Source organism: Chiloscyllium plagiosum, unplaced genomic scaffold (genome assembly GCF_037043375.1).
Source record: "Chiloscyllium plagiosum isolate Xiang-an unplaced genomic scaffold, Cpla_swu_hap1 HiC_scaffold_35, whole genome shotgun sequence".
Lineage (NCBI taxonomy): Eukaryota > Metazoa > Chordata > Chondrichthyes > Orectolobiformes > Hemiscylliidae > Chiloscyllium > Chiloscyllium plagiosum.
This window is the reverse complement of record NW_028270173.1, coordinates 63,099,950-63,244,128: the sequence shown is the minus strand read 5'-3', so window position 1 is coordinate 63,244,128 and position 144,179 is coordinate 63,099,950. Positions and strand designations below refer to the sequence as shown.

Sequence of the window (144,179 nt, the reverse complement as noted above, 5' to 3'; positions counted from 1 at the left end):
CAGATAGTGGGTTATTAATTTGCAAAGTCCACACTTACCCCTTGAGAGGATGACAATCGCCACTGAGTTAACTGCATTAGGAGCAAATCATTAAAACGATTATATAGAAATCAGGCTGTAAAAGCAGCCCTTTGAAATACTTCAGAATAATTTCGAAATTTTGAATTAAATCAGGATTTAGTTGTTTCCAGTTCAGATTTCTGTTCCTGTCTAAATGCACAGACTTGGTCTGATATATCATGGTTAATTAACTTTTTTTTTAGAAAAGAAATCAATAATTTGTTAATTATTATTGTGTTTAAATAATTATGTTTGAAACAATAACTTACTTAGGTCGATGCAATTGCAATCTTGCTTTGACCAGAAGCTTCTTTATCATATACTTGTAGCAAAAATATGATGAAAAACTGAATGACTTATTATAACTCGATGATATGACGAACAATGTAAAATTTCAGATTTTATCTAATATTCTGGGATTGGAATGCGAGAGAGGCCTTTGAGTATTTGTTTTATCACTGGACTAGTTATTCGGGAGCTCAGGTCGTTTTCAGAGAATTCATATTCAAATTGCACTATGATAGATGAGGAATTTGAATTCAATGAAATGTGAAACCGTTGCCCACCATCATAAAATAAAGCATCACGCTTCATAAACGGCCAATGATTTTTGCGTGGTCTCGCCACCATATAATTCCAAATCCACAGCGAAATGTTTGCTGGTTGAACAGTCTGCTGAAGTGGCCATTTAATCCATCCAACTGTATTAAAAGTTAAAAGACTTAAAATTGAATCAAACTGTACTTTTATATGAGATTAACATCAGTAACAGAAACAGCAACAGCAAAATCATCCAGCAACATGTAACATCTAGTATGAATATTGGCAAATATAAGCTAAAAGCAACATCACAGAATCATACCTTATAAACCGTGCCCCATTTAACCTTCCCTGAGTGTGTCTTGTCCCATACAGTATTCCCATGGAGTCAATGTTTAATCTTCACATTCAGGGTACTCTCCAATGTGTTTAGTTGCATGTATTTTAGAATACCATCATTAAGTCAGGATTACCTGTCGTATTCAGGTAGGATAAGGCATTATCGTGGTGCTAAAATGGATATGCATTGAGTAGATCTGGCAACTCTGGACATCCCTGTGGATTGTTGCAGCAGGATAATTGTACTTCTACTGTGACGAACCTGTTCCTTTGAAAAGGTTAGATCTTCCTTGATTTATTTATCAGAGAGGCTCTAAACAGCCTAGACTGCGACGCGTCTGAAAGTTTGGATAGATTTTAGAGCATATTTGCTTGCAGGTAACAGATACTGCCTCAGGCATAAGGCTTTCAAGTTAAAAAAACTTGTATAATGTTTTATGGGCGGCACGGTGGCACAGTGGTTAGCACTGCTGCCTCATAGCGCCAGAGACCCGGGTTCAGTTCCCGCCTCAGGCGACTGACTGTGTGGAGTTTGCATGTTCTCCCCTGCCTACGTGGGTTTCCTCCGGGTGCTCCGGTTTCCTCCCACAGTCCAAAGATGTGCAGGTTAGGTGAATGGGCCATGCTAAATTGCCCGTAGTGTTAGGTAAGGGATAAATGGAGGGGTAAGGGTGGGTTGCGCTTCGGCGGGTAGGTGTGGACTTGTTGGGCTGAAGGGCCTGTTTCCACACTGTAAAGTAATCTAGTAATCTAATCTATGAATGGGAAGTGGCCAGGCCTAGCAGCTGAGTTTTTGATTCAGTTCAACGACAGTTTGTGTATATGGAGAAAGGCTGCTGGGGCAAGGTCAGGCTGGACTCTCTCGCCTTCTAACTTCAAGCCTGTAAGCCCTTGTTTGTTTTTACTTTTGCGCCAAAGAGTGTTTAGTTGCAAGTATTTTAGAATAGCATCATTAAATCAGGATTACCTGTCGTATTCAGGTAGGATAAGTCATTCGGTATTCTGTTTTCTGTTCTTTGTGCTTCAGTCAGTAATCTTGTAATCTTAGTTTTTGTTTAAAACTAAGTTATCTGACCAGCTAATTCTCTCCTGGAATATCCACTGTACACTTGCTAAAATCAAATAGCAAAGTTAGAGTCTGGGCTACCGTCTTAAAACGTTTTGAGGTATCTGACCTGGCCTATAACACTACATAACCTTTAATGTCATAAACTGACAAATCCCTGATAGTAGAGTTATCATCCAGATGTGGATCCACCCGATACAACTAATGGTGCAGGAGTGCAGAATCGGCACACAGGAAATGTAATTGTGAAACAAGAAACTACGAAAAAGAGGATTACCTGTGTAGCAAAAACAGATTAGATCTAAGCTTCAATTCTGCCAGATCCGTCATTATTGATGATGAACAACTAAAACAACACACAAGAATATGAGACTACGCTAGTATCCCAATCTTACACTGAGGTAGCGATAATCAACTCATTGAAGCTCAGTTTGTATTCTGCGACAACTAGTCAGCTCCTGACCTCACGACTGCCTTAGTTGAAAATGGACCAAACAGTTCAACCCAATGCTGACGTGAGAATAACTGGACTTGATCTGACGGCCATATTTGATTGAGTGTGACACGAAAGAGCCAAAGGAAAACTGAGAACGATGGAATCAAGTGAACCTGAATTAGTTGGAGTCGCATCCAACACAAAGGAAAATGGTTGTTGGTGGCTGTCATCTCAGCATTTGCAGCAACAGGTTACTGATTACAGATATTTCTGACTAGACATTTATTAAATGGGGAAACATTGTTTCATTAATTAATACTGGAAATAATGCCTGACCTCATATCAGCAACAATGATGAGAGAACATTACATAAAAAGATGGCAGTACTGTTGGAGTGCACAGAATTTAAAAATAAAAGTTTTGCTAAGACTTACAACAAACTCCAATAGCTGCGAGAACCGGATAGTACACCTTCTCTATCCTCCACAGTAACTGCAGGATCTGAATATCCAGTGGAACTGAGGGTTGTTGTTGCGCTGGTTGATTCAAGTGCATTTTCCCTGCGTGCTTAATCATTAGGTTCTGTGTTTCATACTGTTCATGATAATGAGAACAGTCACTTACTTATCGTGAAGAGAAAACCCCTGGTGACAGGTGTTGTTCCCAGGGAGATTGTTGTTAATCACAGCCATTAAACAGAATACACAAAGTCTAAAATATACTCCAATGTGCTCTATGCTCTCGCCCAAAGCATCAACAGGAAACGTAATATCAATAGCCATGTGTAAAAGGGAATTCAAAATACTTGTCACGATGTTGCCTGCTTTTACCCACAGCCTTCACTAATTCGTTATTGGAGCCAGGAGGGTACTACAGTGATAAAAGAGAGCTGTCTCAAAATTGAAGGCACAACTGGTTGTTAAATGTCAGTCAAAACAGACTTTTTTCTTTTCTTGAAATTAAAGATGTACATTGATTATGGAGAATATGCCAAAGCCGGAGGAGGGGAACCTCAGATCATCACAGAATTATAGAAACTTCACAACACAAAATGAGAATATTCAGTCCATTGTTCCCATGCCAGTAAATGACAACCTATAGTTCATAACCGTGCAGCTCACGCTATGTAACGGGCATCCAGGAAATTTTAATATGGTTATATCTTGTCATGCAATCACCCTTTCAGTCAATATGTTCAATGTGCCTATTATGAGTAGGAGCAAGTTCCGGATTGTCCTTCATTATTCATTATACTAATTGCTTTACGTCTGTACCAGTTGACTCGTGATCATGCAACTAAGCATTGGCCTCCCATTGAACTAAAATTTTAAATTAAATCACTTTTCTGCTCCCAGTGTTCTACATCAGCGTACCCAATATTTCCTCAAAGCTAACACTTTCCAGTCCAGAGTCACATCTTCATAAATCTGCAGTTTAGCCTCTCTGAAACCACATCTTTTCCGCCTTGGGGAGCTAAATTAAATACTCAAGTTGTCAACGAATTTGTGCTGTATAGAATTCTATGATTTAGTATCTGCTCTTGCATTCCATGCTTCGTCTAATTAAGGAATTGATGTGATATGAATACGTAACTACCTTGTCGACTTTGTCTATCTTTAAGGGTCTGACGCCATAGACTCCAATGTCTTATTGTCCCTCGATGCTCCTGAGTATTCATACATTTACTATGCATTTTCCTGTGTTCCCGAGCCTCCTAAAATCCACTAACTCGCTCTTCTGTGTTAAATTGTATTTTATACTACGCTGTGCAGCTAAACAGAACAATTGTTTCCACCACCATTGAAAGTATTCCTGTCCACTATCAATAAGTGTAACGTTTCTGTTATGTGAAAATGTCTTCGTTATACCACAATGTTCCAAAATGTGAAGATTAAAGGAGCCGAATACTAAACCCTGTTGCACTGATTTGTCCTCTGTGCCTTCCATTTCAATACCAGCTACTAACCTTTATGTTCTTGCCACTCAGGCGATTTTTAATCATTTTCTCACTGTTCCCTGGATCAAAAGAAAACCTTAATGTTTTTGATGAGTTTGCCATGGCTGTTTAAAAGCTTTGCCCAAACCCACATCCACCCCGTTGACCACATCCAACTCCCCAAATAATTAGTCATGTTTATGAGAATGGATCTTCTCTTAATGTCTGCATTACTTTCAAGATTTCTTTACACCTTTCACAAGGCATGTTCATATTGTACTCCAGAATATATTTCAATAATTACTCACAAACTAAATTAACTCAATATGTTATTAGTACTCATTCTATCACATCCACGTTTTTCCCTGTACAATATTCACCATCACCTCACCCTTGCTCCAACCCTGCCAGAATGGATTGAAACATAACTTCAGAGCCTCTTTAATGTCCCTTTCCATTAAACTCGAGATAACCTTCATTCGGGACTTCAAATTATGTAATGCTCTGACATTATATATAGTGTATTACAAGCAATCGTTCACATTCTTACTATATTATAGCATACTTATCACAACAAAGTTTTGCGAGCACAGCCGCAAAGGTTTGATAAAGAACTCTCATTTGTCTTCAAGTACGGTTGCATTTTTTAGACCCTCTACCGCTGCACTGGTGATTTTTTGTATTGTTGAAATGTCCTTGATTTTACTGACCAATAGTTTTTTTTTATGGGAACTGTTGGTTTTCCCACTGTCCAGTTTATTTCCTCTCCTATGATCTGTGTGCATTTCTTGGCTGTCTGCATGATGATGGTCTCGTCTGCCTGGTCTGAACCTCTATTCACCTTTCATTCCAAGAGATAACAGTCTCTAGTGTCCCACCATTGTCTTTATGGGACTAGACTTGCCTTGAATATTTTGAAGTGTCTTGGAGCATTTACAATGTGGCAGAGTATTTGAAGAGTACGCAATCGGGATTTTTTTAGCGAGTTTTCAGAAGGTTTTTAGCTCAGATTGAGGTTCTGGATATAGGTTTGCTGCTGAGCTGGGAGGATTATTTTCAGACATTTCGTCACCATACTGTTAACATCATCAGTGAGCCTCCAGATGAAGCATCGGTGGTATACACTTTTTTATTTACGAATTTAGGTTTCCTTGGGTTGGTGATTTTATTTCCTGTGGTTACATCATTTCTTGTGGTGATATAATTTCCTGTTCTTTACTCCAGGGAGTGGTAAATTGGATCTAAGTCAATGTGTTTGTTGATAGAGTTCGGGTTGGAATTCCATGCTTCTAGGAATTCTCGCACGTGCCTCTGTTTGGCTTGTCCTAGGATGAATGCGTTGCCCCAGTCGAAGTAATGTCCTTCCTCACCTGTATGTAAAAATACTAGTGAGAGTGGGTCATGTCTTTTTGTGGCTAGTTGATGTTCATGTACCCTCGTGGCTAGTTTTCTGCCTGGTGTCCAATGTAATGTTTGTTATAGCTATTGCAAGGATTTTGTAAATGACATTAGTCTTGCTTGCTGTCTATATAGGGTCTTTCGAGTTCAAAAGCTGCCATTTTAGTGTGTTGGTGGGTTTGTGGGCTACCATGATGCCGAAAGGTCTGAGTGGTCTGCAGTCATTTCCGAGATGTCTTTGATGTAGGGGAGAGTGGACGTGTTTTGTCTGCTTGTTTGGGTTTGTTGCTGAGGAATCGGCTGACTGTGTTCTTGGGTACCAGTCCTTTTGGAATACACTGTGCAGGTGAATTTCCTCTGCTCGACGTAGTTCCTCTGTTCTGCAGTGTGTGGCTCGTGGAAATATTGTTCTGATGCAGCTTCGTTTGTGGATGATGAAATGATTGCTTTTGTAGTTCAGTATTTGGACTGTATGTGTTGTTTTCCGGTAGACACTGGTTTGAAGCGGCCCACTGATTAGATTAGATTAGATTACTTACAGTGTGGAAACAGGTCCTTCGGCCCAACAAGTCCACACCGACCCTCCGAAGGGCAACCCACCCAGACCTATTCCCCTACATTTACCCCTTCACCTAATACTACGGGCAATTTAGCACGGCCCATTCACCTAACCTGCACATTTTTGGAATGTGGGAGGAAACCGGAGCACCCAGAGGAAACCCACGCAGACACGGGGAGAATGTGCAAACTCCACACAGATAGTTGCCTTAGGCGGGAATTGAACCCGGGTCTCTGGCGCTGTGAAACAACAGTGCTAATCACTGTGCCACCGTGCTACCCATAATTGACTGTTTGCTCTGTTGCAACAAAGTGGAGCTGTAGGAATAAATAAAGAAGAAAGTGAGAGAAAGGGAGAGAGAGAGACTGTGAAAGAGTTTTCGATTAAATGATGCTGTGTTCAGAAATAGCCAACTGTGAATAGTGTGTGGAAGAAAGTATAAAACGATAATAGTGTGAAAAGACGAGAAAAAAATGTTCTGGTTGTCACTGCAGATTTAACGTAAGTTGCTAGGAAAGCTGCTACAATGAAAAGGCAAGAAATGAATAGCCGAAATATCCGGCACTGCTCAGCAGTTCAGGGAAGATCTGTCAGGAGAGATTCTCTTTATCTGCTTTGTGCACTTTGAACAAGGTATCAGTGAGATCACCGTTTCCAGTTTGATTCAAGGACACAAATCAGTCATGTGCTAATTTGAATGGAGGCAAGCCCTCAAGATAGAAAAAAATCAATGCAACTTCTTCATGACTTAAGCTCAGGTTCCCTGTAGTAGTATTGCAGTAATGCAACAATTCAATCAGTTCTGTGCATGAATTGTGCTGGGACTGACTTTAAATGTTTTCCGTTAATGCAAAGTTTTTTTTAAATTTCTGGAACAGAGACCAAAAACATCTAGCTTCAAAACAACAAATTGCGACACAAGGGGAAGGTGGCTGGATGGTTGGAAACACTCAGTGAAGATTTCAGAAACTACACAGGCGTGGTCGAAGTCCACCAGTTTTCAGACAATACTAAGGAACCACATTTCTGAAGACGTTTGAAATCTGAAACAAAAAGTGAGAGAAATACACAATACCACGGAATTAGTTATTCAGGTTCTAATGAAATGTCAGCTGAATTATTAATTCTGATTTTACAGCGACTGCTGGCCAGCGGGTCTGCAGCATTTTGGGTTTAGATTTCGCCATTTGGTATTTCCTCCAAAGCATTTTCCCTGGGTTGCCCTGAGTGGTGATATTGGAACCATGTTGCAAAACCTATTTTCAGTACATGTTGGTCGTCTGACAACATTTTGATAACACAACTGAGATACAACCGAATTGCTCAATTGGTGGAACATGCAACTTTCACTGTTGGTTTTGTGTTCTGAGCACCACTTGCAACGGTTTGCCCTTCGAGGTTCCCCAATTGCAACGTTTAGAAGTTCACCTCTGCTCTGCGACTATCATTCCCCCTGCACCATACCATGAGCATAGAACCTCTCTGATTCAGACTCCGACCTCTCTGCAAAATCTCGCCTGTAAATCCGAGTACTGTCAGCTGTCACTCAACATCAGTGCATTTTAGGGACAATTCGATCTGTTTCTCACTTCACACATATCAGTGTTGAGAAAGCAACAGGAATTGTATGGGGTTGTTGCTTTGGCAATGTTTCTTACCCCATTATTGTTCGCTGTATTATCTTTTTAAATTTTAACCAAGTTAAGATATACAGCAATCTACAGATAAGAATACACACACACTTATTCTTTGCAGACATAATGGTCCTGTTTCAGGTCAACAAAATCAGTGACAACTATTCTTTGGTTCGTTGCTCAGGGTGAAACCTCGACCAGTCAACGTGAAACAAACTAATCTGTTGCACAAAGTAATGAGGTTATTAAAGTCATAGAGTCCTAAAGCATGGAGACTGGTTTTTCATCCCAAACTCGTCAATCCATGCTCACCCGATTTTCTTGCACTTGGCACTTTCCTTTTAAACTTTTCTCAATCCATGTATTTGTCCAAATGCCTTTTAAATATTGTTAATGCACATGTACCAACCACTTCCAGAAGCAGTTCATTCCATATGCACAGCACCATTTGTGTATAAAGGTTGTCCCTAAGGTTTCCTTTTACAATTTGCCCTCTAACTTTAACTGATGCCCTCTAGTCCTCAATCCGCCAACCCTGGGAAAAAGTCTGAGTGCATTCACCCTAATCATGACTCTCATAATCGTGTACGCTTCTATAAGATAGCCCCTCAGCCTCCTACACTCTAAAGAAAAACATTCCATCTTTTCCAACCTCTTCCTGTAACTTAGACACATGGGTCCTGGCAACATTATCATAAATTTCTTCTGCACTCTTTCTAGTTTAATGACATCCTTCCTATAGTAAGGTCACCAAAACTGAATACAGTACTCCAAGTGTGGCTTCGCCAATATCCTGTACAACTGCAACATAACTTCCCAACTTATATACTCAATGCCCTGACTGATGAAGGCCTGTGTGATAAAAGCCTCCTCACTCACCTGTTTATCTGTCACTCCACTTTCAGAGAACCATGCACCTGAACACTAAGATCCAACAGTTCCACGACACTCCTTAAGGCCCTGCCATTAACCATGGTACTCTTACCTTGATTTGACTTTCCAAGAGACAAAACCTTACACTTTTCTGTATTTAACTCTCTTTGCCATTCTCGGCCCACTTCACCAGTTGATCTAGGTCCTGATGCAATTTTTGATAACCTTCCTCAGTTCCACGATATCCCCTATTTTAATGTCATCTGCAAACTTGCTCGTCATTCCTTCTACATTCTCATCCGAATTACTGATATACATAACAAATGGCAATGGGCACACCACCGACCCCTGAGATACACCACTAGTCACAAGTCTCCAATCCGAGAAGCATCTTTCCACTTTCCTCCGCTGATTCCTTCAAGGCAATTGTGTGTCCACTTTGCCAACTCCCCTCGGTTTCTTTGGTGATCTAACCATCCAGAGCAGCCTACCATGTCGAATCATATCAAAGGCCTTACTGAAATCCATTTAAAATACCTCCACAACCCTGCCCTCATCAACCTTCCTGGTCACTACATCAAAAAACTCTAACAAATCTGTGAGGCATGATCTCCCACGCACAAAACCATGCTGACTATTCCGAATCAAACTTTGCCATTTAAAACACTGAGGTTCTTATCTCTCACAACCTTATCATGTAATTGATCTCCCACCAGTTTCAATTTTCCAGTGCACTCTGAGACTGCTCGACAGTCACGTGACGGGTGCCTGCATTCTCTCTCTCTCTCTCTCAAAGGTACTCGTCCACGCCTTCAACTTCAGTATACCTCCCCCATTAAGAAAAAAAAAATCCATCATAACAAAAGAAGGTTTCTTATTTTGTCTAGTTTTTAATCAGTTCCATCCTATCTGCACTTTACCCTATAAATTCGAGAAAATGCATCTGCTATCACATTCATAAGACCCCCAGCATGTACGATTTATAAATTAAAAATCTGTAATAAATGGCTCCAAAGAAATAGTCTCATATTATTGTCATTAAATCGTTCCAAGAATGCAAGAAGAATGTAATCCGTGTACATAACCATCTCTGACACATTGTTCGTCACATAAACATTCAAATGTTGTAAGGCAATACCAAACTCAATAACTCCGTTTTGAAGAGAGAGTATTTTCTCTTGTGGGTGTGGACCTTCTTTGAAAAATAACCAACTGGTCATTCAATTTCATCACCACTTTCCTGTAGCAGTACAGCTCCAACTCCTATGTGGCCAGGTTCGTTTGCAACTTCGAAGGGTTACAAAACCTTTGGTGCAGCTAAAACTGATGTGGTGGTTAACACTACTTTTAAATTGTCAAGTGCATCCTGGCATTGTTCTTTGTGTTCTTCTTCAGCGCATCTGTTAGCGGTGCCACTACGCTGCTGAAGTTTGGAACACACTTCTGGTAGAATCCGCTAAATCTCGAAAAATCAGTGCCCCACTTTCTTTGAGGTTGGTAGTGGAAATTCCTCGATAGCCTTCATTTTGCGCTTCTTGGTGCCAACTTTCCATGACCAATGTTATGGCCTAAGAATATCACCTCTGCCTTTGCGAATTCTGTTTTCTCTAAGTTTATTACCAGTCTTGCTTCTTTTAATCGTTCAAAGAGCTCTGCCAACTGTACCAAGTGACCTTTGCCTGACTCACTAAATATGACTACATCATCCAAATAGACTGCCCAGTTTGTTAACCCAGCCACAACTCTGTTCATGAGTCTTTGGAATGTGGTCGATGAGTTCTTCTTTCCAAAGGGAATCACTTTAAATTGATATAGTCCTCATGGGGTTGCAAACGCAGAAATTTCTTTCCCTCCCTCTTTTGCAGGTACCTGCCAATAACCACGCAGTAAGTCTATCTTTGTGATGTAACTTGCTTGTCCAACTTTCTCTATACAGTCCTCAAATCTTGGCATTGAGCATGACTCTAGTTTTGTTACACTGTTGACCTTCTAATAGCCCACATATAGCAGGGGTGAAGGCACAGTGGTATACAATCGGGCGGGAGTTGCCCTTGGAGTCCTTGACATCGACTTCGGACCCCATGAAGTCTCATGGCTTCAGGTTAAACATGGGCAAGGAAACCTCTTAGTGGTCACCACGTACTTCCCTCCTTCGCCTGATGAATCAGGACGACTTCATGTTGAAAGACACTTGGAGGAAGCACTGAGGGTGGCAAGGGCTCAAGTGTATTCTGGGCAGGGGACTTCAATGTCCACCACAAAGAGTGGTTCGGCAGCAGCATTACTGATCTAGCTGGTAGGGTCCTAAAGATATAACTGTGAGACTGGGTCTGCGGCTGGTGGTGAAGGAACCAACCAGAGGAAAATACATACTTTACACCATCCTGACTGTTAGTCGACTGCAGAAGTATCTGCTCATGACAGTACAAGTAAAAGTGACTACTGCACTGTCCTTGTGGAGACGGATTCCTGCCTTGACACTGAAACTAATTCCATCATCTTGTGTGGTACTGCCACCGTGCAACACGGGACAGTCTTTGAATCAATCTAGCAGCTCAAGTTTGGGCATCAATGAGGCGCTGTGGGCCGTCAACAGCAGCAGAAATGTACTTCAGCACACTCTGCAACATCATGGCCTGGCATATCCCCCAGTCAACCGTTACCAACAAGCCAGTGGACCAACCTTGTTTCAATGGAGATTGCAAGAGGGCATGCCAGGAGCACCATCAGGTATATGCAAAAATGAGGTGTTAACCTCGTGAAGCTACCAAGCAAGACTACTTGCGTGCCAAACGACAGAACTAGCAACAGTTGAAGCTAAGCAATCCCCCAATCAATGGATCAGATCTAAGCTCAGCAGTCCTTCCACATCCAGTCATGAATGGTGGTGGGCAATTGAACAAATCACCGGAGGAGGATGCTTCAAAAGTATTCCCATCTTCAATGATGGAAAAGCCCAGTACATCAGTGCAAAAGATAAGGCTGATGCATTCACAACGATCTTCAGGCAGAGTTACAGAGTGGATGATTCATCTCGGGCTCCTCCAGTGGTCCCTGGCATCACAGATACCAATCTCCAGCCAATTCGATTCACCCCAAATAATATCAAGAAAGGGCTGGAGGTACCGGATACTGCAAAAGCCATGGGCCCTGATAACATTCCGGCAATAGGACTGAAGACGTGTGCGCCAGAACTTGCCACTCCCCTAGCCAAGCTCTTCTAGTACAGTTACAACACTGGCATCTACCGACAATGGGGAAGATTGCCCAGGTATTTCCTGTAAATAAAACGCGGGACATTTCCAACCTAGCCAATTCCCGCCCAATCAGTCTACTCTCCATCATCAGGAAAGTGATGGAAGGGGTCATCAACAGTGCTATCTAGCAGCAACTACTCAGCAACAACTTGCTCAGTGATGCCCAGTTTGGGATTCGCCAGGGTCACTCAGCTCCTCACTTCATTACTGCATTTTTTCAAACATGGACAAAAGAGCTGAATTCCAGAGCTGAGGTGAGAGTGATGGCCTTTGATTTCAAGGCCGCATTTGTTCGAGTATGGTATCAAGGAGCCATGGCAAAACTGGAATCAATAGGTATCAGGGCGCAAACACTCCACTGGTTAGAGGCATACATGGTACAAAGGAAGATGGTTGTGGTTGTGGAGGGTCAGTCACCTCAGCATGAGGACGTCTTTGCAGGAGAACCTCAGGGCAGTGTCCTGGCCCAATAATCTACAGCTGCTTCTGTCATAAGGTTAGAAGGTGGATGTTCACTAAAGATTGCAACCTTTTCAGCAGCATTCGCAACTCCTCAAATACTGAAGCAATCCACTCTCAAATACAACAAGGTCTGGACAATACCCAGGCTTGGGCCAACAAGTGGTAAGTAACATTCGCGCCACAGAAATGCCAGACAATGACCATCACTGATAAGAGACACTCTAACACCCCTTGACATTCAACAGTATCAACATCACTGAATCCCCCTCTGTCAACATCCTTGGGGTTCCCATTGACCTGAAACTCAACTAGACTCACCACATAAAGACAGTGGCTACAACAGCAGGTCAGGGACTAGGGATACTGCATTGAATAACGTCCCTCCTGACACTCCAAATTATATTCACTATCAACAAGGCGGAAGTCAGGAGTGTGATGGAATACTCCCAACTTGCCTGGATGGGTTCAGCTCCAACAACATTGAAGAAGCTTGACACCATCCAGGACAAAGCAACCCGCTTGATTGGTACCAAATCAACAAACAATCAATCTCTTCATCACCGGTGCTCAGTGGCAGCAATTTGTACGATCCACAAGATGCACTGCAGAAATTCATCAAAGATCCTTCAACAGCACCTTCCAAGCCCACGACCACTTCTACCTAGAAGGAAAATGGCAGCAGGTATTTGGGACCACCATCATCAGCAAGTTCCCCTTCAAGCCTATCACCACCCCATTCCTTCCAAGTCGTTGGGTCAAAATCCTGGCATTCCCTCTCCACCGGGATTATGGGTAAACCCACATCAAGTGGACTGCAGCGATTCAACAAGGCTGCTCCCCACCATCTTCTCAAGGGCAAATAATGATGGGCTATGAAGCCAGCAGTGATGTTGTTTTATTGGAGCAGTATTACCTTCTTCATGCACAATAGCATTTGTCCTACCCATACTATCCCTGCATATTGTTGCAACAAACCCTTGAACTGTGTTCTTTGCTCATGAGACAGATAGTTTACTAATCTATCCCACACCTCAAGGAATTCCTCATTGTTTAACGTATTTTGATGCACATCAATCTCCACAATATCTGGATTTGATTCCTCACTCTTCGGAGCAGTAAAGAATATTTGTTTCTCCAGTTCCTTCTCTCTATTATAATAAGGTTTCAACATATTCACTTGACATACACAATAAAGTTTTTTTTTTCTCATTCAGCATCTTTACCAGATAGTTCACCTGACTCAACTTTTTCACACTTTGATACAGACCACTCTACTTGGCTTTGAACGGATTTCTTACCACTGGTAAAAACACTAATATGTCATCCCCACAGGAAAACTTCCGAATTTCAGAGTATTTATCTGCCACATGCTAAATTCTATGCTGTGCCTTCTTCAGGTGCTGTTTAACTAGCTCACCAATTCCACTGAATCTTTCCCTTACATCCGGTATATAATCCGACTTTAGTCCTGTCAATTTCTCTTTAATTCATGTCAAAGGGCCTTTCAATTCATGTCCGAATATTAACTCAAAGGAAGTAAAGTGACTATATCCGTTTGGGGTATCTCTAATGGCTAACAATACGAATGGGATATCTTTATCCCATTCATTAGTTAATCCGGACAGTACACTCTGTACGCCTTTCCCTTCATTTTTTTCCCGGCAGCAGTTGGAATGGAAAGAGCGACAGCGAGGAGCAGAGGCGTGATGAGAAGTTAAATTTTAAAAGATATGAATCTTACTTCAGGAGTTCAGCGTTCTTTATTTTTCTTAGATGGCATTTGGAGTGGGAGGAGCGACAGCGAAGAGCAGAGGCCCGACGGGAAATTAAATTGTAAAAGATATAAAGGTTTACATAGTGTATAGGCGGAGTGCACACTGAGCAGGAGCAGACAAGTCCCCCTGCAACCTGTAACATTCTTCCAAACTGTCCACTACTCCATCGATTCTAGTGTCATCTGCAAATTTACTAATCAATCCACCTATGCCTGTGTCTAAGTCATTTATAAAAATGACAAACAGCAGTGGTCCCAAAACACATCCTTGTGGCACACCACTAATAACCGGACTCCAGGCTGAATATTTTTCTGTCAACCACCACTCGCTGCCTTCTCTCAGAAAGCCAGTCTCTAATCCAAACTGCTAAATCATACTCAAACCCATCCCTCTGCATTTTCTTGAACAGCCTACCATGTAGAAAATTATCAAAGGCTTTAATGAAGTCCATTTATACTACGTCAACTGCCCTACCCTCATCTACATGCATGGTCGCCTTCTGAAAAAACTCGATGAGGTTTGTGAGACACGATCTGCCCTTGACGAAACCATGTTGACTATCTCCAACCAAATTATTGCTTGCTAGATAATTATAAATCTTATCTCTTATAATCCATTCCAAAACCTGTCCTACAGAATTAAGGCTCACTGGTCTATAATTACCTGGGTCATCTCTACTGCACTTCTTGAACAAGGGCACAACATTTGCAATCCTCCAGTCCTCTGGTACTAAACCTGTAGACATTGACGACTCAAATATCAAAGCCAAAGGCTCTGCTATCTCCTCCCTAGCTCCCCATAGAATCCTCGGATAAATCCGATCCAGCCCAGGGGACTTGTCTACTTTCACTCCTTCTAGAATTGATAACACCCTGTTCATAACTAACATCGATCTTTTCTAGTCTAACATTTAGTATCTCATTTTGCTCCTCTACAATGTTCTCCTTTTTCTGAGTGAAAACTGATTAGCAATGTTCGTTTAGCACCTCTGTGATCGCCACAGGGTCCACACTCAACTTCCCACTTCTGTCTTTGACTGGCCCTATTCCTAACCTAGTCATCCCTTTATTCCTCACATACCTATACAGAAAGCTTTAGGGTTCTCCTTTATTCTATTTGCTAAACTCTACTATTGTTCTTTCCTTGCTCTTCTTAACTCTCTCTTTAAATCCTTCCTAGCTGATCTGCAACTCTCCATCGCCTCATCTGAGCCATCTTGTCTCATCAGCCCATAAACCTCCTTCCGCTTAACAAGAGATGCAATTTCTGTAGTAAACCACGGTTCCCTTACTTTATCACTTCCTTCCGGCCTCACAGCAACATATCTATCAAGGACATGAAACAACTGTTCCTTAAACCAGCTCCACATTTCCATTGTCTGCATCCCCTGCATTTTGGTACCCCACTCTATGCATCCTAATTCTTGCCTAATCGCATTACAAATGCCCTTGCGCCATCGATAACTCTTGACCTGTGTCATGTACCCATCCTTTTCCATCGCTAAACTAAACGTAACTGAATTATGGTCACTCTCTCCAAAGTGCTCACCGACAACTAAATCAAAACTCGCCTGGTTCATTACCAAGCACCAGATCCAGTGTGGCCTTCCCTCTCGTCGGCCCTTCGACATACTGTGTCACCAAATCCACCTGAACACATTGGAAAAAAAGCTGATCGATCTGACGTACAGGAATTATAGCATTTCCAGTCAATGTTGGGGAAGTTAAAGTCCCTCATAATGACCACCCTGATCCTTTCACTCCCACCCAGAATAATTTTGCCAATCCTCTCTTCCATCTCCCTGGAACTTTTCGGAGGCCTATAAAAAACATTCCAAACAGTGTGACTTCGCTCCAGTTTCTAATCTCAGCCCACACTGCCTCAGTAGACGAGTCCTCCTCAAAAGTTCTTTCAGCCACGGTTAAATTATCCTTGAGTAACAAGGCCACACCTCTCCCTCTTTTACCGCCTTGCCTGTTCTTAATGAAAGATCTAAACCCTGGAATCTGCAACATCCATTCCTCACCCTGCTCGATCCATGTCTCCGAATTGGCCACAACACCCGAAGTCCCGGGTACCTACCGTGCTGCAAGCTCACCTATCTTATTTCGGATACTTCTGGCGTTGAAGTCGACACACTTCAAACCAGCTTGCTGCCTGCCAGCACATTCCTGTGACCTTGCTGAGCTGGTTTAAACCCACCGGAAAGCACCAGCATATTTCCCACCCAGGATATTAGTACCCCACTGGTTCAAGTGAAGACCATCCTGTTTGTACAGGTCCCACCTTCCTCAGAAGGAGCCCCAATTATCCAAGTACCTGAAACCCTCCCTTGCAGCCACGCGTTCAACTGATATCTCTCCCTCTTCCTTGTCTCGCTATCACGCAGCACCGGTAACAAACCAGAGATTATAACTCTGTTCTAGCTCTCAGCTTTGACACAAGATGCTTATTTCTTTGGATGTTTATTTCTTCAAATTGGCAGTTGCTCTGACCAGTTTTCAAATGCCCGTGGTTGACACCCCCCCCCCCCAACATCGTTCCTTCTCATTGGTCCGATGTTGTCAATCGAGTAAATTCAAATTCAACTGGATTTTCGGATCCCGAACTTAATTTAAATTAACTGTTTTAATTTGAACTGTTGTCAACACAACAATCACAATTCAGGTATCTACTTAACATCCAATTGCCACATGTATCCATTTTTGAAAAGCTCGTATTTTAGTCCGTCAGAATCCTGGCAGCTGTGGCTGTTCTATCATAAATTGACAATACACCCTTTCGACTTCGTAACAGTACCTTTTCACTTCATTGTAACCTCTGTCATGTGCAAACAATTCTGATTCTAATTTCATTATGGTTCCTTGCAGGCTACTTTTTTTTGTTTTATCTAACACCAAACTTATTTATTTTCTATTGCGCTCTGCCAACGAGCCATTGACATACTTCAATAGTCTCCCCAGGAGCAGTATTCAGAATCTAAGGATAGAATCCTAAGGAGAAAATGGAGAGTATGGCAGGTTATTGCAGATGGGGAATAGGTGGAAGTGCACCAGATTGTGATGCGTAGAATGCAAATAGGAAGTGCTACAGGTAGCACATGAATTACCAGGAGAAGGTCATTTAGGCTTGAGGACGATTCAGTCTAAGGTGCAAAAAGGTCTGGACTTCACAAGGATGTGGTTGAATTTTGCCATACATGTGCCAAATGTTAGGTAATCTATAGACACTAATAAAACCAGTATCTTTGTTGTCAATTCCAGCATTTCAAGAGCCTTTCACGTGGGTTATGATAGATGGTGTAGCTCCCCTCCCCGAAACTAAAATTGGAAACCAGTATTTGCTGACCATAATGGATATGTCTACCAGATTTCTGGAGGTGATTCCATTACTGAGTTTTAAGGCAAAAGTATGGTGTGGGACTGGGCAGGTTTCTTTACATGGTTTGAGTTGCCCACAGAGATTCAGTCAGACCAAGGGTCTAATTTTACTGCTAAACTATTTGTGGAAGTCATGTCTCGTTAGGCATACAACACTTTAAGTCAAATGCATGCCAGCTTGGATCACTTGGAAATGTGACATCAGGCCCTGAATACCATGTTTAGAGCATACTGTCAGGATGACCGAATAATTGAGATAAAGGGAACCCATTCATATTGGTTCCTATTAGTGATGCCACAAACGAATGTATTCCATTTTCTCCCATTGAGTTAGAGTTTGGGACTGAATTGAGGGGGCCTTTGCAATTAATTAAGGAAAAATTGACAGGACCAAAGTCAATATCTCACAATTGGATTAAGGATCTGAGGTGAGTGACAGATTAAACTGGTCATGTGACAGATTTAACAGCACCTGAAGAGGGCACAGCACAGAATGAAGCAGATGGCAGATTTAAAAGAAAACTCGAAAATTCGAACGTTTTCCCGTGGGGATGATGTATTAGTGCTGTTACCAGTAGTAGGTGATCCCTTCAAAGCTAGGTTTAATGATCCCTATCAAATTGAGAATTTTCCAGCACCACTGTAATCTTGACATCATCAAACCAAGTCAGATTGTGTGGAGTTCACCAATCATGTTAGCTCCCAAACCTGATGGAACTCAACTATTTTGTGTGGACTCTGAGAAGGTCAACGCCCTAACTAAATTGGACTCCTATCCAATACCAAGATTGGAGGACTGTGTACTGGAAGTTGGACAAGCCACTTACATCATGAAGTTCGGCCTACTGCGTGGATATTGGCAGATACCTCTAACAGAGAAATCGAAAGAAGTTTCTACATTTGTAACCCTAAATGAAATATATCGTGCCCTTTGGAACGAAGAACACAGCAGCCACATTCCAAAGATTCATGAACACAGTTGTGGCCAGACTAAGATCTTTAGCCATCTATAGTAAGATCACCTAGTACAGCTGGTAGAGCTCTTTGAGCGGTTACAAGAAGCAAAACTATATTTCAGCTTGAAGAATTCATAAAGACAAAGGTGACATTCTTGGGACATAGCATCGGACATCGAAGGCTGATCCCAAGCAACGCGAAGATGAAGGCCATCAAAGAATTTTCATAATCGTCCTCGAAAAAATGTGCTTCAATATTTGGAACTGAGCAGGTACTACAGAAGTGTGAGCCAAACTTCAGCAGCGTGCTGGTGTTGCTGACAGAATTACTAAAAAACATAAAATTTCGGTAGACAGAACAATGCCAGCGGGCATTTGAGAACGTTAAAACCATATTAACCACTGCACGAGTTTTAACTACAACACTTTTTATTAAACACTGGTTGCGCTTCGGCGGGGCGGTGTGGACTTGTTGAACCGAAGGGCCTGTTTCCACACTGTAAGTAATCTAATAATCTAAAAAAAAGGATTTGCAGCTGTGTAGGTGCAGAAAGATGATAACGGCCAGTTGGTTACCTTTCGATGAAACTCAATATGCTAAAGAAAATACTGTACCATCGATAAAGAGTTATTGAGTTTGGTACTGTCCTTACATTTAACGTTTATGTTACGAACAATGTTTCAGAGACAGTTCTGCACATGGACCACAACTTCTTACATTTGTTGAAAGATTTCAAGGGGAAAAAAATGAGACTTTTTCATTGGAGTATTATGTTACAGACTGCTCGTTTACAAATTGTGCATGTTGTTGGTCATAAAAATGTGATTGCAGATGAGTTATCATGAATTTAAAAGAAAACATGCACATAAGAGAGAACCAACACTGTCCAAGATTATAAATGTGAGCAGAACTAATATGAGAGATGTGATTTCCATTAATGGTACATGCATTTTATAATAATGTAATCAAGATTTAGAGAAAGAGTTACAAGATGAAGCCATCTTTTTATTGTGATACTTCATTATTACAAAGTCGAAAGAGTGTATGATCACTTTAAGACAGAGAGTATTAAATTGACACCTGCGTTGGTTGCTGTTTTGACAACAGTTCAAATTTAACCAATTAATTTAAATTAAGATCAGAACGCTAAAACTGAATTAAGTTTGAATTTATTGACCACATCGGACCAAAGCAAGGGAATGATGTTGGGGATGTAAAACAAAGGCATTTTGAAAATTGATCGTCTTAAATTTAATTAAGCTGAATCAGTAACTTAAAGAATTGCTTCCTGACAGAAAGACTAGGTGCCTCCTTGCAAGTGTCTGTCATGATGGGCTTGAGGTGATTCGGCACCCTGGGCACATTACGGACCTTGGCGGGTGAGGCAGATACACTGCGCTTATTATACAGCAGTTTCTGTATTACTGCTCGAGGATACCCATTGAAAGGATCATTCATAGCGTCCTATTTCCAATGGTTAAAAACCCCTTTGAGAATTACAGTATGCTTTTCAGCGAGATGTCACAGACATAATATTCAACATACCGCAGCTTCAATAATTTTGACATAACAATGTCAATTTCTGTCATTGGCCTGTTTGGACTTTATCAAAATTTTTGTCTCAGTAAACTGTGAAGAATTATGTAAAATCCTCCTTAAACTATGTGAGCATAAATTATCAATTGCAACTCCACAAACTTGATCTGATTAATTGGTGGGATCCAACCAGGCTGTGGCATTGCACAAAAAGTCGTTATTGTAACAATGTTTTTTTTACCTGAAGCAAATTAATCATGGGTATGATGCACTTCTCTAGACCATACAGGGAATTATTCACATTGTGTAATCATCAATCCAAATCAAAGTCTGTAAAGATGCCAAACAGTGGGCGGCACGGTGTCACAGTGGTTAGCACTGCTGCCTCACAGCGCCAGAGACCCGGGTTCAATTCCCGCCTCAGGCGACTGACTGTGTGCGTGGGTTTCCTCCCACAGTCCAAAAATGTGCAGGTTAGGTGAATTGACTATGCTAAATTGCCCGTAGTGTTAGGGGAATGGGTCTGGGTGGGTTGGTGTGGACTTGTTGGGCCGAAGGGCCTGTTTCCACACTAATCTAATACCTGCTTTTCGGTTGGCAGAAACTACAGGTCATTCATTGGAAGAATCAGTAATGTCAGAACCCTGTGATGATACGTCATGAATGATTTATTTCATCGCATCATACTTGAAGGTGTTTGATTTCAGAAAGGTGGAGTGTGGATGGTGGTTACTTGTGTGGCTGGTTTCTCCTAAATGAAAAAACAGTGACCTAAGCGAGGATGTTTTAGAGAGCAGATATTTGCAAACCTCTGTGATGTTTTGGGAAGGATACCTACACTATGTTTAGAAAATGTAGAAAACATTATTAATGCGATTAGTTTTGTTTTCAGTACAGAAGACTCTAGAATAAATACGTTCAAAGTAAAAACCAGTTCAGAAACAGATTTTTCAGTTCAGTTCAAAAAACACCACTGTTGAGTTTAGAAGCAAGTCTAGTTTCTCTCCTGAATTATGCAGGGTTGTTCAGGGAATAAATTGCCTTAGCGGATGGGTTAGTTTGTAAAACGTCCAGACTAGGAATGTTTGTTTAGAAATCCACAGGTTATTAATATTGAGAAGGTATAGGTTCTATTGTTTGTGGAAATGTCATGTCAATAGACATGCCAAAGACTCAATGAATTATCATCATATTCCACAACGAAGCAACTATCAGGAGTCAGTAATGTAGAATCCTACCGAGTTAAGGATGTAATTCCTTTGGATTTCAGGTTTTGTGAAGGATAATGTTGAGAAACAAGATGAAATTTTGCTTGACTATGTGTTGCAAGATCATTCTAATTTTATTACATATTTAGCACACTTTCTTTTTTTAAAATTTCATCCTTTGCGTAATAAACTTTGTAATATTAAACAAAAGCCGCAGCTTCCTGCGTATACAGGAATTAGGAAGGGCCCTGCCCGAAACACGGACTGTCTTGCTCCTCTGATGCTGCTTGACCTGCTGTGCTTTTTTCTAGCTCCGCATTTTATCGACTCTGTACTAGTACAACCTCCGGTTTAAGACCCGGACACATAACATACTGACAAACAAACAAAAAAAATGGTTTTATGGGTGGAATAAAATGCGCTGAGAACCATAGTTCAATATCATCAGTGCACAGAGTTCGCTGAATAATCCTTTGCCTTTATTCATCTCTTTTCTCCAGTTTACTTCATTTCTTGACAGGAGGCTCAGTGTGATTGAATACGCTTTCTACATAGTCTTTTAGTTAATAGTTCATAGCAACAGCTTAGAACACCTAGTGGGAAAAATTAACTGGCTTTCTTCAAGCTTCAGATATTTTTACCACCCGAAGGCAGTCACACAAATACGCTTCCAGACCCCAACCACTGTGATAGCATGCTCGCAAGTGTTTTACCTACCAGAATCCAATCAGAAATTACCATCAAGCGAATGAACTTTGACATCCATGAATAGTTAATATTGCACAAACTAATTTTTGGACTGGAGGATTGTGACCAGTGGTGTCCCTCAAGGATTGGTATTGGGTTCACTGCTTTTCCTTATTCATATAAATGTTTTAGATGTGAATATAGGTTATCAAGTTTGCAAATGACTCCAAACTAAGTGGTGAAGTAGACAGTGAAGAAGATTATCGTGAGTACAAAGAGACCTTTATCTGATAGGCCAATGAGCCAAGGATTGGCAAGTAGAGTTCAATTTAGATAAATGCGAGCTGTTGCATTTTAGGAAGAAAAAGCAAGACAGGACCTATACGGTTAAGTATATGGCCTAGCAGAGTGTTCTCAAACACTCAAACCTATGCAGGCGCATAGGTCCCTGAAAACGGAGTCACAGAGAGACTGTGTAGTGAAGAAGGCATTTGACATGCTTGCCTTCATTGGTCATTGCATTGGGATGTCATGTTATGGCTTTACAGGACATTGCTGTGTCAACTTTTCGAGCATTGTGTACAATTCTAGCCACCCTTCGATAGGAAGGATTTTGATACACTTGATAGGGTGCAAAAATGATTTAAAAGGATATTGCCAGGACTGGAAGCTTTGAGTTATAGGGAGAGACTGAATAAATAGGGATAGGCAACATTGGAGGCTATGGGGTGATCTTGTAGAGATTTTGTAAAGTCTGAGTAGCGTGAATAGGGTGTATTATCAACGTCTTTTTTCCTCGCGAGCATACGTTTCAGGTTAAAAGACAAGATTTAAAAAAATACATGAGGGTATCTTTTGCATGCAGAGGGTGTTGCGTGTATGGAATGAGCTGTGAGAAGGAGTGGTGAAGACGGGTAAATTTTCAACATTTAACAATGAAAAATCCATACTCTCTTATGTAGCTCTATGGGTTGCATATTTTTTCTTTAACGTTACTCAAGCTCCATTTGCACTGATTGTGTGGTTGTGCCGCTCAATGTGTTAGCTATCACACACATTCAAAGACTAACAGAGTGAGGAAGGGACTCTGAAAGGGTAAGCTTATTGATAATTACAGTGATCCAGAGCTGAAACACCAATGGAAACGAATCATATTGTTGCTTGCAATCCCATGTTGTTGCATAGTGGTATGACTGGTTCATTTTGTACATTATTTACATGCACAGATTTTAAGATTTTTTTTGTTTGTTTACAAATTACAAAATGCCATTTTCCATAATGGAACAGTTTGGTTGCAGGCTTCAGTTTTTGAGTTAATGTACAAACACATGTATCAATTCAGTCGTTCAGGCTAAATTCAGTGCTGAATTGAATTCAGTCATTAAATATTCATTGATTTTAACTGAGATAGTGACAAAACAGTTAAAACGGTTTCATTCTATTCCTGTGAGAACAATTAGAACAATATTTCTAAACAGGTGCATCTTTAAACCATCAATAAAGGAAATAAATGAGACCACATTCACAAAATGAAATGCATGGAACAACTGTTGGCAGTAGCATACAGGGACTAGCAAATAGTGCAATGAGAGAAGAGTGAGTTGCTTCTATGTGTGAAATGACAGTTCTTTCCAATTTCTTAGAAATGAGTTAATCTCAAGCTTTTGTTCACAAAAGGACCAGTTTGTCAAAATCTCAAATGAGACAATTAAGTCATGAAATTGTTGATATTAGTCACAACTGGTAGACCAAATTGCATTTCACAGGGACCATTTCATCAAGCACACCTTGATTCACTCCTTCTCCCATCCCAAAACCTGGCCACATCCAATGGCACCTTCTTACACAATTGGAGAAGTTGTAAAATCTGTCAATTTACTTCCTCTCTCCTCAACACTCAACGCCCCACAGACACTTTCCAGGTAAAGCAGTGACCTACCTGCACTTCATTCAAACTAATCTATCACATCCGCTGCTCACAATATGGTCTACGTAGCACTGGGAAGATGAAACACAGACTGGGTGACCACTTTGTGGACCTTCTACTTTCTAAATGCAAAATTGGCCCTGAACATAGATTTGCCTGCCAATTCAACACAACGGCACATTCTTTGGCAGTCACGCTTGCTTAGGCTTGCTGCAGAACTCCAACAGGCTCAGCTGGAAGAACAGCATCTCATTTTTTTGCCCGGGACTTCTTCAGCCTCCAAACCTCAATCTGAAGTTCAACCATTTAGAACCAGATAACCTTCTTCCATGTCATTTATCCATTCCCACACTTCAGTCCTTGTGGTGGCATACACAGCTTTCAGTGTAGCCAGCCCATTTCACCTACTTACTGTCTCAATTGTCAGCTTTTCTTTCTCCCTGAATACCATTATCTACCCCTTTGTCTGTCCAACTGCCTTTCTGTCTCTCTGCGCTCCTTCTCTGCATATTTGCTTACTCGTCCCACAACAGCCCTCCTCTCCCCCCCCCCCCCCACCCCAAAACACCATGCATTCCGACAGTCTGCTGCATGTATATGACCGTGTCCTAGCCATCAACTGCTCTGAGGAAGGTTAGTTGAGTCTGACACATTGACTCTGCTTTCTCTCCACAGCTGCTACCAAACCTGCTGAGTTTGTCCAGCAACATCTTCTAAAACAACATTACTGATCGCACAACAATATGCACAATTTTGAAGTTGAAGTCTTGCCACTTCAAAACAAGACTTCGTGTGACTTTATGGGCAGCGACCCTGCTACGGAGTCCCGTTTTGAGAGACATGACTTGAGTGAACATAAAGTGGGGGAGGGGGAAGGACCTGCAGGTGCTTCCAACATTATTGCAGGCGTTCAGTGAAGATATTTCGACTCATGCACTGGCAAAGAAAAAGTCGGCCTGGAGCATCATTACCAATGGCTCCAAAGCAAGCATGCTAAAGTTGGTTTCCTCAGATTAACGTTGAGACCTCCTTGCATGAAGTACAATAGATCAAAAGCACAACTTAGGAAAATTAGATTTTATATGCATTCAGCATATTTGAAATGTATTCGTCATTCTCTTTAATGTTTCTTACAAATTGAGATTGCAATTTACAAGGCGGAGCTGAATAGATGTTTTTCAAATAGCAACATCAGAGAATTAGAATAAAGTTGATTAACTGAAATTAAAGTAATAATCATCCATGGCGGAAGGCTTAGTGGAAACAGAATGGCCACCTCATTTGTCCCTGTGATCGTCTGAAATGTAAATACTTCAATGGCGGTCACAATTCACTACTCCTAGCTTTGGGGAAGATGGACGTGGTCTGTCCGGTGTTTCTTTGCAGGAATCAGAAATGCAAAGCTCTTCAATACTGCACCTTGGGCAAACAGACCCTTCCTTAGATATCGAGATCAATACTGCACATAGTTCTCTAGGAATGTCATCGGCAATCTCTGAAAGAATTATGAGATGTCACACTCTTACACATTACATTCTACTGAATAAAGGATAACAAACAATATTTCTTCTGAACTGCTTCCTTTATTTGATTATTCAATCACAGAATCATACAAATGCTGAAGAAATCCTTCATCCAAGCAAGTATAGGCTACCAACGCTGGCCCAATGATTAGCATTGTTGACTTATAGCAACAGGGATCCGGGCTCAATTCCAGCCTTGGGCAAGTATCTGTGTGGACTTTGCACATGCTCCCCGTGTCTTCTCCGGGAGTTGCAGTTTCTTCCCACAGTCCAAAGATGGACAGGTCAGGTGAATTGGCCATGTTAAGTTGTCCATAGTGTTCAGGGGTGTGTAGGTTTGGTGCATTAGAGAGGGGAAATATAGATTAATAGGGTTGTGGAATGGGTCGAGGTGGGATACTCTTTGGAGGGTCGGTGTGGACTTACTGGGACAAAGGGCCTCTTTCCACGTTTTCGGGATTTTGTACACTATTCCCATGTTCCAGGAATAAGCCCATAGTCTTGAATGTTATGTTACTTCAAGAGCATAGGTCGTGAAGTTTCCCATTTCAACTACCCTCCTAGGTAATACATTCCAAACCCCAATAACCTCTGGATGAAAATAGTTTATTTGAATCTCCTCTAGACCTCTTGCTTTTTACTTTAAATAAATCCACCCTTGTTGTTGACTCTTCAGCTAAGGGGAAGAACTTTTCTCTATTCACCCTGCCCATGCCCCTCATGAACATTTACATCTCTACCAGGTACCCGCCCAGCCTTGTATGTGCCAGAGTGGGAACATATTTCTGCAAGAATAAATTGAATGATTCCATTCTCCCGTGCATTGCCTGTAATCTGTACCATCCAGGTGTGTTTCTAATTTCTTTTCTAAAAGAGTTGCAATTTATTCTAGCTCCACTATCCTCTTTGACATTTCCTCTGTATTCTAAATCAGTGAATCAGAAAAAAAAATATCCTTTTTTTGCCCTTTATGCGATATTTAGTAGCATTGTATTTGTTTGTGTCCATAGGGATCTGTCTAGATAACTCATGATATCAAACACCTTCATCAAATTTCATCTCAATCTTTTTTTGTCGCTGATGAGCAAAACAAATTGGCTGATGAAAATTCAATGCCATGGTGCCAAGGACAGTGAACACAACCAGGAGGAAGTTTGTGTACAGGATAAATACAGACATGTGGGGTAGAGTTGGCTGGTTTGTGCTGTAATTTGAATGCATCTCTAAGAAACTCTTCTCCATGATTCAAAAAGGCATTCAATAAAACATCTCAAGGTCCAGGGGTGAATAAATGCTGGCCCAGTCAGCAATGCCTACGAGTGACTGAGTAAACCATTATGAAGAAAGGAGCTGGCCCTGGGAGTCAGTGAGGAGTAATATCAGGAAGCATCCCTCCACAACAAAGGTCTGTGGAAAATTCAGGTTTTCCTGCAAATTGTGAATGCCTGAAATCACTCAAAGAGCTCTCAAAGATAGTGGAATCAAGGTTTATGGAGATAAGGCAGGAAGAGGATACTGATTAGGAATGATCAGCCATGATCATATTGAATGGCAGTGCAGGCTCGAAGGGCTGAATGGCCTACTCCTGCACCTATTGTCTATTGTCTTATCATGGAGGTTTCAGGATTGTGAGGAAGGCATGTTATTTTGTCAATGGATTTGAAGGAAGAGGGAGGATGGAGATGACCTATGCATCAGACAGAATCTCATGGATGGAAAAAAAGGCACATGAGGAAGAACGGGAGGAAGAGGAGAAGAATCAGAGAATGAGAAACTTCCGATCTCAAGAGCTTATGTTTCAATTCCTGATGTTCCGGCACTCCACTGGAAAATTCAATGTGGAAATATCTGGAAATGATATAAGGCAAAAGTAGTAAACTTAGCAGATACTAGGATTCTCATCTCAATGTTGATATTGGAGCGGAAGACATGGGATCCAAGCCCATGGTTTAGCACTTGAAGGACTGTAAAGTAGAACTTTTAACTTTATTTCCTTATTTTCAACCTTTACATTCTGTGTCTTGACTTATTTTCTGTGTTATAAGGTAAAGAATGATGACACCATAAAACACTTCTCACGTATATACCACAATTACAATTACCAAGTACACATGACAATAAATAAATACATAAAACCATGATTTGAAGATGCTGATGTTGGGCTGGGTTGTACAAAGTTAAAACTCACACAACACCAGGTTATCTTGCAACAAGTTTATTTGGAAGCACTAGCTTTCGGAGCGTTGCTCCTTCATCAGATGGTTGTGGATTATAAGATCATAAGACACAGAATTTATACCAAAAGTTTACAGTGTGATATAACTGAAATTATATATTGAAAAAGACTTGGATTGTTTGTTAAATGTCTCATTTTTTTAGAATGAACATATTGGTTTCAGTTCTTTCATATGTAAATCACAGAACTTCTTTAAAGTTACATTCTCAAGTGAACTTTAACAACTGGTGTCATGTCGGCCCAGATAATGCATTGAAGGTGTGAAGTGCCCTTTGTGGGATTGTCTCTGCCACCATGTTCAGACTAATTCCAATCTAAAAATCGGATTTCCAGAATTTTACATGGATTCATGGAGTGTTTGAGCAAAACAAAACATAATTAGGGAAGTACAAATTCACTCCACATACTTAAATATATGTGTGTGCATGTGGAGAGGGGGTTCATGAGTGTCTGTGAGCGAGTATGTGTATGTGTGTGAGTGTGAGTGTAAAAGGGTACAAGTCTGTGAGACAGTGCGTGTGAGTATGGGAATGTATGTGTGAGTGTATGAGAGAGAACTTGTGTATGAGAGAGGGTCTGCATGAGCTATGGGTATGTCGGAGTGTGTGTGTGTGTGTCTGTCGGCCTGTGTGTGTGGAACAGTGTGTGTGTGTAGGAGTGTCTGTGTGGCTGTATCTGTGTGTGTATCTGTCTGTCTGTCTATGAGTATACATCTGTGTGTGTGTGTCGTGCAATGAGTCACCTATAGTGTAACACAAACCCAATGTCCTGGTTGAGGTCATCCCCATGGGTATCGAACTTGGCTATCAGCCTCTGCTCGGCCACATGAATCCATATAAGATCTGTAAATTAGAATCAGTCTGAACATTGCGGCACAGACCGTCTCACACAGGGCACCTCACACCTTTGATGTATTACCTGGGCTGAAATGACACCAATTGTTAAAGTTCTCTTGAGAATGTAACCTTAAATGTGTTCTGTGCTTTGCATATAAAAGAACTGAAACCAACATATTCATTCTAAAAAATGAGAGATTTAATCCAAGTATTTTTCAATATATAATTTCAGTTACATTATACTGTAAACCTTTGGTATAAATTCTGTGTCTTATCATTTTATATTCCACGACCACCTGATAAAGGAACAGCGCTCTGAAATCTAGTGCTTCCAAATAAACCTGCTGGACTAAAACCTGTTGTTGTGTCAGTTTTAACTAAATCAAACCAATATTTCAATATATCAGATCAGCTGAGTTTCTCCAACAACTTCTGGTTTCCTTACTCTGTGTAAATGATGTCAATGGGCAGGTGTAGGGTGGTGGCCTATAATAAGGGTCATTTCTCAGAGATGCATAAACTTTATCATGTATATGTGCCCAGATGTTGAAGTGGTTTTTCATGTTCTGGGTAACAGATTCGGTATCACAGACTTTTGCTCTGTTGCTAAAGTTGTCGTGCCTGTGGTAAAGTGTTCTGTTATTTATGAAGAATTTGTGTTGCTCCTTCTCCCTCAACATTAGAGTTTCATCTTCATAAACATTCGCTTTCTTTCTACTGCCCCCTTCCCTCCCATCCCCGTGGTATTAAATCTTGATGCACTGTTGCAGTCCTTCAGAGTACCCATGTGTTTCCCTGTGTGCAGTGAGCTATTCCATTTGGGATCGTAGTGCATTTATAATGCCAGAAATGATCATTTGCTGCAGTGTCCTGTGATCCGCTGGAAGTTGTCATTCAACTGCTTTCATGAGGAATGTCACATTGGCTTCCATATTATTACACTGCAGTACTTCTCCACTGTTTATGAAAAACTCCTAAGTAGAGGTTATGATAGAAATGAGTGGGTGCAAAACTGCATGTATTAAGTGGTCAGAAACTGTAGATGGCACATTTGTGTGATTCCAAAGTGGGTTTGGAGTGAGGCTGGGGAGGGGGTGAGTGAAGGTTTAATTGGAGACTGCTTGATGGAAAGATGTCTGGCCTGAAGTTATGAATGAAGGGTTAGTTGAAATAACCTTGCTTCTGTTCTCTTGACTTCAGAAAGTTGCAACAATTTTGCCTAAATTTCACAAGTGACTTTGGATGGCCGAGGAGGAAACTGTTCCCTTGCACCATGTTTTCCCAATAATGGGATATGGACTTCCCTGGCTAAGCCAGCCTTTATATTTCACTACTGGGCCTTTAGCTACTTTCTAGAGCTATTCTAGTCCATGCAACCTCCTGAAGTCAAGAGAACAGAAGCAAGGTTATTTCAACTAACCCTTAATTCATAACTTCAGGTCAGACATCTTTCCACCAAGCAGTCTCCAATTAAAGACAGGGAAAAGAATCTCAGTGCAGTATTTTGGGAAACCATTATTTTCTCCAGCCTCTACTCTAACGACTGATGTGTGAATATCACTTGAGAACTCAAAGCATTTTTTTTCCTCACCAGGTATTCACTTCCATTTGCTGCTTATTGGTCTCATCCTTTTTGGTCACATATTTCATGTACAAAGGGTCCTGACCATTTTCATATTCAGTACTGTTAGTCGATTGATGCATTTGGAAAGGGAAGGACTGATTAGGGAATAGTTAGGGATAGTCAACGTGGATTTCAACATGCATTCAAAATCATGTCTCACAAACTTGGTTCTATTTTTTGCACAAGTAACAAAGAAGATTGATTAAGGTAACACATTGGACATCGTCTATACGGACTTAGGCAAGGTGTTGACAAGGTTCTGTATGGGATGCAGGGAGGGTAGGCATTTGGATACATATTTGGCTTGAAGGTGGAGACATAGGGTGGTGGTGGAAGATTGTTTTGCAGACTGGAGGCTGTGACCACTGCTGTGTGCAAGGATCAGTGCTGGGTCCACTGTTTTTTGTCATTTATAGAAATGATTTGGATGGGAATATAGAAGGTATGGTTAGTAAGTTTGCAGATGACACCAAAATTGACACAGGGGATAATTAACAAAATTATCTCAGAATGCAATGGAACCTTGATCAGATGGGCCAATGGGACGAGGTGTGGCAGATGGAGTTTAATTTAGATAAGTGTGAGGTATTGCATTTTGATAAGGAAAATCAGAGCAGGACCTGTGCACTTAATGGTAGGATCCTGGGGAATGTTGCTGAACAAAGAAACCTTGGAGTCCAGGTTCATACTTTCTTGAAAGTGGAGTAGGAAGGAGGCAGAGTACTGACTAAGATGTGGGGTGGCAGTTAGCACTGCTGCCTCACAGAAACAACAACCCAGGTTCGAGTCCAGCCTGTGCAGAGTTTGCACATTCTCCCCTTTTATGCGTAGGTTTCCTCCGGGTGCTCCAGTTTCTTCCAACAATCCAAAGACGTGCAGTTTAGAATTGGTCTTGCTAAAATGCCATAGTTTTCAGGGATGTGTAGGTTAGGTGCATTAGTCAGGAGTAAATATAGGATAATACAGTAGGGGTGGGTTACTCTTCGAAGGTCGGTGTGGACTTGTTGGGCTGAAGGACTATTTCCACACTGTAGGAATTCTAAGATTCTATTTTGGTATGCTTATCTTCAATGGTCAGTGCATTGAGATAGACGTTGGGATAGCATGTTACAGATATGCAGGACATTAGTTCGTACTCCTTTGGAATACTGCGTTTAGTTCTGGTCTCCATGCTATAGGAAAGATGTTATTAAACTTGAAAGGGTTCAAGAAAGATTTACAAGGATGAAGCTGGAATTGGAATGTTTCGAGCTTTCAGGAGAGATTGAATAGGCTGGGCTATTTTTTCTGGAGTGTTGGACATTGAGGGGCGACCTTACAAAGATTTATGAAATCATGAGGAGGATGGATAGAGTGAATAGCCAAGGTCTTTTTTTCTCAGGATAGGGGAATCCAAAACTAACTGGTAGAGGTTTAAGGTGAGAGCGGAAAGATTTAAAAGAGACCAAAGTGGCAACTTTTTCACGCACAGAGAGTGCATGCATGGAACGAACTGCCAGAGGAACTGGTGGAAGCTGGCACAATTATGACGTTTAAAAGGCATCTGGACAGGTATATGAATAGGAACAGTCTGTAGGGATATGGGCCAAAAGCTGATTAATTTAGAATATCTGGTCAGAATGGACGAGTTGGACTGAAAGGTCTGTTTGCTGTACAACTTTGTGACTCTAATTGTCACTTTCCCTTTTGGTTGTTTTGGTACAATATGCTGCCAAAGGTTGAGGGTCAGATATTTCAGGAAAAACAGCACCTGTGGTGACTGGAGATTTCTGTCTCTGTTCTACTTGAAAAACCCTCCCTTCTGCTTTGTATTTGACCTAATCATTATTATTGACAAAATAGCCTGGGGCTGTGATGTGAAAGTCGAGGATTGTACTCTCATTGCACGGGTAGAATTTAGCTAGGTTGACCACTATTTACCCTTCTGATTCAAAAATTCCTGATCTTGTTGCTCAACAGTCTGACTATGAGACAAATTCTAACAGGTGGCGGAATCCGCACAAAGCTGAGATGAAGGAAGAATATGGATCACAATGTTCCAGAGATGGAGAAACAGAGAAAATCCATCACTTTACTCTTCACTTTACATACTTCCTATTATTATGGCTGGCATATGTAATCATTTCATATTATATTGAGCTCTAAACTTATTATTCATCAGGTTTCAATGACCCCCATACATCACACAGACACTATCAGCTTTATGCTCCTGCATTTGATTGCTTGGATCAACATGTGTATTTACAGCAACCCAGACCAAATTCAGAGAGGAGCTGAAGAATGGGATGTAATATCCACTCAGATTAATATATAAGTTATTGGAAATCTTTCTGGGAAATTCATCTTTCATTCAGGAGTTCAGTCTGCTCCTAATAAATGCGTGGATTACAGGCGATTGCCTTTCCACTTTGCAGACACCATCTGAACAGAGTCTCGATCCTGGCTTCCAAACATCTCCATTCCTGCTCAGGACTAGCAGATACTTCCGCAACATTCCTTGTTGACCTGGAAGCTGTTGACTGCAGTGTCAGTGTCACTGCAGTTTTGGAAAGCAGTGTTCTAATGCTTCTCCTTTAAAGGGGCCAGATATCACATCCTTTAATTCCCTAGACTTTTAACCCAGTGTAGCAATCTACAGTGTGATGGTCTTGTGGTTATATTTCTGGCTTTACAGTCCAGAGAACGGGACTTCAAAATTGAGACAGGTGAGATAAAATTTGAGTTCATTTCATTAAATAAAGTTTCTTCCAGTGATGGTGACCTTTAATCTATCATGTAAAATACAACTGGTTCACACATATCCTTTAGGGCAGGAGTAATTTCACATTCTTACCCAATCTGATCTGTAAATGACTCAGAATCCAATCTGAATAACCCAATGCTGGAACACAGGATGGAAACACAGCCTTCGGTCCAACAGAAATTTTTGATGTTGCTGCTGCTCCTCGTCGGAGGTTCAAGGTGGAGCTGCAGAAGTTTCTCTGCGCTATTCAGAAGGTTGAAAGCGGGAAGGGGTTGAGTCACTACCTGGCAATGACTTTGATGAAGCTGGAAATCACCTGCCAAACTGTTAAGTCGCACTTTCTGAAGAAGCGCCATGAGCAACAGCCTCTCACAAGGGCATCACTTCAGCATTTCAAGATTTAGAGCGATACAGAACACAGCATGGAAACACATCCTTCGGTCCAACTCGTCCATGCTGAGCAGATATCCTAAACTGAACTCGCCCCATGTGCCTGCGTTTGGCCCGGATCCCTCTAAACCTTTTCTATTTGGGCAAGTATCCCAGCCCGACACTGTCGCTGAATAGGGAGCCCCTCCCCCTGCTGTTTCACCTTTCTGACCCTGACCATCTCCATCTCCATTCTGAACAAGAAAATCTCAAGGAGAGAGGACTTGATGCTGTAAAGGCTGTTTAATACCCTCCTGAATTAATCTCTGCCCTCCCGCTCAACACCGTTCAGTGAGGTGCCTGGACTAATCGGGACAGAGGCCTCTTAAACTGGAAGACTCATTCCCTGACACCAGCTGGCTCTGAGATGGCTGAGCATATTGGTACCATAGCAACAGCAACTGCTGTTGTCGAGCCCTGGATCAGGGGCATCCACTGCTCCACTGCTAACACCAACACAGTACAGAAGATTGACAGCACCTTATTTGATGATGGTCCATTCAGCGGTCATATCCAGGTACTGGAGCCTCTTTCTCTTTAAACGAGAATTAGTGGACTAGGTGATGTCGCGGGTCAAACAGCCAGGTTCATACTCAGGTGATATGGGCTAAAATCCTATCATAGCAGCTAGTCAAATTAGAATTCAATGAATACATCTGGAATACAAAGCTCGTCACAGTAATAAGTGCACTGAGAACAGTGAAAAGGCATCTCATTCACTGATATCTTTGTGGCATGGAAATTTGCCATCTTAACCTGTTCTGACCAACATGCAGTCGAATGTAACTGACCTCTGAGGTGGTTGAAGATAAATTAACTTCGAAATAAATATTTCCTTTTCAAGAATATCTACAGCCCATGAAGAAAGGAAAAAAAGGAGTCTGTCCTGGACAGGAATTTCGAAAGTGACTTGACTGCCAAAGTACACCATTGGCTGAAAGAAACTTTTGACAGATCCAGTGGTTATGAAAAGCGCTAAATATATGCACTGAGTTAAGCATGAATTTCATTTCGGAGTGTTGTATTTCATTGCCAAAGAGAGCTGTGGGGCAGAGTCCTTGTGCATATTTGAGGCTGAGAGAGGCAGATTCTATGATCAGTAAGGGAATTAAGATTTACAGGGAAAGGCAAGGAATGATCTTATTGAAGCCAATTCAAGTGGCTAAAAGACTAACCTCTGCCTGTATTTCAAATGGTCTCAAGGACTAGCACTTTCTTTTTCTATCCATAGAAAATGTTAGCTCACCACATGACTGTGGAACATCTCATTAATCTCACTGTATATCTTATTTGTAATGTTTGTAAGGGTCCCTTCCAGAACACCTTAAATTGGTCATGATATAAAAGGCAAGGCAAGTCATTTTATTTCAGTGCAGAACATGAGGTGATATTCACATTTCATCTCAAACATTCTCTTCTGCACAAAGCCTGGGAAGTTTCAATACTTTGAAAGGGCTCTTTCCCCACCGCCAAAAACACATATTCTACCACAAACATGGATCAGTCCAGGTGATAAACTGGAAAACATTAGCGTGCATCACTGACTATCCGGTGCTGGGATCAGAATTGTCTGCTGAACCCAGGCTGTAGAATTTATTCTGTCGGCATCAGACTGTAACACAACCAATGGAGATAAGTGGCTGATGCTTCCCCTATACTCCAGCTACTGAACCACAGGCTTACCATTATCAACGTGAACTCCTTGCTGATTTCCCATGTAAGTGCCGAGTATTCGCCTGTCTTCTGGATGCTCAACTGATCTGCCTCAGCAGTATATTCTGGACAGGAGCAACCCCTCGGGTTGTACCTCGATGACAGTGGTTAAACAAAAGATTTGCTCAATTGCTTTCACTGAGTGCAATTGAGGTGACAACATCTCTGCAGAGCTTGCTTTCTTGGACTTGACTATCAAACAAAACAAAGTAAAGTCCTGTTCAAATGCTTTGAAGCAGACAGAAATGGTTTGAGAAGAAAATGCTTTGAAATGGCTTGTGTTCAGACTGCACAATCACTGCCTCTCTCCCAAACCAGCACGAGTTGAAATGCCCACACTCAAAGCCAATACACAAACTCTCTTTCTCTATCTGGATACAAACACAACGGGTTGTCCTCACTGCCTGGGGGTTACTCCAAGTCCTGTTTCACTGACATCACACTGCAGGGTGACTCCATTGTTACATCATAATCCCTCAGCACTGGTGATGTCATCACTAGTTGTTTGATGGGAGTGAAAGCTGCTTCTTGTTCTGTGTCCCAGTCCCACTGAACACCCTGCACAGTGAGATTGTGCACAGGTAAACATACCGATAACGATTTGGGGAAGAACTTAGTTAGGTAGATCCTAGAGTACATTCAAAAATGCCCCAGAGGCTCCAGGAACTGCATGAAATCTTCATTACAGAGCTCACACAAACATGGTTTCTCCCATCCCTGAGCACACTGGTAGACCAGGGATTACACTGACTGTGAGAGTCTTGTCACACACTTTCACTGAAATAGTTTCTCATCAGCATGGATCCATTGTCACTTCAAGAAATTGGAAGAATGAGTGGAAGTATTTTTCCACAAATGTCACAATTCAACAGTTTCTCCCCTGTGCTTTTCCTGTGATACCCCAGAAAGGTCAACAGCACGATCAGACATTCTGTACAAACCTCACAGAGAAAGCGTTACTCCCTCTGTGGATCCCCTTACTGACAGAGAAGATTCAATAACATCCAAAATACTGGATTTCACATCTCCCACATGAAGAGTTACACTCCTGTATGAATCCTCTGATGGACCAGGAGATTCGATGACTGCGAGAATGATTTGTCACAAACCTTACAATTGAATGGTTTCTCCCCCCTGTGGATTCGTTGGTGTTTGCGAAGGTTCGACGATTCCAAGAAGGATTTGTCACAGAGCTCACAGATAAAGGTTTTCAGTCCACTGTGAACCCGTTGGTGCTTGCGGAGATCCGATGATGATGAGAATGCTTTCTTGCACACCTCACATGTGAATGGCTTCTCCCCTGTGTGACTGCGTCGATGTATGCGTAGATCCGAGGAAGACGAAAATGATTTGTCACACACCTGGCACGTGAATGGTTTCTCTCCAGTGTGAATGTATTGATGTATGAGGAAGGGCGATGACCGAGAGAATGACTTGTTGCACACCTTACACATGAACGGTTTCTCGCCGGTGTGAATGTGTTGGTGCACACGGAGATTTGATGACTGTGAGAATGATTTGTCGCACACATTACACATGAATGGTTTCTCCCCTGTGTGAATGCGCCGATGTTTCACCAGGCCTGAGGACTGTGCAAACCCCTGATTACACACCTCACACATGAATGGTTTCTCACCAGTGTGAATCCGTCTGTGATTCACCAGCGTTGATGCATGTGCAAAGGCTCTACTGCACACCTCACACTTGAAGGCTTTCTCTTCCATTATGCTGGTCTTGTGTTCACACTTATAAATTTGTATCCATGAAGACCGAAGAAGCTTTCTCACATACCTCACACTGGAACAATCTCTCACCTGCAGGAATGAGTCAGTGCTTCAAGAGGCTCAATGCATAACTGAAGCTCTCACCACACTTGGAAATACTCAGATTTCTTTCCAGATTCAATCTGACTGATCAGCAGAGCTGAAGCTTCAGAAAGGTTGGTTCTGATGGAACACTTCACAGCACTATCAGTTTCAGATCTGATGAAATGTCCCCTGACCCAGATGATGGTTTCGCTGCACAACTTTCTCTGTGTTGAGCAATACTGTGAAGTATCTGAAAGTCTTTCCATAGTTGTGTAGTTGTTCTTTGGGTGATGGTCAGGATCTATCTGTGGTGTCTATCCTCTCTGTATTCTCCGATGTAGTATGATGTAGTCCTTCTGTGAAACAGGAAAAGGAAAAATTCAGCTTTCACCAGGTGGCATGGTGGCTCAGTGGTTAGCACTGCTGCCTCACAGCGCCAGGGACCTGGGTTTAATTCCTGCCTCGGGCGACTGTCTGTGTGGATTTTGCACATTCTCCCCATGTCTGTGTGGGTTTCCCATGGGTGGTCTGGTTTCCTCCCACAGCCCAAAGATGTGCAGGCCAGGTGAACTGGCCACACTAAATTGCGTTAGGTGCCTTAGTCAGTGGTAAATATAGGGTGGGGGAATGGGTCTGGGTGGGTTACTCTTTGGAGGGTCAGTGTCGATTTGTTGGGCCAAATGTCCTGTTTCCATACTGTAGGTAATCTAAAAAAAAATCTAAAACCTAACTTCCTGTCCTCCTTTGCTGAAGGGACTATGGGAAATCAAATATGAGTCATTTTACTTCATTCAACGGTCAGCCTTCCTTTGTATCCTAAAAGGACACTAGATAGTGACCAGGAGCAGACAATGTGACTACTTTCTTTCCTCCACAGAGATCCCCATCTTCCCAAAGACTGTGGATGCAATGGAAAATGCAGTCGGATATGTGGAAAATGGGCTGTCAACTCACTCTGAGCTTAAGCCATGCCAATGAGGAGTATTCGTACCCTTAGTGCATGCATTTATCATAAAAAGAAATTCAAGAGAAATATGAATTAAGTAGAGATTTAGAAATCTCTTCCTTGATTTCCGAAATTATTTCAGAAAAGCCTGGACTGTGCTACGGGGGAATTGATAGAAGCAGATAGAATAGCAACATTCAAGAAGCAGCTAAACAGACACACAAACAGGCTGAGAATAAAGGGATATGGACCATGTGCAGATGGGGTTTGTAAATAAAATATGAAAAAAAAAGTATGACATCATTTTGGATCCAGACATGGTGGGCTACAGGTCCTGTTCCAGTCTTGTACTGTTCTGTGTTCAGTATTCGATATTCTAAAAACACAATGGGCAAACAGAAACATATTCCTTCAGTGTAGCTGATTTAAGGAATCTGGTTCATTGTCGGAAATTAGATATACTGCACTCACTCAGATTGCACACCCCAAATTCAGCTCTCAGCTACAGCACTGGGCAAAACTACTAAATGCAGCCCCAGGCTTTTGGAAAAGACTAAGGCCTTCAGGTGAAATATTTAAAGAAGGCATAAGACATTTCAATAAATGTATCTTCAGGTGTGGCAGCTGGATAGAAATTCAGGTGCTGGATTAGAAATCCAGAGACTGATAATTCAAATCCAAGCACAGAAATTTACATATAGTAAATTACATTGGGAAACAGGCCATTTGGCCCAATTGATGCCTGCTGTTGTACACACTTCCTCTCATCCCTCTTCACCTGACACTATCAGCAGATCCTTCTGTTCCATTCTTCCTCATGTATTTACCTCGCTTTCCCTTAAAGGCATCTCTCCTCTTCACTTCAACCATGTTGTGGAGGTGAAGTTAATAAATCTTGGCATTTAACAAATTGTGCTAAATTTATGCAAATTATTCAAAATAAAAAGATGAAAACTCCCCGGTGATCGTAAAAACATAGATGTTGTCCTTCAGGGAAAGGAACCTGCTCCAACTGCCTGGTCTGGTCTACATGTGACTCCAGTCCCAAAAAACATGGTTGATTCTGAAATACCCTCTGAGGTGATTAAGCAAACAATGATTAAACAACCTATAAAATCCAATAATAAGAGAAAAATCAGAGAGATATGGACAGCCCGGGTATTTGACAAGAAAGAAATGAAGCTGACTTCAGCCCAGAAAAATCTCTCTTAGCAAGATTGGAGGACAAGTCCTTAAGTGAAGTAGAGTTGCCCACAGACTGGTCAAATAGCAGGGATACATACTGAATTATGTCAATCTGGAAACATCCCAGGCTCCTGAACCACTATCCCTGGGAATGTCTCATTCTATTGGCAGGTGAAAAGTCCTTACTAGTGACTCCATGGAGTATCAGGGCTCCATGAGAAACTATCACTCACATCCCCATTGATGAAGGAGTACTTTACCATCACTAGGGAAGTAGACTTTGGATTGATCCAAAAGCTGGGTGTACATGAGGTGCAGCGAGCCATCAGCAGTAGCAGGAGGTGATGCATTCAAGTCCATGTCTGAATCTAGTGAATGTAACACAGGCCTGTGAGAAACAGTATCGCATAGATTTTAGGCTGCATAGTTTGTACACAGTTCTTCAGGAGTTACCCTGGGAGTCCTCAACATTGGTTCTGGACCCATGAAGTCTTGTGGATTCAGGTTAAACATGGGCAAGGAAACCTATTGCTGATTACCACATACCATCCTCCCTCAGCTTATGAATCAGTACGCCTCCATATTGAACAACTCTGAGAGGAAGCACTGAGAATGACAAGGGCAGAAAATGTACTCTGGATGGCATATTTCAATATTCACACCAAGAGTAGCTCAGTAGCAGTAACACTGATCAAGCTGGTCAGGTCCTAAAGGACATAGTTGCTAAACTGGGTCTGCAATAGGCCAAGTGGGAACCAACATGAGGGGAAAACATACTTGACCTCATCCTCACCAATCTGCCAGCTGCACATGCATCTGTCGTGACAGTATTGGTAATAGCTACCACAGCACAATCCTTGTGGAGACAAAATCCTACCTTTACATTGAGAATAACCTCCATCATTTTTTATAGAATCAATAGAATCCTTACAGTGTGCAAACAGACCCTTCAGCCCAACAAGCCCACACCAACCTTCCTAAGAGTAATTCCCATACCCAATTACCCTACATTTACCCCTGACTAATACACCTAACCTACACACACCTGAACATTATGGGAAACTTAGCATGGCCAATTCACCAAACCTGGACATCTTTGAAGTGTGGGAAGAAACCGGAGTACCCAGAGGAAACCCACGCAGACACAGGGAGAATGTGCAAAATCCACACAGACAGTTGCCCATTCATGTGGCATTATCACCATGTTTAATGGGACAGATTTCCAACAGCACTAGCAGCTCAAGACTGAGCAGCCAAGAGGCGCCGTGGAAAATCAACAGCAATAGAATTGTACTCCAGCATAATCTACAACCTCATGGCCCAGGATATCCCCAACTCAAACATTACCATCAAGCTAGGGGATCAACCCTGGTTCAATGGAGAGTGTGGGAGGTATGCCAGGCGCAGCACCGGGCATACCTGAAGATGAGGAGTCAACCTGGAGAAGCTACCAGACAGCATAAGCAGCAAGTGACAGACACAGCCAAGCGAGCCCACAACCAAAGGGCCAGATCTAAGTTCTACAGTCCTGCCATGTCCAGTTGGGAATGGTGGTGGATGATGTAACAACTTGCAGGAGGAGGAAACTCCACAAGTTTCCCCATCCTTAATGATGGAAGAGCCCAGCACATCAGGGCACAAGATAAGGCGGAAGCTTTTCCAGCAATCTTCAGCCAGACAACGCCAGTAGATGATCATTCTTGGCCTCCTTCAGTGGTCCCCAGCATTACCAGTTTTCAGCCAATTCAATTCACTCCATGTGATATCAAGAAACTGTTGGAGACGCTGGATACTGCAAGGGTTGCACACACTAACATCATACTGAACACTTGTGCTCCAGAACTTGCTGCTCCCCTAGTTCAACTGCTCCAGTGCAACAATTACAACACTGGCACCCGCCCAAAAACGTGGCAAATTGCCCAGGGTATGTCTGCACATAAAAAGCAGGAAAAGTCCAACCCAGCCAACAATCATCCCATCAGTCTACTCTTGATCATCAGTAAAGTGATGGAAGGTGTCGTCAACAGTGCTATCAAGCAGCATCTGCTCAGCAACAAACTGTTCAGTGATGCCCAGTTGGGTTCCACCAGGGCAATTAATCTCCCTACCTCATTACAGCCTTGGTTCAAACGTGGACAGAAGAGCTGAATTCCAGAACATAGAACTTTACAGTGCAGTACCGGCCCTTTAGCCCTTGATGTTACGCCGACCTGTGAAAATAATCTGATGCCCATCTAACCTACACCGTTCCAATATTATCTATATGCTTGTCAAATGCCCATTTAAATGCCCTTAACATTGGCAAGTCTAGTACTGCTGCAGGCAGGCCGTTCCACACCCCTACTTCTCTCTGAGTCAAGAAACTACCCCTAATATCTGTCGAAAATCTATCACACCTCAATTTGTACCTATGTCCCCTCTTGTTAGCCTTCACCATCCAGGAAAAAGGCGCTCACTGTCCACCTATCTATCCCTCTGATTGTCTTTTATGTCTCGACTAAGTCACCTCCCAATCTTCTCTCCAACAAAAACAGCCTCAGTTCCCTCAGCCTTTCCTCATAAGACCTCCCTTCCATACCAGGCAACATCCCAGTAAATCTCCTCTGAACCCTTTCCAAAGCTTCCACATCCCTCCTATAATGCAGTGACCAGAACTGCATGCAGTCCCCCAGGTACTGCTTTATCAGTGTCTTGTACAGCTGAAGCGTGACCTTATGGCTCCAAAACTCAATCTCCCGACCAATAAACGCCAACACACCATATGCCTTCTTAACAACCCTATCAACCTGGATGGCAACTTTCAGGGATTTATGCACCTGGACACTAAGCTCTCTCTGTTCAGCTACACTGTCAAGAATTTTACCATTAGCTCAGTACTTTGCATTGCTGTTATTTCTTCCAAAGTGAACAACCTCATACTTTTCCACATTAAAGTCCATTTACCACTTCTCAGCCGCTCTGCACCTTATCTATGTCCCTCTGGGACCCACAACATCTTTCGGCATTATCCACAACTCTACCTACTTTAGTCTCAGCCGCACATTTAGTGACCCATCCTTCTAAGCCCACATCCAGATCATTTATAAAAATGACAAACAGCAGTGGCCCCTATACAGATCCTTGCAGCACACTGGTAATTGAGCTCCAGATGAACATTTCCCATCAATCACCACCCTCTGTATTCTTTCAGCTAGCCAATTTCTGATCCATTCCGCGAAATCACCTTCATTCCCTAAACTCCATATTTTGTGCAATAGCCTCCCATGTGGAACCTTATCAAACACCTTGCTGAAGTCCATATCCATCACATTAACTGCTTTACCTTCATCCACCTGTTTTGTCACCTTCTAGAAGAACTCAATAAGATTAGTGAGGCATGGCCTACCCTTCACTAAACCGTGTGGACTATCCCTAATCAAATTATTCCTTTCCAGATGAGTAATAATCCTACCTCTTATAACCTTTTCCAACACCTTATCCACAACCGAAGTAAGGCTCACTGGTCTATAATTACCAGGGTTGTCCCTCCTTCAACAAGGGAACAACATTTGCTATCCTACAGTTTTCTGGCACAATGGCGATATAAAGCTCGAAGCCAAAGGCTCTGCAATCTCCTCCCTTCCTTCCTAGAGAATCCAAGGATAAATATCATCTAGCCCAGGGGTCCCATCTATTTTCAGATCTTCCTAAATTGCTAAAACCTCCTCTTTGTCAATCTCAATCCCATCTAATCTTGTAGTCTGTATCTCCGTGTTCTCACTAACATTGCCCTTTTCCAATGTGAATACTGATGAAAAGTTCCCAGATTCCACACACAACTTTGCACAACTATCTTTGATTTGCCCAAACCTTACTCGAGTCATTCTTTTATTCCTGATACATCTATAGAAGACCTTAGGGTCTTCCTTGGTCCTATCTGCCAACAACTTTTCACATTCCTTCCTGGCTCCTCTTAGCCCTCTCTTTACATCTTTTCTGGCTAACTTATAACTTTCATCTGAGCCTTCACACCTCATCCTCTCATTCTTCCTCTTCCTCTTGACAAGAGATTCAACTTCTTTAGTAAACCATGGCTCCTTCTCTTGACAACTACCTCCCTGACTGATAGGTATATACTTATCAAGTACCCACAGTATCTGTTCCTTGAATGAGCTCCACATTTCAAGTGTGTGCATCCCCTGCCCCATCCTATGCATCCTAATTCTTGCCCAATTGCATCAAATTTGCCTTTCCCCCAGTTATACCTCTCTCCCTATGGTACATACGCATCCCTGGCTATTGCTATTGCAAACGTAACCATATTATGGTCAGTATCGCCAGAGGTGAGGTGAGAATGACAATCCTTGACATCAAGGCTGCATTCGACCAAGAGTGGCATCAAGGAACCCTAGCAAAACTGAAATCGATCGGAGCAAACTCCCAACAATTAGAGTCTTATCTGTCACTAAGAAGATGGTTATGGTTGTTGGAGGTCAGACATCTCAGCTCCAGGACATGTCTGCAAGAGTTCCTCTGGGTAGTGTCCTCGGCCCAAATACCTTCAGCTGCTTCATTCAATGACCTGGTGGACGATAACCTAGTGTCATGCGACTTCTGACACCATAAAGTATAACAGTGATGTGGATGTTCAGTCATGTCAAATGTTAAAGGGCTGTACCCTTTCTGTAGTGCAGTGTAACAGTTGCCAACTAGGGTACTGCTTAGTCAATGGCTCTATCTCCACCTATCATTTATTCCTCCTGCTTCCCCCACCCCTTCCTCTGCATAAATATCAACCTTTTCCTCGCTGTCATCAGTACTGAAGAAGGGTCAGTGGACCTGAAACTCAGCTTTCTCTCCATAGATGCTGCCAGACCTACATTGTTCAGTAATTTATGCTTTTGTTTCTGATATTCAGCATCAGCAGTTCTGATGGTTTCTTGCTCTGTAAATGTTGATTTGTATTTGTTTGTATGATTAAAGGTTTTAAAAGTTGAAATCTCTGCAATGTCTTTAAGTTGGTCAGTGGGAATTGAAATCGGTTTTAAAATTTATCAAACTCTCCGCAATCTGTAACAATATTTCAACCAACATCAATAAAAACATACCATCTGGTCACTATCACCTGCTGTTCTTAGGATCTTGTCTTACACACACTGGCTGCCAGATTTCCTCCATTACAACAGCTAGCACACTTCAACAGAACTTCGCTGGCGACAAAGTGCATTAGGACATCAGGTGCTTATGAAGGGTTCAACCAAAATGAAAGTTAGTCCTTTTATTTCTGAAGAGGTTACAGAAAGGTTGGGGGGAGTTGTGGAGGGAGTTAAAGGACTTGGGGTGAAATTTGAAAACACAAGCAACATTCAGAAAACAACCAAGGACAAAACGGAGCATATTCCAAGCTTAGGTATCAGCCACAGCAGTGGACAAAACTACCAAATCTAAGCCCAGGCTTTTGGGAAAGATTGAGGTCTACAGGTTAAGATTATTAAAATAGGCATTAAAAGATATTTCAATAAATGTGTATTCAGGTACAATGGCAGCATTGTTTTGGATATTACAAAGACTGTCAAAGCATGGAGGGTTTCACAAAAAAGGATGAGACTTTTAAAATCAAAATCTTGCTTGACCAGGAGCCAATTGGGTGTGTATGGGGTGGTTGGGAACGGGTCTTGGTGTCAGTTGGAATCTGGGCAGCAGAGTTTGGGGGGAGGTCAGGTTCACAGAGCAAAATGTGATAGCAGCCAGAAAAGCATTGGAATAGTTGAGTGAGGGGTTCAACAGCAGATGAACTGAGACAGGGCATTGCTGGTCTCTCCTATAATTGGATTTTGCACTCATCCTGAACCAGATGTGCCTGATGCTGACCAATATCGGGAAATGACAGTGAGACCCAGGGATAATGATGGACAATCCTTCATAGAATCACACCCTATCATAGACTAGCCTAGCATGAGTGAGGCTGAGCATCGACGTCTTTCATTTCCAGTTCACAAGATAATAACTCACTCCCAACACACACAGAAGTCAACGTTAGGAAATCAGTTAGAATCCTTAGACACTCTTCACCTCCCAGGTAATTACACCTCACCTTCTCATATTCAGGAATTAACTATCAACAAAACTCAGCATGGAAATCAGAAGGGAAATGCTTCCAATAAACACACTCAATATCAACACACAGCTCCAGGCAAACAGTTCAGCATGAAGCACCGTGTAAACGTCTAGGTGTTAAACTTATTGGTCAATTGTACAATATTGGTGTTTGGAGGTTGTGTTGTGGATGCACAGAACATTGGTTAGGGAAGTTTGGAATACTGCATTCAATGCTGGTCTCCCTGCTAATAGGAAGGATGTTGCCCAACTTGAAAGGATTCAGTCATGATTTACAACCATGTTGCCAGGGTTGGAGATTTTGAGCTACAGGGAGAGGCTGAATAAGCTGGGGCTGTTCTCATGGGAGCATCAGAGGCTGAGGGGTGACCTTATACAGGTTTTTAAAATTATGAGACGCATGAATAGAGTGAACAACCAAAGTCATTTCCCCAGGGTAGGGGAGTCTAAAACTAGAGGTTTAAGATGAGAGGGGAAAGATTCAAAAAGGACAAACTTTTTACACAGGGTCTTGTACAAGTATGGAAGGCCAGAGGAAGTGATGGAGGCTGGTTTAATTACAACATTTAAAAGGCATCTGGTTGGGTACCTGAGTAGGAAGGATTTAAGAGGGATATGGGCTAAATGCTGGCAAATGGGACAACATTAATTTAGGATAGCTGGTCAGCATGGACGAGTTGGACAGAAGGGTCTGTTTCCATGTTGTACAGCTCTATATGACTCCAGTCCCACACAACCACTACAAAATCCAATAATACAAGGAAAAGCCTCATGGAAGGAGTGCAGTGAAGGTTTAGTGCAATAAACCATGGATTGCAAGGGTTAATTTAGTAGGAGAGATCAAACAAACTTGGGTTATATTCCTCAGAGTTATTAGAAATTAATGATTGATCTGTTCAAAGCATTGAAGTTATTAAACTGTTTTCACTGTCATGGACTCATAGAGTCTTAGAAATGTACAGCACGGAAACAGACCCTTCGGTCCAACTCATCCATGCCGACCAGATATCCTAAATTAATCTAGTCCCATTTGCCAACACAAGGCGCATATCCGTCTAAACCCTTCCTATTCAAATCCCCATCCAGGTGCCTTTTAAATGTTGTAATTGTATCAACCTCCACCACTTCCTCTGGCAGCTCATTCCATACATGCACCAGCCTCTGCGTGAGAAAGTTGCCCCTTAGGTTTCTTTTAAATCTTTCCCCTCTCACGCTAAACCTATGTCCTCTAGTTCTGGATTCCTCCACCCCAGGGAGTATGGGATAAGGGCTTTGCTAAAAATTAGAGGCAGACATTTCAGGAGTGAAAAGCCAAAACACCCTGTAACTTTAAGAGTTGCAGAAGATTGGACTCAATTCCACAAACTATTATCAATGGGAGATTAATTGTTAATATTCAGTCTGAGACTTTTTTCCCCTAAAGGTTTGAAGCGACAGAGAAAGGACAGAGTATGAAGATCAATCACAGATACACCTCCATGATCCACTAAGTAATGGGATATACTTGAGATTATAGATAGACCCGTGTATCTATGTACTGCTACCAAACAAGGCAACACACCCTCAGCATTGCAGTTCCATTGAGGAAACAGCCCCTTGGTCTGAAAATATCAGTGTCCCAGAATAATAATCAAGTCCCAATACCTACATATAGAACTGACTAATCCCAGTCTCCAGGATGATAACCAGTCCCCAAACCACAGAGATCTCAATAATAAGAAATCAGTAAGAATCCTCAGACACTTTGCACCTCCCAGATAATGACACCTCACCTTCTCATATTCAGGAATGAGCCAACAACAAAGCATAGCCTCCAAATAGACATTAATTTGCTCCTTCACTATTTTCTCCAATACTTTCCCAACCACTGATGGCAAACTCATTGGTCTTTCCTGATTCATTTCTATCTCCTCTCTTAAAACATGGAACGACATTTGCCGCCCTCCAGTCCTCTGGCACTCTCCCCTGGCCAGACAAGAATTGTAAAAATTTATTGGGCGGCACGGTGGCACAGTGGTTAGCACTGCTGCCTCACAGCAACAGAGATCCGGGTTCAATTCCTGCCTCAGGCGACTGACTGTGTGGAGTTTGCACGTTCTTCCCGTGTCTGCGTGGGTTTCCTCCGGGTGCTCCGGTTTCCTCCCACAGTCCAAAGATGTGCAGGTCAGGTGATTTGGCCATGCTAAATTGCCCGTAGTGTTAGGTAAGGGGTAAATGTAGGGGTATGGGTGGGTTGCGGGTCGGTGTGGACTTGTTGGGCCGAAGGGCCTGTTTCCACACTGTAAGTAATCTAATCTAATCTAATTTTTAAAAAAAATCCTGCCTCACCTCCCAAAGCAGCCTGGGATGCAATTCATCCAGGCCAGGTGATTTGTCTGACATTAAGTCCGAAAGAGCCTCCAGTACCTTCCGAATTCCTATGTCCAACTGCGCAGGTTCCTCAGTACCTTTTCCTTAATTCTGTACCTTCTCTTTTTCCAGAGTGAGCACTGAAGACAAGTATTCACTTTATATCCTGTGGCTTCACATCCAGGTTTCTACCTTGATTTCTAGGGCCCTGCACTTTCTCTGGTTAACCCTATCCCTTTAACATGTTCATAAAGTATCTTAGGATGCGCCCTAATCCTATTCACAAGCTTTTCATGCCACATATTTGCTCTTCTGATGCTATGATAAGTTCCTTCTTGCACTTGCTATATTCCTGGAGGGCCACAACTGAATTGCTCCCTTAAGACTTGTTAAAATAGGCACTTGTTTCTTGTCCACCCTTGAATTGTCAAAGAGTTATCTGAACATATTGCTCCTACATTTCCCCTAAAGGGTACATGTTGGACCTGCACTCTCCCCAGCTCCTTTTTGAATATTCCCCATTACTCTGCTGCAGACCTTCTCGTAAGAAGCTGTTCCCAGCCTATTGTGGCCAGATCTTACTTTATTTTAATAAAGATCTACCTTCCCCAAATCCACAGTCTTTTTTTGCAGGCCGTCTTTTTCCTTGTCCAAAGCAAATTTGAACCATATCGTTTTGTGGTTGCTATTACCTCCACATTCCCCCACTGCCACATCGAACACTTGTTCGGCTTCTCTCCCCAGAACGAGATCCAGCACAGAAATGCCCCTATTTGGCCCCTCTGCATTCAAAAAACTTGCCATATATGTTTCATGATTTTCTATGACACTCCCAATTTATGTTGGGAACATTGAACTTCCCTTGCATAATTCACCAATTATTACGCTTAAACACCTCTTTGAATGGCTTACATATGTGCTCTTCTATTTTCTACACTGGGAGTCTATAAAGGGCTCTTTGGGGCCCTTTATACACTCCCAGTAAAGTATCTGCCCCCTGAACATTCCTAGTTCTAACGACAAAGCTTCATTTGAGGATCATTCCAAGATCCTTATTGCAGTAACTAATCCCGAACTAATAGTGCTATACCACCACCCTTTTTACACACTCCTCTGTCTCATCTAATGATCCTATACTCTCAAATGCTAAGTTCCCAGTCCAGCCCTCCCCTCAGTCATGTTTCTTTGATGGCAACAACATCATACTTGCATGTTACAATCCACACCATTAACTCATCAATCAGACGTATTACAGTCTTACGTTAATGACTATCCAGCCTTGCTTGTTTAACACTCAACATTGCTGAACTCACTTGTTTTCTTTGCTGTAGCATGATGTCTCTCTGTTTCATCAATATTCTGGGCCCGTCCCCTGTCTGACTAGTTTATACTCCTTTCCAACAGCACTAGTGAACCAACCTGCAAGGGTGTCAGTCCCAATCTGGTTCAGGCACAGACTATCCCATCTGTACATGTCCCACCTTCCCACAAAATGGTCCAAGTGATTTAGGAATCTAAAACCCTCTACCTTGCACCAGCTCCTGAGCCAGGCATTCATCTGTCCTGGTTTCCAACTTGAAAACTCACTGGCAAATGGCACCAGGAGTAATCCAGAGAATATGACATTGAGGTTAGCCATAACCTCTTTATAAAAAGCCATGTTAACTATCTCTAATTAACCCATGTCTTTCCAAGTGGGTAGTAATTCACTCCATCTGAATTTTCTCTAATAGTTTCCCTACCACGGATGTGGTTCATCTCTAAAATCCTTCTTAAAAAGTGGAATGTTTGAATTCACTTTAAAAGTCTTGGCTTCTGTGGGATCCTATGTCTGGCTCAATGAACGCCACCAGAAAAAAAGACATGATCGGAAATATCACATTGCTGACTGTGGGAGCTTGCTGTCCACACACTGGCTGCCACATTTCCCATAACAATTCCACACACAAAAACATATCATTGGCTGCAAAGAGCTTTCGGAGACCTGTGTTCATGAAAGTGTCTCAATGTATGCAAGACTTTGTTTCTTCCATTTTCTGAATGGTCACAGAGATGGGGTCTTGGACCGATTTGAAAAGACCACACAGATCCCAAAATGCAGACAGAACTGACCATGAACAGTCCGCAGGATAACAACCAGCTCCCAACACATAGAATTCAACAACAGGAAATCAGTGAGAGTTCTCAGATATTCCGCACCTCCCAGATAATTCCACCTTCCCATATTCAGGAATGTACCATCAACAAAACTCAGTCTGGAAATCAGAGGGAAATGCTTCCAATAAACACACTCAATATCCAACACACAGCTCCAGTCACACAGTTCAGCACAAAGCACCGAGTAAACAGCTCTCTCAGCTGGATCTTCTCACACAGCATAAGGGACATTTCCACCCCTGACTGCCCACAGGATAGTCAGACTGCCTGAAGATTGGTGTGGATATTATGGGATACAATTTGTATAAAAGCTGCTCCTTCACTCACCATCTCCTCACTTGGTTTTCAGTCCCTATAGGAAGTGAACCAGCTCTGGAAGAGGAAGAGGAGACAATGTGCAGAGTGGGTGGGCTCTCTGATTGACGTCTCTCACAGTCAATCCAAATATTTCTGGAGCAACATGAGTTTCCAGAAACTTGGGAAACTGACTGGGAAATGGAGGTGACTTTGAGCAGCAGATCAGGTGGGGATTTAAACTTGTCACTGTCCCATCTGAATAAAACCTCACTTATTGCAGCTGCTGTCACAGTTCCCCTGGTAAATGTTTGACAGGAATTTCCAGTGTGGGAATAGCATTCTTCATCATCAGAGCTTTCAAACCGAGAAGGCAGACAGGATAAACACTGCGAAAAGAGAAGGATGAGCTGTGAAAGCGTCATCTGGAATCGGTCGGTTAGGAGAGCTTTGACATATCATCAGATCTGAAACTGGTCAGTGGTTTCGAGCCTTCCACCACAACCAACATGTATGAAGGTTTGGCTATGGGTGATCGGCCAGGGGGAGGTTGGGAAGACGTGTGAGTGGTTGCAAATGTTGTGAGAACTTCAATTATGCATCGAGCCTCATGAACCACTGACTCAGTCCCACAGTTCAAGTCTGAGGTGTTGAGTGGGCCCGAGAGGCTGATAAAATCTCTCAATGGCCAAAAAAAGTTTCTCATGTTCAACCTGTAACCCAAGGACAGCAATATGGAAGACAAGAGTTGAGGTGTATGATCAATTGCCAACAGGGCTCAAAACCATAAGAAATAGGAACAGGTGGAGGCCGCTTCGCCCTTCACGTCTGCTCCATCATTCAATAGGATTATGGTTGATCTGACATTTCCCACTTGCACTTCCCTGTGTTTTCCCCATAACTCTTGATTCCCCAACTGATCAAGATTCTGTCTCTTTCTGCCTTCAGCAGACACAAGGACTCTGCCCATCCCCCCCCCACCCCCCCCCCCCCCCGCCCGACAGGTCTCTGTGGCAAGGAGTTCCAAAGGCTCATAACCCTCCAAGAAAAGAAATTCCCCTTCACTTCAACCTTAAATTGACACCCATTAATTCTGAGGCTAGGCCTTCTGGTTCTTGATTCTCCCATGAGGGAAAATATCCTCTCAACATTCAGCTTGTCAAACCCCTTGAGAATCCTATATGTTTCAATGAGATCACCTCTGATTCTTCTAAACTCCAGTGAGTGGAGTTCCAACATGTTCAGCCTTTCCTCATAAGACAATCCCTCCATAACAGGGATCACCCAAGTGAAACTTTTCTGAACTCCAATGAAATTATATCTTTTTTCAATAATGGGACCAAAACTGCTCATAGTCTTGTTCACACGCAAGATTTATGACAAATCATTCTGGAGGCCATCATACTTGCTCTTCAATAGAGGATCTATGTCGGGAAGTAACTGTTCAAGGGCAAAGTTTTTGGAAAAGTTTTTGCGATGCTTTGGATCCTCCTGGAACACCACAGAATTTACACCACAGAAGAAAGAAATTCTTCCATTCCACCAATCCCCTGGTTCATCAATGTACTGAGACCACATTGGTGTGAGTTCTGTAATAAAGCTCTCACAGAGTTATCCAAGCTCCTGGAATATCAGAGAAACCAAACTTCTGTTGTGACATATAGGCGGACCGGGGATAGTTACTTTTTGTTTGAATTTGACACTTTTGTTATTGCATTCACGTTAATAGCTTACAATGTCAAGGAAGCTATTTTAACATGATGTGACTGAAGCAGCCATTTTGGATTCTGTATTCATGGCATGAATTTGGCAACTTACTGCATTAAATAGTGGACAGACACAAAACAGATGATTGTAAAAGTAATGTATGATCCTTGGTTGAATTTTAATTAAAGACATGATGTAACCAAGAATCAAATGAGAAAGGCTGGGTTTCCTTTAAAGTATTAATGTAATCTTTTTAATCTCAAAAATTATCTGTAAGTACAGCATAACTAAAAACACATGTCCTTACAAAACTACAGAAAATACAGTGGAAATTTTGACATTCCTCATTACAGCTTCAATCTAATTTCAAAAATCAGGCATTCCTTATCATGAAATGAAACCACTCACATTCTTTATAACGGCTACAAATGTGCTAGAAACTTTAATATTTTTTTCAAAATTACTGTTTATTCATAAAAATCATCAATAAGTACAAATAAAGGTTCTTGATCACATGGTTTGCAGAGAAAAAAAATCAATCAAAACATTGGAATTTTGACATATTTTGGACTTTCTTTCCAGTTATGAATAAAACACAAAGGCATTTATAACTTATGCAGAAAACTATGTGTGTTCATTTTGAGGCACTGAGAGGGTCCAATAACTGAACAGACCTGTATTGTACTTCGGAATGGAGTGTGTCAGTGCTGCCTTTTTCATTGGGACTGGAGTGTATCAGTGTTGTCCCTACACTTTGGAACTGCAATGTATCATTACATTCATTTAACGTCCAGTTGTTTTGCTTTTGTGTGAAACCACCAAGTGTCAAAGAGTGTTTCCTGCAAATTGTCCACAAAATCAACTAGAGAAAATGTTCGGATTCCTGGTCAATCAATGGCATGTGAACTCAATGCCACTGCAGCTAAGGCATTATGTCATCTCTACACCTGTGTAATCTGACTCAGGACTGAAGTGCCCTGCCTGGCAAGCTGGCAGGGGCTAGAGGCAAAGGTGCCAACTTGGCTGGTCACGATCTTTCCAGGTACAAGCCCACAGCCTTGGAGAGCTGCTCAAAAACCCACTGCTGACCACCATGGAGTGTAGTTGGCTGGTCACTTTGATCCTTCCTCCAGAGTATTTCACAGAGATCCAGAAGAAGTTTGTTCACCACGTGGGACAAAATGCTGCATTGGTTCGTGGCTGAGGTACTGAGTCGTCAATGTAGGGAGGGCAATCCAGACTGGGTGAGCCCTGTCTCCTCAGCAGCAGCCTCCCCTCTTTGAATCCCACGGTCAGACATTTCCATCGTGCCCACTCCTCGATGCTGGGCCCTGCTGACACCTTTCCTCCTCCAGATGAACAGTCTCGACAGTGACATGCTGCTCCTGTCCATAAAATGACATGTTTTGCAAACACTTTCCAGAAGCTGCCATTCTTTAACTTGGAGTGAATATGAGTTGCGACATGGTCACCTCATGCAACTAGACCCTCCCTCAGCACTCAATTCTGCCCCTGCACGCACATTGTGCTGCCATGCTGCCCCGCCTCCCCATCGACCCTTGTCATGAGGGCTGCTGTTCAGGAATCTGCTGTATGATTTATGTAGCTTTCAGAGATGCCCGGAGGGTAGGGCCAAGGCCTCATGGAGAGCAGATGTGGGGATGTGGAATGAGGGGGCCCTGTCCTCAGGGAGAGCTGACTCAGTGATCAAGGAGGTGAGGACTAGACAGGGTAAGAGGGGGAGATGGCCATATTTTTGGTGGGGGGGTGGTGATGATTGAACTTGATGTGGGGGAATAGGGGTACTTAGGGAAAGGAAGGGGAGGGTCAAATGCGGAGGAGAAAACAGGTGTTTGATTAACATCATGTGGAATGTTAGTATTCTGCTGTACAGGAGGACAACTATCCTGAGTGTGATGAGTGAGTCAGCATGAAGTGTTCCTGTTCGCTGAAACACTCAGGATCTGAGATTAAGAGCCCTGTCACACTATATTGGTCATTGTTACTGTGGAATGGTTTGATAATAATGGGTCAGTAATTTCCATTTCACAGGAAGCAGAACATTCCTCCTTCCCCCCCCCCCCCCCCCAAGAAAAATATGCATTTATTTTCCATAACTCATACATTAATCAGTTCTCTACTGTCTATGAAATGCTTTTGGAAGTATCGTGATGGAGAAAATATGGCAACCAATTTGTGTAGAGCAAGCTCGCACAAACAACACAGTGATAATGATCAGATGGTCACTTTTCATGACACGGATTGTGGAATGCATATTGCCCAGGATACCTGCGCTAACTCCCGATTCTTCTGCAGCGTAGAGTTGTGGGGTATTTTACATTCACCTGCAAAGGGCAGATGGGGCTGTGATTTCACCAATTTGAGAAAAGGGTACCTCTGACAGTGCACACTCCTTCAGTACTGCATGTGGGTGTCCATCTTAATGATGAAGTCTCAGGGATAAATGCACTAACGCAGCAATGACTGAAAATAAAATAATGTTTCAAAGGAGTGTTAAAGGCTAAGGGATGAGCTTACAGAGGTTTATAAAATCATGAGGGGCATGGATAGTGTAAATAGACAATGTCTTTTTACCTCGATGGAGGAGTTCAGAACTGGAGGGCATAGGTTTAAGGTGAGAGGGGAAAAATGTAAAAGGGATCTAAGGGACAACCTTTTCATGCAGAGGTGTGGGTATGGAATGAGCTGCCAGAGGAAGTGGTGAAGGCTGGTACAATTACAACATTTAAAAGGCAGTGGATGGATGTATGAATAGGAAACTTTCGAGAGATATGGGCTAAATGCTGGCAAATGGGATATATTTAGGAAAGCTGGTCAACATGAATGAGTTGGACTGAAGGGCCGATTTCCGTTACTCTATGACTGTAATTGTATAAGAATAAATTTCTAATTTCCCAAGATTGTGTACAGAATGCTATTGCCTCTGTAAATAAGCAGCCTGAAAGTTTGTTTTGGTTTAAAGTGGTAACTAGTCAGAGCTACAGGTTGTCTTTGTTTCTGGATTCCTGAAGCTGTGAAATGTAGATTACATTACAGTGTGGAAACAGGCCCTTCGGCCCAACAAGTCCACACCGACCCGCCGAAGCGCAACCCACCCATACCCCTACATTTACCCCTTTACCTAACACTACGGGCAATTTAGCATGGCCAATTCACCTGACCTGCACATCTTTGGACTGTGGGAGGAAACCGGAGCCCCCGGAGGAAACCCACGCAGACACGGGGAGAACGTGCAAACTCCACACAGTCAGTCGCCTGAGGCGGGAACTGAACCCAGGTCTCTGGCGCTGTGAGGCAGCAGTGCTAACCACTGTGCCACCGTGCCGCAAATTTCCTGGTGTCAGGAGAAGTGAAACAAATGGAGAAAAGTGGGTCGTTTCCCAAAGTGAGGAACAGCCTACAGACTGATAGAGGATCCCCACATTAAGGAAAAACCAAAAACATCCTCAATGCCTCTTTGGCAAGTGCAGCCATACTCCAGAAAAGGCCTCTTCTGTCAGAAAATCCCTCAGTGAAAAGATTACTCCTCAACTGTGCTTAAATCCTTCCATCAATGACTTAAATCTGTGCTCCCTTTTCAGTGATCTCTCTGTGCAGGGAAATAAGATTAAACTAATCCCATCAGCAGTCTCTGCCACTTCTCTCCCTTCCAATAGGTCTCATGAACAAACCTCCATTAAATGTCCTCCTGTCCCTAGCTCTGAACTCGCGTCTTTCTCTCGTTTCTCCCCTCATGCACTCTCCGAGCTTTTCTTGTCCATGTGACCCACCTCTGTTCACTCGACTCTATTCTCACTAAAGTGCTCATGTTCAGTGAGATTGTTCACAGTCACGTTTTCTTCAAATATTGCCCCTCTCTTCTTTAAAAGTTGCTGTTATCATTGTGACAGACCAGGCTAGACCCTGTCAAAATATTATAAGAAGGTAGCCCAGTCCCTAACATTTTCTTATTTGAAAGGTGGATGTGAAATGCGTGTTCCAGGTGTGATGTATACTACTCAGTTTTCAGCAAAACAGAATTTGTTTAAACCCTTTGGTTCAAACACAAACAAAGAAAGAGGAATTTAGAATAATTTAATTATTGGAAAACCTAACTGACCCAAGACAGCAACTTTGCCAATTAACTGTTCCAATATAGCATCATTCCATAAACATGCCCCTTGATAAAAAGGTAAATTGAAACAGATTCTTATAGTAAGGATTCCAATCTAGAGAGATTTCAGAGAAATTCAGTTTTGGAATCCTTCACTAAGGTTTGCACCCCTTCTGGACTCCAACATCTTGTGACTGCTACAGCTGAAAAAACTAGAAGAACCTGAACTGGGAGAACTGATTGCTCCCTTTCCTTAGGTAAACTGTTTTAGCTTGATTAGTTTGATTGGCTATTTGAAATTTCCCAAGGAGTCCAGGGATATGTAGGTTAGCAGGATTAGCCATGCAATATGTAGGGTTCCGGGAATGGGCAGGGTCCAGGCGGCATGCTCTTTGGAGGGTAGATGTAGACTTACTGGACATTCCTGATTAAGGACTTTTGCCTGAAATGTCGATTCTCCTGCTCCTTGGATGCTGCCTGACTGGCTGTGCTTTTCCAGCACCAACCTCTTGACTTGAATCTCGAGCATCTGCAGTCCTCACTTTCTCCTCAATGGACTAAATGGCCTACTTCCACACTGTAGGGATTCTATGACTGTCTCTAGTATTTCTCCCAGTCCCCTATATGCTGATCCCACCATGACACATCATCACTGTCTTGGATGCAGTGGATCTTCCTTTTGATCTGCTGTCAAACACATCTGAGGACACATAACCCACACTGATGTCCTCAGTTTGAAAGCCTCTGATGATGAAGGATGCTATTCCCACATTAGAAATCTCTGTCAAACATTTCCCAGGGGAACTGAGACAGTAGCTGTAACAAGTGAGGTTTTATTCAGATGGGACAATGACAAGTTTAAATCCCCACCTGATCTGCTGCTCAAAGTCACCTCCATTTTATTGGTCAGTTTCCCAAGTTTCTGGAAACTCATGTTGCTCCAGAAATATTTGGATTGACTGTGAGAGACGTCAATCAGAGAGCCCACCCACTCTGCCCATTGCCTCCTCTTCCTCTTCCAGAGCTGGTTCACTTCCTATAGGGACTGAAAACCAAGTGAGGAGATGGTGAGTGAAGGAGCAGCTTTTATACAAATTGTATCCCATAATATCCACACCAATCTTCAGGCAGTCTGACTATCCTGTGGGTAGTCAGGGGTGGAAATGTCCCTTATGCTGTGTGAGAGGATCCAGCTGAGAGAGCTGTTTACTCGGTGCTTTGTGCTGAACTGTGTGACTGGAGCTGTGTGTTGGATATTGAGTGTGTTATTGGAAGCATTTCCCTCTGATTTCCAGGCTGAGTGTTGTTGATGGCTCATTCCTGAATATGAGAAGGTGAGGTGTCATTATCTGGGAACTGCAAAGTGTCTGAGGATTTTTACTGATTTCCTAACGTTGAGTTCTGTGTGTCTGTGGGAACCAAATAAATATGTTGTGGACTGTCAAATGTCAGTTCTTCCTGTACTGAATCTGTGTGGTCTTTACAAATCGCTCCAAGACCTCAACTCTGTGATCATTATGAAAATGGAAGAAACAAAGTCTTGTATACACTTTCATGAAGAGAGATATCTTAAAGCCTTTTTGCAGCCAATGTTATACTTGTGTGTGTGGAACTGTTGTCGAAAATGTGGCAGCCAGTGTGTGCACAGCAAGCTCCCACAGTCAGCGATTTGATATTTCTGATTGTTTTTTACTAGTGGCGTTCGTTGAGCTAGACATAGGATCCCACAGAACCGAGAATTTTACTATGATTTCAGCCTACTCACAGGAGAGACCAGAGATATCAGATTCCACTTTTAAGAAGAGTTGTAGACATGAACCAGGAAATTACAGACTGGTGAGTTTTCCATTAGTGGTCGGGAAACTACTGGAAAAAAATCAGATGTAATGAATTAATACGCACTTGGAAAGGCATGGGTTAATTAGGGATAGTCAACATGGCTTTGTGAGAGAGAGGTTATGCCGCACTTCTGCCTGGAAGTCGGTGCCCGATAGTGCCCTGCAGGTATCTGTTCTTGGGCCTCTGCTCTTTGTAGTTTTTATAAATGACTTGGATGAAGAAGTAGAAGGGTGTTAGTAAGTTTGCTTATGCCACAAAGGTCGGTTGTGTTGTAAATAGCATCGAGGGCTGTTGCAGGCTACAACAAGACATTGACAGGATGCAGAGCTAGGCTGAGAAGTGGCAGATAAAGTTCAATCTGGATAAATGCAAAATATTTCATTTTTAAAGGTCAAATTTGAATGCTGAATACAGGGTTAAAGACATGATTCTTGGCAGTGTGTAGGAACAGCAGGATCTCGGGGTCTACGTACATAGATCGCTCAAAGCTGCGACCCAAGTTGATAGACTTGTTAAGAAGGCATGTGGTATTTTGGCTTTCATTAACTATATGATTGAATTTAAGAGCCACAACGTTTTGTTGCAGTTTTATAAAACCCTGGTTAGACCACACTTGGAATATTGTGTCCAGTTCTGATTGCCTCATTATAGGAAGGATGTAGATGCTTTAGAGAAGGTACAGAGGAGATTTACTAGGATGCTGCCTGAATTGGAGGGATTGTCTTATGCAGAGAGAGGTTGAGTGAGCTTGGGCGTTTCACATTGGAGAGAGGAAGGAAGAGAGGACACTTGATAGAGGTGTACAAGCTAATGAGGTATAGATAGAGACGATAGCCACAGACTTTTCCCGAGGGCAGAAATGGCTGTCCACAAGGGGTCATAATTTTAACGTGTTTAGAGGAAGGTGTGGGGAAGATGTCAGAGGCAGGTTCTTTACACAGAGCATGGTGGCTATGTGGAATGCGCTGCCAGCAGCGGTAGTAGAGTCAGAGACGTTATGGACATTTAAGCGAGTGCTGGACAAGCACATGGATGGCAATAAGTTGAGGGTTGTGTCGGTTAGGTTGGTTGTACGTTAAGATGAATGCTCGGCACAACATCATGGGCTGAAGCGCCTGTACTGTGTTGTACTGTTCTATGTTCTACTTCAATGGTTGTAACCTCTGGATTACTCCTGTCGTCACATGCCAGTGACTTAAGAAGTAGGAAACTAGGAAAGGTGAATGTCTGGCTCAACAACTGGTGCAAGAGGGAAGGTCTTAGATTTCCGGATCACTGAGTCCATTTTCGGGGAAGGATAGACATGTACAAATGGGACAGTTTGCACCTAAACCAGTTTGGGACCAGTATTCTCGCAGGTAGATTTGCTTGTGCAGTAAGGAGGAGTGTAAACTAATCACACTGGGAGGGAACCCAGAATATTGATGAAACAGAGACACATCATGCTGCAGCAAATGAAGCAAGTCACAGTGTTGAGTGTCAAAAGGGTAAGAGTCAGAGTCATAGAGATGTACAGCACGGAAACAGACCCTTTGGTCCAACCCGTCCATGCTGACTAGATATTCCAAACTCAATCTAGTCCCACCTGCCAGCACCCGGCCCAAATCCCTCCAAATCCTTCCTATTCATATACCCATCCAGATGCCTTTTAAATGTTGCAGTTGTACTAGCCACCACCACTTCCTCTGGCTGCTCATTCTGTACACATACCACCCTCTGCGTGAAAACATTGCCCCTGAGGCCTCTTTTATATCTTTCCCTTCTCACCCTAAACCTCTGCCCTCTAGTTCTGGACTCCTCCACCCCAGGGAAAAAGACTTTGTCTGATTTCAAAGCTCCTTGGATGCTGCCTGAACTGCTGTGCTCTTCCAGCACCACTAATCCAGAATCTGGTTTCCAGCATCTGCAGTCATTGTTTTTACCACTTTGTCTATTTATCCTAGCCATGCCCCTCATAATTTTATAAACATCTATAAGGTCACCCTCAGCCTCCGACGCTCCGAGAAAACAGCCCGAGCCTATTCAACCTCTCCCTATAGCGGCAAAACTGAATGGTGTTTAGTTTAATGCGACAGTGTATAATATGTGAGATTGATTAGTTATTGGTGTGGAATGAAACATAGAAGTATGATATTGTTGCCATCAAAGAAACATGGTTGAGGGAAGGACTGAAATGGCAACTCAGCATTCCATGGTATAGGATCTTCAGGCGAGTCATATGAAGGTGTGAAAAGGGTGATGGGTGTGGCACTATTAATTAAGGAGTCAATTACTGCAATAAGGAAAGATGATATCTTGGAAGGATCTTCAAATGAGGCTCTGCAGTTCGAACCTAGGAATGTTAATGGGACAGCTACTTTACTGCGAGTGTATTAAATGTCTCCAAAGAGTCAGTAGGAAATAGAGGAACAAATATGTAGACAATTCACAGAGGTGTGTAAGAGTAGTAATTGATTAATTATCCAAGGGAGTTCAAATTTACAAACATAACTTGGGATAGTCATAGTACCCAGGCTTTAGATGGGGCAAAGTTTTTGAAGTGTAACCAGGGAAGGTTTCTGTATCAATATGTAGAAGGCCCAACAAGGGATGGTGCAGTGCTGGATCTGGTTCTGGGAAAAGGAGCTGGACAAGTGTTCAATGTGGCAGAGGGGGACCATTTAGGTGAGAGCAACCACAACACGTTATGGTTCATATTTGTTCTGAACAAGGGAAAAGATGTCCTGCAAAAGCTGGCTTTGGATTAGGGGAGGGAAGACTATTAAAATAAAGCAGGATCTAGTCACAGTAGACTGGGAAAGCTGCTTGTGGTAAAGTCAACAACAGAGCAAGGGGCGGGGGGGAGCATTCAAAAAGGAGCTGGGGAGAGTACAGGTCCAACATGCAGGGGTACATGTAGGAGCAATAAATTCAGAGAACTCAGTATGTCTAGGACAATTCAAGACTGGATAAGGAAGAAAAATAGGGCTTTTAGTGAATCTAAAGTGAGCAATTTAGCTGTGTCCCGACAGGAATACAGAAACTGCAAAAGGGAACTTAAGAAATCAATTAGTAGTGTAAAAAGAGTGCATGAAAAACTTGGAAACAGGAATCCGAAGATATTTTATAAATACATGAAAGAGGTTAACCAGGGAAAGTGTCAGGCCCATTAGGGACGATGGGAGAAACCTGTGTGCAAAGCCACAGGATATTCATAGGGTGTTGAATAAGTACTTCTCTTCAGCCCTCACCCTAGAAAAGGAGAATGTAGGTATGAAATTCAGGAAAAGGGACTGCGAGGACCTTGCACAGTTGGACATACGAAATCGGAATGCTGTGTCGGGACTTAAAATCAGATAAATCCTTTGGCCTCAATGAATTGCATGCCAAGCTGCAGTGTGAGGTGCAGCAGGAAATTGGAGGGGCCCTGACACAAATTTTTAATTCCTTTCTGACCATGGCTAAGTACCAGAGGACGAGAGGACAGCAAATGTGGTTCCACTTTTTAAGAGAGGTGACAGAGATGAATCTGGAAATAACACACCAATGAGTCTAACGACAGTGATCAGGAAACTAAGAAAATTATGAAGGACCGAACAAATAAATAGGGCAGCACGGTGGCACAGTGGTTAGCACTGCTGCTTCACATCGCCAGAGACCCAGGTTGAATTCCCGCCTCAGGCGACTGACTGTGTGGAGTTTGCACGTTCTCCCCGTGTCTGTGTGGGTTTCCTCCGGGTGCTCCGGTTTCCTCCCACAGTCCAAAGATGTGCAGGTCAGGTGAATTGGCCATGCTAAATTGCCTGTAGTGTTAGGTAAGGGGTAAGTGTAGGGGTATGGGTGGGTTGCGCTTCGGCAGGGCAGTGTGGACTTGTTGGGCTGAAGGGCCTGTTTCCACACTGTAGGTAATCTAATCTAATACCCACTTAGAAAAGTATGGTTTAATTAGAAATAGTCAGCAAGGCCTTGTCAGCAGGAGTTTATGTCTTGACAAATTTGTGAGAAGATTTAAAAAATGTGATCAAGTATGTGGATGAGCAAAATTCAGTTGATGCAGTTTTAATGGATTTTAGCAAAAGGTCCCACGTGGTAGACTGATTAAGAAGGTTAAAGCACATGGGATTGAGGGAAACATGGCGAGATGGATCAGAAGCTGGCTCAGTAATAGGACACAAAGGGTAATGGTAGAAGGGTATTTGAGTGACTGGAGGCTGGTGTCCAGCGGTGCACCACAAGGATCAGTACTGCGATTCTTATTGTTTGTTACATACATAAACGATCTTACTGAAAATGTTGGGGAATGTTAATCAAATTTGCAGGTGACACCAAGATTGGTGGAGTAGTTAATAGCAAAGAAAATAGTTGTCAGTTGCAGCAAGACATCAATGGGTTGGTCAGATGTGCAGATATTTGGCAGATGGTATTTACCCTGCTAGATTACTTACAGTGTGGAAATAGGCCCTTCGGCCCAACAAGTCCACACCAACCTTTTTCAGCCCAGGCAACATCCTCATGATGTTGTTCAGTTCTGGTCTCCTTCCTATTGGAAGGATGTTGTGAAACTTGAAAGCGTTCAGAAAAGATTGACAAAGATGTTGCCAGGATTAAAGGGTTTGAGCTACAGGGTGAGGCTGAATAGGCTGTTTTCATGGAGCATCAGGGCATCACAGGTGGCACGGTGGCACAGTGGGTTAGCACTGCTGCCTCACAGCGCCAGAGACCCGTGTTCAATTCCCGCCTCAGGCAACTGTCTGTGTGGAGTTTCCACATTCTCCCTGCGTGGGTTTCCTCCAGGTGCTCCGGTCTCCTCCCACAGTCCAAAAATGTGCAGGTTAGGTGAATTGGACATGCTAAATTGCCTGTAGTGTTTGGTGAAGGGGTAAATGTAGGGGAATGGGTCTGGGTGGGTTGCTCTTCGGAGGGTTGGTGTGGACTTGTTGGGCCGAAGGGCCTATTTCCACACTGTAAGTAATCTAATCTAATCTCTAATCTATAAGACCAAGGAGTGACTTTATAGAGGTTTATAAAATCATGAAGGGAATGGGCCGGGTAAATAGACAAGGTCTTTTCCCTGGGGTAGAGGAGTCCAGAACTGGAGGGCATAGGTTTAGGGTGAGAGGGGAAAAATTTAGAAGGGACCTAAGGGGCAACGTTTTTACGCAAAGGGTGGTGCACGTATGGAATGAGCTACAAAGAAAGTGGTGGAACCCAGTGCAATTACAACATTTGAAAGACATCTGGATGGTATATGAACAGGAAGGATTTCCAGGGATATGGGCCAAGTGCTGGCAAATGGGACTAGATGAGGTTGGCATGGATGAGTTGGTCCGAAGGGTCTGTTTCCGTGCTGTACATCTCTATGATTCTATGCCTGTATATGAGATAATGCACTTTGGAAGAAGAAACAAGATGAGGGAGTGCTTAATGAATGGCAGGACACTGGGTAGCTTAGAGGAACATACGGATTTTGGGATAATTATTCACAGATTTCCTGAGGTCAGCAAAACACGTGAATAGGCAAAAGCGCATATGGTACGTTTGCTTTCATCAGTCCTGTCATAGATTATATAAGCAAAGAGGTAGTGTTGGAGTTGTACAGAGCTTTGGTCAGGCCTCAGCTGGAGTAGTGTGTGCAGTTCTGGTCACCTCACTACAGGAAGGTTGTGATAGCACTGGAGGGGTACAGAGGAGGTTCATGAGGATGTTGCCTGGGCTGGAAAAGTAGAGCTTTAAGGATAGACTAGGTAAGCTTGGATTATTTTCTTTAGAGCAGAGAGGAAAGAGGGGGTACATGAATGAGGGGTGCGGACAAAGTGAATCGAGAGCAGCTGCACCCCTTCGTCGAGGGGTCAACAGGAGAGGGCATAGCTTTAGGGTAAGGGGCACGAGATTCAGAGAGGAGTTGGGGAAAAAACTTTTTCACTCAATGCGTGATGAGAGTCTGGATTGCACTGCGTGGGAAGGGTAGTGGAGACCGGAAATCTTAGAATCTTACAAAAAATATTTGGATCAACACTTCAAATATAATAACATTCAAGGATTTGGGACAAGTACAGAAAATTGGGATTAGTGCATTTTTAGTAGTCGTTATGTCTGTGCAGACTCAAAGGGATGAAGGGCCTTCACTGTATAAATGTGTGGTTCATGCCTCATCTCATCTGCTGCTGAAGTCTTCATCCATGCTTTTGTCAGCTCAACACCAAACATTCCAGTGATGTCCTGGCTCTCACATAGAATCATAGCATGGTTTCTGAACAGGAGGCATTCAGCCATCATACACTGCTGGCTCTCTGCAAGTGCCATTCACCGCAGTGCCACTCACTTCCCTTTTCCGTGTCTTTCCTTATCTTTTCAGCTCACATTGTTCTTAACTTGCCCTTTTGAGCCTCAAGTAAAATCAACCTCCACCACCCTCTCAGGCCATCCATTGCAGATACTGAACACTCACTGCGTCACAACATTGTTCCTCCAATCGCTGATGCTTCTTTTGTCAATCTGTTTTGATCAGTGGCCCCTGTTTCTTGATCGTCTCACCAACAGGAACAGTTTTTCCCTGTCTACTTTCTCAGGATCCGTCATGATTTTAAACAGCTCTGTCAAATCGCTTCTGAACCTTCGCATTTCCAAGGAGAAAAGCTGCAGCTTCTTCAATCTATCGATATAACTGACATTCCCCATCCCTGAAACCATTCTTGGAATTTTTCATGCACCTTCTCGAATTCATAACGGAATATTTTTTTCAACAGGATCTTGCACTGGAAACCTGAGCTTCTACAACACTCTGCTGCCCAGTTCCTATCTTACACCGAGACCCATTTTAAAGAAGGACTTGATGTAGTTAAAGAGCCACAAAATCATACAGCGAGGAAACAGACCTTTCAGTCCAACTTGACCACGCCAACCATGTACTCAAACTAAATTGGTCCCACTTGTCTGTATTTGATTCATTGCCTTACAAACCTTTCCTTTTCATGAACTTAATCAAATGTCATTTAAATTTTGGAGGTACCTATATCCCCCACTTTCTCTGGCAGTTCTTTCCACATATGAACCACTCTCTGTAGTTTTTAAAAAAAGTCGCCTCTCATATCTTTTTTAAATCATTCTACTCTCACCTTGAAAATATCCCCCTAGTTTCTTACTCCCCCACCCTTGGGAAAAGATTCATTTCATCTATGCCCCTCATGATTTTATAAACTTCTGTAAGGTGACCCCTTAATCTTCTAAGCTCCAGTGAAAAAAGATCCAGCCTATCCAGTCTCTCCTTATATAACTCAAACCCTCCATTTCTGGTAACTCAAGCTGAGGGCATTCAAACATTGAAATTGTAACAAGGTGTCATTTCAGGTCAGTCAATGTTCAAAATATTAATGGCTCATTAAGGACGTCAGTAAATTCTTCCTGAACTCATCAATGGAATTTATTCATTGAATTTATCTCATTCATTTATTCAATTTATCAATCGTCTTTTATGGATGATTTAAAGAAAAGCAAGTCTTGCATTTACATGGCACCTTTCACAGCCATTTGAAGCCTCAAAACACATTTTTGGCCAAATGGTGTATTTTGGATTTTAATCAGTGTTGTAGTTGGGAATTCAGAAGCCAGAAAACTATTTCATGGATAGTAAGTCGTTTGAGGGAAAAGTATTCTGGGTTCTTAGGGCTGAAGCAATCAAAAGGTATGGGAGAAAGTGGGAACAGACTGTTGAGTTGAATGATCACCCATTATCATATTGAATGGTGCAGCAGACTCAAAGGGTTAAATGGCCGACTCCCGATCCTATTTTCTATATTTCTACATAGCACCAATCATTCCTTCGTTTGCTCACATTAAGGCTGCAGCTTGAGTTGAAAGTTCTCATCTGGTTTTTAATGCCATTTTTAAAGATTTTACCTGAAGGCCTTACCTTTTCCCAAAAGCCTGGATATGGATTTGCGAGCTTGGCCCGACGCTCTGAATGAGAGCTGAATTTAGGATGTGCAGAATGTCTAATTTCCCAGGATAAACCAGAATCCTTCAGTCAGCTACACTGAAACAAAATTCTCCTCAGCTTCTGGCAATTTCTGCTCAGTGTGTTTTCTTCAAGTCACTTTGGAAAAGAGCAGGAGATATTTCAAAATCTCTGAGTTAATATTTGCTTTGAATGTCTTTTACACAGTAAATACATGATAAAACTGGTGTGCACCAGCATGGTACAAGCCCATAAATAATTGGAGAGTCTATTTTACACTTTACCCAACTGTCTTTTCCATTGCTCTAATGGTGTCTGTGAAGATGGGGTCTGAGTGGAGGAAAGTAATCAGCCACATTGTCTGTTCCTGGTCACTATACAGTGTCCCTGCTGGAAACACAGAGTGTGGCTGCCAAGTGAGGCAAAAGAAGGAATTATATCTGATTTCTCCCCCAACACAGACAGGGGAAAACAGACTGGCACTCAAAGAACAAAGAAAATTTACAGCCCAGGAACAAGCCCTTCGGCCCTCCAACCCTGAGCCGATCCAAATGTACTCTAAACCTGTCGGTCAATTCCTAAGCATCTGTATCCCTCTGCTCCCCACCTATTCATGCATCTGTCCAGACGCATCTTAAATTAATCTACAATGCCTGCCTCTACCACCTCTGCTGGCAATGCGTTCCAAACGTCCATCACCCTCTGTGTGAAGTACTTGCTGTGCATAACCCTCTTAAATTTTTCACCTCTCACTTTGAAAGCATGAATCCTTCACCTTGGGAAAAAGCTTGTCTCTATCCACCCTGTCTATACCCTTCATGATTTTGTAAACCTCAATCAGGTCCCCCCTCAATCTCCTTTTTTCTAATGAAAATAAACCTAACCTACTCAATCTCTCTTCATAGCTAGCACCTTCCATACCAGGCAACATCCTCGTAAACCTTCTCTGCACCCTCTCCAAAGCATCCACATCCTTTTGGTAATGTGACGACCAGAACTGTACACAGTATTGTAAATGTGGCCGAACCAATGTCTTGTACAATTTTAACATGACTTGCCAGCTGTTATACTCAATACCCCGTCCGATGAAGGCAAGCATACTATATACCTTCTTGACCACTCTATCCACCTGTGCAGCAACCTTCAGCGTAAAAAGGACCTGCACTCCCAGATCTCTCTGCCCATCAACTTTTCCCAAGGCTCTTCCATTCATTGTATAATTCGCTCGAGAATTAGACTTGCCGAAATGCATTACCTCACATTTGTCTGGATGAAAGCCATCTGCACTTTTCCGTCCAACTCTCCAGTCTATGTATATCCTCCTGTATTCTCTGACAGTCCCTTATGCTTTCTGCCACTCCACCTATCTTTTTGTCATCTGTAAACTTGCTGATCATACCAACAGTGCCCTCTTCTAGATCATTTATGTATATTACAAACAACAATGGCCCCAATACTGACCCCTGTGTAACACCACTGGTCACCTTCCTCCATTTCGAGAAACTCCCTTCATCTACTATTCTGTCTCCTGTTGCTCAACCAGTTTCTTTATCCACCTCGCTAGAACACCCTGCACACCATGTGACTTCACTTTCTCCATTAGTCTACCGTGGGGAACCTTATATACATGGATTTTTTTAAGGTGTTTGATGACTCACTGTGGAACAGTCCTTATCTGAGGAATTAGCCCCTTTAGCAAAGGAGGAGAGGGAATTGGAGGAAATTATGAACCCTATTTCTGTTTTACAGAAAGATCACAGCATACTACACCAGAGAATACAGAGAGGATAGACACCACAGATAGAACCCGACCATCATCCAAGGAACAACTGCGTCATTTTGGGAAGACGTTCAGACCCTTTGCAGCATTGCTCAATTCAGAGAAGGTTGGACAGTGAAACCATCGTCTGGAAATCAGTCGGGTCAGGTGAGCTTCAACATACCATCAGATCTGAAATTGGTCAGTGCTGCTGCAGTTGGATCCAACCTTTCTGAAGGTTCGGCTGTGGGTGATCGGTCAGGGTGAGGCTGGGAAGAAGTGTGTGTGGCACCAAGTGTGGTGAGAACTTCAATCATTCATCGCGCCTCATGAACCACTGACTTATTCCTGCAGATGAGAGCGTATTCAAGTGTTTGAGCAGGTCTCCTCAGGTTCATAGTTTCTCCTAATGTACCAAGTATATTTGGTGTGCAGCTGTTAGCACCAGGACAGCCACATGGAAGAGAAGTCTTTCAAGTGTGAGGTGTGCGGCAGAGCCTTCACACGATTCTCAACGCTCATGAATCACCGACGCATTCACACAGGGGAGAAACCATTCCAGTGTGAGGTGTGCGACCGAGCATTCACATGGCCAACAAATCTCAGGCAGCATCGACGCATTCACACAGGGGAGAAGCCCTTCGAGTGTGAGGTGTGCAGCAAAAGCTTCGCCCAATCCTCAGCCCTGGCGGATCATCGGCGCCTTCACACGGGGGAGAAACCGTTCATGTGCGAGGTGTGCACCAAGTCCTTCTCGCAGTTGTCATCCCTTCGGGCACACCAGCGCCTTCACACAGGGGAGAAACCATTCACCTGTGAGATGTGTGACAAATCCTTCTCACACCCGTCACACTTCCGTGTGCACCAGCGCGTTCACGCTGAGGAGAAGCCGTTCAGTTGTGAGGTGTGTGACAGAAGCTTCACAAACTCGTCCGTGCTCCTGATGCACCAACGCGTTCACACAGGGGAGAGGCCCTTCGCATGTGATGTTTGTGACAAGGCGTTTAGCCATGCCTCTGCTCTCCTGACACACCAGCGGGTGCACACCGGTGAGAAACCGTTCAAGTGCGAGGTCTGCGCCCAAGCCTTCGCACACTCGTCGACGCTCACAAACCACCGGCGCACCCACACCGGGGAGAGGCCGTTCGTGTGTGAGGTGTGCAATGAGGGCTTTGCCCAGTTATCACGGCTTGTGAGTCACCGGCGCACCCACACGGGCGAGAAGCCGTTCACATGCAACGTGTGCGACAAGTCGTTTTCTCGTTCGTCCATCCTGCGTGAGCACGCACGCATTCACACTGGGGAGAAGCCATTCAATTGCGGGGTGTGTGACAAATCCTTCTCACACTCATCTCACTTCCGTGTCCACCAACGCACTCATACCGGGGAGAAACCGTTCACCTGCAAAATGTGTGGCAAATCCTTTTCGCGGTCCTCCACTCTCCGTGTGCACCAACGCAGACACACTGGAGAAATTACTCAAGTGTGAGCTGTTTGACAAGGCGTTCACATAGTCAGCATTTCTCTTTGTCCATCAAGGAACTTACACGCTGAAGAAACTTTGAGTTCTAGAATAAAGTCGTCACACATGTCGGTGCTCCTCGAACATCAATAAGCCCGCATAGAAAACAAACCCTTTCAGTGTGACATGATTCACCTCCTCCTCCTCTCTCAGCATACACCAATGTCTCCACATGGTCTTGGAGCTGGGTCACAAACCTCCATTGCACTGAGAGTTGACTGTGTTATTCATTGTAAAGGACAGTAAAGTTATCATTCCAGTCTACTGTCTGTCTCAGCAGTGTCTGTCTCAAACTTCTCCCATCATCAGCCCAATTGGTTCAAAGTCAGCGATTTAACCTTTGTCAAGAACATCAAACATCATTAGATGAAGACATTGATATGTCCAGAATCTCCTGCTCCTGCGTGCGGCCCACAGAATTCAGTCATTCAGAAGAATATATGTCATGAATTTCTCACTCTGGACAAAAGGGAAATACCTCAATAGTTTATGCAGCTTGATTTATCTTCATACAATCAGTGAATACCTACAGTGTATAAACAGGCCATTTGGCCCAACAAGTCCAGGTGGGATGCTCCGAAGAGCATCCCACCTGGACCCATTCCCGACCTGATAACTTTATATTCCCCATGACTAATGCGCCTAACCTACACATCTTTGAACTGTGGGAGGAAACCAGAGCCCCCCCCCCCCGACCATGCAAACCTATACAGAGACAGGGAGAATGTGCAAACATCACACAGAGACTCGCCCAAGGGTGGAATCGAGGCACCGTGCCGCCCTTCACTAAGATAGTTGTAGGTGTCACATTTTTGAAGTTTGGGTAGTTATTTTTATTTCCAAATCCTTAGAATGAGTTCATTGAGTCATGATGGGAGCAAGGTTCCAACAGCTTTGTAGCCGTCAGCTGGAATACCATCAGGACCACAGGCTTTGTTGTTTCTTAGCTGTTTTGTTGGGTGTTGCAGCTCTTTCATCAATGTTTACTCACCCCTGGATTCTACCGCAAGGCACTGGGGGACAACAGCATGAATTAACCCCTAATGGCCACAGGTCTTCTGAGTTGCTGACAGCACAGCCAGTGTTTGTCCTTTCCCTGATTTGAACTGTGTCTCGGGTGAGTTGTCACTGCAGAAATTACGATAATGAGTGTGCCCATGATCTTGTGCACTTTGAATAGTAATCATAAATTCAGAGTGTCTGTGTCATATTTGAATATAGCTTCTGTTAACCCTTCTTGTTGGTTAAAAACAAGATTGCTATCTTTATCCCACGCACAAGTGCTCAGGGCTTATTGCCACTTTCTGAAAACACCGCTTGTTCTCAATACTGTCTCCATTTGTTGCATGAATAAATATACGAGTGGCATTCCCATCAACCCAGCTGCTTCTTTTTCAAAATATCTGATCACTTGTAATCCTCAAGTTGTTTTCACACACACATTGGAATGGGTCTGTCATGCTCCGAAAGGCATCAGTACTGAGTGGGAAACAGGGTCCCTCAGTGACAGAGGAAGATGTGCAAATAAGATTCTCCAAAGATTGACTCTGTTGTTACATTGAAATGACCAATATATTTGAAGACCATTCTAATGGAACAATACATGCATTGTCCTCCTCTTTATCATGATGACTGGCACCTATAAGGAATAAATGGGGTAAACTGCTCACTGAGGCAAAGGGTATGGCAGTCATATGAACTGAGTACTTTGCTTCTGTCTTAGAAAATAGTGACAATTGTCCTGGTGAAAATGTGGGTATTTAACAACTGCGGAATATAGTGATAGATAAAGAAAAGGTGCGAAAAGGGCAGCACTCCCAGCCCAATTGGGATGCATCCAAGATTGCTGAGAGAGATAAGGGAGCAAATGGTGAAGTCATTGACAGAAACTTTCCAGGCCCCTCTGCACACAGGAGTAGTCCCGGGGAATGGAGTATTGCAAACGTGATGCTGTTGTTTCAGAAGAGGACAAAGGAGAACTGAGGAAGCTACAGACAATAGTAGGAAAATTGACAGAGGCCATAAAGAGTCATACAGCACGGAAACAGACCTATCAGTTAACCAGCCCATGCTAAGCATAATCCCAAACTAAACCTGACTTCGCTTAGGCCATATCTCTCCAGACACTTCTTATGCATGTACTTACCTAAAAGTCTTTTTAACATTGTAACTGTTGCCGCATCCACCTCTTCCGATGGAAGTTCATTCCACACACGATCCACTGTCTGTGTAAAAAAGTTGTCCCTCATGTCCTTTTTAAATCTTTCTCCTCTAACCTCAAAAAAATCCCCTCTTGTCTTGAAATCTCCCACACGAGGGAAAAGACACCTGCTATTTTACTTATTTACATCCCTTATGACATTGTGAAACTCTATAAGATCACCTCTCAACCCCCTACTAAAAGAAGTCCCAGCCTATTCAGTCTCTTCCTTATAACTCAAATGCTCCATTCCTGGCTACATCCTGGATGTCTTTTAAACCTTGTCCAGCTTAATACTATTCTTCCTATAACACAAAGACCAGAACTGGATACAGTGCCACAGAAGAAGCCTCACCAACGTTCTGTACAACCTCAACATAATGTTACAACTCTTCTATTCAAAGGTCTGAGCAAAGAAAGCAAGCATACTAAATGCCTTCTTGAACACTCTGTCTATAGGTATGCAAATTTGAAAGAATTATGTTCCTGTGTCTCTAGATCTCTGTTCTACAATACTACCCAAGGCCTTCCTTTTAATTGTATAAGTCGTGCCTTTGTTTGTTTTACCAAAATGCAATATCTTGTATTTATCCAAATTAAACTTCATCTGACATTGTTCAGCCCACTGACCCAATTGATCAAGATCTCTTTGTAATATGGGTAGCCTTTTTCACTGTTCATATATCACAAATATATCCTCTGCATGGGATAAGCTTAATTATTAAATATTAGAGAAAAATAATTTAATACCAGACAGTCAACATATCTTTGTCAAGGGCAAGTCATGTCTGACAAATTTAATTCTGTCCTTCGACGGGATAACTTAGGCAGTGGATGAGGGTAGTGCTGTGGGTATTGTATTTCTGGACTTTGCAAAAGCATTTAATATGGTGCCACATGGCAGTTGATTAGCAAATTAAAAATGTTTAGGATTGATGGATCCTTGTCAGCATTGAATAGAAGTTGGTTAAGAGTATGGAAACAGAGAGTAATAATGGATTGGCTTTCCCAGACCAGACACAAGTTCAAAGTGGTGTTTCGCAGGGATCCTTAACTCTTCTGATTTGGAGGTGGGTGTTGAAGGCAAAATCTCTAAATTTGTTGCTGGTACTAAGCTGCAGACATTGACAAGTTGTCCAAGTGGCAGACACCTGGCAGATGAATTTCAATGCAGAGAAACATGCGATAATTCATTTTGGTAGAAGAAACACCAAGAGACAATAAAGGATCAGTAGTAAAGCTTTGAGGAGAGTACAGAAACGGAGGTACCTCAGGGTTCACGTGCATGATCCTGTGAAGGTGGCAAGGTGATCTGAAACAGTTGCTCAGAAGGCTTATATAATATTTGGGTTTATAAACAGGGCATACAATGCAAAAGCAAGGAAGTGATGCTACACCTCTACATCATTGGTCAGACCAGCTTTACAGTAATATGCTCAGTTCTGGGCATCTTATGTGAAAGGGTGTTGAAGCGCTGGAGACGGTGAAAAGTAGGTTTACTGGAATAACACCAGGGATGAGGGATTTTAGATTCGATTCGATTAGATTCTCTACAGTGTGGAAACAAGCCCTTCGGCCCAACAAGTCCACATCGCCCCTCCGAAGAGAAACCCACCCAAACTCATTCCCCTACCCTATATTTACCCCTGACTAATGCACCTAACACTGTTGGCACTTTAGCATGGCCAATTCACCAGACCTGCACATCTTTGGATTGTGAGAGGAAACCAGAGCACCTGGAGGAAACCCACGCAGACACAGGTAGGATGTGCAAACTCCACACAGACAAGCAGAAATCGAACCCAGGACCCTGGCAAGATTAGACAACTTGAGGTTATTCTTCTTGGAGCAGAGAAGATTAAGAGGTGACGTTATTGAGGTGTTGAAAATAATGAATAATTTTGACAGGATAAAAAAGGATATTCTTTTATCACTAGGAGGTATATCAGTAACTAGCGAGTTACAATTTCAAGATTGTCAGTAAGAGAGCTAGGAATGAGATGTTTACTCAGAGAGTTGTTAGGATTTGGAATGCCTGGGAGAATGGTGGAGATAGATTCCGTACGAGGTGTCAAAAGAGAGCTGTATAAGTATTTGGAAGTGATGAATTTAGAGGGCTATAGAGGTAAACCTGGAGAAAAGAAATTCGTTCAGAAACCAGTACGGACACAATGGGCTAAATGGCCTCCTTTTGTACTGTAAAATTCTATGATCCTATAAGAAGAGATTTGTTCTGCATGTAAAACTAATCAATTAAATCATAGTTATTATTGTATAAGACAGTTGGCCTGAAAGGGATAGCTCAAAAACTTTGGAATAGCTTTACCCACTGATATATAATTGATCATTTCGGTGAGAGCTGGACAGTTTCAGTTTTTTGTCAGCTCACTGCAGTTTCTCTACTTAAGAAGAATTACTATTTATTGCAAATCAATGTGACACCTACTTAAGGAATGCATTTTGTTACACAATAGTAAGATATCAGATTTTAAAGACCATACCTTTTCATTTTCCTGTAATTTTGACTGTGAACTGAAATGGAAGGAATGTTTTCAAAACCAAAGACCATGGAAGGTTCTCACTGCAGGTACACATCTCTGAACTACCAACCTATCACAATATTGGTTAAAACTTTATCTCCCTTGTAAAAGTCTCCCTGCTTGCATACAGACAGCCAAAAGAAAATAAACTGAATGTAATGGATGAATGGAAAACCTGTCACAACAGTGCAACGGCCCCTTTCTATTGAATTCCTGACCTTTGGTATGTCAGAAAGGCTTTTTTTCCTATGGTGGGGGAGTCCAAAACTAGAAGTTATAGGTTTAAGATGAGAGGAGAGAGATTTAAAAAGGACCTGAGGGGGTAACATTTTCACGCAGAAGGTGATGTGTATCTGGAATGAGCTGCAAGAGGAATCATAGAGTTCCTAAAGTTTAGAACAAGGCAATTCACATCAACAAGTCCACAATGACTCTCCAGACAGCGTCCCACCCAGGCTCACCCCCCACCTTATTCCTGCCTATCACATAGCCAATCCACCTAACCTTCACATCCCTGAGCAATTTAGCATAGACAATCCACCTAACCTGAATATCTTTGGAATGTGGAAGGAAACACAGGGAGAATGTGCAAACTCCACACAGATAGTCCCCCGAGGCTGGGATTGAACCCAGGTCCCTGGCGCTGTGAGGCAGCAGTGCTAAGCACTTAGCCAACATTACGACATGTAAAAGGCGTCTTGATAGGTATATGAATTAGAAAAGTTCACTAGGATGCGGGTAGCTGACAAATGGAAGCAGGTCAGATTGGGATGTCTGGTTGATGCGGACAACTTGGAGTGAATGGTCTATATGTCTCTATGAGTTGCTGCTCCTGAATTTCTGTTCCCCAAGGTCTTTCACTTGCGTGAAGGAGATACGAGTGACTGGTTCACAACCTTTCAAGTTACTGATTTACCAGCTAACCCGGTTGATGCGGGTTCTTGACTGACAACCTGGAATGACTGAGTCACAGAGGTGAATTGCAAGTAGTTTGTCCTTAATTTCCTCTCAGACAGCAAGAACCTTTACTCATCTCCTTAATGAGTGATAATATGAAATCCCAAAGCAATTTGTCTCAATTCACATAAAATCTACAAATGCATAGCTTACCAACACCTTCCAACTGCACTGAAGTGTCAGCCTGAGTACTCAGGTCTGTAGATGTGAAACTTAAACCCAGAACCTTCTCACTCTAAGACGAGATCCTATGACACAGCTGATAATAACTTATAATATATTGATTCTATTGGGTTCACTTTCAAGGGCTTAGTGTTAGTCTTACAGCTTGTTTTCGAATCACTCATTGACCTCATTCCTCCCTGTCTATTTGCTCTCATCCAGCCCTTAGTACGTCACCCAAGTGGCAGCCAGAAATTTCAATGTTGAAGTCCTGGATTGAAATTTGAACACACGTCCCTCTGACTCAGAAAGCAAGGTTGTGGGTTCAAATCCAACTCTGGATGGATTATTCCATATACATTAAGGTTTTTGCTGTGGTCACAGAAATAATTCTTGTGGTCTGGGCTTCGCTTCACCTTTTCCTTTTTGACATAAATGTAAAATGGGTGCAGGAACTACCAAGTTTTAATTCATTTTCAGGCTCCACCAAAATTTATTGCTGTCCCTTATCATCCTGGAGGACGTTCTGGTGCGCTGCCTTCTTGAACTACTGTAGTCTCTTGGGAGTAGGTACAGCCACAAGTTTATTCATGAGGGAATTCCAGGACTTTGATCCAGTGACAGTGAAGAATTGTGGTATCACAATGGGTGATGGGTGCAGCTTCAGTAGTATTTTAGAACCTCAATACCATTCAGACCATTGATTGGTATTCCATCTTAGACTTTCAGCATTGACTTCCTTAATCTCTGATACTCAGTAGCAGCAGTGTTTACCACGTGTAAGATGGACTGCAGCAACTCGCCAAGGCTGAGTTGTCAGAATTTTCCAAACCCGTGAATACTGCTGTCTCGCCATTTGGATACAGAACTGGCTCAAAAGTAGAAGACAAAGGGTTGCTTTGCAGACTGGAGGCCTGTGACCAGTGGAGTACCACAAGGATCAGTGCCGGGTCCACCACTTTTCGTCATTTATATAAATGATTTGGGTGTGAACATAGGAGGTATAGTTAGTAAGTTTGCAGATGACACCAAAATGCGAGTTGTAGTGGACAGTGAAGAAGGTTACCCCGGAGTACAATGGGATCTTGACCAGTTGGGCCAGTGGGCTGAGGAGTGGCAGATGGAGTTTAATTTAGATAAAATATGCGGTATTGCATTTTGGAAAAGCAGATTTTGGCTGGACTTACAAACTTAATGGTAAGGTCCTGGGGAGTGGGGAGATATGAGACCTTGGAGTGGAGGTTCTTGGTTCCTTGAAAGTGGAGTTGCAGGTAGATAGGATAATGAAGAAGATGTTTTGTATGCTTTCCTTTATTGGTCAGAGTATTGAGTTTAAGAGTTGGGAGGTCATGTTGTGGCTATGCAGGAGGTTAATTAGACCACTTTTGGAATATTGCGTGCAATTCTGGTCTCCCTCCTATCGGAAGGATGTTGTAAAACTTGAAAAGATTCAGAAAAGATTTACAAGGATGTGCCAAGTTTGGAGGATTTGAGCTATAGGGAAAGGCTGAATAAGCTGGAGTGGTTGGAGGCTGAGGGTTGACCTGATAGAGGTGATAAAATCATGAGAGGCATCGATAGGACAAACAGATGAAGTCTTTTCCCTGGGGTGGGGGAGTTCAGAATTTGAGGGCATAGGTTTAGGGTGAGAGGGGAAGGATATAAAAGGGACCTCGGGGTGACGTTTTCACGCAGTGGTGCATGCAGTGTGTGTATGGAATGAGGAAGTGGTGGAGGCTGGCACAATTGCAGCATTTAAACAGCATCTGGGTGGGTATATGACCAGGAAGGGTTTAGAGGGATGTGGGCCAAGTGCCGGCAAATGGGACGAGATTAAGTTAGAATATCTGATCAGCATGGATTAGTTGGACTGAAGGATCTGCTTCCGTGCTGTACATCTCTCTGACTCTAATGGGACAAGGGCAGCAGATACGTAGGAACACCACCACCTGCAAGTTCCACTCCAAACCACTCACCATCCTGAATTAGGGCTATATCACACATTCTTCGATGTCACTGATTCAAAATCCTGGAATTCTCTCGTAACAGTGCTATTGGGGTTTCTGGCAATCCATTAGCAGCAGCAGTTCAACAAGGCACCTAACCACCAATGTTTCAAGGGCTTCGATGGATGGCTGATCAGTGCTGGCTTGCACGGTGGCATAGTGGTTAGCACTGCTGCCTCGCAGCGCCAGAGACCCGGGTTCAATTCCCGACTCAGGCGACTGACTGTGTGGAGTTTGCACGTTCTCCCCGTGTCTGCGTGGGTTTCCTCCGGGGGCTCCGGTTTCCTCCCACAGTCCAAAGATGTGCAAGTTAGGTGAATTGGCCATGCTAAATTGCCCGTAGTGTTAGGTAAAGGGGTAAATGTAGGGGTATGGGTGGGTTACGCTTCGGCGGGTCGGTGTGGACTTGTTGGGCCGAAGGGCCTGTTTCCACACTGTAAGTAATCTAATCTAATCTAATCTAAAACAACAAAGACCAAGTCAGTGACAGACAAACAGAAAAACCAGGAAAGGTGAATGGACCATGATATCCCAGAAACGGTGAGTGCAATGTGATATTCCATGGGTGCATTTTGGAATGTGATATCATGGGAGCTGTGATTGGATGATATTTCCCAGTGTGTTGAATGGACGTTGATCTCCTGGGAGGTGTGATTGGACTGCTATCCCAACAACTGTGATTGGACATTGATATCCCAAGAGTGGTGAATGCACTGTGAAATCCTGAGAGCTGTGATTAAACTGTAATAATCTGCATTGAAGAAATACGTAAGAGACCATCAGACAGTGCCTTCCAAACCAGTGATCATTTCCATCCAGAAGGACAATAACAACTGATACATGTTAAAGAAAATCACAGAACACCAGGTTACAGTCCAACAGGTTTATGTGGAAGCACTAGCTTCACAACCTCCTTCATCAGGAAGTTGTGAAGCACGACCATTTTACACAGAATTTATCACAAAAGATTACAGTCTCCTGCAACTGAAATTACATGTTCAGCAACCCTTGATGATTATTAAGTCTTTCATCTTTTAGATTGGGTTGCTGGTTTCAGTTTTTTATTATTATATAAATCCCAGAACTTCTTTTAAGTCACATTCTCAAGGTAACTTAAGGTTTTATAAAAGAAAGGTGACATCTCAACTCAGACAATACATTAAAGGTGTGAGGTTACAGTCTATCTGTATCCCAGTCTTCAGTTAGACTGGTTCTAAATCCAAAGTGAATTTTACAAATTATTACATGGATTGGCTGCCTGCATTAACTGCTTGCAGGTTGTGCATTTTTTAAGCAAAATAGAACGTACCTGCAAGTATAATTCTGTAAATACAAATTCACCCCATAGATTTAGATGTGTTTGCATGTGCAGGAGTGTGTGTGTGTGTGTGTCTGTGAAGAGTGTGTGACTTAAAAGATATTCTGAGATTTACGTTTAATGAACCAAAACCAGCAACCTATTCTAAAAGATAAAAGACTTAACAACAATCAAGGGTTGTTTAATTTACCATTTCAGTTGCATGACACTGTAATCTTCTGCTGTAAATTCTGTATCTTATGGTCCTGCTTCACAACTATTTGATGGAGGAGCAGCACTCCGAAAGCTAGTGATTCCAAATAAACCTGTTGGACTATAACCTGGTACTGTGTGATTTTAACAAGCCTCCAACTCGACACTACCCTCTCTGACCTATCACCTTCTCCCTCACCTTCTCAGCTACCATCCCCCAAACCCCACCCCCTCCCATTTATCTCTCAGCCCTGACCCACTAGCCTCATTCCTGATGAAGGGCTTATGCCCAAAACGTCGATTCTCCTACGCCTCAGATGCTGCCTGACCTGCTGTGCTTTTCCAGCACCACACTCTCGACTCTGATCTGCAGTCCTCACTTTCTCCTACTTGATTTTTAACTTTCTCCACCCCAGTCCAACACTGGCTTCTCCACGTAACAGATACAGGAGGACACCATCACCTTCAAGTTTCCCTCCAAGACACTCAACACCCTGACTTGAAATATATTGGTGCTCCTTCACTGTTGCTGGGTAAAATTCCTGGAATTTCCTCCCAAATGGCATTGTGGTTCAACCCACAGCACATGGACTGCAGTGATTCAAGAAGGCAGTTCACCACCACATTCTCAAGAGCCAGTGATGCCCACACCCCACAAATGAAGTTTTTAAAAAGTGCTGGGAATAGTGAATGGATTGAGTTATGATGGACAGTGATATCTCAGGATTAGTGAATGGACTGATATCCGGGAGTGGTGAATGGATTGTGATATTCTGGGAAAGGTGAATACATGGGTTTTTCATGGGAGAAGACCGAAATCAGTTGAATATTGGAAATTGAACATGAAGAAGTGAATGTCGAGTGGAAATGACCCTTAACAGTTATCATCTAATGGGGCAGAAACTGACACAATGAGCCATATCTCACTGGCCAAATCTCAATGCCATTTCTGGCCTCAGCATCTCAGTGTTATTTTCAATGACCCTCCCTCGTGTGCATGAGCTGATCCCACCACTGCTGCTATGGATCGTCCCCTTCTGATCTGCTGTCTAATACATCCAAAGGTACACATCCCTCACTGATGCTGTCAGTTTGAAAGCCTCTGATGATGAAGGATGCTGTTCCCACACTGGAAATCTCTGTAAAACATTTCCCAGGGGAACTGAGACAGCAGCTGCAATAAGTGAGGTTTTATTCAGATGGGACAGTGACAAGTTTAAATCCCCACCTGATCTGCTGCTCAAAGTCACCTCCATTCCCCGGTCAGTTTCCCAGGTTTCAGGAAACTCATGTTGCTCCAGAAATATTTGGATTGACTGTGAGAGACGTCAATCAGAGAGCCCACCCACTCTGCCCATTGTCTCCTCTTCCTCTTCCAGAGCTGGTTCACTTCCTACAGGGACTGAAAACCAAGTGAGGAGATGGTGAGTGAAGGAGCAGCTTTTATACAAATTGTATCCCATAATATCCACACCAATCTTCAGGCAGTCTGACTATCCTGTGGGCAGTCAGGGGTGGAAATGTCCCTTATGCTGTGTGAGAAGATCCAGCTGAGAGCTGTTTACTCGGTGCTTTGTGCTGAACTGTGTGACTGGAGCTGTGTGTTGGATATTGAGTGTGTTTATTGGAAGCATTTCCCTCTGATTTCCAGGGTGAGGTTTGTTAATGGCTCATTCCTGAATATGGGAGGGTGAGATTTAATTATCTGGGGAGTGCAGAGTGTCTGAGGATTCTTACTGATTTCCTGTTGTTGAATTCTATGTGTTGGGAGCTGGTTGTTATCCTGCGGACTGTTCATGGTCAGTTCTGTCTGCGTTTTGGGATCTGTGTGGTCTTTTCAAATCGGTCCAAGACCCCATCTCTGTGACCATTCAGAAAATGGAAGAAACAAAGTCTTATATTCATTAAGACACTTTCATGAACATAGATGTCCTAAAGCTTTTTGCAGCCAATGGTATACTTTTGTGTGTGGAATTGTTGTAGGAAATGTGGCGGCCAGTGTGTGCACAGCAAGCTCCCAAAGTCAGCAATGTGATATTTCAAATCATATCCTTTTTCTGGTGGCATTCGTTGAGTCAGACATATGTTCCCATTGAAGCCAAGACTTTGAAAGTGAATTCAAACATTCTACTTTTTTAAGAGGTCATAGAGATGAACCACATCCGTGGTAGAGAAACTATTGGAAAAAATTCCAATGGAGGAAATTACTACCTAATTGGAAAGGCATGAGTGAAATAGAGATAGTCAACATGGCTTTGTCATAAAGAGTTTATGTTTAACCTCAATGGTCAAATTCTCTGGATTATTCATAGTGTCGCATGCCAGCGAGTTTTGAAGTAGGAAACTAGGACAGATGTATGCCCAGCTGAAGGGCTGGTGCAAGAGGGAGGGCTTTAGATTCCTGGATGGCTGGGGCCATTTTTGGGGAAGGTGGGGCATGTACAAATGGGATAGTCTGCAGCTGAACCAGTTTGGGACCAACATCCTTTTAGGTAGGTTTGCTTGTGTTGCTGAAAGGAGTCTAAACTAGTCAGGTACAGGGAAGGGACACAGAATATTGGTGAAACAGAGACACAACATACTATACCAAAGGAAGCAAGTCACAGTTTAGCAATGTTGAGTGTTAAAGAATAAGGTAAGGCTGGATGGTCTTTAATGCTAGGAGTGTAATAAATAAGATTGATGTGTTAATGGTGTGGATTGAAACATTGCAGTATGATTTTGTTGCTATCAAAGAAATATTGCTGAGGGAAGGGCTGGACTGGCAACTCAGCATTCCAGGGTATAGGATCTTTAGGCAAGACAGAGGTGTGTGTAAAAAGGTCTGTGGTGTGGCACTATTAATTAAGGAGTCAATTACTTCCATAAAGAGAGATGATATCTCAGAAGCATCCTCTAATGAGGCTTTGCAGTTTGAACCTAAGAATGTTAAGGTGGCAGCTACTTTACTAGGAGTCTATTAAAGGCCCTCAAGAGTCAGGAACAAAATAGAGGAGCAAATATGTAGACAGTTCACAGAGATGTGTGAGGATAATGTGACTCGGTGAGTCTATGACAATGAAAACAGTTTAGTAACTTAAATGCTTCAAACAGATCAATCATAAATTTCTAATAACTCTGAGGAATATAATCCGAGTTTGACCTCTCCTCCTAAACTAACCCTTGCAGTGCAGGGATTATTCTACTAAACCTACACTGCACTCCCTCCAGGAGGCTTTTCCTTGTATCATTGGACTTTGTGGTCATTGTGTGGAACGAGAGTCATACAGAATCATAGAGATGTACAGTACAGAAGCAGACTATTCAGTCTAACTCATCCATGCTGACCAGATATCGTGAAATAATCTAGTCCCATTTGCCAGCATTTGGCTCATATCCCTCTAAACGCTTCCTAATCATATACCCATCTGGATGCCATTTAAATATTACAATTGTGTCAGTTTCCACCAGTTCCTCTGGCAGCTCATTGCAAACCCGCACCAGACTCTGCGTAAAAAGGTTGCCCCTTCAATCACTTTTGAATCTTTCTCCTCTCATCTTAAACCAATGCTCTCTAGTTTTAGACTCCCCTACCCTGGGGAAGAGATCTTTCCTGTTCCCTGTCTCCATGTCCCTCACGATTTTTCAAACCTGTATATGGTCACCTCTCAGCCTCTAACCCTCCAGTGAAAATAGCCCCAGCCTTTTCAGCCTGTCCCTGCAGCTCAAATAGTGCAATAGTTGCGCTGTTTAAACAAATGGGACTGTAGCCCCATTATAGCAAATATAGGCGAGGAAAGTTCATTTTCTGCAAACAACGGTCTAAATTCTTCAATCGCAATAAAGCTAATTTGCATTGAGGGAACATGTGTGATAGCAGAACCGATTGTATTGGAAAATAAGTTAAAAATTCAAAATCTTCATTCAATTAATATTTCTCCTTCGTATTTTTACAAATTTTATATAGATACATTTAAGGGCAAAACTTGTTTTTGCTAGCATGACTAAAGCTTAGACAGCTTGCTTAACATGCCACCTAACTGTCATTCCATTGCCCTCACATTTCCTGGGAAATTAGAGATCTGGTTGGATAAAAGAATATAACTACATTGGATGTTAACCAGGAGCAGACAGTGTCGCTGCTGGAAACAGAAAGTGTGTGAGATAGACATGTGAGAAAAAAGAAAGGATTTCTATCTGATCCCCTTCACAAAAGGGGAATAGCAGACTGGAACAGTCCTTAACTGAGGAGTTAGTCCCTTCAGCAAAGGAGGAGAGGGAGTTGGAGAAAATCACATTCCTTTTTCCTGTTTTACAGAAGGATTGCACCATACTACACCAGAGAATACAGAGAGGATAGAAATTGCAGATAGAACCTGACCACCACTCAAGCAGCAACCGCACAACTGTGGGAAGACACCCAGTCCCTTCATAGCATTGCTCAACACAGAGAAGATCGGACAGTGAAACCATCATCTGGAAATCGGTTGAGTCAGGGGAGCTTGGACAAATCATCAGCACATCTGAAACTGGTCAGTGCTGTGGAGTCTTCCATCAGAAACACTGTTTCTGATGGTTCAGCTGTGGGTGATCAATCAGGGTGAGGCTGGGAAGAAGTGGGAGTGGCTCCAAGTGTGGTGAGAGCTTCAATCATCCTTCGAGCCTCATGAACCACTGACTTATTCCTACTGGTGAGAGACTGTTCAAGTGTGAGGAGGACTCCATAGGCTGATCGGATCTTCTTAATGTAAACTACGCCTGATGTACAACTGTTAACTCAAGGACACCTTCATGAAAGAGAAACGCTTCAAGTGCGAGGTTTGTGATAAAGCTTTTGTAAAGTCTACGCACCTCCTCATACACCAGGGGATTCACACAGGGGAGAAACCCTTCAGGTGTACAGTATGCCACGCAGCTTTCACCCAATCCTCCAATCTCCAGACACACCAGCGATTTCACACAGGAGAGAAGCCATACATGTGCGAGATGTGTGACAAATCTTTCTCACAGTCATCAGATCTGTGCAGGCACCAGCGGAGTCACACCGGGGCAAAACCATTCAAGTGCAAATTTTGTGAGATATCATTCTCATTGTTATTTGCTCTGCGTCGACACCAACGCATTCACACAGGGGAGAAACCATTTGTGTGTAAAGTTTGTGACAAATCCTTTGTGCAGTCATCAAGTCTCAGTGACCACCAACGTATTCACACAGGTGAGAAGCCGTTTAGTTGCAAGACTTGTGACAAATCATTCTCCCGGTCGGCGAACCTCCGAACACACCAACGTATTCACACTGGGGAGAAACTGTTCAAGTGTGAGGCATGTGACAAATCATTCCCTGACTCCTCGAGACTCCTACTCCACCAGAGGATTCATACAGGGGAGAAACCATTCAGGTGCAAAGTGTGTGAAAAAACATTCTCAACATCATCAAACCTCCACAGACACAAACGCACTCACACATGACTCACGACGGAGAATTGCACCATCTTTGAAGGAAGTTGATGCTGGTGCGGAGTGTGAAATCTTCAAAAAGATGAAGCAGCACTGGAAGTCATCAACTCAGTAGAGAAAACTGAATCTCGTAGACAGATGTCTTGCTAAGATTAAGCAAATCAAACAACATGGTGTAACAATTCAAAAACTGTTCAAATTCAGACAGGAAGTTGTGGTGTAAGGATAGTCTGACACCATCAAGGACACCCCTGTTACTGTGAGAGACCAATAGACAAGCTGAGATGAATTGATCACCCAAAATGGCACCTTATACAAAGGGAGTAGTGTCTTTATCCCTCAAGAGATGAGAAAAGGGAGGCTGAAATACATCCCATGCAATACATCAAGGAATTGACTCCAGTCTAAGGACTTTAAGAGAAGTGCTGTACTGGCCAAACATGACGGAGAGATGAAGGACCACATCAGCCAGTGCAGTGCTTCTGATGAACGTCAAGCTAAGCAAGATAAAGAGTTGCTCATTAACTGATTATCTCAGCACTGTCTACTGCTATTCAAGCAGCAGTTAGAGCATTTGAGATCGGGAACTCCCAGTGTCTGAATAGAATGTCTGAAAGCACACTTAAGTCATCCTGCCATTCCTGACATTGTGATCTGTGACAATAACCTCAATTCACGAGTGAACGATTCAGCCCTTCATGACTGGTTGAGAAATTCAGCACCATACATCACCTTTATTGTCAGTCAAATGGAAAGGTTGAGGCAGCAGTGAAACATACCAAATCAGAAAAAGATCAACTATATCTAGCTCACATATGTACAACACAATCTTATCATGGAGAAACATACCTACTGAAGGAATGGAAAGCAGTCCAGCAAGTAATGTAAAACTGCACCCAAATTACTTTTCCAATAGATAAAACAAAACAACTAAGATCAAAAGTGCTAACAGCAATGCATAACAAGATCAAAGACAGAAACTCAAAGGTCAATTTGATAACAATTTGAAATTGTTGTCAGAATCTAGATTTGGAGAGCTGGTCAGAATGAAAATATTTAGCACACTGAAAAAAAATGTCAGCATGCTGGCAACAAGGTAGCCTTCTCGAGAGGTTGCTACCTTGATTGTTCACAGTGAAAGTGAATGATCAGACCATCTTTGTACCTGTGGATTTCGAACTGTAGCTGGATAAGTTGCTAACTCACAGCATGTAGTTCATGAGGAAAATCTTATGTAATCAACTGTGTGTGGAACTGAATGAATGTCAGACCTAGAAGACAGTTAATATCTCAGATTGGCGGCAACAATGACCACAGGAATGGCACTCCCCACAGCAACAAAATCTTGAAGCGGATCCAATGTCACCTTGAGCCAGCAGACACCAAATGAGCAGACAACAACAACTCAGAGGCACAACATAAACACACCTGCCTGCTGAAAAGACAGTGGGTGCAATCCTGTTGGAGAAACAGAAGAAATCAGAACTGATGGAATACAACAGACTTTATTCAAATGTAATAATTTTCTTGCTAGAATCTAGAATCTATAACTGGTAAATTATATGTAAGCAATTTATTTTTCTTTTTATGAAAAAGGAGGATGATTTGACCAATCCCTTTGTTCTGTGGCTTATCAGACCTCTGTGATTTTCTGTAAATAAAGATTTTTGACACTGGCCATTTTATAGACCATCTGCAACAGAATGTTTTCAAGGCGACACTCGGGTTATCAGCTGTGTCCAGTCGAGACCGGGTGATTCCTGTCCTCTGGACAGGGAGGTGGTGAAGGAATGGTGGGTGAGTTTGAGGGAGGAAGGGAAGAAGGCCTTTGAAAGAAGGGGAAGCGTGAAGAGATCCTGATTTCCGCCGCTAGGGGCCGACATATCTAGGACTGCACCTCCACGCCCCCCTACGACCCACCCTCCCATCCTGGCACTTTCCCCTGCCACCGCAGGAACTGTAAAACCTGCGCCCACACCTCCTCCCTCACCTCCATCCAAGGCCCCAAAGGAGCTTTCCACATCCATCAAAGTTTTACCTGCACATCCACTAATATCATCTATTGTATCCGTTGCTCCCGATGCGGTCTCCTCTACATTGGGGAGACTGGACGCCTCCTAGCAGAGCGCTTTAGGGAACATCTCCGAGACACCCGCACCAATCAACCACATCGCCCAGTGGCTCAACATTTCAACTCCCCCTCCCACTCTGCCGAGGATATGGAGGTGCTGGGCCTCCTCCACCGCCGCTCCCTCACCACCAGACGCCTGGAGGAAGAACGCCTCATCTTCCGCCTCGGAACACTTCAACCCCAGGGCATCAATGTGGATTTTAACAGTTTCCTCATTTCTCCTTCCCCTACCTCATCCTAGTTTCTAACCTCCAGCAACACGATCCCCTTGACTTGTCCGGACTTGTCCGACCTGCCCAGCTCCTTTTCCACCTATCCACTCCACCCTCTCTTCCCTGACCTATCACCTTCATCTCCTTCCCCACTGACCTATTGTACTCTATGCTACTTTCTCCACACCCCCACCCTCCTCTAGCTTATCTCTCCATGCTTCAGGCTCTCTGCCTTTATTCCTGATGAAGGGCTTTTGCCCGAAACGTCGATTTTGCCTGTCCTCGGATGCTGCCTGAATTGCTGTGCTCTTCCAGCACCACTGATCCAGAATCCTCCAATTTAAGGTCAGGTTGAGCGGGTCAGAACTACAGCTCCCGTCAGGCACCTAAAGCGATAACAGCAATGCAGTGCGTTAACCTTTCAGTGCGCAGGCGTGGGGTCCAAATGCAGTATGGGTAATGTAGTTCGGAGCGGGACTGTGAAGGGTTTGGATGAATTGAGTCCCCGCGGAGGTTTTAAACAACTTCCAAAATAGGAAGGCTCTTCCAGAGAAAATCTCTCCAACATTTTTTTTCACTAAATGTGAGTTGTCACTGCAATGTCCGAGATATTTCTGGAATTGTTGGGTTTTTACAAGATATTGCAGAAGACCTGATAAATGTCCTTTTGACTTCGTCTCAGCGTAAAATATTATAATTAATTTCAGAAACATTTTTGTGAGGAAGGAGTTGAAATGGTGGATTATTTTGTGTGAAACCCGCTGCAATGGTCACTGATGTGGAGGTTGTGAATGCAGCTTTTGTAGAGACATAGTCAGTGTCCAACGTCAATTGTTGTCCCACCAGATAAATGACATTCCCCATGTTAGTGGCTCAATAAAACAACAACAATCTGTTGATGAGGTGGTATGGTCAATCTATCATAGAATATAGAGATGTACAGGACATAAACAGATCCTTTAGTCCAACTTGTCTATGCGGACCAGATATCCTAAATTAATCAATCCTATTTGCCAGCACTTGGTTCATTATCCCTCTAAACCCTTCCTATTCATATATCCATGCAGATGTCTTTTAAATGTTGTAAATGTGCCAGCCTATGCTGACTCTGGCTGCTTTTTCCATACATTCACCACACTCATGTGAAAACGTTGCCTTTTAGGTCTCTTTCAATCTTTTCTCCTCCCACCCTAAACCTATGCCCTCTAGTTCTGGACTCTCTACCACAGAGAAAAGACCTTGTCTATTTGCCCAATCCATGCCCTTCATGATTTTATAAACCTATACAGGGTCACCCCTCAGCCTTCAACACTCCAGGGAAAACAGTTTCAGTCTTCTCCTTTTGCCTTTGTCAGTAATTTTAGCAGCAAGTTGAGGGGTTCAAGTTATGGGCTTGAAGTTGAATCCCTGGCTGGTTTGGTCTCCAAGTACAGAGCATGGCAGGACAATTGTGGATTTTATGTCATGGACTTGTGGAGGGTACTTACACAGCTTGTGGAGAACTATTGTTTTTTTTTTCAGATTCTGTAAGAATAAATGGTTACGGTGTCCCAGAGCAAAAGGCAAAGGGAATGCCATGGTGACAGAGAAGTGATATCAATGAAGAGTCAGTGGTCACTGGGGGTTAACAACATTAAGCATGTCAGCTCTCCTGAGAGAGACACCATGGAGACTGGATGTGGAGTGGATTTGTAATCAGAATCTAACAGTATGGTCATAGAGGTCGAAGCACAAAAAAACCCATGGCCCATGCTTGTGCTAATCAATATCCACCACCTATCTATTCTGATATCATTTTCCTTTGCATGGCCCAATGCTTTGTATGCTGTCCCATCACAAGTGCATATTTATACTTCTTAAATATTAACATATTTTTGCCTCTACCACCTTTACAGGCAGTGAGTTCTAGATTGCCATCGCACTCCAGGTGAAAACAAAATTCTCAAACCCCCCAGTCTGTCCAATTTCTCTTCATAGCTAAAACTCTTCAACGCAATATTCAGATAGAAATTCTTCATTCTCTTCTCAGTGCTGTCACTTTCCTTCCTATATTATGCATTCTAGAGTGGCATACAATGCTGCGGCTGTGGCCAAACCACTGTTTTTTTTTTAAGAGTTCTGGCTCACTTCCCTGCCCTTAAACTCTTGGCTCAGCTAACAGGGGAAGGTACGTCATATGTCTTTTTAACCACTTTATCTACCTGGTCTGATACCTTAAAAGGCCACTGTACAATCACATCTAGATCTCTGTGATCCTCTGTGCTTCCCACGGTCCTTCCATTCAACATGTATTCCCTTTGCATGTTTGCCTATGAAGTGCATCGCCTCACATTTATCTGGGCTGTATCCCATTTCCCAATGAACAGACCATCTGAGTTGTCCATCTATATCCTCCTGTCATCCCAGGCTATTTATCCTACTTACAATTTACCACCCCACTAATTTTTGTATCGTCTCCAAAACTTACTGATCAATTCTCCTACATTCAAGCCTAAACCATTTAAAGAAACCACAAACAGCAAGGTTCCTAAAACTGAACCTTGTATGATACCCTGAACACAGAAATCCAGTCAGATAAACATACCTCAACCATCACTCTCAGCTTCCCACCACTCAGCCAATTTGCATCAAATTTTCCAAGTTTCCTTGGAGCCACTGGACCTTTTGCTATCAGTCTCCCATCTCAGACCTTATCAATAGCCTTGCTGAAGTCCAAAGCATTACCCTCAATTACACACTGGTCACAACTGTGAAAAATTACATCAATTTGTTCAGACTTGCCGACCCCTTAACAAAACCATGTTGAGAGTTCTTGATTAATCCCTGCCTCTCTAAAGGAAGATTAATTCTGTCCCTTAGAATTGCTTCCAAAGGTTTCCACCACTAATGTTAGGCTGACTGGCCTGTAGTTTGCTGGTTGATTCCTTGCTCCCTTCTTGAATAATGATGCCACATTTCTCCAGTCAGTTTCCCAAGCTTCAGTAAACGTTTTGGAACACAGGACTGTAGAACAGTACAACACAGTATAAGTCCTGCAGCCCTTGATGTTGTGTCAACTTCTTATCCTACTCTAAGATCAATTTAACCTACATACCCTTCATTTAACTATCATCCATGTGCCTGTCCAAGAGTCGCGTAAATGTCTCTAATATGTCTGACTCTACTACCACTGCTGACTGTGCATTTCGTGCACCCACCACGCTCTGTGTAAAGAACTTACCTGTGACATCTTCCCTAAACCTTTCTCCATCACCTTAAAATTATGCCCCCTGGTGATATTCATGTCTGTACTGGGAAAAAGTGTCTGGCTATCCAATATATCTATGCCCTTCATTATCCTGTATACCTCTATCAAATCACCTCTCATATCCTTCTTTTCTCCAATCAAGAACGCCCTAGTTCCCTCAACCATTCTTCATAAGAGTCAAGATTAGAGTAGTGCTGGAAATGCACAGTAGGTCAGGCAGCATCTGAGGAGCAGGAAAATCGATGTTTCGGGCAGGAGCCATTCACATTGGGCTCCTGCCCGAAATGTCGATTTTCCTGTTTCTCGGATACTGCCTGACCTGCTGTGCATTTCCAGCACCACTCCAATCTCCAGCATCTGCAGTCCTCACTTTCGCCTTTCTTCATAAGACCTGCCTTCTAGTCCAGGCAGCATTTTGATAAGTCTGTTCTGCACCCTCTCTAAAGCTTCAACGTCTTTTTTATAATGACGCAACCAGAATTAAACACAACATTCCAAGTGTAGTCTAACCAGTGCATTTTAGAGCTCCAACATAACCCTATGGCTCTTTAAATCAATCCCTTGCTCATGAAAACAAACACAACATGCGCCTTTTTAACAACTCTATCAAATTGGGTGGCAACTTTAGAGGATCGGTGGAGTTTTTCAAAGAGGTAACCAAGAGGATAGATGAGAATAGGGCAATGGATGTTGTCTAAATAGACTTTTGACAAGGTCCCGCTCAGCAGGCTAGACATGAAGGTTAGGCAGCATCCGAGGAGCAAGTGAATTGACGTTATGGGCATAAGCCCTTCATCAGGATGGCTTATGCCTGAAACGTCAATTCTCCTGTTTCTCGGATGCTGCCTGACCTGCTGTGCTTTTCCCACACCACCTCTCGACTCTGATCTTCAGCATCTGCAGTCCTCACTTTCTCCTAGTCATGAAGGTTAGGTCACATTGGATCCAGAGATAGCTAGCTAATTGGATTCAAAATTGCTTTGATGGTAGGAAGCAAAGGTTGATGGTTAAAGTTTGTTCTCGGACTGGATACTGTGACTAGTGATGTGCCATGGGTCAGTGAAGGGACATTGTTATTTGTTATTTACATCTGGATGTGAATGTACTAGGCATGATTAGTAAGTTTGTGGATGATACAAAATTACCAGGTGTCATTGATAATGAGGTATGTTAGCAAAAATTACACAGGGATCTTGGTCAGATGGGGAAGTGGTGGAGGATTGGCAAATGGAATTCAATGCAGTGAAGTGTGAGGTGTTGCACTTTGGAAAGTCAAACCAAGGTAGGACTTATACAGTAAATGGTAAGGTCCTGAGGAGTGTTATGGAACAGAGGAACCTTGATGTACAAGTACATGTTTCTTTGAAAGTGGCATAGCTGATAGACAGGGTGGTGAAGAAGGCTTTAGGATGCTGGCCTTCTTCAACTGAGGCATTAACTGTAGGTCTTAGGACATTATTTTACAACTGTATATGTCATTGGTGAGGCTGTATTTGGAGTACTGTGTACAATCTTGATCACCCTGGTAAAGAAAGTCAGTTAAACTGGAAAGATTACCAAGAAGATTTACGAGGATGTTACCAAGCACCCAGTAGGCCTGAGTTATATGAAGAGGTAGGCCAAGATAGGACTTTATTCCCTGGAATGCAGGAGAATGAGGGATAACCTTACTGAGGTGTAGAAAATCATGACGGGCATTGTTAGGATGAATGCAGATAGTCTTTTTTCCCAGGGATGGGAAATTGAAAGCTAGAGGACATAGGTTTTAAGTGAGAGTAGAAAAATTTAAGAAAGACCTAAAGGACAGCTTCTTCACAGAGAGAGTTTTGTGCATATGGAATGGGCAGCTGGTCAAAAGAGGTGAGGCTGGTACAATAGCAACATTTTTTTTAAAAGTCTGGATAGCTGCATGAATAGAAAGAATGTAGACGGATATGGACCAGATGCGGTCAACTGGAATTAGCTAAGTGGGCAGCATTAATCAGTTTGGACCGAAGGGCCTATTTCCATGCTATGTTATTCTACGACTCTATCTCAGATAGAATTACACTGGAATTGTGGGAGGATTCCAAATCCCAAAACCCCAACCATTTTATGCCAATACCATAATTCACAGTGCAGATGTTACATGCTGCAACTTGGGTTCAAAAAGGAAATGGGCGTGAGTGATGTGATAACATGATAACACAATGACACTGTAAGACTGATTCCTCTGGCTGATGCGCACTGGGAGCTGATTTAGATTTCAGATTAAAAAATGCAATGAGATTTGCCAGTTTACACATTCACGAGGTACATGTGATAAATTGGCAATTTTCTTTGAAGCTAGTGAACTTTAACCACTGAGTATTTGGAATAGTCAATGGGTTTTGAGTCTATTCTCCTTTTAACAGGAAAGGGCTCGTCAGAGACAAAATGTCAGGGGTAAAAGGATTCCTGATGAAGGGCTTATGCCCGAAATATCGACTCGCCTGCTCCTTGGATGCTGCCTAATTTGCCATGCTTTTCCATTGCTACACTTTTCAAATCTGATCTCCAGCATCTGCAGTCCTCACTTTCTCCTAGGGGTAAAAGTATGACCCACTTCAAATCATTTCAGATCGCTTTCCTTGTTGCTGTCAGGACTGCACTGTTTTGTTTATTTGCAAGAAAATAATTATACTGACACTAGAAAGGAATTCAATAAACACACACTTGAACCAAAAATAAATGCATAAACTTACATTGTGCCTTGAATTTAATTCTGACAGCTGCAATCTCTTGACCCAGTGGTGTCAAAGTATAAGTGATCATTGATTTTCTAAATTTGTTAATGGTTCAACAGGACACATCCAGCAGCAGCTTGCTTGATCAAATTGGTTTTGTTCTGCATTTGATGCCTTGGCAAATTAAGTTTTTTTAATTTTGTCGAACAGCAGTTACGTGGGAATGATCAGACATCTATCTTCTCACAGCCAAAGCACATGCTGAAAGTATTTTGTGGAAGCGTTAGCATGTCTTTTTCTTAAACAAGGGACATTTGACCCTGGATTTTTTCAGTAGACTTTCCCCCTGGCTGTAGTCTGGACATCAACTACGAAACAAACAGATGCTTAGGTAGAACAGACACATGCTTCCAGACACAGAGGAATTCACATGATAGTATCTTGAAGACATTTTTCCTGAGAAATTCTGATATATGCCACTATGTTGACACATCTCTGAAAGGTGTCCAATCAACTTCCTTTTCGCCCTTAAACGTAATGATTTGAATGATACCTATTCTTGCAAACAAAATAGGAAGTGCATATTATTTAAGTAGCTCCACAGCAAAACTTGACACCGTTATATCTCTCAATCTTAATCAAAATGTACTTGGTCATTCTCAAGTTTTTCAATGCAAATGCAATTACTGTATCATGGAGCAAGATACTGCACATCTTACTTGTGCCAACTTTGCAGATAACTTTTCAAATTCTGCCTGTTGCATTCTTTAGCATTCTCTCCTTCTCTCTGACTTTGCCACCTCCTGTTATGCTGTTGATTTATCAATGCTCATAAGCACTGGGAGGAGCCAAGGCTATCAAGACACTGTTTGTCTAAGGTGAGAAAGTGGTGCTGGAAAAGCACAGCAGGTCAGATAGCACCCGAGGAGCAGGAGAATCAACGTTTCAGGCAAAAGCCCTTTTTTCAGGAATAATGCTTGTGGGACAGGGGGCTGACAGATTAATGGCAGAGGGGTGGGGCTGGGGGAAAGGCAACTTGAGAATGAGATAGGTAGATGAAGGTGGGGGAGAAGGCGATATGTTGGAGCAGAGGGTGGAGCGGATGGATGGGAAGGACAATGGTCAGGTCAAGAGGAAAGGGCCAAGTTGGAGGCTTGGGCTGGGATAAGGTGGGGGAATGAGGAAACTGGTGAAATCCACATTAATCCAGTGAGGTTGCAGTGTCCCAAGAAGGAAGATGACGCGTTCTTTCTCCAGAATGTCATGTGGTTAGGGTTTCACAATGGAGGAGGCCCAGGACGAGCGTGATGGTGTGCGAGGGCGGGTTAAGTATTCAGCCATAGGGAGGTGGGTCTGGTTGGTGCGAGTTCCCAGAGATGTTCTCTGAAGGATCTGGAAGTTGGTGTCCTGTCTCCCCAATTTAGAGGAGACTACATCCGGTGCAACAGATACAGCGGATGACATTTGTAGAAGTACAGGTAAATTTCTGACGTACATGGAAGGATACTTTGGGGCTTAGGACGGAGGTGAGGGGTGATTGTTATCCATCGGTGAGGTCTTTATGCAAAAAGGACTGCAAATAAAACCTGGGAACTATAGAACAGTAAACCTAGCATTGTGTTAGGTAAGTTACTTGAGAAGATTCTGAGAGATAAGACATACATGCATTTGGAAAGACAGAGTTTGATTAGATAAAAACAATGACTGCAGATGCTGGAAACCAGATTCTGGATTAGTGGTGCTGGAAGAGCACATCAGTTCAGGCAGCATCCGAGGAGCAGTAAAATCGACATTTTGGGCAAAATCCCTTCATCAGGAATACAGGAGTTTTGATTAGAAGCAGTCAGCATGACTTTATGCCTGGGAGATCATGCCTCATAAATGTTTTGGAGTTCTTTGGTGAAGTGATCAGGAAGGTTGACAAGTGAGGGGTGGTAGATGTAGTCTATATGGATTTCAGTAAGGCCTTTGATGAAATCCACCATGTTAGGCTGCTCTGAAAGATTTGATCGCATGGAATCCAGCGGGAGCTGGCAAATTGGATACAAAATTGCCTTGATGGTTGAAAGCAAAGGGTAATAATGGAAGATACTTGTTGGACTGGAACATTGTGACTTGTGGTGTGCACCAAGGGTACGTGCTGGGCCAATTTCTATTTGTCATCTATATCAATAATTAGGATGAGAATGTTCAAAGCTTGATGACTAAGTTTGCACATGACAATAAAATACATGGTATTGTGGACAGTGAGGATGGTTATCAGAAATTACAGCAGGTCCTTGATCATCTGGGGAATTAGGCCAAGAAATGGTAAATTGTGTTTAGTACAGAAAAATGTGAGGTGTTGAATTTTGGAAGGTAAAATCAAGGTAGGAGTTTCTTAGAGTCATAGAGATGTACAACATTGAAACAGACCCATCTGCCCTATTCGTCCATGCTGACCAGATATCCAAACCTAATCTTGTCCCATTTGCCAGCACTTGGCCCATACCTCTCTAAACCCTTCTATTCATACACCCATCCAGATACCTTTTAAATGCTACAATTGTACCAGCCTCCTTTACTCCCTCTGGCAGCTCATTCCATACATGCAAAACCCCCTGCATCAAAACATTGCCACTTAGGTCGAATTTATATCTTTCCACTGTCATTTTAAATATATGCTGTCTAGTTCTGGACTCCCACAACCCAAGGAAAATATTGTTTTCAATTTATCATATCTATATCCCACATGATTTTTAAACCCTCAGCCTCTTACGCTCCAGGGAAAACAGCCCCTGCCTATTCAGCCTCTCCCGATAGTTCAAATCCTGGGGAAATGTTTGATGGGCCTCTTGCTGAGATATTTGCATCATTGATAGTCACAGGTGAGGTGCTGAAAGACTGGAAGCTGGCTAACATAGTACCAATATTTAAGAAAGGTGGGAGAGAAACGCCAGGGAACTATAGACCGGTGAGCCTGATGTTGGTGGGCATTTTGTTGGAGGGAATCCTGAGGGACAGTATTTACATGTATTTGGATAGGCAACAACTGATTAGGGACAGTCAGCATTGCTTTGTGCATGGGAAATCATGTCTCACAAACTTGATTGAGATAGTTTTCAAGAAGTAACAAAGAGGATTGGTGAGGGCAGAGCAGTGTGCGTAATCTATGTAGACTTCAGTAAGATATTTGACAAGGTTCCCCATGGGAGACTGGTTAACACGTTTAGATATCATGGAATAAAGGGAGAACTATCCATTTGCATACAGAACTGGCTCGAAGTGAAAATACTGGTGGTAGTGGTGGAGGATTGCTTTTCAGACGGGAGGCCTGTGACCAGTGGATTGCCACAAGGATCGGTGCTGGGTCCACTACTTTTCTTCATTTATATAAATGATTTGGATGTGAATATAGGAGGTATAGTTAGTAAGTTTGCAGATTACACCAAAATTTGAGGTGTAGTGGACAGTCAGAGTACAACAGGATCTTGATCAGATAGGCCAACGAGCTAAGGAGTGACAGGTGAAGTTGAATTTAGATAAATGTGAGGTGGTGCATCTTGGAAAAACAAATCTTAGCAGGACTTATACACTTAATGGTAAAGTTTTAGGGAGTATTGCTGAACAAAGAGATCTTGGAGTGCAGGTTCGTAGTTCCATGAAAGTAGAGTCGCAGATAGATAGGATAGTGAAGAAGGCATTTGGTATGCTTTCCTTTATTGGTCAGAGTATTGCATATAGCATAAGGAGGATGATGTTGCGGTTGTACAGGAAGTTGGTTAGGTCACTTTTGGAATATTGCATGTAATTCTGGTCTCCTTCCTATAGGAAGGATGTTATGAAACTTGAAAAGGTTCAGAAAAGATTTACAAAGATGTTGCCAGGGTTGGAGGATTTGAGCTGTAGGGAGAGGCTGAATAGGCTGGGGCTGTTTTCCCTGGAGGGATGGAGGCAAAGGGGTGACCTTATAAAGATTGAAAAATCATGAGGGGTATGGATAAGATAAATAGAGAAAGTCTTTTGCCCAGGCATGGGTTCTGTGCTTGTTCAAATTATTTTTTTTTCCTTCTCTCATAAGTGTGGTGCAGCTTTGAACTGAAGCTCGGTCAGTTCATTATCCATGGTTAAGGCAACTTAATCCGTCCTCAAGAACAACTTTGATTTTACAAAGATCTTAATCTGGCAGTGAACTCTAAAACAGCACTAACATACTGTAGTGATGGGAATGCAGTTGGCCCAAGTGGACCTTGCTGAGCATGCGATACCTGATCGGCATTATTAGCCTGAGCCAATCCAGGAATCCTGGCTGACAGATATAAACAGGAGATATGATCAAAATTGTCAAAATGTGACTGGCCTAAAGTCTCAATGAGATTACTGCTTTTAATAAAAAAAACTTGTCCAGCTTTGGTTACAGAAGAAAAAAAATAAACAGCAGATTCAGAGGTCTTCTCAATTTAGAGGACTGACTCTATGGTGGCTGGTGCTACAGTCAGTGTGTTACTGTTGGTTTCTGCTTCTCTCTTTTGGGAGGGGGAAACCTGATTCCTGAACTGGCTGAATTATTTAGCCAGTTTGTTAACTGGCAGTCCTTTTAGTGAGGACTGATTGTTAAACTCCTGATGCACACAATGTGTTTCAGGTGAAACTCAGTTCTCATTAGGGGATTGTTGTTTCACTGGCTGGTTACAGCCTGTGTGTTATTCTCTTTTCTCTTTTGCCCTTTTTTCAAGAAGTAAATGTTAATTTTGTGGTAGGGCTTAGCCCTTGGATTCTAGTTTTCTTTGTTTTTTGTATGTGTCTTCACTTTTTTTGGTAATTGGACTGAGCCCTTGTGGAAGACATATATTTTACCAGAGGAGCTGTTCCTGTGGGGAGGCCTAGCCCTGGGACTGGGTCTCTGAAGATTGAACACCTGTGTGTGTGTGTGCTGGGAGGAGAGCAATTGCTGTATCCTGGAGTTTGGGAGAAGACCTTTCCTTCAGGAGTAGACCAAAACCCCTGTGAGTTAACTGCACCTTCAAAATGTACTGTGTTCCTGTGAGTAGGCCAGGACTCTATGGAGACTGAACACCTGTGGGGTGTGCATATGCTGCCTTCAGGACTGGACCCTGCAGTTTGGAGTGGGCTCCATTTTGGACAATGCATCTCAAAACTGGAGTGGACTCCATTTGGACTGTGTACCAGAAAAGACTCTGTTTTTTGGTAACTGACTGTATTGTGGTGTCTGGGTCAATCACCTGCACTGTCTTGTGTCCCCCTGGGTCTGGCAGGCCCAGCTGTGAGCTGGGAGGCTCATGGGTCGTCCTGAAAGCTGTCACCCCAAGAGCTGGAGGGTGGGTAGGCCATCCTGTGAACCTGAAGGTTGGTAGGCTGTCCCGAAAGCTGGAGGCCCCGAGAGCCAGAAGGTGGGTAGCCGTTCTGAGTGCTTTCATGCTGAGAAGGGGTGATTGGGACGCGCTGTCCTAGAGGTGGCTGGAATGTGTGCCAGGATAGCCCACTGGCCGGATGGTGCCTCTGGGTGGGTGAGAGCCCAATGGTACGTAGGGGCAGACTGTGAGCCAGAAGGCAGGTAGCCGTCCTCAGCGCTGTCACCCCGGGCAGGTACCAGGGTGGGCTGTCCTAGAGGTGGTTGAAAGGTGTGTCAGAGTGGACCGAGAATTGGAAGGGGCATGGGGTGGACTGAGCACCAGAAGATGTGTAGGGGCAGGCTGCCTTAGAGTAGTCGGAAGGTGGGAGAGACGGGGGCTTGCTGGGTCTGTATTGTATGTACTGTTGTTATATAACTGGATTGTCCTTTTATGTACAAATGTCATTGTCGCTGTCTTGTCATTGTCGCTGTCTTGTCATATGTGAAACTGGGATTTGAGGTTTGTCCTCATTTCCCTCTAAACTGGTTGAACGGTAGGGTTTGGAGCCCGGCTTTGCTGCTCCTTTCCCTTGTAAAATTGCTGTCTCTTTGTATACTGCTGTTTAACAGTTTACAAAAAACAGTTAATATTATGTAAACTTTTGTAATTGTTTAATAAAATATAAAATAAACAGGAATGTCCGACAGCCTCCTTGCTTTCACAGCTGGCTCTGAGAGAATTGAGCCAGTGTCATGCACAATGCACGTGCAAATCGAGGGCGCTTGGTGATGAGATAACTGCCTTTTAGTGAAGTTATTTCTGTGGTGATGAGAGAAAAAAAAAACATGCCTCTGAAGACATTTGCTCACAAAAATCATCTTTGAGTTGGGGTATGCATTTCTGGCATGATGCCAGTGATTTTGAAGATTGACTCCTTCGATCCTGCCGTCAACTGAACCCAGTATGTGGAAAACAGATACCTTTTTTCTGGCCAAATGGTATTGAAGCAGAAGAAAAGTAATAAGCAGACCTTGATTAGAACCCTAACTTTCCCTGAGACGCCAGATGTTCAAACCTTGCAAGAGCTGATGGATTTAGTAAAAGAATATTACGACCCCAAGCTTTCTCTAATCTGAAATGCTATCAGTTTTATTTGGCATTTTGAGAACTGGGGAATCTCTATCGGGATTTTTGACTCTCTGTTAAAACAGCTGGTATAGGTGTGCGATTTTGGATTAACCCTGAATGAGATGCTGAGACACCATTTGATATGTGGAGTAAACAATGTAACCATGCAAAAGCGCCAAGTAGCTGAAGCCGAACTTGATTTCAAACAGGCGCTACAACTGGTGTTGTCATTGGAAATGCGGCAAGTGGAGCATGTGAGCTACAGGGAATCCCAATGGAAGTGGACATCCTTACCTGTCCAGCTGAGCTTGGCAAGCACCACTTGATTGCAGGCAAACGCAGAGTCTCAGGCAGGGCATATCCTGAGTGGAGGGACTCGACGTCAGCCCAAGCAAAACCCAAAAATAAAGCCAAGCCTTGGCTAAAATGTTCTTTAGCATCCAGACCAACAAGTGTTCTAGTTGCTGTTGGTATGAAAACTCGAGACAGCAAAGAAGTCTGATGAGACCTCAGTTCAGTACGAGAACTTATAGGCCAGCAGCCTGGAGACTATGCACCCCATGGTTCGGAACAGGTAATTCCTTAGCTACATTCAAATCAGAACCATTAAAAAAATAAATACAGGGTTAAATAATCACGCAATTCTCATGGAGGTCAATACAGGCACAGAGCTTTCAATGATTGTAGAACCAGTCTTTAATAAGAATCACTTTGGACTCCAATCCTTAAGTTTGTGCAAGAATTAAACCAGACTGAGAACATAGGCCGGGGAGCCATTACAGATTAAGGATACACCTTTGGTTCCACTCTCCTATGAGAAGCAGTTGATGCAGATGCCACGAATTGTAGTAAAAGGCTTGGGCCCAAGCATGTTGGCGCAGCATCGGTTGAGGAAGATTCACTTTGGTTCAATGTTTTTCTATATTTTTCCTTTCTCATTAATTTTGCGGGGTTCAGACATTGCTGGCTGACCAGCATTTATCAGCCCATCTCCAGTTGCCCTTGAGAAGGTCATAGTGAGCTGCCTTCTTGAGCCACTGCAGTCCTCCTGCTGGGAGTTGATCACCTTAAGGAGGGAATTCAGCTTTTGACCCAGCCACAGTGAAGGAATGACAATACATTTCCAAATCAGAAAATGAGTGACTTTGAGGAAAGCTTGAAAGCGGCAATTTTCCCATGTATCTGTTGCCCGTTTCCTTATAGATTGAAGTGGTCGTCGATTTGGATCATGCTGTCTGAGATCCTATTGGTGAATTTCTACAATATATTGTGTAGATAGTGCACACTGCTGCTACTGTGCATCAGTGGCGAAGGGAGTCATGCTTGTGGATGTAATACCAGTAAAGCAGGCTGCTTTGTCCTGGATGGTGTCAAGCTTCTTGAGTGTTGTTGCAACTGCACATATCCAGTCAAGTACTCCTGACTTGTGCATTAAAGCTGGTGGACAGGTTTTGGTGAGTGCAGTTGTTTCTGATCAATAATAACTCCCAAGATGCTCGTAGTTGGGGATTCCATGATGGTAACACCATTGAATGTCAAGGAGCAGTGGTGCAGTGGTTAAATTGTCTCTTGGTGGTGATCACAGTCTGGCATTTGTGTGGCATGAATGTCATTTGTTGCTTGTCAGCCCAAGCCTGGATATTGTCTAGATCTTGTTGCATTTGGACATAATGGCTGAAGAGTCACGAATGGTACTGAACATTGTGTAATTGTTGATGAACATTCCTACTTTTGACCTTACGATAGGGGGGAAGGTCATTAATGAAGCAGCTGAAGATGATTTAGCCTGGGACAGTACCCTAAGGAACTCCTGCAGAGATGTCCTAGAATTGAGATGACTGACATCCAATAGCCACAAACATCTTCCTATGTGTCAGGTATAACTCTAATCAGCAGAGTGTTTTTTTTACCCCTGATACCCATTGAGTCCAGTTTTGCTGGGGCTTAGTGATGCCACACAGAGAGTCAAATGCAGCCTTGATGTCAAGGGGCGTCACTCTCACCTTAACTCTGGAATTCCGCTCTTATGTTCATGTTTGAGTGACTCTGTATCTCAAAATGTGTGTCACTGATCTAGTGATTGCTGAGCAGATGCTGCTTGATAAAAGTGTTGTTAACATCTTTAACTTTACTGATGATTGACAGTCGACTGACGGAACATGAATTGGCTGGACTGGATGTGTCCTGCTTTTAATGTACAGGACATACTTGGGCAATTTTCCACATTGCAGGGTAGATGCCAGTGTTGTAACTACTGAAACAGCTGAACTAGGTGTGCAGCAAGTTATGGAGCGCAAGCCTGCAGTACTACTTTTGGACTATTGTCAGGGCCCATAGCGTTTGCTTCACTCCACTTGATATCAACAAACAGTCGGAGCCACTGGATACTGCAAACTGGCTGAAGACTGGTGTCTGTAATGTTGGGGACCATTGTAGGAGGCAGATGTGGATCATCCGCTCGGCACTTCTGGCTGAAGGTTTCTGCAAAAGCTTCAGCCTTCATTTTATCATTGATATGCTGACCTCTTCCACCACTGAGGAAAGGGATATTTGTGGAGCCTTCTTTTCCAGTGAGTTGTTATCATCCACCATAACACACAACTAGATGTGGCAGGACTGCAGAGCTTTGGATCTAATCTATTGATCAGGAGATCGTTTAGCTTTGTCTATGTTCTTTGGCACACAAGTAGTCCTGTTTGGTGACTTCACCAGGTTGACCCATCATCTTCAAGTATACCCAGCGGTGCTCCTGTCATGCCCTTCTGCACTCTCCATTGAACCAGCATTCATTCATGGCTTAATGGTAATGGTTGACTGAGACATATGCCAGGGCATGGCGTTACAGATTGTGCTGGAGTACAATTTTGCTGTTGTTAATGGCTCACAACGTCTCATGGATGCCTACACTTTAGTTGTTCGATCTGTTTGAAGTCTATCCCATTAGCACAGTAATAGAAATCCAACCTTCATATTGCAAATGATCTCCAAAGTTCTGTGTGATACAAATCCACAAGGACTGTGCGGTAATCACTCTAACCAATACTCTCATAGACACATGTGTCTGCAGCTGGCAGATTGGTAAGGATGAGGTCAAGTATTTTTTTTTCCCTCGTGTTGGTTCCTATACTACCTACTACAGAACCCATATAGCAGCCATGTCTTTTACGATCCGACCCGCTCAATCAGTAGTATTGCCATCAAGCAACTCTTGGTGTTTGACATTGAAATCCCCTACCCAGTGTACATTTTGTGGTCGTGCTTCCTCAAAGTGCAACATGGAGGCATATTCATTCATCAGCTGAAGCAGGCTGGTACTTGGTAATCAGTAGGTTTCCTTGACCTGAAGGCACGAGATTTTCTGGGGTCTGGAGTAAATATTGAGGACTCCCAAAGCATCTCCCTCCCAACTGTATACCACTGTTCCGCCACCTCAGCTGGATCATTCCTGCCAGTGAGACAGGGCAGATCCAGTGCTTGTGGTGTCTGCAACATAGTCATACTAACAGAATCATAGATTTTAGACATTGTGAGACTTTTGCTTGATAAGAGTATGAAACAGCTCTCCCAATTTTGGCACTATCCCTCAAATGTTAGTGAGAAGAAATTTGTGGGGTAGACTGGGCTTTTTCTGCCATCATTTTTTTCAGTGTCTTGGTCGATGCCTGATTTTTTTTAACCCCCACACTACCACCTAAGTGCGGTAGTGCTTATTTTATCCCCAGCACCCATGGTGTGTGTGTGTGCAGGTGTGAGACACAGTGAAAGACACAAAGTGCACGAATCTTTGTTCAATTTCCACCACCAGGAAGATAGGAAAACACTCGGGTGGCCAGTGACAAACACTGCCCTTCACATCAAAGGGCAGTGCTGTGTGATCAAAGCAGTGAAGGGGAGGGTAGGGATTAAATCAAAATAGAGTTGGAGGGAGAAATGATGCACACCACTCCCTGCGGCACCCACCTCTCCCTGAACAACTCCAGGGTGTTGGTCGACACCGCGTGCTCCTTCTCCAAGGACACCCGGGCTCTAACGTAACCACGGAAGAGGGGCAGGCAGTCGGCCCTAACGACCCCCTCCACGGCCCGCTGCCTGGACCTGTTGATGGCCAGTTTGGCCAGGCCCAGGAGCAGACCCACGAGGAGGTCTTCAGACCTGCCCTCCTTCCTCCGTACCGGGTGCCCAAAGATCAGGAGCGTGGGACTGAAGTGCAGCCAAAAACAGAGGAGAAAGTTTTTAAGGAAATCAAAAATGGAGTGCAAACGCCCACACCCAACATATACATGGTCCACGGACTCCACAGCACCACAGAACAAGCAGTTGGGCTGGGAGTCCGTGAACCACCGCAATCTGCGGTTGCAGGGGACTGCTGCGTGCAACACCCTCCGCCCCAGATCCCCGAGAGAAAGGGGGAGGACTCCCGCGTAGAGAGCCCTCCACTGGGGATCCCCACCGCCCGGTGGCAAATGGGCACGCCAAGGCATGTCCGGACGGTGGATGAGGGAGAAGAGGTGGACGGTGTGCAGCAGCAGTCTATACAGGGCTCTCCTTTTCACCTCCCTAAATGAAACAAAATTAAAATTTCGGAGGCGGCTCAGGTTGTGGGGCACAGGCTCCTGCGGGAAGTACGGGACCTTGGGGCCAATGTGAAATTCTGGCCGGGCTGGGGTGAGCGCGGATGGGATCCCATCGCACACCTGAGCGTCCTCCAACTGGTGCACGACATCGGGTCCGAGCACCGCCGTTTTAAGGCGTCGGATGGTGGTGGCCACGTACTGGACGTCTACCGCTGCCCTGCCTGCTATATCCTGCGGCAGCGTCCAGCCCAGGCCCCCGGCACCCAGCACGTCCCCGACCCTGGTCACCCTCGCCGCCGCGGCCCTCCCCTCCGACAGCCACTCGAACCCGCGAGTACAGAGGTGCGGATTCCTGAGCAACGGCTCCCTGACGACAGCTGCTACTCCAGCCGGAGGGTAGGCGCGACGCGATTCGACCATGTTCCAGACAGTGATCAGGTCCTGGTAAAAGACAGGCAGCGTCTTGAGGGCGACCTCCAAACCGTCACGGTCGACGACAGGAGCTGCGTGTTGTAGTTGAGGTTACGCACCTGGCGGAAAAAATACGTCGCCAGGGCGCACCACCTAGGGAAGAGGCTCAATGTAAAGGTATCGCCGCAAGGTCTGAAGGCGGAACGTCGCGACCTGGGTGCGGACGCACACCAGCGACTGACCGCCCTCCTCAATAGGGAGACTCAGAACCTGCACGGCAACCCAGTGCATCTTTTTGTCCCAGAAGAAATTGACCAACGTTCTCTGGATGTCAGCAACAAAGCCAGGAGGAGGGACCAAAGTGACCAGCCGGTACCACAGCATGGCGGCCACCAGCTGGTTTATGACCAGCAGGGCTTTTTCTGCCATCATTTTTTTCAGTGTCTTGGTCGATGCCTGATAACTGTTTCAGTTCTATTTCTTTGTGATTTGGTAGTGATTGGTGCAACTAATTGGCTTGCTAGGCCATTTCAGAGGGAGATTAAAAGTCCATCAATTTGCTGATGGTCTAGTGTCATACATAGATCAAGCCTGGTGACGATGGCAGATGTCCTTCCCTGAAGGATATTATTGAACCAGATGGATTTTTTTGACAATCAACAATAATCATCGGTAGATTCTTAATTTCGGAGCTTTTAAAAAAAATTAGATTCAATTTCTGTCATCTCCTGTGGCGGGATTCAGAAGTAGGTCCACGGAGCATTTTCTGAATTTCTAGAATAATAGTCTAGCAATTATGTCACTGGGCCATCGCAATCTCTAATCTGAAAATGGCTGCCTGAGTCAAGTCTGAATTATATACTTGGACTCAGAAAGGTCTGGAGACTATCAAAGGAACCAAGTCTACCTTACATGTTGACCAGGAAGCAATTCTGACACTCTACAAAGCCTGCCCTGTGCAATTTGCCTCATGTGCAAAAGTAAAGGCAGAAATCAGGAGAATGGAAAATCGAGCAGTCTTCAAACCAGTGCATTTTTGTGGAATGAGCAGCCGGGTTGTACCAATTTCGAAGCCTGATGGGTTGGTTCAACTTTGTGGGGTGTTTAAGCAAACAATAAACTGCTTCCAGCAGCTGGTTAAATATCCAATCCCTCGCATTGAGAACTTATACATAAAACTGGCAGAAACAGGCGGCTGAACTTCATAAAACTGTACATCAGCGATTGTGAATAGAGAAGTCCGAGAAGTTAAAACCCACAAAGGTTTATGTTAATATAAAAGACTGCTATTTGGTTGATGTTTATCGGGATGACAAGCTAGTAACTAGATAGAGCAATGAAGAGCACTTGAAGAACACGGGCAAAGTGCTTAAATGTTTCTCCCAGGCAGGTGTTTGCCTTAGGAGAGATAAATGCATGTTCCAGGCACTCCAAATGACCGACTTGGGCTACAGAGTTGACAAGACCGGAATACACCCGTTGGAAAATAAAGTGGGGCCGATTAAAGATGTCCTGCCTCCTACATCTGTCCCAGAGTTTATGTCTTTGTTTGGGTTGGTGAATTATTACAGAAAATTCATACACGATACATGGCCTTTATCTTGGCACTCTTACACCTGTTATTGAAATAGAGTCAGCCTTGGAAATGGTCACGTAGCCAAGGAATAACCTTTAGGCAAGTGAATAGCAGCTATCTTCATCTATGGTTTTGGCCCGATACTATCCAAAGTGAAAATTGGTGCTGACATGTAATGCATCCCTCTATGGTATCAGGCTAGTATTAGCTCACCAGTGGCCTGCTGGAAAGGAACAACTGCTGCACAGACTTTGGCTGATGCTGAGCATAAATATGCCCAAATAGAGAAGGAAAGTTTGGCGGTTATCTTTGATATGAGAAAGTTCCACCAAATCGCTTTGCAGATGTAAATTCTTAGTAGTAACCGACCATAAACCCCAGCGAGGGCTGCATAAGGAAGACAAGTCCATAACTTATGGTCAAATTCAGTGGTGGGCTCAGATTCTCAGTGCATGCATTTACAATTTGGAACATTATCCAGGACAGCAAGTGGCAAATGTGGATGCCTTATGTTGTCTCCCACAGATAGATAAACCACCAGTGGTGATCCCCTGGAAGAGTCCGTTCTCGTCGAAGTTTCTGAATGTTCTTGGTGACAATAACTGGGGCACAAAAAGGAATCCCATCCTGGTAAAAGTAAAACAGCTGTTATTGGTGATGATCGGGGAAACAGAAAGGCCACTGCAAACACAGTTGAAACTTTTCTGGACCCAGCAATATCAGATCAAAGTTAAGAATGGCATATTAATACGAGGAGCAAGAGTTATTGTCCCAAGTAAAGGTCACCAACAGACCCTGACTGTATTAGTGGGGCAGAGCCAGAGAACAAACTGGGCCAAAAATTATTGCCAGCATCTCCCCCACATTCAGGACTTCGTTTCATGTCGACTATGCTGGTCCTTTCATAAGCTCAATGTTCTTGGTCATTGTAGCTGCCCATTCAAAGAGTTGGGCATGCAAAAAGTTCATTTGTCCACCTCAGGAATGACAATTGAAAAGTAATAAGCATTATTCATGATGCATGGACACTCAGAAGTGTTGGCCATGGACAATTAAATATCATTTACAAGCAGGGTTTTTAAGTGTTTTCTAAAGTCGACTGGCATTTAGCATGTTTGGACAACTCTATACTATTCATCATTCAATGCTCTGGCCGCAAAAACGTTCAAAGCAGGCTCAAGGAAATAATCTGTATCTTCACTCAATACCGCAACTGATCCTGAGGATCAGCAAATCCTTTCATGCCAAACTCTCTCTCGAAACCAAAAGGCAAGGTGGTTACTCAGTCATTCCTGTCACTTGTCACAGAAGGGTTAGACGACAGCACACAGGAAAGGTTGGACCATCTGTTACCTCTGAATGAATTGACCAAGGCCCTCGAGTCCTTAGAAAATAATGAACTTCCCAGAAGCTATGGCCAATTACCGAGTTGTGTTGAGCTATGGGGGAATTGAATGAGCAGGGACTGCTGGAGGTGTACAACAGTATGCTTCTGGCAGGTAGCATGTGCCAATCCATGAGAAAATGTATCATTACCGTCATCTACCAAAGGAAGGCAGAGAGAAAGGCAATTTGAAATTAATCACTGCTGAATGTAGACTACAAAATCCTGTCTAAGGTCATCACCAAATAGGTTAGGTCTGTTCTGGCATTGGCAATTCACCTAAATCAAACCTATGCTGCCTGGGCATCCTCATTGATAAGATTGCCAATGTGCAATAAAGGGGGGTGGATGCCTGCCTCAGCAGACTGGACTAGAAAAAGGCCTGTGACAGGATGTTGCACATTTGAAGTTGGGGCATTTTCTCCAAAATGAGCTGTGTGGAAGGAATTGGCAATTGGATCCAACTGTTCTGCACTAACATTAGTAGCGAAGTATCAATCAATGTGTGGGAATCAGAACATTTCTTGATCAGATGGGGAGACAGACAGGGCTACCCAATCTACTCTTCTGCCTTGTCTGTATATTGTATAGAGCCTTCTTATGATTCGATCAAGAAAGAAGCCAACCTAAGGAGGGTGACTGTTGCAGGCAGCAGAGGCCTCCAGTCAAAGCCTCCCTCGACATAGATGTCATTACTGTTTTCTGCTCAGATCCGCTATCAGTGCGCAGGCTCATGAGCATTTGTGTCCAGTTTTGAACTGGCCTCCGGAGCCAAGGTAAGTTGAAGCAAGAGCAAAGCCATATTACATAGAGCATAGAACAGTACAGCACAGAACAGGCCCTTCAGCCCACGATGTTGTGCGACCACTGATCCTCATGTATGCACCCTCAAATTTGTGTGACCATATGCATGTCCAGTAGCCTCTTAAATGTCCCCAATGACCTTGCTTCCACAACTGCTGCTGGAAACGCATTCCATGCTCTCACAACTCTCTGTGTAAAGAACCTGCCTCTGACATCCCCTCTATACTTTCCTCCAAACAGCTTAAAACTATGACCCCTTGTGTTAGTCATTTCTGCCGGGAAATAGTCTCTGGCTATCGACTCTATCTATGCCTCTCATTATCTTATATACCTCAATTAGGTCCCCTCTCCTCCTCCTTTTCTCCAAAGAAAAAAGTCCGAGTTCAGTCAACCTCTCTTCATAAGATAAGCCCTCCAGTCCAGGCAGCATCCTGGTAAATCTCCTCTGAACCCTCTCCAAAGCATCCACATCTTTCCTGTAATAGGGCGACCAGAACCGGACGCAGTATTCCAAGTGCAGTCTAACCAAAGTTTTATAGAGCTGCAACAAGATCACACGACTCTTAAACTCAATCCCCCTGTTAATGAAAGCCAAAACACCATATGCTTTCTTAAAATGGCCACCCAATTGGGCAGGGTTGTTAAGGGATCTATGTACCTGCACACCAAGATCCCTCTGTTCCTCCACACTGCCAAGAATCCTATCTTAAATCCTGTACTCAGCTTTCAAATTCGACCTTCCAAAATGCATCACCTCGCATTTATCCAGGTTGAACTCCATCTGCCACCTCTCAGCCCATCTCTGCATCCTGTCAATGTCCCGCTGCAGCCTACAACAGCCCTCTATACTGTCAATGACACCTCCAACCTTTGTGTCGTCTGAAACTTGCTGACCCATCCTTCAATTTCCTCATCCAAGTCATTAATAAAAATTACAAAGAGTAGAAGCCCAAGAACAGAGCCCTGTAAAACACCACTCACCACTGGCTTCCAGGCAGAATACTTTCCTTCCACTACCACTCGCTGTCTTCTGTCGACCAGCCAATTCTGTACCCAGTCAGCTAAATTTCCCTGTATCCCATTCCTCCTGACCTTCTGAATGAATCTACCATGGGGAACCTTATCAAATGCCTTGCTGAAGTCCATATACACCACATCCACAGCTCGACCCTCATCAACTTTTCTAGTAACATCCTCAAAGAGTTCGATAAGGTTTGTGAGGCATGACCTGCCCCTCACAAAGTCGTGTTGACTGCATTTAATCAAGCCATGCTCTTCCAAATGGTCATAAATCCTATCCCTCAGAATCCTTTCTTACACCTTGCAGACGACAGACGTGAGACTTACTGATCTGTAATTCCCGGGGATTTCCCTATTTCCTTTCCTGAAGAGAGGAATTACATTTTCCTCTCTCCAGTCCTCAGGTACGACTGAGCCGAACAATCCTTTATCCACTTCATCATCAGATTATTTGAATGTGCGGGGAATCTGGTTTGAGGGGCGGGGGCATACACAAAAACTTGGGAGGAGAGTCTTGCCAAGTTGAGGCAACTCCCTCACAGTTTCGATGTTGATCCTGTAATATGAAACGTCCATTACCAGAAGCTGAATTGGAACAATCTAATCACATGATAAAGAAATGTACCTGAACAAAAGTAGTTTTGACTTTTTAAAAAATGTATTCACCCCAATACTGATCTACCATAGCGGCAAGCCAGCAGCAGTTTTCTTGACATTTCTGCAGTATTTTCACTTGCAATACAGAATCAGGACCTGAACTGATCTTTTCCCGTTTTCACCTTTGCAATTTACTTCAGTCTGAAATGTTTATCCGATTTCTTCTTGATGGCTAATATTGGCAGCAGCAGCGGGTCCACACAATGAGTGAGAGGAAAGGAGGTTGCAGAAGAACGTATTTAAATGAAGCCTTGCATCAGCCGAGTTTTGCCTGCTGGCTTTCCCAGATCTCTTAAAGACAGGAGCAGCTGTTTCAATGTGTGATTGCGAGGGGAGCGCAGGAAAATATATATGGACAGACAAGACTGGCTTCAGTGAAGCGATTCAGTGTCTGTTTTGTTCAACAGTCAGACATCAAATCCTACATTTTTATTACACACTTGTACACATTGTACAAGCTCTATCCACTCAGGTGGATAGAGCTTGTAAGAAGGCCTATGGTGTATTAGCATTCATTAGCAGAGGGATTGAATTCAAGAGTCGTGAAGTGATGTTGCAACTGTACAGGACTTTGGTTAGGCCACATTTGGAGTACTGTGTGCAGTTCTGGTCGCCTCACTTTAGGAAAGATGTGGAAGCTTTGGAGAGGGTGCAGAGAAGATTTACCAGGATGTTGCCTGGAATGGAGAATAGGTCGTTCGAGGATAGGTTGAGAGTGCTGGGCCTTTTCTCGTTGGAACGGCGAAGGATGAGGGGTGACTTGATAGAGGTTTATAAGATGATCAGAGAAATAGATAGAGTAGACAGTCAGAAACTTTTTCCCCGGGTACAGCAGAGTGTTACAAGGGGACATAAATTTAAGGTGAAGGGTGGAAGGTATAGGGGAGATGTCAGGGGTGGGTTCTTTACCCAGAGAGTGGTGGGGGCATGGAATGCGCTGCCTGTGGGAGTGGTAGAGTCAGAATCTTTGGTGACCTTTAAGCGGCAATTGGATAGGTACATGGATGGGTGCTTAAACTAGGACAAATGTTTGGCACAACATCGTGGGCCGAAGGGCCTGTTCTGTGCTGTATTGTTCTATGTTCTAACCCGTGAAGCAGTGTGAATTGATCTCCAGTGCAATATTCTCACGGGGGGCATGACAGTCATATCTTATCAGGGTGTGATAACGGCGCACTTAGAAATGATCCACAGTGTTAGAAAATGTCAATGTGGATTTAATAAAGTGAAGGCATGTTTGAAAAACAAATTATATTTTTATTTCAAATCAGGTTAGTATAATGTCACGCTCCTAACTGATCTTACAACTGAGCAAGTTAGATCCAGAAAAAAAAACTGTTACCCGTCTTTTTTTAGTTAAACTTGGCAGTCACTCACTAAAACACAGCCACATAAGTCTGCAGAGTTGCTGATAACACAAAAACATCAGTCAATGGTGCAAAATAAATAAATTTGACATAATGGTGCGATCTCCATCTTTAATAACATGATTTTCCATTTACTCAAACTAAAAAAAAATTCTCTACAAATTCTGTAGATTGGATTGAAATGCTTCTTTTCAGTTTCATTGACTTATAGATGTGTACAGCACGGAAACAGACCCTAAGGTCCAACTCGTCCATGCTGACCAGATATCCTGATCTAATCACGTCCCATTTGCCAGTACTTGGCCCATAACCCTCTAAATCCTAAATGCCTTTTAAGTGCTATGCAAGAGAAACCTTGATTATCTGAAGAGCACAGGCAGGGAGAATTCCGTACATTTCAAGGAACGCCGGATAATCGAATGCCAGATAACATAGTTTAGCCAAGCATCGGGTACTTGCAATCTTGCTGGATAATCTGAAATTTGGATAATCGAATGCCAGATAATGCAGGCGCCTCTTTAATTGTACCAGCCTCCCTTTGGCAGCTCATTCCATACACGCGCCAACCTTTGCGAGAAAAAGTTGGCCTTAAGTCCCTTTTATATCTTTGCCTTCTCATCCTAAACTTATGCCCTCTAGTTCTGCACTCTCCCCTCCTAACAGCTCAAATCCTCCAAACCTGGCAACATCCTTGTAAATCTTTTCTGTACCCTTTCAAGTTTTCGATAGGAAAGAGACCAGAATCGCACACAAGTGGCCTAACCAATGTCCTGTATAGCCACAACATGACCTCCCAACTCCTATACTCAATGCTCTGACCAATAAGGGAAAGCATAACAAATGACCTTTGGCTATCATATCTACCTGCAACTCTACTTTCACAGAACTATGAACCTGCACTCCAAGGTCTCCTTGTTTATCAGTACTCCCTAGGACCTTACGATTAAATGTATAAGTCCTGCTCTGATTTGCTTTTCCAAGGTTAAAAGGAAGAAGGACACTTATGTAAAGGTGAGACATGATGGCTCAGTTATGGTGTAAAGAGAAGCTAAGAAGAGCCAGGAGGGGACATGAGAAATCTTTGCCAGGTAGGATTAAGGAAAACCATAAAGCTTTCTATAGGTAGGTCAGGAATAAAAGAATGATGAGGGTAAGATTAGGCCCAGTCCAGGACAGTAGTGGGAAATTGTGTGTGGAGTCCGAAGAGGTAGGAAAGGTGCTAAATGAAGACCTTTCGTCAGTATTCACACAGGAAGATAGTTTTGTCGGGGAAAATACAGGCTATTAAACTCGACAGGACTGAGGTTCATAAGGAGGAGTTGTTAACAATTCTGCTAAGTGTGAAAATAGATAAGTCCTCTGAGCTGGATGGGATTTATCCTTGGATTCTCTGGGAAGCCAAGGGGAGATTGCTGAGCCTTTGGCTTTGATCTTTATGTCGTCTTGTCGACAGAAATAGTGCCAGAAGACTGGAGGACTGGAGCACATGTTGTTCCCTCGTTCAAGAAGGGAAATGGAGACAACTCTGGCAATTATAGACCAGTGAGCCTTACTTCTGTTGTGGGTAAAGTTTTGGAAAGGATTATGAGAGATAGGATTTATAATCATCCAGAAAGGATTTTTTCTGGATAGTCAGCACGGTTTTGTGAAGGATAAGTCCGGCCTCACAAATAGGTGGAATTACGTAAAGCAGTTGATGCAGTGTAAATGGATTTCAGTAAAGCATTTGCTAAGTACCCCACAGTAGGCGATTGCAGAAAAGATGCTGACGTGGGATTGAAGGTGTTTTAGCGATTTGGATCAGAAATTGGCTAGCTGTAAGAAGACAGAGGGATTTGGTTGATAGGAAATGTTCATCCTCGAGTTCAGTTACTAGTGGTGTACCAGAAGGATCTGTTTTGGTGCCACAATGCTGTTTGTCATTTTTACAAATATCCTGGATAAGAGCGTAGAAGGATATATTATAAATTTGTGAATGGCACTCAAGTCGATGGAGTTGTGGACAATGCGGAAGGGATATAGATAAGCAGGAGAACTGGGCTGTGAGGTGGCAAAAAATGCGGGAAAGTGTAAGATGATTCACTCTGGAAGGAGTGCAGGAATTTCAAAGACTGGGCTAGTGGCTTGATTCTTAGTCATGTGGATGAGCAGACAGATCGCGGTGTCCTTGTGCATAGATATGTGAAAGTTGTCAAACTGGTTGATAGGGGTTGTTCAGAAGGCATATGGTGTGTTAGTTTTTATTAGTAGAGGTATTGAGTTTCCGAGCCATGAGGTCATGTTGCTGCTGCACAAAATTCTGGTGTGGCTGAACTTGGAGTATTGCATACAGTTGTGTTCGGCAAATTATCAGAGATATGTGGAAGCATTGGAAAGGATGCAAAGCAGATTTATGTGGAAGCTGCCTGGTATTGAGGGAAGGGCTCATGACGAATGACTGAGGGAATTGAGGTTGTTTTCGTTTGCGAAAAGAAGGTTATGGGCGACTTAATCGAAGCACACAAAATGATCAGAGGATTAGATAGGGTGAAGAGTGAGAGCCTTTTTTCTCAGATGGTGATGGCTAGCACGAGGGAACCTAGTTCTAAATTGAGGGGTGATAAATATCAGATAGTTGTCAGAGGTAGGTCCTTTACTGTAGGTCAGACTGTAGTAAGAGTGTGGAATGTCCTGCCTGCAACAGTAGTGAACTTACCAGCATTAAGGGCATTTAAACGGTCATTGGGTAAACATATGGATGATAATGAGATGGTGTAGGCTAGGTGAGGGTAGACTGGTTAAAAAGGTCGTCGCTTCATTGAAGGTCGAATGGCCTTTACTTCTCTGTAATGTTCTATGATCTAATTACGTATAAATCCTGACCCTCAGGATTCCCTCCAACAACTTGCCCGCCACCAACGTCAGGCTCACCAGTCCAGAGTTCCCTAGCTTTTCCTTACCAAATTTGTTAAATAGTGGAATCACATTACCCAAACTCCAGTCTTCCAGGACCTCTCCTGTGAAAATCAATGAAGCAAGTATCTCAACAAGATTCCGAGCAATCACTTTCCGAGCTTCCCACAGTGTTCTAAAGTACACCTGATCAGATCCTGGGGATTTATCCACTTTTATGCATTTCAGGACATCCACCATCTCCTCCTCTGTTTTCAAGATGTTACCATCAATTTCCCACATTCTATATCTTCTATGTTCTTCTCCACAGTAAACATTGTTACAAAATGCTCGTTAAGTATCTACCCCTTCTCCTGCAGCTCCACACATAGACTGCCTTGCTGATCTGTGAGGGGCTCTATTCTCTCCCTCGTTACCCTTTTGTCCTTTATGTATTTGCAAACATCCTTTGGATTCCCCTAAACCTATTTGTCAAAACAATCTCATGTCCCTTTTTGCCCTCCTAATTTCCTGTACTGCTGCTTTTTCTGTCAGTGAACTGTAAGAAAGAAGGTTTATCATTTTGTTAAGGCCGTCGTTTCATGTGTTCTTTCTCTAGATTTAGATGCTCATGGTAGAAAAAGAAAATCCAGAAGGCACATATCTGTTTAAAAGTAATGTTTGATCAACTCAGTTAATTTCTACATTCCTTCACCAAAAAAGGAAACAAATTTCTACATTCCTTCACCAAAAAAGGAAACAATGTTTGGGTGGCATGGTGGCTACTGCTGCTCCTCATAATGCCAGAGACCTGGATTCGATTCCAACGATGTGTGTGGAGTTTGCACATTCTCCTCACGTCTGCATTTCCACATGGTGCTGCTCCATAGTCCAAAGGTGTGCAGGCTAGGTGGATTAGCAATGAGAAATGTGGGGTAGGTCTGAGCATGATGCAATTTGGAGGAATGACATGGATTCGATTTGCTAAATGGCCTGTTTTCACAATGTAGCGGTTCTATGGATCTGTAGCACTCCAATTCCACTAGTTTAAAAGCAAAACTCCAAAACAAAAGAATAGATCGGACAACTTTCATCACAATTGGGAACAGAAATCAATGGTAAAACATTATTGGATTTTCAGAAGGCTTTTTCATAAATTCTCACATGAACACTTCATGAGTAGATTGATTTACATTGGTTTATGAAAACACAATGAGGCTGAGAATTATTTAGCGGACAGGAGTCATGGTGGCTCGGTGGTTCGCACAGCTGCCTCATGGCACCAAGGACAGGTTTCGAATTCAGCCTTGGGTGACCGTCTGTGTGGGGTTTGTACACTCACCATGTCAGTGTATGGGTTTCTTCTGGGTCCTCCTGTTTCCCCCTGCAGTCCAAAGATGTACAGATTAGGTAAATTGGCCAAGCCAAATTGACCATAGTGTTCAGGGATGCATAAGTTAGTGCATTAGTCAGGGAAAGCATGGAGTAATAGGGTAGGGGAATGGGTGGGATACACTTCGGAGGGTCAGTGTGCACTTGTTCGGCCAAATGGCCTTTTTCCTCGTTACATTTGATGCCAAGTACACATGAGACTTTGTGTCAGAATCTTGCAGACTCTCACAGAAACATACTTCCTAGCAGTTGTCCAGGAAACTGAAAATTCTAATACATATTTTGTTCCGGGTTTGGATTTGCCATTAATAACTGTTAAAGTCACAATATTGATAGAAATGAAACTTAGTTAAATTAAAATCTCATCAGCAACATTTGGATGAAAAAAAGAATCTATTCTAATGCCAATTCCTAACCTAATCTGATTTCTGAAGTCAGGACTCACCATCTGACCAAGCACTCTTGACCCCATAAACTGTCTAGACCCTAACGATCGACTACACCCTTGTCAGTCCCCAACAGGCCCCTCTCCATGTCGCTGTCACTTAACTATTTTAACCTGGTACTGCACCTCGGCTGGATATGGCACAAACACACACGCTATTTCCATACCAAATACATGCCTCTTCCAATCAGAACCAATGCCATAATCACCTCTGGCCTCAAAAACATCGTCAGCTCTTCATCGTTTACCTGATATCCATGGAATGGCAATCTGGCAGTGTTTGTCGATTATCTGAATATCTGGCTCGATCATGGTTCATATGTGAGTTGTGCATCAAGCCCTTGCAGAACTCCAGAAGTAGCAGTTTTCATCGGCAGTTATGGGACATCAAAGATCCCATTCAGCAGTTTTACTACATCTTGACCCATTCAAAAGAATTTGATAATGTTGCAGAATTCTGAGGGTTCTACTTCAGAGAAGGTAAAATTGCCCTAGAATGCTTAGAGGATTGAAAACCCATTCTCATTTCTGAGTAGGTCTATTTTTAAAAACGTGTTCGCTTATCGAACATGGGTGTAACACGAGCATTGCTTGTTTTCCCTGAGGAGCTGCTGATGAACCCCCTCCCTGAATTGCTACAGTCCGTGTGTTGTAGGTACACTAACAATCTTGTTAACGAGGAAGTTCCAGGATTTTGAAACAGCAACACTGAAGTAATTGTGATATATTTTCAAGTAAGGATGCAGAGTGGTCTGGAGGAATCTTGCAGCCAGGGATATTCTCGATATTGGTTGGCATGAGTTTGCAAGGTGCTTCCCCTATGAATTTCCCTATTGATATGTAAGTAGTAAGCATTGTTATTGCTGCCTATTTCTAGTTGAGACAGTCGATATTTGTGGATGTGGTGCCAATCAGTGCCTTGTTTCGTCCTGGATGATGTCAGCTTCATGAATGTTGTGGTATTTGGACTTACCCAGGCAAGTGGGGACTCTTCCATCACACTCGTCTCTTGTGTGTTACAAATTGTGGTCAGACTTTCGGTCAGGAAATTCATTTCTTGCTATAGATATTGCGTTGTTCTGACCTGTGCTTGTAGCTACTATGTTTCTGTGGCTAATTAAGTTCCGTTTCTGGGCAATACTAACCCTAGGATTGAGATAGTAATGGATTCAATCATGGAAATTCAATTAGATTTAAGCGACAATGTTTCATTGTCCCTTGGAAAAGATGTAATTGCCCGGCACCTGTATAGCTAGAATCTTACTATCTTACTTCCCACTTTTTAGTCCATGCTGAATATTGTTCAAGTCTTACGACATTTGGACACAGGCTACTGGTGTCAAAAACTGTGCCAACTCACGGAAATACCACGAAATGCACCTTTCTCATCTGTTAATTCCGCTAGATCAATGAAAACGATCTTCCTGAACCCCAAACCTTCGACAAGGAAACCTTCAATGAACACATTATTAACCTTCACATGATGCACTACGTTACGTGTTTGCTGTCGGACCAAGTGCAACCCGCTGCCACTAAACAGTTCCCAGTCGACTGCAACTCCACTCCACTGACCTTAGCATACCTGATGCCATCATCCATCTGTTGTACAGGCAGCAACAATAGCACAATGAGAGATACCCACGTGACTACCAGCGTGGGAGCATCCTTTAAATAGAAACACCTGGCATCCTACCCACGTGCCAAAAAACTTAATTGTCGCTCAGCCATGCGACCATCCTGGCACACTTCCCAACTGGCTCCGTAATCCTTTCTCAACTGTTAATTAAACATACAATGTTACACTTTGACAGGAGCTTTCAAAATGCCTGGTTACTCTGCTGTCAATGTAAATCACAGAATACAGCAACAATACCCTTGAAGGCGTTGAGATAGTTAAATTTCACTGACCACCTTGGACAATGAGGGAACTGTTGAATTTTGAGAATACTACGCAAGACCAATGAAGCCACAATGAGAGGTATGGGCCAGAAATATAGACATCACTTCTAAATCAAAAACAAAAGTCAAAATCGAGCACAATGAAAACTGTGATTGTCATACCTCCACTTATTTGTGCCAATACTTGTCTACAGCCTTATATGACTACTGGAGAAGCGCAGACAGGCCTTTCACATCAGAAACACAACTGGCTCCATGAGAATTGTGTAAAAATTTAATTTCTGATGAACGATGCCCCTGCATCTGTGAATATTTGATGGAGTTGGAGAATTGATCTTAAAATAAATGGAGACCCAGGAAAGGTAAGAGGATTAGAAACATTTGGTTTTCCCCTCTAACCATTTCAGTGACTCACCACTGGCTCCAGTAACAACTCCTTGGAGACCTTGCATCAACTGGACACATGAATATAGACACGGAAACAGATCATTCAGTTCTGCAAGGCTGTTTGGCCATTCGGTTACGTCATGGCTGATGCATGGACAAGTCCATCTGCCTGTTTTTGCAAAACATCATTTGAGACCTTTGTTTCACAAAACATCATCTATCTCAGATTTAATATGAACAACTAATCGAGCATCCATTGCCGCTTATGGAAGAGAGTTCCAAACATTACACAACTTTTATTTGTAGACCCTTCCTAATAGCTATCTTGAATAGATTAAAATCCCTGACTAATGGAAGTAGTTGATCTACCCAGCCTTTTCCTGGATTAATGATAATCTCCCACAACAGAATCCTCACTAAAGCACTCGACCCGGTTCCACAAACCAACCCAGATGGAAACTTGCACGACAGACACCTTACCTTATCCTGAAAATCCTACATCACTAATTGGGCTTTGCCAGACTAGAAAACCTCAATCATGATGCTCTCATCCATTCCGGACGCAACACACTCACTTACGCACGTCTGACCTACTGGAGCAGGCGCCCTTCATGACCATAACCCTGACAAACTTGGAATCAATATCATGTGGCTGCTGCACTGACCTCTGAAAAGAGTTACAACCCCTCTCACATGTTGGATTAGTGATTTCTCACACAGAACTGCACACGTTTTTTATGTCACCATCGCTCGACCAGGCAACCACACAATTCTTGGAAGTGATGCTGATACTGCACCAACTGGCTCAACTCCGTTGGAACTGATACCTTCTATCCCACTTGCTCGCTCCCTCCTGGAGCAAACATGCTCTCCTGTCTCTATTGATTGTGCCTCCCCCTCCCCTGATAAGCCTTGGAGTAATACTCTTTACATCCCACCTGACAGCCACTAAACCTGACACCCCTCACCCCCAACGAGATACTAGCACGATACTAATTAAACCCAGTAAACACTTCCTTCCACCTTCATTCATATGTCTGTTTAACCCCACACTGAAATGCTGATGCGCCGATCATTCGATACAAAATCAAGAGTTTCATTGACAAATGTGAATGAAGGAAAGAAAGAAACTAATGATTTTGAAGAAAAAATATTCTTTCCCTAATTTCTTGGATTATTTTGAAGCAGTTGGTGAAAGTTGGTGATCATAAAGCTAATGATTTGGTGTACATGGCTTTGGATAGTATGTTGCAGAACAGATGTGAGCAAGTTTATAGTTGTTTGAACAGGAGGTACAGCACCAACATGCATACTGTACTCGCTCTGAGACAGAATGCATAGAATCGTGGTGACCAGAGTTTCACAGGCTGGAGGAAGTATTATAACAGGACGTCCCCAGGGATGAGTGTTGGGATCGTTTCTTGTTGTGGTGCTTGGTAAAGAAGGAACAGTTCCAACCTTTGCAAATGAACTGAAATTTGGAGCTTTTTGAACTGAGATTGGGATAATGTACTTCACAAAAAATTGGAAAAACTTTTGGAATTGACGGCAGATATGCTTCAATAGGGAGTATTGTGTGATTGATCATTTTCCTAAGAAGAACGTGGAGGGTCATGCCAAGTAAAGCGGTTGAAAGGGGGTGCAGGACCAGAGGGACCTGCGTACTCATGCCCATATATTGTTAATGTGGCAGGACAGATTAAGAGACTGATTATTAGTGGAGATAGTGTCTTGCAATTTTTTAATAGGGACGTTGCGTACAGGAACAACAATATCTTGTTGAACTTGTCAAGGCAGGAGGTTAATCTCAGCTGACTTATTGCAACCATTGTCACACTTTTGGAACAATGTGATACCCTTAAGGATCGTGCAAAAGTAATTGATGAGAATCGTTCCAGCAAATCAAAATTTCACCTGTAATAATTGATTGATGACTGATTTTCTAAGAGAAAGGAATTTCTGGAAGGGGTTTGATAGCGTTTATATGATCATGAGAGACACGAACCTGAACAGATTGTTCCAGTACGCAGAGGCATTGGAAATGACAGAACTTAAAGAATTTTGTGGCAGAACGGAGAAAAGAGAATGAAGATAAAACATTTCAATCATCGCGATGTGCCTGTTTGTGGGTATTCTTTGTCTGTGTTTACAGTGTGCTGTAGGTTTTTTTCCAAAAAGATCATTCAAAAAAGATTAATTTTAGAAGGAATGTGCTCGGCTTTTCGGAGAAGGGGTAAATTTTACAAGGTGGGCTGCTCCTTCTGAGAACAAGTGATGAGAGACATTGGATTGAATGAAAGACAGTGGAGCTGGTTTAAGGAACAGATGTTGTTTGTCCTTGATAGGTAGGGAGGAAGTGATAAGGTAAGGGAACCGTGGTTCACTAAAGAACTTGTATCACTTGTTAAGTGGAAGAGGAAGGCTTATGTGGCATTGAGCCGAGATGGATCAGATGAGGCGATGGAGATGTACAATCCTTGGATAACCATGTGGATGATTATTGGATAATGTAGGGGGATGGGCTTAGGTTAGTTGACAGGTCAACGCAACATCGAGGGCTGAAGGGCCTGTTCTGCACTGTATTGTTCTATGCTGTATGTTCTATGAATGATCGCCTCTAAATGGGATGTAAGCTTGCTGAAAGTCTGTAAGGAAATCAGAAAGGTTTTGTCATACAGAAATCTAAAACTGTGCAATGAGAAAGTTTAAAATGTTCATGCTCATTTGGAGTTTTCGGGATTGTGAAAAACACAATTTTGTAAATTGAAACATATATAAATAAGGACAGACATGAAGGAAATGAAGCTCAGCATCACATTAGGGAGATCTGAGTAAATCGGAGAGGATGAGGACGTGCTAAATGGTCCATTGGTGGATTCATTATGTTTTTGTTCCTGTAACAGACTTGCTGTAATTTCACTGGAGAGATAAAAATGTAAGTAAGGCATAATAATCAGCAATATCAAATTCAGAAGAGAATCGCAGGGGTTTGTAGATATCTATAGATTCGCTTATAACGTTTCAGAATATCTTCCAATACCTTGAGAATAAAACTTCAATTGTTGCCTTCCCTTTTAGATTTGGAAGAGATTACTGGGACCAACAGTTGCAACTTTCAAAGAACATCAATTTCACTGGGAAGGTGAGTTTGACAAATGTGTCAATGATTGCACGTATCACATTTGTTTTCTTTTTGCATTGTATTCCTGTACTCAGGTATACGTGACAATAAAATATCTTATCTAAATCTGCCTGGTAGGATTTACGATGTTTCAACTAAGTGACGAGGGAACATGTCCAAAATCCCAAAGCAAAACGTATGAATCTCAATCGCTGAGAGCGGTGTAAATCCTTGAAATCCGTTGAAGAATCTGCGGGATGTGGCTGATTGGTAGAGCCGCTGAGCTTTTCCAGAATTTATGTTTATATTACACTGAAGCGTGCTACCTGCCTTTCCAACTGACTGGGAGTGATGTCAATGCTGCAGTTGCTGCATGATCCCACGAGAGGCGTCTCTCAATTATAAATAACAGTTTCACTTCATCTCTCATTTGTAATCAGTGGTAGTTCAGTGTCCAGTGACACGATTAACCTCATTTCTCAGACAAAATGATAGTTTTAAAGAGTTCTTATTCATTTTCCACGTTACCGCCAGTTTTGCAGACTGCCATGGTATACTATCCGATAATTGCATTTGTTGGAATCCCTGGTAAGTGATCGTCTTCAGTTATTGACTCTACAAATCAGAGAGAACAGCGTTGCTGCACTTACCTCGGACATTATCCTTTCAACGTGTTTAAATCTCGCCAATCAAAAAGCAGAAATCCAATTTGCTTCCTGGTCACTAACAGTTCCTGTGCCTTTTTTTTTAGATTTCCCTTGAACTCAACGACAAATGTGATGGACAATTTCTTGATTGTTTTAACGATTGCAAAGTGATTCAGATTTCTTTTTTTCAGGTCTCTTACTGATACACTGAATGATACTCAATTATTTCTGTAACCAATCTGTTCTCAGTGAAATCTTCTCTTCAACTAGTGGGAAGCTGTTTGTTTCTATCCCCAGCTTGCCCCTGTACAGCTAGACCAGGGAGAGCGGCACTGAGACACCCATTTAAACAATGCTGTGTTCGCCTGGAAAATACTTTGGGCTTTGTTTTCATGTAGGGATCCGGTTTTACTTCTATCATCCGGATTTTACACAGAAAATTATCCAATTAATCAATCAGCTGCCGAGTTCTTATTCCTTTACACTTAGTCGTCACAGTTTCTGTTGGATTTCTAAACCATGTGCGTTGCTGATTCGAGTCAACATTAAAATTTCATGAACAGAAGAGCAGTGCAGGAGAGCCATGTGACTGTGAAAGTGAAGGATAGAAATGGCAAAATTAGGCAACCATGGATGGCAGGTGAAATTGTGAAACTAACTAAGGGGGAAAAAGAAGAATACTTAAGGCCTAGGCGACTGAAGACAAGCAAAGCTTTGGAAGAATGTTGGGAATATAGGACCAATCTGAAACGAGGAATTAAGATGGCTAGAAGGGGTCATGAAATATGTTTAGCAAACAGGGTTAAGGAAAATCGTTTGTAAGGAGCAAGAGGGAAGCAAGAGAAAGAGTTGGTTCACTCAAGAACAAAGGAAGAAAGTTACATGTGGAGTCAGACCAAGTGGGTGAGATTCTTAACAAGTACTTTACATTAGTATTCAATGGGGAGAGGGACATGACGAATGTTGAGTTTAAGAATAGATATTTGATTACTCCAGTTCAAGGCAGCATGACGAGGGAAGGGGTGTTGGGTCGTCAAAAAGGCATGAAGATAGAATAGTCCCTAGGTCCGGATGGGATCTATCCCAGGTTACAGAGGGGAGCGAGAGACAAAATAGCTGGGGCCTTAACAGATATCTTTGCAGCATCCTTGAACACGGGTGAGGGCCCGAAGATCTGGAGAATTGCTAATGTTGTCCCCTTGTTATAAAGAATAATAGGGATAATCCAGGAATTTAGACTGATGAGCCTGACGTCAGTGGTAGGGAATCTGCTGGAGAAGGTACAGTGGGATTGGATCTTTCCCATTTGGAGGAGAATGGGCTTTTCAGGGAAATGCAACATGGTTTTGGGCAGGGAAGGTCATGTCTTACTAACTTAATAGAATTCTTTGAGGAAGTGACAGAGTTGATTGATGAGATAAGGATTGTAGATGTCCTTACATGGACTTCAGGAAAGCGTTTAATAAGGTTCCCATGGTAGATGAAAGTGAGGACTGCAGATGCTGGAGATTAGAGTCGAGCGTGTGGTGCTGGAAAAGCACAGCAGGTCAGGCAGCATCTGAGGAGCAGGAAAATGGATGTTTCGGGGAAAATCACTTCATCTGGAAACCTTCCCATGGTATGCTGATGGAGAAAGTGAAATCACATGGGGTCCAGGGTGTACGAGCTAGATGGATAAAGAATTGACTGGGCAGCCAGCGACAGAGAGTAGTATTGGAAGGGAGTTTCTCAAAATTGAGCATTGTGATCAGTGCTGCTCCATAGGGATCCATGTTGGAACCATTGTTGCTTGTGATATATATAAACGAGCTGGAAAATGTATAAGTGGTATGATTAGCAAGTTTGCAGATGACAGTAAGATTGGTGGAGTGGCAGAGGGATGAGGTGTCAGAGAATACAAGAGAATACAGATAGATTGTAGAATTGGGCAGGAAAATGGCAGATGAAGTTTAGTCTGGGCAAATTCGAGCTGATTAAGTTTGGAAGATCTGATTCAGGAGTGAATACAGTAAATGGAACAGTCCTCGGAAAAATTGATGTACACAGAAATCTGGGTGTTCAGAACCATTGTTCTGTGAAGGTGGCCACACATGTCAATAGAGTGGTCAAGAAGGGATACTCCATGCTTTCCTTCATTGGATGGGACAATGACTGCAACAGTTGGCAGGTATGTTACAGTTGTATTAGATTTTGGTTCGCGCACGTTTGAATACTGCGCACAGTTCATGTCACCACATTAACAACAAGATGTGGATGCTTTGGAGAGAGTGCAGAGGAGGTTCACTAGGCTGTTGCTTGATATGGAGGGCACTAGATATGAAGAAAGGTTGAGTAGATTAGGAATGTTTTCATTAGAAATAAGGAGATTGGGGGGGATCTGATTGAGGTCTACAACATCATGAGAGGTATAGACATAGTGGATAGCTTTTTTTCCCAGAGTGGGGGACTCAATTACGAGGGGTCATGAGTTCAAAGTGAGAGGGGAAAGTTTAGGGGCAATATCTGTGGGAAGTTCTTTATGCAGAGGGTGATTGGTGCCTGGAAGGCGTTGCCAGTGGAGGTGGTATGGGCCGGCATGTTAGCATCAATTAAGATGTATCTGGACAGATATATGAATGGGCATGGAGCAGAGAGACACATACCCTTCAAACATAGGTGACAGGTTTAGATTGTGGATCTGCATTGGTGCAGACTTGGAGGGCCAAAGGAACTGTTCTTGTGCTGTAATAACCTTTATTCTTTGTTCATCTTTGGATGCATGTTTCCTTTGCAACAACTGCTTACCTATCATATATGACCTGGGATCATAATGCACTTATACAGTCTGACACTCAAAGAGTCCTGCAACACGGAGACAGGCACTTTGGCCCAAACACGTCCATGCCGCCAAAAATGTCGATCCACGTGAATCCCATTTCCCTACACTTGGTCCATATCTTTCTAAACCTTTTCTATCCAAGTATTTGCCCAAATGTTTCTAAATGTTGTTAATGTGCCTCGTATGCATACCATCCTTCTGTGTAAAAAAAAGTGGCCCCTCAGGTTCCCTATTATTTTTGCCCCTCTAACTTTAAACTGATGCCTTTTCATCCTCGAATCCCCAGCCCTGAAAAAAAAGGAGTGAGTGTATTCATCATCTCACAGCCTTACATGATATTATGCACTTTTTAATGAACCTGTCTCAGTCTCTTACTCTCTAAAGAAAAAAGGCCTAATTTTTCTAATATCTGCCCAGATCTCAGGCCATTGAGTATGGGCAACATCCTTGCCAATTTCTTCTGCACAATTACCAGTTCAATTCCATCCTTCCTCTAGCAAGGTGACGATAATTGAACAAAATACTACAAGTGCAGCCTCACCAAGGTCCTGCATAACTGCAACAAAACTTCTCAATTTCTGTACTCAGTGCCCTGACTAATGAAGGTCAGTGTGCCAACATCCTTATTCGCTGCCCAGTCGACTTGTAACGACACATTCAAAGAACTGTGAACCTGCTGCATCACCATGTAAGGTTGGCAGATTTCCTTCCCTAAAGGATATTAGTGAACCAGACTTTTCTTTCTGACAACAGAGGGGCCCAGATTCGACTCCAGCTTTGGGAAACTGTGTGGCGTTTATACATTCTCCCCATGTCTGCGTGGATTTCCCCCAGATGCCCCGGTTTCCTCCCACAGTCCAAAGAAAGTGAGGTGAATTGGCTACGCTAAATTGCCTATAATGTTCACGGATGTATAGGTCAGGTGCATTAGTCAGGGGTAAATATGGCGTGATAGTGGAATAGGTCTGGGTGAGTTGTTCGGAGGGTCAGTGTGGGTTTTCAGGGCTGAAGAGCCTGTATCCACACAGTAGGGATACTATGGTTCAGTGAAATCTACGACTCCTCTGTTCCACTACACTCCTTAGGACCCTAAGGTTCACAATGGAATCCCTAACTTGATTTGACATTCCAAAACGCAAGACCTCGAACGTTTCTATATTGAGCCCAATTTACCATTTCTCGGCCCACTTCTCCAGCTGATCAAGGTCCTGCTGCAATTTCTGACAACTTTCTTAACTGTCCACGGTAACACCTACTTCTGTTTCATCTGAAAACTTACCAATCATGCGTTATACATGCTCATTTAAATCAATAATATAGATATCTCTTGTCATCGACTTCCTGCAAACCTTGGCCTTCACCCTCACAGTAACATATCGACCTTGAACTCTCGCTATCTCTCTTTGTAAAAAAAATCCTACTTGTCCTTTTACCTGCAAACGGACTATTCTAATCAAGTCCTGCAAGCTCCTGTTCTAATTCCATCAAAGTTTGCCTGGCCCCAGTTTATAACTTGAACCTGTGGACCACTTTTGTTCCTCACCATAAGTACCTTAAATGTAATTTAAGTGCTCCCCCACTGTCACCTCAGTCACCTGTTATGCCCTATTCCACAAGAATGGGTCATTGAACTTGCCATGTATTTCCCTGTGGGCAGTGAACAATTCAATTTAGGACTTTATATATAAAGTTACACCTAAGTCCCAGAATTGATCATTTGTTACAGTGTCCTGACATCATGCGCAGGGTAATGTATTTATTTTCAGTAAACAATGCACACAGCAGATGGTGGAATTTTAATTAGTTAAAGAAATCTGGAATCAAGAGTCGACTGATGACCATGAAACCATTCTCAGTTGTCAGAAAAACCCATCTGGTTCACTAATGTCCTTTAGGGAAGAAAATCTGCCATCGTTACATTATCTGGCCTACATGTGACTCCAGAGCCACAGCAATATAGTTGAATCTCAACTGCCCTCTGAAATGGCCTAGGAAGCCACTCAGTTGTATCAATCACTAGAAAGTCACAACAAAGAAATGAAACCGGGTGGACCACCTGGCATCGAAGTTGGAACTGGAAAAGACAATGGCAAAAACACACACAGCCCCTATCCAGCATGCAAAAGCTCCCTTACCAACATCTGGAGGCTAGTGCCGAAATTGCGAGAGGTTTCTCACCGACTAGTCAAGCAACAGCCTGACATCGTCTTCTTACAGAATCATACCTTGGAGATAATACCCCAGACACCACTATCACCATCCCTGGATATGTCCTGTCCCACCATCAGAACAGATACAGCAGAGGTGATGGCACAGCAGTATACAGTCTGGACGGAATTGTTCTTGAAGTCCTTGACATCGACACCAGACCCCAAGCAGTCTCATGGCTTCTCGTTAAACATGGGCAAGCAAACCTCTCACTGGTTACCACGTACAGTCCTCCTTCAGTTGATGAATCAATACTCCTCCATGTTGAACAGCACTTGGAGGTAGCACTAAGGGTGGCAAGGACGCAAAATACACTCTGCTGGGGAATTTCAATGTCCACCACCAAGAGTGACTTGGCAACAGCATTACTGATTGAGCTGGTCGGTTCCTAAATGATATAACTGCGCAAAGAGGTCTGTGGCAGGTGGTGAAGGAACCAAACAGAGGAAACAACATGTGTGACGTCATTCTTACTAATCTGCCGGCTGCAGAAGCATCTGTTCATGACAATGTAGGTAACACTGACCACCGCACTATCCTTGTGGGGCCGAAGACCCGCCTTCGCATTGAGAAAAACCTTCATCATAATGTGTGTCACTATCACCATGCTATATGGGGTAGAGTATGAACCGAACTAGCAGCTCAAGAATGGGCATCCATGAGGTGCTGTGGGCCATCAACAGCAGCAGAACTGTACTCCAACACTATCCACAGCCTCTTGGTCTGGCATATCCCCCACTCAATAATTATCATCAAGTTAGGGGATCAACCATCGTTCAATAGAGAGTGCAGGAGGGTGTGCCAGGAACAGTATCAGGCATACCTGAAAATGAGGTGTCAACCTGGTGAAGCGACCAAACAGGGCTACTTGTGTGCCAAATGGTATAAACAGCAAGTGATAGACAGAGCTAAGCGATCCCACAAAGAACGGATCAGATCTGAGTTCTGCTGTTCTTCCACAACCAGTCGTGAATAGTGGTGGACAATTAAACAACTCAATGGGCGAGGAGTCTCCACAAATATCCCAATTCTCAATGATGGAGGAGCACAGCACATCTGTGCAAAAGATAAGTCTGATACATTCGCAACAATCTTCAGTCATAAGTGCCGAGGGGATGATCCATCTCGGGCTCCTCCAGTGGTCCCCAACATCAGATGCCATTCTCCAGCCAATTCGAATCACTCCACTTGATTTCAAGAAACAGCTGGAGACACGGATTAGTGAAAAGGCAATGGGCCTGATAATATTCCAGCCATAGTACTGAAGACATATATTTCAGAACTTGCCAGGATCTGAGCCAAGCTCTTCCAGTACAGTTACAACATGGGCATCATCCCTACAATGTGGAAAATTGCCTAGGTATGTCCTGTACACAAAAAGCAGGACATTTCCAACTTGGCCAATTACCGCCCAGTCAGTCTACTCTCCATTATCAGTAAAGCGGTGGAAGGGGTCATTAACAGTGCTATCTAACAGCAACTGCTCAGCAACAACTTGCTCATTGACGCCCAGTTTGGATTTCGCCAGGGTCACTCAGCTCCTGATCTCATCACAGCCTTGGTTAAGATATGTAAAAAAAGAGATGAATTCCAGAGGTGAGAATGACAACCCTTCACATCATGACCACATTTGACCAAGTATGGTACTAAGGAGCTCTGGCAAAACTGGAATCAAGAGATATCAGGGGTCAAACACTCCGCTGGTTAGAGTCATATCTGGCACAAAGGAAGATGGCTGTCCTTGTGGAGAGTCAGTTATTTCAGCTCCAGGACATCTCTGCAAGAGTTCTTCGGTGTAGTGTCTTAAGCCAACAATCTTCAGCTGCTTCATCAATGGACTTCTCTCTGTCATAAGGTCAGAAGTGGGGATGCTCGTCAATGATTGCACAGTGTTCAGCACCATTCGTGACTTCTCAGATAATGGAGCAGTCTGTGCTCAAGTGGAATACCATCTAGACAATATAAAAGCTAGGACTGACAAGTGGCAAGTAACATGCGCGCCACACAAATGCCAGACAATGACCATCAGAAATAAGACACTTTAACCACCGCCCCTTGACATTCAAGGGCATTATCATCACTAAATCCCCCACTGTCACCATCTTTGGGATTACCATTGACTGGAAACTCCACTGGACTCACCACATAAGCACAGTGGCTGCAAGAGCAGGTCAGAGACTCGGGATACTGTGGCGTGTAACCCACCTCCTAACAGCTCAGTCAATCCACTATCTTCAAGGCACAAGTCAGGAGTGTGATAGACTACTCCCCAAGGCCTGGATGGGGCAGCTCCAACAACACTCAAGAAGCTTGACACCTTCCACAACAAACAACCAGCTCGATTGGCACCACATCTACAAACATTCAATCCTTCCACCACCGGTGATCAGTAGCAGCAGTGTGTACTATCTACAAGATGCATTGCAGAAATTCACCAAAGATCCTTAGACAGCACCTTCCAAAGCAACGACCACTTCCATCCAGAGGGACAAGGGCAGCAGATATTTGGGAAGACCACCACCTGCAAATTCCCCTCAAAGCCACTCACCCTCATGACTTGGAAATACACCGCCGATCCTTCACAGTTTTTGTGTCAACATCCTGGAATTCCCTCCCTACTGGCGTTGTGGGTCAACCCACAGCAAATGGACTGCAGCGATTCAAGAATGCATCTCACTACCACCTTCTCAAGGGTATATAGGGATGGTATTTCAGTGCTGGCCCCAAGTTCCACAAATGAACTTAAAAATAAGGAAAAAGCACAGAAGAAGTCAATATAATGAAAGGGGTCGACACTGTTCGCTACAGCAAATAGTACGAATCTAAATGGTCGTCCTGGGGCAGGATTCAGATCATCTGCTTCAGGCTAGAGAAGAAACTGCAGTCGGATGTTAATAGCCCAGGCAAGCAACGCCGCAAACAAAGCATGACCATTGTTTTCTTCCAACCTGTGAATCTAACCTGATTACTGAAAGCTTTTATCCTCACCGGATATCTGTTATCCTTTCGCACTGCCAGATCCAAACCCAGCCATTTGGTCTCGTCCTTGTTGGTCATGCTTTCCATGTACAATGAGAAAGTGTGTTACTGGACCTGACTTTAGTCAACAAAGCCGAGCAAAGTGGTTTAAGCATCAGTAAGGGAGCATTTTGCAAACAGTAACCATAACTTCATGAGATTGAAGATTGTTATGGAAAACGGTAAGCATGAGTTTGAAATCAAAGATATCAACTGGAAGAAGGTTGATTTTAATAAGGTTAGGAATAATTTGGCCATAGTGGACGAGGATTTACAGGAATGTCTATCTCAGAACAGTGAAATGCACTCAAGAAAGAAATTTGGAGTGTATAGGGTTGTTACGTTCCAAAACAAAAAGCAAACGGCTGAGACCATCTGTGAACTCAGCACATTAAGGGATAATGAGCTTTGGATCAAGAGAAAATGGAAAGCATATGGTAGATACTTAGGGTTCAAAATAGCAGAAGCGCTGGTGGAGTACAGAAAGTGTTGATTTAACTTAAAAGGACATTAGTCATAAAAAGAATACCGACAGATAAAATAAGGGGAAATCTTAGCTGATTTACAAGTACTTTGTGGATAAAAAGGACAAGGAAGGAAAGAGTAAGTCTCATTAAGGTCTACATTGGTAAATTGTGTGTATATAAAGCATGTAGGTAGACATCAAAATGAATGATTTGGGTCAGTATTCACACGTGAGAGGGACAATGTGGATATTGAAATCAAGGAGATGTTCTGTGACATAATAAAATAAATTAGCAAAGACAGAGAGAAGGGTTTGAGTTGTCTGACAGGTTTAAGAGTAAACCTTTAGAAGAGGATGCTCCAGGGGTGTTGACTGGGCCAATTCTTCATTGGACTCTGGGCAATATTTCAGAATACAATTGTACATTGTTAAAGAAGAAAGTAGGAGACAAAGACGAAACTGCAGGCCAGGCAGATCTAACCTCAGTAGTGGAGAAAATATTGGAAGTAAATCTCAGGGAAAAAGTACTCTTCAGTTAGACACCCAAGGAATAATTATGAACAGTCAGCAACGCCCTGTTATAGGGTGGCCATGCCTGACCAACATGACTGATTTTTCGAAGATGTGACCAGGCCTGCAGATGAGGACAACGCTTTTGATGTCATATACTTTGATCACTGCGAGCTTTTTAATAAGGTCCCAGAGGGGAGACTGATAGCAATGGTAAGATCCCACGGCATCTAAGAAAATTTGGTAAATTGTGCCCATAGTTGATTGAATGGCAGGATGCAGAATGTAATGCTTATGGGGTGTTTTTTTTCTTCTCTGACGTAAGTATAACGGAGGTCTGCCTAAGGGTACACAGTGGTCTCCGTTGATTTGTTGCTGTTTCTGTTCTATATAAGTGACTCAGAACGGTTGATCAGTCAGTTCACAGATGAAAAATGGCGAGTTGGTGAAAAGTGGGAAGGATGGGCTTAAACGGTAAGACCAGTTGGTCAGATTGGTTCAGCATTAGTAAATATAATTCAATCCAGAGAAATGTGAAGTGATGTACTTGGGCAGGACAAACAACGGAAGGGAATATCAGATGAATGAAGTGATCTTGAGAAGCATCGATGATCAGAGGAACTTCATTTGCACATGTCTACTAGTCCTTTAAGGGATCAGGAGCGGTGGATAACGTGGTTAAGAAGGTCTACTATGTATTTTCCTTTATAAGCCATGGCAGAGTATTGAAGATGAGGAAGGTTATATTAAAACTGTTTAAATCTCTGGGTGGGCCACACTTAGAGTATTTCATGCAGTTATGAAATTGACGTTACAGGAGGAATGTCACTGCAGTGGAGCAGGTGAAAAAGATTTTATCAGATGTTTCGTGGGCTGGAGAGTTTCAGCTGTGGAGACATATTGGACTGGCTGGGGTTGGTTTGCATCGAGCAGATGAAATTAAGAGGGGGCATGATTGAAATGTATTAAGTCATGAAAGTACAATATGATAGACTGGAAGAAACATTTCCCCCGTTGGATGAATCATTGAGCAGGGAGGAAGGGACGGGGATGGATTAAAAGTAAGTCAAAATAGATTGGAGGAAATGTGAAGAATTTTTTTTCAGCCAGAGGTGATTGGATACTGGAAACCAATCTCTTTAACAGTGTTAGAGGCAGAAGCCTTATAACAATTAAGAAATATTTGGGTGTGCACTTGTAATGTCAATGCATACAAGGCTATGGGCCAAGTGCTGGGAAATAGTATTTGCACATTTGGGTGATAGTTTTTGATCAGTCAGATGCAAATGCTATAGACCTCTGTGCTATAGACCTCTGTAACTCTAAAGCATAGTTTGTTGAGTTTTAATCTTGATATTTATTGCCAATTGAGTTAGTTTTTTTTTTAAATTTCGTTGATTTTTTTATTGTCTCTGTAATTTCTTTTTCACTCAATATCCTGATGTCCATTTGCTCCTCCAGAAAACTAACTCACAAATTTCCTGGCAGCTCCACTGGTTTACACCAAATATTTTAGATGCAATTGCAGGAAATTTAAAACGAAATCTATTTGGATTGTTTCATACCATCAACTGAAGAGCTTATTTTGACTCATTTAATAAACATGCAATGTATTGCAACTTGATATTACTGTCCCTTCACTTCTGCAATTCTAGTCACAGTATATTCAGATCCCACCAACAGACCCAGAACTAACCTTCACCTCAAACCAAAATATTGTGAAATTGATTCATTTCTTTACGAATCCGATGTGTGATTTCAGCTTGTTATTATTTTACAGCCAATGTGATAACCATTGTGATCCTCTCCAGGGCTAAATGTGGTCTGTCCAGATGTATCACTTGCTACTTGCTCGGAATGGCAACTGCAGATCTACTGACTGTTATCACTGATGTGGTATTTTTGAGGATTAATGATTATTATTTTCCAACTACATTCCTGTTACTCACCCCTGTTTGTTCTTTAAACTATTTCCTAGCTCGTGCAGCCACCGATATTTCTGTCTGGTTGACAGTTGCTTTCACTTTTGATCGTTTTATTACCATTCGCTGCCAGAGGCTAAGGGTCAGATATTGCACAGAGAGAACGGCAGCTGTGGTTATAGGAACTGTCTGTATATTCTTTTGTCTTAAAAACATTCCCTTCTACTTTGTATTTGAAGCATACTTTACAATTGACAACGTAGCCTGGGGATGCAATGTGAAAGTTGAATCTTATACTGTTACTGCCTGGCTAGCATTTAGCTGGATTGACCGCTCTTTAACGCCACTGCTCCCAGCATTTCTTATCTTGCTGCTTAATGCTCTGACTGTGGGAAAAATTTTAACAGCCAGTAGAAATCGCAGGAGGTTAAGAGGGAGTAAGAATGATGCGGATCACAATGATTCAGAAATGGAGAAGCGGAAGAAATCTATCATCTTACTCTTCAGTATATCTGGAAACTTCTTACTGTTGTGGATGATGTATGTGATATATTTCTTACTAATGCGAATTACAAACAATCATTATTCAACAAGTTACAATGACCCAATGTTGATCGCAGACTACATCAGCTTTATGCTCTTGCTTTTCAGTACTTGTACAAACACGTGTATTTATGCAGTGACTCAGACCAAATTCAGAGAGGAGCTGAAGAATGGGGTGAAGTATCCACTTAGAATAATACTGACATTTTTGAAACGCTGGAAATAATCGACGGATCCTCAGCATTGAATCTGCACTGAATTCCAAATCCCATTCTGTTACCTCCGTGCAACCAGCCTGAATTCAATAGGCTCCATCTCAGCCACATTGAGTGGCAGACATAACATTGGTAATATCTGAGAATGTCTCTGTTTCCAACTGTATGAATCCGTATTCGTGTCCAGAACATTAGAAAAGGATTAGTAGAGGGGTTTTTTTTTATTGGTGAGTGTCGAAAGTGGTTTCCACTAAACAGTACTCACAGGCGAACATTTATTGAATGTGCTAACAGGAAACTGGGAAGTGAGGTGATTTCTTGAGAGTAAACTTGATACATATCCTTTTACTGACATTGATTTGTAAAAAGTTAAAAATCACACAACACCAGGTTATAGTCCAACAGGCTTCCAATTAAACCTGTTGGACTATAACCTGGTGTTGTGTGATTTTTAACTTTGTACATCCCAGTCCAACACCGGCATCTCCGAATCTTGATTTGTAAAAGTCGTTAACCTGAATGGATTGTTCATTAAGATGTTTGACCAACAAATGCTTTTTTTTTAACATAAAGTAAAGGACTATGATCATTTCGAGCCTAGTGACCTTTCTTCTGAACTCTGTTTTCACTACTCAGACGTTGCCAAATCTGCTCAGTTTCTTTTTCTTCATATTTTTCAAAATCAATTTTAATTTTATGTAAAATTGTTGCACTACGAGTTTGAAAAAAACGCTCTGAATTTCTGGAAATGTCGACACTTGACACGGTGGGGTGACGCGATGGCTCAGTGTTAGCATTGCATTCTCATAGCACGAGGGATTCGGTTTCGAATCCAGCCTTGGGCCTGTCTGTGTGGAGTCTGCACATTCTCCCGTGTCTGCGTGGGCTTCCTCCCACAGTCCAAAGAAGTGCAGGTTCGGCCATGCTAAATTGTCCATAGTGTTCAAGGTAAATGTAGGGGGATGGGTTACTCTTCGGAGAGTCAGTGTCGACTGGTTGGGCCGACGGGCCTGATTCCACACTGTAGGGATTTTGTAGACTATTCTAATTGCTTGTGCAGGAACAGAGTTACATCTGTAAATGTTTGTAGCTACAGACTACAGGAAGTTATATCTCATGACACTTAAAGATTTCAATGATAGCAGCATTTAAATCATTTACAATAATTGTTAATTCTATTATAAGTACTCGCTATAAACTATTTATGCATTAAATTAGGTATGATTTATAATGTGAATGTATTTTGTAGATTGTTTAATTTTGAAAGATTTGTTTAGAATCATCTTCTTACTTTAAGTAAGAAATGTTAGAATATTACAATTCAATTCGGATCAAAGGCTTATTTATATTTATAACAATGAAATAGTAAATAATATGAAGTTTTGTTCTATGTACATTGGCAAGTATTTTCAAAATAAAAGTAATAATTACAAGAGTCAATTCATTGTTGCACTATCAAGATTAATTAGGAAGAAATTTAAAGAATGATTAGGCTAAATTAAAGAGTTCATCAGCTAATCAAAGAATGACAAGGCACATTAACTGGTCGAGAGTCATGGTCTTGAACTTTCCGTCGTGATTGAAAGACGTGTTTTGAGATGCACAGTTAACTGAAAAAGAAAGTGTTCAAAAGAAGGGGATCATTTTCAAGGTTCTACTGGTCAAGAAGTAGCACAAAAAACCTCTTAGAATTACAATCTTACTTCTGTTTTGTTTTATCTTGTTCAATTAAACTGCAATAAGATCAAGACAGCAACTAATCACAGTTATAATCCTTGTTTGATTTCAATTGAGAAAATTTGATTGCATGAGTATGAGAAACTTACATAATTGAAATGAAGTAAATATTAGAACTTTAAAGTTCTATATTAAGAACGTAGAATATAAAATACTCTATTGTCTCCGCTTTCTATTCGAATCTAATATCTGTGAATTACCTTTCTGCATAGTCTTATCTTATGGTTCAAAACGTCAACTCAACCTCAGAATTACAGGTGAACAGGGCTGATTCCAGTTGAACAGCGACTCAAAATTATGCACGCAACTATGTCCTCTCCCACGCGAGGTGTATTGGGGTCACGTGATTAGGCACATGTCAAGCTCTCACTTTATCACATAATCTCCCAAGATAAGTGCCTGTGCAACGTTGCCGTGGCTTTAAGATGTGTTTTTTTGTCGAGGTTTCTTTGAGGGAGAGGGTGCGGAACAGGCTCCGAACAATCTAGAAGAAGACAAAACTTATGGGGCCTTTTTTTTATTTGTAACAATGGAAGCCGTCTGACTGATTGTGGCCAAGCTCTCACAAATCAAGGATTTTTAGTTGGCTTTCAGTGGTTGTTACTGTGGACTTGAGAAAGTGGAAGCTTTGCTTAGTTCCCTCCATTGCAATCAAAGGCTGGGGGTCATCTTCCTAGTCTATTTTCTGCATTTACCTTTTTGTCAAAGGGAGCAGTTAATTATTGATAGTTATTGTATTTAAATGTTCCAATGGAATAAAGTTACTCTGCAACAGTGGGGAGAACCAATTTTAATTAGTGATGGAGGTATTTGGAATAGCAGCTGATTGAAGAACTGGGGCAATAATGCGGTCATAGGTAGTCATAGAGTGTAATAGAACATGCAATATAGAACAATACAGCGCAGAACAGGCCTTCCGGCCCTCGATGTTGTGCCGACTTGTGAACTAACCCCCTACACTATCCTATCATCATCCATATGGTTATCCAAGGATTGATTAACTCTCACGAATATTGCTGAGTTAACTACATTGGCAGGAAGGATATTCCATGCCCTTACCATTCTCTGAGTAAAGAACCTGTCTTAAATCTATCAACACTCAATTTGTAGCTATGTCCCCTCGCACAAGCTGACATTATCATCCTAGGAAACAGAATTTCACTGTCTACCCAATCTAATCCTCTGATTATCTTGCATGTCTCGATCAAATCCCCTCTTAGCCTTCTTCTTTCCAATGATAACAGACCCAGGTTCCTCAGCCTTTCCTCATAAGACCTTTCCTCCAAACCAGCCAACATCTCTTCTGCACCTTTTCCAATGCTTCCACATCCTTCCTGTAATGGGGCGACCAGAACTGTACACAATAAACCAAGTGCGGTTGCAACATGACATTATGGCTCTGGAACTCAATCCCTCTAACAATAGAACCTGACACACAGTATGCCTTCTTAACATCACTATCAACCTTGGTCACAACTTTCAGGGATCGATGTACATGGACTCCAAGATTCCTCTGTACACCCACACTACCGAGAATCTTTCCATTTACTTAGTATTCTGCCTTCCTGTTATTCTTCCCGAAATGAATCACCTCATATTTATCTGCACTGAACTCCATTCCCCACCTCTCTGCCCAATTCTGCAGTTTATCCAAGTTCCCCTCAAACCTGCAACATTCTTCTTCACTATTCACTACTCCGCCGACGTTAGTGTCATCTGCAAACTTACTAACCCATCTAGCTATGCCTGTGTCCAAGTCACTTGTAAAAATGACAAACAGCAATGGTTCCAAAACAGATCCTTGTGGCACACCACTAGTAATTGGACTCCAGGTTGAATATTTTCTATCAACCACCACTCGCTGCCAGAAAATCAGTTTCTAATCCAAACTGCTAAATCACCCTTAATCCCATGCCTCTGCATTTTCTCCAACAGCTTTACTGAAGTCCATGTACACCACATCAACTGCCCTACCCTCATCCACATGCTTAGTCACCATCTCAAAAAACTCAGAGGTTTGTGAGACATGACCTGCCCTTGACGAAACCATGTTGACTATCTCCAATCAAATTGTTGCTTGCTAGATGATTATAAGTCCTATCTCTCATAATCCTTTCCAGTTTTTCTCCTACAACAGACGTAAGGCTCACTAGTTTATAATTACCTGGGTCAACTCTACTGCCCTTTTTGATCAAGGGCACAACATTTGCAATCCTTCAGTCCTCTGGTACTAAACCTATAGGCAATGACGACTCAAAGATCAAAGCCAAAGACACCAACACCTCCTCCTAGCTTCCCAGAGAATCCTTAGTAAAATCCCATCTGACCCAGGGGACATGTCTATTTTCACTCCTTCTAGAATTGATAACACCTCTCATTACTAACCTCGATCCTTTATAATCTAATACCCCGTATCTCATTCTTCTCCTCTACAATATTCTCTTTTTTCCTGGGTGAAAACTGTTTGAAATAGTCGTTTAACACCTCTTCAATCACCACAGGGTCCATACACAACTTTCCACTTCTGTCTTGAACCGGGCCTAATCCAACCCTGGTCACCCTTTTATTCCACACATATCTATAGAAAGCGTTTGGCTTCTCCTTTATTCTTCCTGGTAAAGACTATTCATGCCCTCTCTTTGCTCTTCTTAACTCTCTGCCTAATTCCTTCCTAGCTAATCTGTAACTCTTCATCACCTTATCTGAACCATGTAGCCTCGTCGTCACATAACCTTCCTTTTTCCACTTAGCAAGAGATGCAATTTCTGTAGTAAACCACGATTCCCTTACCTGATTACTTCCTCCCTGACAGGGATATACCCATCAAAAACACGCAATAGTTGTTCCTTCAACCAGCTCCACATTTCGATTGTCCACATCCCCTGCATTTTGCTACCCATTCTATGCATCCTAAGTCTTTCCTAAACGCATTATAATTGCCCTTCCCCCATCGATAACTCTTGCCCTGTAGCATGTACCTATTCCTTTCCATCGCTAAATTAAACATAACCGGTTTATGGTCACTTTTTCCAAAGTACTCTCCGACCATTAAATCAAACACCTGGCCTGGCTTATTATCAAACTTCAGATCCAGTGTGACCTCCCCTGTTGTTGGCCCTTCGATATACTGTGTCAGGAATACCTTCTGCACGCATTCAACAAAACCTGATCCATCTGATGTACTAGAGTTATAGCATTTTCAGACAATGTTGGGGAAGTTTAAGCCCCCATAATGGTCACCCTTTTCCTTTCACCCCTACCCAGAAACATTTTGCTGATCCCCTCCTCTACATCCTTGGAACTCTGCGGAGGCCTATAAAAAAACTCCCAGCAGTGTGACCTCTCTCTCCTGTTTCCAACCTCAGCCCATACTATCTCGGTCGATAAGTCCGCGTTGAAAGTTCTTTCAACCACTGTTATACTGTCCTTGACTAACAAGACCACACCTCCCCATCTTTTACTGCCTTCCCTGTTCTGAATGAAAGATCTAAATCCTGGAACCTGCAACATCCATTCCTGACCCTGGTCTATCCATGTCTCCGAAATGGCTACAACATCGAAGTCCCGGGTACCTAACCGTGCTGCAAGCTCACCTACCTTATTTTGGATACTTCTGGCGTTGAAGTAAACACACTTCAAACCAATTTGCTGTCTGCCAGCACATTCCTGAGACCGTGAAATCTTGTCCATGCCCTCCCTACTCTCATCCTCCTGTGCACTGGAACGACACCTCAGTAAAACACCTGCTGCATATTCCTCATCAAACCTCAGCATAAATAAGGTTAGCGAGAAAGCTACTCTGTACTCTTTCTTTCAAATAATGTCAAGTAAAACAACGCAGGGTATTCAATCCAATATAAAGCTCCCTCAACAACGTATTTTCAAATATCTAGCAGTACACCATCGATTAAATCAGGAGGAATGTTACTTTTATATCATCCATTTCAAACAATCCTAGAGAAGAGGCAACATGAATTTAATACTGGTTCAAGCTCCTCGTGCATTATCCTCCATATGTGTGACGTCTGTGCAATTTAAACAATTTGAACAAGTGAACAATTGCAAAAGAGATTAAGTTTAATGTGAATAAATTTAAGAGCATCCATTTTCTTTGCAAATTTGGAAAGGTAGACTATTGCCTGAATGGTGGCAGGTTGTCAAGAGGTTTCTTTTACACTAGTTGATGAATGTAAATGTGCAGATGCAACAGGCAGTGAAGGAAACAAATGGTATGTTGGCCTTCGTTGTGAAAGGGTTCAAATATACGAGCAAGGATCTTTACTGCACATGCACAAAGACTTGGCGAGACCATATCTTGGGTTTATCTTTTGTTACCGTTTTGGATTTTTTATTTGAGGAAGAATGTCATAGCAAGGGCGGGAGTGCAGCAAATGTTTTCTGGACTGATGCCTTGACAGAGAGGATTGACATATGAAGACAATCTAGACCAGTGAGATTATACTCACGAGAATTTCAATGAATAAGGAACAATCTCATCGAAACCTGTTGCATTCTGGATCAGTCTGGATAAAGGCAACACGGATACTCCCGATGTCCAAGATGTCCACAACTAGTCTTCATAGGCAAAGGATGTGGATAGTTCATTTTGGATTGAGATGAGGAAAACTGTCTTCATTCAGAAAGTAGGGAGCCTGTCGAATTCGGTACCACAGAAAGTGCTTGAGTGAAAAACATTGAATGTTGTCAATGTTAAGATATAGTCCTTAGATCTAAAGAGATAAATGTGTAAGGAGAAATCATGAACAGAATATTGAGTTGCATGATCAGATTTAATCAAACTGAAAGAGGGAGCAGGTTCAAATGGATTAACTTTGCTTCGATTTTCTATGCATATATACAAAATTAATCACATGGGATATTCTTGATAATTCTCATTGACAAGAAAACTTATCGGTTTTATGATTGAATGGATGCTATTAGTATTGTGGAATTCAAATTGGCCTGCGATAGGCCCAACATGGTAGAATTGGCCTCTGTCTCTCCTGACCCTGCACACTGCAGATTTTAAATATGTTACCCAGATATTGCCAGGAAAAAAGTGATATATTTTACCCATTATAGGTTTGCAGAGAAAATTCTTTAAATGGTGTATTTATAAACAAAAAGTATTGATTTATAGTGAAAATAAGTTCGAAATTTGATTAGTGTAGTTAGAAAGATGGAAAGATGCATACCCATCATTCTAAATACATCTCACACAGACACACATACTGAGAAACACACGCACGCACAGAACACACACAGAGATGCCAGAAAACTGATTTTTCTCCAAATATTCAATTATTGAAGCAATAGATGAACATGTGTGTGGAATGCTCATATGGCTGTCAGCCAGAATTCTCCACATGGCGACTGCTCACTAGATGAGGACAGCAATCGCTGAGATTTTTGTAGGCTCAATTTTTTTAGATTAGATTAGATTAGATTTAGATTTTTAGATTTAGATTAGATTACAGTGTGGAAACAGGCCTTTCGGCCCAACAAGTCCACACCGACCCGCCAAAGCGAAACCCACCCATACCCCTACATTTACCCCTACCTAACACTACGGGCAATTTAGTATGGCCAATTCACCTGACCCTGCACATCTTTGGACTGTGGGAGGAAACCGGAGCACCCGGAGGAAACCCACGCAGACACGGGGAGAATGTGCAAACTCCACACAGTCAGTCGCCTGAGGCGGGAATTGAACCCGGGTCTCTGGCGCTGTGAGGCAGCAGTGCTAACCACTGTGCCGCCGTGCCGCCCACAAGGAAATTTTTAAGGAAATATTGAGGCAAACCCAATCGAAATCTTCTCACAAGAAAAACTTAATCATGGTTCCAGGTAGCACACACTGGACACACAACAAGGACGTTGCAGAAACTGGGGAACTGAGCGAGGAGCATCTTTCCTTCAGGAAGTTGAACGCAATCCCACTCAATTTCCTTCAAAATCCTGTTCAACAAGAAACATGCTGTCTGGCATTACGTTAATAAAGGCAGATGACTCCAGTAGCCCAGTACATCACATCAGTTGTGCGACACTTTGATGTTTACTCCAAACTTATGTGTTCTACCATCCCGTCAAATAGCTACCCGATGAATGAGCAGTGCTCCGACAGCTTGTCCTTCCAAATAAATTCATTGGACTATAATCTGGTCTTCTGTCATATGTAAATATATCGAGGAACCAGCTGGAGAGCAGGCCAACCTAGTCTGGGTATTGTTAAGAAGGGAGGATTAGGTATATGACCAGCTGAAAGTATGCATATGACAAGGAATTTCTTTGCAAAATGAGCTGGTCCAATTTTCAAAGTAGCCTTTCAGTGATCCAAATTGAAATCATGCAAAGCGTATGTACAGAACTTGAAATAAACCGATTGAAGAATCCATGATTCTTCAACATTCAAGTCCTCAAAACAAATTACGGAAGTCTTTATCATACCTGGCAATGTCTGGTTTGACTTAATAGAAGAGAATAACAAAACAAAAGGGTAGAAAAGTGCATTACAGATCATTGTAATTCATGCATTTTTTTAATATGTAAAACCTTAAGATTTCTCAGGAATGTGACTTGAAAATGTTCTGGGATTTAAATATTAATGCAATGAAACCTGCAACCCATTCTTTATAATTAAATACTTAACAAAAATCTGGGTTTGTTCAATACATCACATCAGTTGTGCGACACTTTGCTGTTTACTCCAAACTTATGTGTTCTCCCATCCCGTCAAATAGCTACCCGATGAATGAGCAGCGCTCCGACAGCTTGTCCTTCCAAATAAATTTATTGGACTGTAATCTGGTCTTCTGTCATATGTAAATATATCGAGGAACCAGCTGGAGAGCAGGCCAACCTAGTCTGGGTATTGTTAAGAAGGGAGGATTAGGTATATGACGATGCTGTTTCTTTAACAAGGTTAAGTTGCCCTTGGTTTTATTTTTCACGGCGGTTGTAAACGACATAGACTTGTAAAAGTCTAAGTTGAAGGATTTCGCGGCCAATTTGATCATAGCTAATAGATACTGCTCCAGGAAAAAGGCTTTTAATTTAAAAAAAAACACACGTACAATGGAAGGGGAATGGCCAGTTCTCCCAGCTAAGCTTTACTTTGGTTTCATTTGCTTTTTTGGCCAATTTCGCTCTTCACTGAAAGCAGTCAGATAGTATTGAATCTGCTAGACCCAATGAGGCAGATCCATGTTGGTACTCCCTCCACGAAGTCTTTCATGTAAGACCCTATGTTTGATGGCAAGGAGTGTTTAAGAGGATTGTTGCAAGTGTTTGGAACAGCATCATTAATTGGGATGATTTGTTGGATTTCAGATGAGTTAAGTTATTCCAAACTCTCTTTCGTTTGTGTTTTATTTGGTAATCATACACCAAGTCTGTTTTGTTTAAAACCACGTGATTTGACCAACTGCACCCTCCTGGAATATCCGCATTACACATGCTTAAAGCAACCAGCAAAATTAGGGTCTGGGCTACTTTCTTGCGATGTTTTGAGGGGTTCTGCCGTGGACCATAATAGTTTGGAGGCTCTTTGCGGGATCTGTTCTACAGTTCCAATTTGGGATTAGGGTTGTTGGACTCGAAGGCAGTGAGTGGTAGGTGTTAATGTCTTTTGTTCCGAATGTTGAATTCAGTTGGTTGAAACAGTCCTTGGGATGACAATGGCACTTCCAGTAACCAAGAATTTTCTGGGAGGAAGAACTGACTTTAGGAGTTTTACAGAAGATAATTAAGGCTAAGCTCCTGGAATTATCAGTCAAGCTGGAATTGGAGCTGCCTTCATCCCGAGGAAAGGAGAGATAATTACAGCATAACTCAGCAGTTAAACATGCTCGAAAGGCCATCAGAATCTTTTGGGGGGGCGGGGGGTGGGGGGGGGAGGAGGGCTAAAATGAAATTGAAAATGAAGCTGTGTGAGTTAGAGGCAAAAGACAATGAATTACGATTAAAAGCAGAGGAAAGAGAACAAGAACAAATCGCTTTATCAGAACAGAAGGAAGAGCGAGAAAAGGAGAGAGATGGAGTTTGAACTTCAGAACTGGCACTTAGAAAGGAATGTCAGCTTAAAAGGATGGGGAAGCCTGAAGGTAAGCTTCGTCAGGAAGAGAGTGAGATGATCCATCCCATGGTAGTCAAAGGCCTTGTGAGAAACTATTTCAGTATATTCAAGCATTGCCTAAATTTCATAGGAAATACGTGGAAGCCCTCTTCGTCTCATTTGGCTAAGCAAATGCGGTTGTTTGTGACCATGTAGATTTTATTGATCGAAACAAAATTTGGCGGTCAAGATAGTGAGGTATTTGCATCACTATCGGGAAGGTATCTGGGGTGTATGAGGAGGTGAAGAAAGCCATCTGAAGTGCAAATGAGATTGTGACAGAAGTCTACAGTGAACGTTTCAAGAAGGTCAGGATGGACCCTGATCAAACCTATACTGAGTTTGAAATAATCAAGTAGTGTAATTTGTATAGGTGGATAATGGCTAATGATTATGAGTTGGTCCTTAAATCAAAGTTAGACTTCCATATTCAATTTCAGTCTGTGAGGGATAGAAATTGGGGAAATCAGAAATCCACACGTGGAAAGGAAAAGATAGATCTTTGTGAATATCATAAGGGTAACTTACCATAGAGTAAACGGAAACCCTTGAAGGAGACAGAGAAGATGAAAACCTCGTGTGTTTTCATTGCAGTAAAACATATCACATCGAATTATAATGTTGGTGCGTTAGGAAAGACACTGGGAGTCCAGATATAGGAAGACAGGATAAACCAGTGAGTTTTGTTGGAGTGGCAACTGAAAGCACATTGGAGGCTAAAAATACTGCACCAGAATGCACAAGCTGTTCGGAGGTTGGTTAAGAAGGAACTGACAGATCTTCTTAGACCATATACCTACGAAGGTAACGTTTACTAGCATAGTCAGGAGCAGCAAGTAGATGTTACAATAACAAGAGACATATGATCCTCTAAATCTGTGATGCTGGAAGATGAGAGGTATGAACTTCTGAAGGACTATTGCCATAAAAGATTCTAGTATCAGGAATTTATGGTGAGACCAGAATCGCTCCGTTCAACAAAGTGAGGTTAGAGAATCCACTGAAGTGTAAAGAATTCGTGTGAGGAGTACAGGACAAGCTCTCACCTCAATGAATACAATTTGTCCTTGCGAACAATATCGCTGGGTCACAGGTAGGAGTGCTGCCCACCGTGGTTGAAAAGACAATAGAAATTCAAGCAACCGAACTATTGCAGGACACATATCCTGTGATTTTTCCTGACAGTGTGGTAATGATGTCGCAAAGTCACGAGTTGAAAGAGAAGAGAAACAGTACAGAAATGGAAGTTGAAGTGAAATTAGCAGAGATCGTGTTTGTTCAGATGGTTGACACAAACCAGGAGAAGATAAATGACAAAGCAGACATCTTTAGCTCAGATACATTAACTGAGTTACAGCAGAAAGATGAAAATTTAAAGCAATTGTATCAAAAGGCATACAAGTAAAAAGAATCCAGATATATCCCTAAATGTTATGATCTAAAAATGATGTCTTAATGAGGAAATGGAGACAATACACCATCAGGCAAATAAAAAACGGACATGTGTTCATCAAGTCATATTACAAGTGAGTTATAGAAAGGAGGTGTAGTATAGAGCGCACGAACTACCATTAGGTGATCATTTAAGCGTGAGAAAAACGCAAGCAAATATACAAAAACAGTTTTACTGCCCAGGACTGCGTTAGGATATGGTTGAATTTTGC

General features: G+C 42.8%; 2 protein-coding genes across 2 annotated transcripts; one reads left to right on the top strand and one right to left on the bottom strand.

The window, feature by feature from the left end:
* Nucleotides 1-34,762: 34,762 nt before the first annotated feature.
* LOC122541639 (uncharacterized) lies at nucleotides 34,763-39,428 on the bottom strand. The gene is made up of 2 exons (XM_087979750.1): nucleotides 39,334-39,428; nucleotides 34,763-37,298 (listed from the first exon to the last, which is right to left on the bottom strand). The coding sequence occupies exon 2, from the start codon at nucleotides 36,856-36,858 to the stop codon at nucleotides 36,175-36,177; it is 684 nt and encodes a 227-aa protein (XP_087835876.1). The 5' UTR covers nucleotides 36,859-37,298; nucleotides 39,334-39,428; the 3' UTR covers nucleotides 34,763-36,174.
* Nucleotides 39,429-57,509: 18,081 nt separating this feature from the next.
* On the top strand, nucleotides 57,510-85,332 carry LOC122541644 (uncharacterized). Its single transcript, XM_087979754.1, has 3 exons — nucleotides 57,510-57,626; nucleotides 67,312-68,804; nucleotides 82,998-85,332. Exons 2-3 carry the CDS (start codon nucleotides 67,779-67,781, stop codon nucleotides 83,664-83,666), a joined length of 1,695 nt encoding a protein of 564 aa, XP_087835880.1. The 5' UTR covers nucleotides 57,510-57,626; nucleotides 67,312-67,778; the 3' UTR covers nucleotides 83,667-85,332.
* The last annotated feature ends 58,847 nt before the right edge of the window (nucleotides 85,333-144,179 follow it).

What these genes read in the sequence shown, in the direction of transcription:
- LOC122541644 (XM_087979754.1), top strand. Translation starts at nt 67,779, where the DNA reads ATGGAAGAGAAGTCTTTCAAGTGTGAGGTGTGCGGCAGAGCCTTCACA. An exon ending in ACACTGGAGAAATTACTCAA is followed by an intron (nt 68,805 to 82,997) that starts GTGTGAGCTGTT and finishes TTCATGAAAGAG; the next exon opens with AAACGCTTCAAGTGCGAGGT.
- LOC122541639 (XM_087979750.1), bottom strand. Translation starts at nt 36,858, where the DNA reads ATGGAAGAGAAAGCCTTCAAGTGTGAGGTGTGCAGTAGAGCCTTTGCA.